The sequence below is a fragment of the Capra hircus genome, chromosome 6 (assembly GCF_001704415.2).
Source record: "Capra hircus breed San Clemente chromosome 6, ASM170441v1, whole genome shotgun sequence".
Classification (NCBI taxonomy): domain Eukaryota; kingdom Metazoa; phylum Chordata; class Mammalia; order Artiodactyla; family Bovidae; genus Capra; species Capra hircus.
This window is the reverse complement of record NC_030813.1, coordinates 58,615,518-58,753,604: the sequence shown is the minus strand read 5'-3', so window position 1 is coordinate 58,753,604 and position 138,087 is coordinate 58,615,518. Positions and strand designations below refer to the sequence as shown.

Below are 138,087 nucleotides of genomic sequence, written 5' to 3'. Positions count from 1 at the left end.
TTGCTCTGGATGCTCATCAAATAGGATCAAAAGTGAATCATTTAATAGATTATTTAAGAGTCAAATTCTTTGAACTCAACTCAAGATCCCCTGTGGTGAAAGGTACTAATTACAATGCAAAAACAGCCAAATATTGATTAGAAAATGCTATGAACTAAGTGCCTAGAAAGTCCTTTTCTGCTTACTGGATTTAAAACACATTATTCTGCTTGAAATTTGTTACAGAGAAACAGGAAATCATCTCCATTCCCCATCCTGTTTTGGCAAACAGACAAAGTAAGTTTTATTTTTAAGCAATTTATCAAAACAAAGTTCCACTATGTCAAAACAAATTGACAGTGCTTAATGCTTACATCACAGTAAGATTTTTTTGGACATTATTCTTTATTCAGAGTGAAAAATTCAGTTAAAAAAAGGGTGTTTAAAAAATTGTCTATTTTATTCAAGCTCTCTTAATTACAGACTAATACTAGAAGAAAAGTTCATTATTCAGTAGTAGCTGTTGGTTTTTTAATAGAATAATTCGATCAATGTGAGCAAAAAAGGATCTCTTTAAATGGCATGTTTAAGTGGCAGAATTCACACAGGCTGTATTCCTGAGAATTTGCTGGTTTGCATGGATGGGTGGTGCTGGAGGAGCAGTAGGGAGAATGAGGTGGGAGGAGGCTTCTTGCCTCTCTTGGGAACTGGCGGTAAGAGCCCGGGGTGTGTAGCGCCCCCTCCCTGAGGACCAGGTTGGCCTACCTGTGCCCCAAATAAGCTAGTATCTGAGCACCATTAACAAGTACTGGTATCTGATGTAGAAACTACCAAGTTAGTGTTTGTGGACTTAATGAATGGAATGCTATTGGAGCCCAGACAAGGGCACTGAAATCAAGGAGGAAGAAATGAGAGAAGACTTTCTGGAGGAAGGGGGATAATCTGACACTTAAAGAAGTTGGACAGAGTAGAAAGAACATATATGAAGGCACTTGGGCAGTTGTGTATGGAAAAGAGCGGTTTACTTTAAGATCTATGTGTCCTCCAACACACACACACACACACACACACACACACACACACACACACACACGGGCTCCTGACATGCAGGAGATGGAAGCATGCTCTCTTTGACATTGTAATAACCATGCTCTTCTGTTTCAAGGACACTGTGGTAATTAACGTGGGAGAAAGATGGGCTTTGTTAAACTTGAGAATGTCAGGGTTCTGCAGGGGAAAACTGACAATACTGTGATCTATTGTGATATTTTTCATATTCTATAATTTGAGCTTGTAACTGCTTAACCAATTAAAGTTTAAGCAGGCAGCCCTCAAATACTACTGCACAACTGAAAGAATGATTTATTACACCCAGAGTTATTGGAAGAGAGGGAAGCCAGATTGTATTCAGAGGAACACCACTGAAGGTGGCTGTTAATTTTTGCTCCAGATATAGGCTTCCCTGTTTAACTTAGAGAGAAGCTGCACCCTCAAACCCCCTTTTGGAGAGTTCCAATGCAAAATAGTACACTAAAAGGTTTAGGAAGTCCTTGGGGTTAAAAAGAAAAAAGGTTTATTAATGGTTAACCCACTTCTCAGGAAAGTTCTTTTTTTTTCCTTCCCGATTATCACTGAGTACATTTTTTAATCACTGCAGTGAGAAAAGATTGAGACACTGGAGGAAATTGCATCCCTCTTTGGGGGTTATATTATAGCCAGATTTTTAAAAATCCAGTCTAAGATAAATTCCATTAAAGCACAATTTGTGCTGATTATGCTGTGCTGATTCTAGGAATGCAGTGTTCTGACATTATCAATAATGCTGAATTACTCAGCTCATACGGGCCCCTGATGGGCTCCAATCAATGCATGGTAGCAGCTGCATAAGTTAAATTGCCACTACACAGAGCTGAGAGGGAGTGTGGTGCAAGGGGCCATCCACAAGGATCTCTGTGGGTTTTGCCTTTGAGTTGATGAGGAATTGATGAAGGTGCCCTAAAAGGTAGGAGGGACTAGACTATAAAGGACTTTGTTTGGGTATTCTCCAAAGATGCTGGGTTCAGCCAATGAAGGTTTCGATTAAAGATTTGCGCTCTTAGGGAATCTACGCTGACACTAGCACGATGGGCGATTAGAGGGGAACTAATACCTGCACTGACACCAAGTTGGTATCACAGGGGAGGAAAAATAATTACCCCCTACCATCTGAGTTCTTAACTGAGACCCCTGTAATAAAAGGCAGATTGACAAGAGAAAAGCAATCAGAAATTTACTAACATGTTATCTCATGTATACAAGGGTGATACCCAGGGAAAAATGAGTAACTCAAAGAGGTAGCTTAGAATTCAGACTTAAATCCTGAATTCTAAATAGGGAAGGGGGCAGGAGATGTCAGCCTCTTAGGGTAGACCAAATGATTTTTTGGAAAGATGAGTGGACCCTTAGAAGAATAGGTGGGAAATATGATGGTTTGTGATAAAGTCTGTCTGGAAGTGGTGTTGACTGCTGGTCTCCTCTTCCGTATTGAGGCAGTCTTCCCTGGTTGTTGAAACTCCCAGTTTAGGAATCTATGACAACTGAGTCCCTTAGGGAGTATCTGTCTTCAGGTACGTAAGGGAAGTTCAAAGCCTCTCCCTGTATTTGCTGTTTTTCAAAAGCCTACAGCTCAACAGTAATCAACATACCAAAGCAGCATATTTGGGGATGGTATGTCCTGAACCCCTACAGTCATATACTGGGGTGGCATATGCTGCCGTCCTTCAGTATCTATTACGCCAGTTCACAGGAATGATGAGAAGAAAGGGCAACAAGATGGAGGCAATGGGATCCAGGAAGATATACAAAGAAATAACCGATAGCACTTGGAAACTGGTTGGGCACTGAGGGTAAAGAAAAAGTAGGAGCCTAGGGTGACAGCTAGGCTTCTGGCAGAAGTAACACTATGCATCCAGTTAAGAAAATATATTAATAGGAGGAGGGGGGAAAGGTGATGAATTCAGTTCAGACATGTTCAGATTAAGTTTAGTGGAACACCCAAACACTGATACACAGGTGTCTGATAGGAAGCTGACTCTATGGTTGGAATCCAGGAGTGATGTTAGGACTCCAGGTAGAAATTTGCATGTTATCAGCATATAGGTGGATGCTTCCCTGGTGGCTCAGAAGTAAAGAATCCACTTTCCAACACAGGAGACGTGTGTTGGATCCCTGGGTCGGGAAGATCCCCTGGAAAAGGGAGGGGCAACCTATTCTAGTATATTTGCCTGGGAAATCCTACAGACAGAGGAGTCTAGCGGGCTACAGTCCATGGGGTCACAAAGAGTCAGACACAATTTAGTGACTAAACAATAACAGCAACAAGCAGGAGAAAAGACAATTTCTAACAAGTGGTGCTGGGAAAACTGGTCAACCACTTGTAAAAGAATGAAACTAGATCACTTTCTAACACCACACACAAAAATAAACTCAAAATGGATTAAAGATCTAAACGTAAGACCAGAAACTATACAACTCCTAGAGGAGAACATAGGCAAAACACTCTCAGACATAAAACACAGCAGGATCCTCTAGGACCCACCTCCCAGAATATTGGAAATAAAAGCAAAAATAAACAAGTGGGACCTAATTAAAATTAAAAGCTTCTGCACAACAAAGGAAAATATAAGCAAGGTGAAAAGATAGCCTTCAGAATGGGAGGAAATAATAACAAATGAAGCAACTGACAAAGAATTAATCTCAAAAATATATAAGCAACTTCTGTAGCTCAATTCCAGAAAAATAAATGACCCAATCAAAAAATGTGCCCTTCCAGAAAATTGCAGAGGAAGGTAAACTTCCAAACTCATTCTATGAGGCCACCATCACCCTAATACCAAAACCTGACAAAGATGTCACAAAAAAAGAAAACTACAGGCCAATATCACTGATGAACATAGCTGCAAAAATCCTCAACAAAATTCTAGCAATCAGAATCCAACAACACATTAAAAAGATCATACACCATGACCAAGTGGGCTTTATCCCAGGGATGCAAGGATTCTTCAATATCCGCAAATCAATCAATGTAATTCACCACATTAACAAATTGAAAAATAAAAACCATATGATTATCTCAATAGATGCAGAGAAGGCCTTTGACAAAATTCAACATCCATTTATGATAAAAACTCTCCAGAAAGCAGGAATAGAAGGAACATACCTCAACATAATAAAAGCTATCTATGACAAACCCACAGCAAACATTATCCTCAATGGTGAAAAATTGAAAGCATTTCCGCTAAAGTCAGGAACAAGACAAGGGTGTCCACTTTCACCGCTACTATTCAACATAGTTCTGGAAGTTTTGGCCACAGCAATTAGAGCAGAAAAAGAAATAAAAGGAATCCAAATTGGAAAAGAAGAAGTAAAACTCTCACTGTTTGCAGATGACATGATCCTCTACATGGAAAACCCTAAAGACTCCACCAGAAAATTACTAGAGCTAATCAATGAATATAGTAAAGTTGCAGGATATAAAATCAACACACAGAAATCCCTTGCATTCCTATACACGAATAATGAGAAAGTAGAAAAAGAAATTAAGGAAACAATTCCATTCACCATTGCAACGAAAAGAATAAAATACTTAGGAATATATCTACCTAAAGAAACTAAAGACCTATATATAGAAAACTATAAAACACTGATGAAAGAAATCAAAGAGGACACTAATAGATGGAGAAATATACCATGTTCATGGATCGGAAGAATCAATATAGTGAAAATGAGTATATTACCCAAAGCAATTTACAAATTCAATGCAATCCCTATCAAGCTACCAGCAACGTTTTTCACAGAACTAGAACAAATAATTTCAAGATTTGTATGGAAATACAAAAAACCTCGAATAGCCAAAGCAATCTTGAGAAAGAAGAATGGAACTGGAGGAATCAACTTGCCTGACTTCAGGCTCTACTACAAAGCCACAGTCATCAAGACAGTATGGTACTGGCACAAAGACAGGCATATAGATCAATGGAACAAAATAGAGAGCCCAGAGATAAATCCACACACATATGGACACCTTATCTTTGACAAAGGAGGCAAGAATATACAATGGAGTAAAGACAATCTCTTTAACAAGTGGTGCTGGGAAAACTGGTCAACCACTTGTAAAAGAATGAAACTAGATCACTTTCTAACACCTCACACAAAAATAAACTCAAAATGGATTAAAGATCTAAATGTAAGACCAGAAACTATAAAACTCCTAGAGGAGAACATAGGCAAAACACTCTCAGACATAAATCACAGCAGGATCCTCTATGATCCACCTCCCAGAATTCTGGAAATAAAAGCAAAAATAAACAAATGGGATCTAATTAAAATTAAAAGCTTCTGCACAACAAAGGAAAATATAAGCAAGGTGAAAAGACAGCCTTCTGAATGGGAGAAAATAATAGCAAATGAAGCAACTGACAAACAACTAATCTCAAAAATATACAAGCAACTTATGCAGCTCAATTCCAGAAAAATAAACGACCCAATCATAAAATGGGCCAAAGAACTAAATAGACATTTCTCCAAAGAAGACATACGGATGGCTAACAAACACATGAAAAGATGCTCAACATCACTCATTATTAGAGAAATGCAAATCAAAACCACAATGAGGTACCACTTCACACCAGTCAGAATGTCTGCAATCCAAAAGTCTGCAAGCAATAAATGCTGGAGAGGGTGTGGAGAAAAGGGAACCCTCCTACACTGTTGGTGGGAATGCAAACTAGTACAGCCACTATGGAGAACAGTGTGGAGATTCCTTAAAAAATTGCAAATAGAACTACCTTATGACCCAGCAATCCCATTGCTGGGCATACACACCGAGGAAACCAGAATTGAAAGAGACACATGTACCCCAATGTTCATCGCAGCACTGTTTATAATAGCCAGGACATGGAAACAACCTAGATGTCCCATCAGCAGATGAATGGATAAGAAAGCTGTGGTACATATACACAATGGAGTATTACTCAGCCATTAAAAAGAATACATTTGAATCAGTTCTAATGAGGTGGATGAGACTGGAGCCTATTATACAGAGTGAAGTAAGCCAGAAAGAAAAACACCAATACAGTATACTAACACATATATATGGAATTTAGGAAGATGGCAATGACGACCCTGTATGCAAGACAGGGAAAGAGACACAGATGTGTATAATGGACTTTTGGACTCAGAGGGAGGGAGAGGGTGGGATGATTTGGGAGAATGACATTCTAACATGTATACTATCATGTAAGAATTGATTCGCCAGTCTATGTCTGATGCAGGATACAGCATGCTTGGAGCTGGTGCATGGGGATGACCCAGAGAGATGTTATGGGGAGGGAGGTGGGAGGGGGGTTCATGTTTGGGAACGCATGTAAGAATTAAAGATTTTAAAATTAAAAAAAATAAAAATAAAAATAAATAAAGTTATATTATAATGACAAAAAATAAAATAAAATAAAATAAAATAAGCAAAAAAAAAAAAATGTGCCAAAGAACTAAACAGACATTTCTCCAAAGAAGACATACAGATGGCTAACAAACACATGAAAAGATGCTCAACATCACTCATTATCAGAGAAATGCAAATCAAAACCACAATGAGGTACCAGTTCATACCAGTCAGAATGGCTGCGATCCAGAAGTCTACAAGCAATAAATGCTGGAGAGGGTATGGAGAAAAGGGAACCCTCTTACACTGTTGGTGGGAATGCAAACTAGTACAGCCACTATGGAGAACAGTGTGGAGATTCCTTAAAAAACTGGAAATAGAACTGCCATATGACCCAGCAATCCCACTGCTGGGGATACACACTGAGGAAACCAGAATTGAAAGAGACATGTGTACTCCAATGTTCATCGCAGCACTGTTTATAATAGCCAGGACATGGAAGCAACCTAGATGTCCATCAGCAGACAAATGGATAGGAAAGCTGTGGTACATATACACAATGGAGTATTACTCAGCCATTAAAAAGAATACATTTGAATCAGTTCTAATGAGGTGGATGAAACTGGAGCCTATTATACAGAGTGAAGTAAGCCAGAAAGGAAAACATCAATACAGTATGCTGCTGCTGCTGCTAAGTCGCTTCAGTCGTGTCTGACTCTGTGCAACCCCATGGGTGGCAGCCCACCAGGTTCCCCCGTCCCTGGGATTCTCCAGGCAAGAAAACTGGAGTGGGTTGCCATCTCCTTCTTCAATGCATGAAAGTGAAAAGTGAAAATGAAGTCGCTCAGTCGTGTCCAACTCTTAGCGACCCCATGGACTGCAGGCTACCAGGCTCCCCCATCCATGGGATTTTCCAGGCAAGAGTACTGGAGTAGGGTGCCATTGCCTTCTCCACCAATACAGTATACTAACGCATATATATGGAATTTAGAAAGATGGTAATGATAACCCTGTATGAGAGACAGCAAAAGAGACACAGATGTATAGAACAGTCTTTTGGACTCTGTGGAAGAGGGCGAGGGTGGGGTGATTTGGGAGAATGGCATGGAAACATGTATAATATCATATGTGAAATGAATCTCCAATCCAGGTTTGATGCATGATACAGGATGCTTGGGGCTAGTGCACTGGGATGACCCAGAGGGATGGTACAGGGAGGGAGGTGGGAGGGGGGTTCAGGATGGGGAGCACATGTATACCTGTGGCGGATTCATGTTGATGTGTGGCAAAACCAATACAATATTGTAAATTAATGAGCCTGTAATTAAAATATATTTTAAAAAACAACAAGAAGCAGAAACTATGGATATACCTAGTGGATTAATAGATTTGTTTTTCAAACTTATTTATATGGTTTTGGATGAGAGAACTGCAAAGTGAATTTCAAGTTGAACCCTATTTTATTCGGTAGAGTGCACAACAGTTGCCATAATGTTGTGAACTAGTTGGATGAATATATATGGATGAATGGATGATTGAATGAGTAAAGGGTAGAGGTTCATTAAAACCAGTAGATGTTTTCCTCTTTTACTTTATTTCATGATTTGTTTTAGCTTTAGCTCTGGAAACAAGAAAAAAATATGACTATCTCAAAGAGGCAAAAAGGCAACAGTGGGTGGATTGTTTGGATGCAACACATGGAGGACTTTATTCCTGCACTTAAAAATCAATGAGCCTTTTGCTTTTAAGCCAAGTGATTTCAGACCATTGATGTATATTATTCCCATTAGGTATCAATGCCCTAGCAGTGACTGACCAACTGCTGCCTTCGCAGCAATCCAGATGGAGATGACCAGTCAAATGACAGACTTGTTACTTTCAGCAAGCAAGCCTGTTATTTCACACATGACTTCCTTTGAGTAAATGTGAGTTTTCACTTTACATACCTGGCCAGAAATCAAGTGGTTTTACAAGAGAGATGTGGGATATCAGGCACTGGATTGTGACACCCATATCTTATATAAATGGCCATACTATGGTCCTTGGGGGCTGCAGAATAGTCCAAGACTCCTTAATAATCAATCACACCACCATCAAGGCAATAGACAGGGCAGGTTGGAAGCAAGTTTTCCATTACCACTGATGGATGACTTTCACCTTTTTGTGGAAGAGTAGTTTTGACTCTTCATGAATCATAGAGGACATACTTTAAATGCCCAGCTGTGGCCCTAAACAGTCAAAAATATTTTCATACTTCTCTACAGGCATCAAATAGTTTGGGCAATGCCAAGTAAGTTACAATCCATTTCTGTGGTTTGGGAAGGTCGTTAGGACTCAGATTCATTATCTGCTGAGACTTTTCTTTGTTTTCCATTTATTACTCTCCTTCGAGTGAAATAGAGCTGCAGGAGTGGAACAGAGACCTCAGTTCACTCATCCCTGACACATTATTCGTGTCTACCATTTCTCCATAAATTTGGAGAGGAAGAGACAGAAATTGCAAATGCAGGGATTTAAATCCCCTTGGGCTACATTTGTCAGGATGAGCAGATTGTAAACTGCCTCTTACCAATATGATAAGCATTTGGGCATCAAGCTAATAACTGGGAACCACAGACTCATTCATTTGTGTGGTGTTTCCCTCCAGAAGTTTCTGAAATTGCTTCTGTAGTCGTTACATACAGCTAGAATTGTTCAGGTTTAGCAGGAAGATTAGACACACTACAATATCTGGCTAAGGAAGTTGGCTTTTTCCAGTGAGGTTGAAATGATAATTTTTTTCTATTTATATCATCACAATCTTTACAAACTGCATACTTGGAATACTTGATTTGGGCTTTTCTGAGAAAACAAGGAGAGATCTGTATAATCCTTTCAATTGTCTTAGAGCTTTATAGGCACATTGATGACAAAGAAATCCAAATCATTAAGATGCTCTCACTCACAGTTATGGCCCTTCTGTTGAAAAATAACCTTTGTATTTTACACTTTAAGTCCCTGGCAGGACCCTATTCTCTTATCTTCTTCAATAGAAGCTATTTTCTTTTGCTTCTTGTTTTGACCTTTAAAAATTTCACTGCATAAGTCATCCACTAATACATTTTCATTATAAAAATATTACAAATAACACTGGAGTTCCCTTTGATTATTATGTCAAATTCTGAAGTTCTCCCAGTCCTACTACAACCCTATGCATTTTTGGTCACAAGCATCATTAATAGTTTTGTGTGTATCTCTCCAGACTTTCTTCCAGGAATGTGTGTGTGTGTGTAGTATATTTTTGTGTATGCTATTACATGTTATTTGAGATAAATCTACTATAATGAAGAAAGCTGAGCACCAGAGAATTGATGCTTTTGAACTGTGGTGTTGGAGAAGACTCTTGAGAGTCCCTTGGACTGCAAGGAGATCCAACCAGTCCATTCTAAAGGAGATCAGTCTTGGGTGTTCTTTGGAAGGAATGATGCTAAAGCTGAAACTCCAGTACTTTGGCCACCTCATGCAAAGAGTTGACTCATTGGAAAAGACTCTGAGGCTGGGAGGGATTGGGGACAGAAAGAAAAGGGGACGACAGAGGATGAGATGGCTGGATGGCATCATGGACTCAATGGATGTGAGTTTGAGTGAACTCCGGGAGTTGGTGATGGACAGGGAGGCCTGGCGTGCTGCAATTCATGGGGTCACAAAGAGTTGGACACGACTGAGTGACTGAACTTAACTGAACTGATACTGTAAGTACCATACCACAGGTTTCTTTTTTCATGCAGTGATTCTGGAGCTCTGTTAGTACAGAGAGCAGTTCCATCTTGCTATAGATTGAATGTTTATATCCTCCCAAAATTATACGTTGAAGCCAATGTGGTTATATTTGAAAGATGGCTTTGGGGAAGTAATTAGGTTACAAGTAAGGGTGGAGACCTCATGAATGAGATTAGTGCCCTTATAGGAAGAGACATAAGAGAGCCTGCTTCCTCTGTCTCTTCATTCTCTACCATGTAAAGATGCAATGAGAAGACAGCCATCTGCAAAGCCAGAAGTGGGCTCTCACCAGGCACCAGATCTGCCAGTACCTTGATCTTATCCAGAGAAATAAATGTTTATTGTTTAAGCCATCTAGTCTATGGTATATTTATAACAGCAGCCAAAACAGACTAAGACACATTCTTTCTAGTCTTTTTTAACCACTGCATAATATCTCACAGTATTGGTAGACCACAGTTAACAAATAAGGGCGGTTACTAAATAGGTGGTTCTAATTTCTCACTGTAGGCTACCCCTGCCTGATGAAGAGTCTTGAAAAATCCATTATAGAGTGAATTCTTCTAAGTAAAAAAGTGTAAATTCCATTTACTTTAATGAAAAAAAAAGTTTATGTACTTCTAAGTGCCTAAATCATGCCCATTTATGCTACAACACCATATAACATTAACATGGACACAAGGACTTCTATAGTTAATATTAACTTGGCCAGATATTCTCCATCATTAATTACCCTATCATACACCTGTTTCCATTCTTTCAGTGTTTATAGGCTGAACACTTAAGACTTTGATGTATTTGTTCATTGAGCACCTATTATGAGTCAAACACTGCTTTGCATGCTGGGAATATATTAACAGACAAAAAATTCCTGTCTCATGGAAATTAAATCCTAACACAACAGACAAGTAACAGACAAGTAATGAAACAGAGCAAGACCTTATGGTCCTTCCCCCCCAGCCATGTTCTCAGCCTGCCTTTTGTCTGTGGAAAAACTTTAGCCAAAGAATAAGTTTAACCAGAGAAGTGAGAAAACGCAGAAACGAAGGAAGCAGCCAGAGGAGACCAAATAATAATGATGTCACTAAGCATAATCAAAGACCCTTCGTTCCTCCTCAAGGGCTGCAGATAATATTCTAAGCTGTATCCTGTCAGCTGTGCTATAGATGCTGAAACCCCCACCAAGTGGAGAAGTTAACCACGTGATGCCCAGATTATAGCCGTGACATAAGCAGCCACAGCTCTGAGAACTGGCCTCAAGGAAACGGGAACAAACTGACCCCAGAACTGAAGATCAGCTGTACTTAAAACAATCACGATGACACTGGTCAAACCACAGATGACCAATCTCAAGATGACTGTCAGAGCTGACTGTGCCATTTCTGCATGGAGCCCTCTCTCTCTGTCTATGAAAACTCTTACTCCGATTGCTGGGGAGAAGTTGGCGTCCACCCTCCCCCTCCCCGTTACTAGCATCCAAAATAAAGCTTTCCTTTCCACCAATCCAGCTTCTTTAATAGCTTTTGAGTGGTGAGCAGTTGGACCTTGGTTCAGTAGCAGTAAGATATAAATGATGGTAGACAGTGATATATCCTAAGGAGAAAAAAAACAAAGCAGGGAAAGGGAATATTGGGAGGACTGAAATTTGACCTGGAGATACCTCACCAAGAAGGAGCCTTTTGATTATAAAGCCCAAAGAAGTGAAGGAGGGATGTGTGAAGCTGTCTAGAAGAAAATTATCCTCTATATATAAGATGCCCTATATCCTCTGACTAAGATGCCCTCTAGGACCAAATAATTCTTTCTAACAGAAATGGCCAGTCGTTTTGTCCTGCAGTTCATCACTGGTTTCTCGCCCTTTATCACATTTCTTAGCAGCGGATTTTTTTTTCCCAAAGAGAGCAGACTAGCGTTTTCTTGCAGAAGTGTTAAGAGGCGATCACAGTTTTCAGTGAGAAATGGATCGCTCAGCATGAGATTTATAACATGAGGGAGAATGGGACACATAGGCTACCCACTTTCTCTTGGGAGGCATCGGCAGGAAAAATGTGGTTAGGCTTCTGACAGGGAGATTTGTGCAGCAATCTGTCTCTGCCAGAGGCCATTGGCTAGAGAAAGAGCCCAGGTATTAGCTGGAAGAGAAGAACTCAACCCAAGTGAAAACGAGCAACTTTTTTTATGACCAGGCATCTGGTTGTCTGGGGGCTCTGGCTAGCATTTTATATACTCCCTCGATATAAATCCTATCTCTTCTGATTATCATTTGGATAACCTAAGACAGATTATTTCATCTCTCTGAGGTTTGCTTTTCATCTGGAAAATAAGTATGATAATAGTCGCTATCTCATAAGGGTGATATTGGGAATTAAACTGAGATCATGGAAGTAAAGTGTCTGTAACATAGTTAAGTAGTTAGTGAATAAAGACATTGTCACCACCAGCATCATTATCATCACCATAACTACTACCATCATCTTTATCACCACCAACAAAATAATCAGCATCATTACAACCACCATCACCAGCACCACCACCATCATCAGTGCCAACACCACCATCGTGATCTCTATCACCCATCACCATCATCATCATCACAGCCAATACCACCACCATCATCCTCTCTATCACCACCACCACCATTTCTTGGGCTCAACAGGGAACAGCACCAAGTTCAAGGACAAGCAGGCATTACTGAGTGCATCTTTAAAATACTTATCAGTATCTCACAGCCCATGGTACTAAAGAGTCAACAGAGAGGCTGCCTAAAATTGGTAATCTTCAAGGCAAGGGAAGCATAAAACCACTGCAAGCTCCAAGGAGGTGGTAGAGGGTTAAGGATTTCCAGGGAGGGTGGTGATTTACAAATGGGATTCCTTGGCACCAGTGACGGGGAGGAGGAGGAAATGGAGCCATCTTAGGACAGTCCAAGGCACCTGTGAGGCAGGCTGCTGTGCTGATGCTGACCAGGGAGCTGCTTGATGTAAATCTCTGTGAAGAGGCGCAGAGGCCTGCTGTGAGAAGCACTCAGGGGTCCAGTAGCCTCACATGGCTTCATTCTGTGTCTCTTTGGCCCCAGTGTGTTCTCAGTTGCATGGAAACAACCACAGCTGACGACCCAATCTTTCAGCTACAAATCCACCTCACGGTATAAAGAGAGCTAAACACATAAATATTCAGCTATCTCTAAAAAGAACATGTTAGTTTTCTCTTTTGTTGAGAGGCTCTACAGAAGAGTTACAATACTAACTGGTCAGGCCAAAATGACATGGGTTTGAATCCTGGCTCTGTTTCACCACTTGTGTAAGATTCGATGAGTTCTAAAATTCCTTGCATCTGAATGTTCTCATTTGGGGAGCGGAAATTGTAGTATCTACCCATTAGGGTAATTACGGAGAGTAAATGGGATGATACATACAAAACACTCAGCACGGCGCCCAGCACGCAGTAAATACACATTAATGATTGTTATTGAAGCTTTTTGGCTGGATTGTTTTCTGGTGAGGTAAATGGGGAAGGAGAATATAAATGTAGAGAAGGAGAAAGGGAAGAAGAGGAGACATAAAAAAGAGAGTCAGGGTGTGGAAAGCTTATCTTGGAAGAGAGGCACTTAATGACTGTCAAGAAAGTCCTGAGAGAGAAGAAGGATAAAGATGGCAGGGACTCAAAGGCAGAGGATTCGTTTTGCTTTTTTGCCAAGGTTTCATCCATCTGCTCTTGGCTTCTATGCTGACTTTTCCCGCCAAATGGCAGCTCTAGAAACCTAGTGATGAAACCCAGGGCAGGGAGACAGACCATTTCAGAATCACCCTAAACTTTTATTCTCAGGGGAGTCATATACAAAATGTACATACTATTCTTTTGCAGTATGGAATTTCTTTGAGACGAATAGAAGAGACAGGCCTTGAAGTGAGTCAGCAGTGACCGCAGGCAGACATAATCCTATTGCTTTTTGGCTGACAGCTCATGCAGAGAAAAAACACTCTCTGATCCAGACAAAGGTAACAGCTTCAATTCCAACACACAATTCTTATCCTACAAAATCAGGTTCTATTCCCAGTCTATGATGGCTCTAGACACCAGAAATATCAGAAACACCATCAATTTCTTACTATTGGGCTGTAATAAGCTAATCATTGCTAAAAGTAAAATGCCCAAAGGGTAGACTAACTCAGATTATTTTCAGGAGCTAAGCGCGTATACACACAAAAGAACTCAGATTTGTTTAACAGCAGACATTGCAGTGGAGCATCTATTATAGGCAAATATACAGAAGTGAAGTCGCTCAGTCATGTCCGACTTTGCAACCCCATGGACTGTAGCCTAGCAGGTTCCTCCATCCATGGGATTTTCCAGGTACTGGAGTGAATTGCCATTTCCTTCTCCAGGGGAATCTTCCTGACCCAGGGATCGAACACAGGTCTCCCACGTTGTAGGCAGATGCTTTACTGTCTGAGCCACCAGGGAAGTTTTTTAAATACACAGAAAATGAACATAAACCTGAATAAGTTATGAGATAGCTAGACAAATACAACAAATGGTTAACTACATGATTATTTTTTCAATTTGAAGAATGGATGGTCTGAATCCACTCTGATGGCTTTTTGAATCTTAATCAACTACAAAATCAAGGCAAAATTGCAGTTCTGAAATGAACTTTCATTATGATTTCTTCTGATGTGATTTTACAAACCAACAGCTTAAGAAACCAAGTTGAAGCCTGGATCTGAATATCAGAATGTAGGGCACGCTTAAGAGGAAGATCAAAGGGCAATTTAGACCTTACAAAAAACTAGCTTGACCCTGAAGAATAACTGCTTTTATAAAATTAAATATGAATTAAAGTCATGTGTATGATCCACCTCATCTGTTCCGCATACATACATATTACAAATGTATACTTTTTTTAGGAAAGAAGGGAAACATGCTTATTTCACATTTTTGCTGAATTACTTCCTAAGACGTTATGTCCTAGAGCTCTGGGATGGCTGTGACTGGAATTTGCTTGCTTTTGTTTCTAACTTAAGCACAGCCTGGCAACCTGTACAGAATTTAACTTTCCAGATATGGGATCACCTTGGGGCAGCTGACTTCTATTAATACAAAGCACAGGAGACACTTATTTCTGGGTTCAGTATTTCTCTCACGTAATCTGCACGTAATCTGTCCAAGGTGCTTCTTCCCCTTGGAGTTCTGCAGCTGAGGTCCATGGTCTACCCCTTGATGGCTGCAGCTAAAGTGGCTCATCCCTGGTTTTGCCCAGCCAGCCACATGGCTCATTTAACCATGGGTTTGATGTACAGCCCAGTGTGAGACCCAGAGGGAAGGGAGGCTCTGTCTGAAGATCAGGATTAAATACTTTCCTCTAAGAGTTGGGATTTTGCCCTTTAGAGCTGCATGTATCAATACCCCAAAGCAATTTTCTTGGATGCAATTTGCTTTGAATTTGAAATATGCTTTTGAAGCTTTCTATTTAATAAGGCACAAGCATAGGCACAAGACTACATTGATTATTTAGACTAGAACTTCTTTTGCACTTGATGTAAGAAAAAAAAAAAAAAGGCTGGCATGCATGTTCACGGTAATTGCATAGATTGAAATGAACCCAATTTCTGTAAAGGATTATTGAAGGAATACAAAACTTCCAGAGTAAGTCTGTTAAATCATTCATTCAGTAACTGATTGACATTTGCTCAGATCTGGATCATGTGCTTTGCTAGCTTTTAAAGCAAAGCAAAGAAGAAATTATTTAAAAGTGATAGTGAAAAACAGTATTGAAAGAGAGCAATCCTGGAGAGAGATATATTTTAAATGATGATTCTCTCTTAAATAATGTAATTCACAGACCATGGAGCTAGGCCCCAGGAATCATCTCTCAGCCTGTGTTTTCACTTGGCAATCCTCACATCCTATCATTAAAAGATATATAAGTACAATGCAAATAATGTCACCACTTAAAAAATAATTCTCTTATTCTTTTGTAGATTTATATTTCATTTCATGATTAAAAATTTTGCTATGCACTAAGTGAGTGAAGGCTTAAAGTCTAATTTCTAGCCCCTTTGCAACTATCTGTTTCTTTTACATTTCCTGTTAAAACCCATAAGTTCGTCTGATGCTAAAAAAAACTCTGATATGAAGAAACTAAATCTCAACCCTTTCCTCTGCTCTATATATAAAAAGTCTAAAATTTATGAAGAGGCAAATGCAACATTTTTATCAGTTAATTGTTCTCTAGATTTAACAGCAGAAACATTTCAGGCAATCAAAAAGCAAGTAGGAAAAAACACCTTTAATTGATTCCACAGAGAATTTTTTTCCAGATTATAAACAACTTCTTATATTTTCCATTTGGCTGTTTTAGGAGTTACACAAATGAAATGCAGGATATTGGAAAATAAATTGCTAAGAAGTAGGATGATATGAAAAGATCCCTACTTTACCTATATGGAACAAAAGTTGGTCTATTCTACCAGGGGAATAAAAGCAAATGTGAATGAGGCTAACGTACAGGCTTTGTTTCACCAGAAGAGAGCCACTGGGTAAGACACCTTGTGATAGTACCCGGGAGGGATGTCACTGGGGCTCCGTTGTATGAGCTAACACTGGGGCTGGAGGGAAGAACTGCCCATTGACAATGCCTCTCCTGGCTGCAGGGTCTTCGGTGCAGCCTCTTGGATTGTAATACCATTTAGTTATCCATACATCAATATTTTCTGTCTTTAGGAGCAATGATGGCATTTGCCGCCAGGGAGTGTGAGCTGTGTATTCATGGAATAGCTTGACTCAACTGTAGATTTTAAAGTGCAGTCCTGGGGGTCTACTGTGTTGTAATCCCTCTAATATTCTATCTAAATACTTGCAAGCTCTGTGATTATGCCATTATGAACTATGGTCATAAGAAGTTAGTTTTAAACAAAACATTCTTTAGTATCCCTTATCATATGTATTTTCATCCCATATGCAAAGTTTTGGATAAAAAAGTTCAAGGAATGTGAAAAAATCCAATCTGCTGAGGAGTAGAACATTTTAAAAAATACTTATTTACCTTGTTCGTCAAATTTTTTAAGGTTTAGAAAAGGTATTAGTATTGTAAAGCATTTTCAGAATGATTGTAAGTCCTCTTTCAGAATATCTGTTTCTACCGGGTGAGATCATGTTCTTCTACTGTGAGCACACAGTAGGAGCTCAATATATGCTTGTTTGAAGAATGAATGACTATAAAGAGACACCTATATTCCCCTTTCACTATAATAGGTAAAAATCTATAAGTAGTGTTATCTCTTCCCATGGCATTTATATAATAAAACTAAGTCCACTATAAGAACTGATTTAAGTCATACTATAAGAATGGGAAAATTTAAAGTGGAAATTTAAAGTCTAGGGTCCACTCATAACTTGCCAAAGATAACATGCTTAACCAGCAAAATGGAAATGAATATTTGTAAGTGAACTCTAGATTAAAGGAAATTATCAATACAAAGCTGTGAAAGTTTAAATTAATATAAAAGAAACATAATTATTTGTAAAAACAACCATATACATTAAGAGAAATGATACTCTCTTTAAACTTGCATTTTCAATACTGTCTGTGCAAAATTGCTTGTAGTGTCTCCAAACGGACGTCTGTGGTTGGATGCATGGAAAACTTCCCATGAAATGCACATCAGAGCAACAGGGCCCACTGCTTCCTTTAACAAGATGAAGTCTGGCCAGGTCATGGCTGTGCTTTGGAACAACTGGTCTGGATGTGTGAAACCTGCAGGACCGGCAGCAGCAGCTGGAAGGCATCCTGTATGTATGTGGTGCTGTTGCAGCCCTGTGAATGGAGAAAACTGTCATTGAAGGCTTACTGTCAGAGTTCCAGCCTGACAATTCTTCCCATTTGATAATGTTCTTCTCCTCAAACCCCACACTATCTTAGAACATTTTTCTTTTAATGCTGTTGCTTAAAGCAGATATAAACACATTTTGTTGGATGGCTTGCAACCAGCTCTGCATTACCTACACTAACAGAGAGAAGAATTCACTTGAGGCAAGCCATTTCCATAGACTTTTAGGGTATATTAGGGTATATTTCCTTTAGCTCAGATGGTAAAGAATCTGCCTGCAATGCAGCAGACCTGGGTTTGATCCCTGGTATCAGGAAGATCCCTGGAGAAGGAAATGGAAACCCACTCCAGTATTCTTGTCTGGAGAATCCCATGAACAGAGTCCATGGGGATACAAAGTGTTGGACATGACTGAGTGACTAACACTTAAACTTTAGGGTATATTATGTGTGTATAGTCAATACCCATTATGTCCAGTCTTACTTTTCCTTTTTCCAGATCAATCCCACTGCCCTGAAATAACACAAAAGCACAGCATGAAAGAGGCTGTAGTTTGTCCTAACCTACAGATGAAGAAGGGCTTCCCTCGTAGCTCAGACGGTAAAGGATTTGCCTGCAATGCAGGAGACCTGAATTCCATCTCTGGGTTGGGATGATCCCTTGGAGAAGGAAATAGCAACCCACTCCAGTATTCTTGCCAGGAAATTCCCATGGATGGAGTAGCCTGGTAGGCTATAGTCCATGGGGTGGCAAAGAGTCAGACACGACTGAGGGACTAACATGTACAGATGAATAAACAATAATGGGTTACTGGAGATACTGTGCAACTATTCACGGCAAATCCTTGAATGCTGTCATCTTCCTATTCATGTTGGTACTCTCCACTTGGTTTGGATCTTTGACATTGCTATTCATGTTCATGGGTGCTCTAACAGACAGTATTCCACAAGAGACCACTTAAAGTTCCAGGTAATTAAAACAGGAGAAAACTTCCACCAAAGGAATGAATAAACAATTTGACTTCATACTCTTCATGACCAACAGTAATTCATCTGCTAATGCCTTTTGGGTGGCCAAGGAAAATGTTCTCAGGTTCCATGTTCTGCCTCTGATTGCCTGGATTTCCTTTAGCTCTATCCTCCAGAATCTTCCCTGCATGTCAACTCCATCCCTCTGGGAGGCTGTGTCTTAAGCAATAACACTTAGGGTCACCACTGTTACTCCTGTACCTTGGTAGTTTTCCTTAAAGGTAAGACCCAATTCCTAAGTGCATTGCTATATATTTATATGTAGCCCTCCTTCACTTTTGTAATTTCCGAATTTTGCATTTGACAGGTCAGGTACTTCAGAGAGCAAGAAACCACTGTATATACACTGCTTATATTCAAACTTAACTTGTCAACACCTTGCGGCTTCAGTTGGGTGCCATGGGGCTACAGAAGTGCCAGTTCCTTATGGCTGATCCGTAATAGAAGAATTTCCCCCACTAGCCACAGATGGAACACAGCGCCTACCCGTCAAGAATGAGGCGTCCTAGGTCCCTTTCCTTTTCTTTTCTTTTACATTGCTGCTTCTGGCAAAGCCACAGCTGTGTGGGGCAGCTGCAAGTCCGTGTTACAATGTCCTGGTGTGTGGGCAGGCCATGGAGTGAGTGGTCGCAGAGGATCTTGCCTCTGGTTAGTGAATGGGCAGATGCTAAATATTTACCTGTCATTTGTTGCCAGTCTGGAGCTTAGACCCGGCTAAACCCAAGGTTATTGTGAATGGAGGAAAGTGCCCACTTTTACAAAAATTCACCATTGAGCAAGAATTCCTCATTGCAGCCAAAAATCACAGTGTTAAATCTGGTGTCAAACTTGGCAGCAGAAATGTGCTTCTGCCGGAGGAAACAGCGACAGAAATAATGTGCAAGCTTAGCATTTCTCTTTATAATCAGGAATTCTTGAAAATTAGGTATTGTTTCACTCGAGGGTTTACAGCTGGTTGAACTATACAAATGTACTAAAAAAAGACTGTAGACGATAAAATTTAGAATTGCAGAAATACTTGCTGTCTGGGAGAAAGACAAAACGTGTAGCTCTAACATTTGGTTTAATTCAGAAGCATTTTCTCTCTGGGGGGCCACTTACCTCTAACAATACACTATTGATCATGGGGTTAAGGACCTCGGCCTTCTGGTTGCTCTGTGGAATCAAAAGTATGAAATTGACAGGTTAGGTGCTCATACTCCAAGGCTTGTCAAAGCGTTAAGACGCTGTATGAGGGATCTCTTAGAGAAGAAGAGGAGAAGTGGGATGCTTACTATACATGAGGCTTCATACTTGGTGCTTCCCCTATACGATCCCATTTAATTTCCACAGAAATTTTAGGGGGTAGGCAGGGACCACGATAACTCTGATTCACAGATGAGAAAATATGAATCAGGAAGGTTGAACAAGTTATTTAAGGTCATGCAGCTAAAAATTTAAACTCAGACCTTTTAAACCATTCAAATCTTGTACAGGTTTGGGATTAGGGGGAGGTGAGTGAGCTTGAGTTGGACAGAGTTAGCTTCAGTCTTTGCTTAAAATTTTTATATTTTGTTCATCATGACTTTTGGTATTCATTTTGATTTTTAAAATATTGCATCTATCCAGATGACTGAGGTTGTCTCTTTATCTCTTTGAGAGATGGTCCCCTTAAATCTGGTAGACAGGTTAAGTACCTTTACTTGCCTTTATCAGTCCCAGCCCTAGTCTGTCTATTTTTCTTTTAAATACAAGCACAGGTACTTGGTTTTAGGGTATGTCTTCTAGGTTGGCAGCAAAGTTAAAATACTCTTGAATATAACTTGCAAACAGGTTGGCAGATTCCAGTTTGCAAAACATGAATATATGTAAAGTGCAGAATACAGAGTCCAGTGTTAAGCAGGTGTTCAAAAAGTGTTAGTGTCCATGTAACCATTATTATTATGTCTGCTATTGGTCCATTAATCAACAGTCTTCTCTATCTAAAATGTTCAATCTACTCTTAGACAATAAATAATTAAAGGGACTAGAAAGAGAGACGGCAGTCTTAATAGGCTGTTGTCTCTCACGGTACTTGAAAAATGTTATGGTAAACAAAAGGATATGAATGAAGTCTGTCTTCCCAGAGCAGCCCACTTTCATTGACATTACTCTATTGAGGGCTAAATAATGTCTTACTGGGGAAAGCATAATGGAGTCTTGGGGAAAAACTCTTTAAAAACCTAGTCATTTTAGTAAGTAACCAGAAAATCCATTATGGTTTGCTTTCATGTTTATTTGATTATCAATAAACCTCTAAAATATAATCAAAATGAGGGCAATAAAATGACATTGGCTTTTAGAATCAATGAGATGTGCAAGCAATTTAAATAGAGTCTGGAGAGCAATATACACTCATTAACTTCAAGTTATGAATAATGGCTCTTTTAGAGAACAGAAACAATAACTTGATATGAATGATTTATTACAGCACAAGACAAGAGGTACTGTTGTGGTGAGATGGCATTTCATAAACCATCTTTAGATCTGGTTTTTTCCTTCTTCAAAATGACAATTTGTGTATTCCTGATTTTGTATATGCAAACATTTGGACACGCATGTGCGTGTAGTTTTTGTGTATATGTGGGTATATTCATTCATTTTTGTGTGTATACTCATTCAAGTACATACTTCTCTGCTAGAACTTTGCTACTCAAAGAGTAGGATAGGAGTCAGGAGCACTACTACCACCTCGGAGCTTGTAGAAAATGCAGAATCTCAGTGCTCATCCAAGACCCATTGAATCAAAATCTGCATTTAATAAGATTTCTAGGTTATTCGCTTGCACATTAAGGTTTGAGAAGCATTGTGTTGGAATACACTACATTAAAGACAATGGAAAGCAATCCCATGAATATTACCAATCAATGTAAATAAATTAATGTTTAACATGGGTATACCCTGGTTGTTTCATGTTGATGTTTGGTAGAAACCAATGCAATACGGTAAAGCAATTATCCTTCAATTAAAAATACATAAATTTAAAAAAGAAATTCATGTTTATAACATGAATCATAAAAAAACATATGGCACATATACACAAAGACATATATAACCTCATCACTAGGGAACTATAGAGAGCCAGTTAGCTGTCTGCCTCCTGTCTGATGGGCAGCCAACTGGGAGTTGAGAGACTAACTGAGAAGTCTGGGTGAATTAGTTCACCCCTCCGGGACTCAGGGTCTCAGGTAGTAAACTGGAAAAAAGCAGAAAGAGTGAAAAGAGGATACAATAGAGCCTTGGGAAGCCGAGTAGCCAAGGTCACCCCATTCTGATGAAGACTTCACACCGCTCTGTAAATCTAGCAGTTACACCAAGAGCACCAGCATCAGTTAACCTAGGCAATGCCGCGCACAGAAGTGTGCTTTGTCAAGCCTATCCTATGAGTAAGCTTCTACCTGCAGCCCCCCTTCACTCTGCCTGCTTACAGCGAAGCTCTGCTGCTGAAGGCCTAAAATCAGACAAATATTAAAAGCTGGTGTTTTGCAAAATGGGAGAGGCAGACCATATTCTCTGACAGCAGAATGAATCATTGGTATGTAGCTCATCCTTTATTAACTAAGCCACTTACAGAAATGTGGGAGGTGTACATCTCCTGACAGTCAGTCTACAATCATTTCTGCTTTTTTCTTTTTGAGAACTGCCCTTCTCCTGGGGTGAGGGGAGGTGCGTTGCAGCAGCCAGGTAGGTCTACATGCAATGACTCTGTCCTCAGTCACTACTGGTGACACCAGATGGATATCTGAGGCATGCTATTGAGCCTTTCAAACCTTCTCACCCAGGATCCTAGAATTTGAAGGGAGAGAACTGGGAACTGCTGGAGTTGAGTCACATTAATATTAATAGCAATGCTCCAGAGAGAAGGTGCATGAGCTCTGCTGAGGAGTCCCCACAGCTGCTCATACACCTCCACCACTTTTAATAAAGTTCCTTTACTGCCTGTCATGGATTGAATTGTGGCCCCCAAAGATATATGTTGAAGCCCTTACCTCCAGTATATCAGAATGTGACCTTATTTGGAGATAGATAGGGCTTTACAGATTTAATTAGTTGAGGTTGTGCTGGTCACCCAGTGTGTGGTATTTGTTAAGGCAGCCCTAGGACACTAATACATTTATTACCCAAACACCCTAGCTAAGACAGGAAGCAAAACTTGCTGTTTCTCATGTAAAGAACCATCTGCCCTTGGATCCAGGGCCTTAAAGGAAAAGTGGAAACCTTGAAAAGGAAACTTCCACTATCTCCTCCAGCCCCACTAGGTTGAGTTATATAACATGACTGATTTCTCTAGAAAATAACCAGAAGCCACATCTCCAAGGAAGGCTAAACCTCTCAAATTTGTTACTTTGAGAACAGAAACACTTCTACAGATTGGTTGATAATATTTTTTTTTCTTTTGGTTAAAGTTGAAGTGTAACAATAAAGCTTCTGTGGCTTATAAACTAGGCTTTGAAGACAAGTGAATGTGAATATTAAGAATGACTTATTTTAATAGAAATTTTAGTATTATATATCACAGATATTAAGTAATAGAATCTTCATTTGATATTTTTTTCTTTAACAAATACAGGAAATGAGACCCAGAGAGGTTTGAAAATCCACCCAGTATCTTGTATAACTGATCTGGTCGCATCTAGAATTCAATCGGATGAGAGCCTTGAGCCACCTGTTGCCAAAGAAGATGCTCAAACCTCATTTTAGTAAATGTCTTGGCTGCATTTCTGCTTGTGGAGCTATCAAAGAAGGCATTCCATCCTCTACTTCATCTCACAGCCCCTAACAGACCTTCCCTTTAAAAAGGTGAAGAAAAAGAGCCTGTATCACAGTCTTACCCCAACAGTGGTTAAAGAAGTTGTAAACTTCTCTGATAACGAGGCCACTTCTTTGCACATTGCAGTAGTTAATCTGAAAGAAGAAAAAAAAAGAGATTTGGGGATTTTTAGTTAAGGAAAATAATTGAATTGTTCATACAATTATTGATACTAATACAGCATTCCCTTTAAAAGAAGGGCACACAAGTTTGAAGATGCTCTGTAGAAATTTCCCTTAGTATTCTTCTATGACTCACAGTCACAGTTTAATTAATTCTCACCCTACCTCTTTTTAGAAGCAAAAACATATGCAGGAAATTACCAGGCTGGAGTTCCACATGTGTAGGGGTTTAAGACTATTGCCAAGGGACCAGCATTTTGGTCATTTGAAAATAATAATGAACAGTCACTGAGGTACCATGTTAAGTACGTTTGTACGCAAAATCACATTTAATCCTCATAATGGCTTCATTCAGTTCAGTTCAGTCACTCAGTCGTGTCTGACTCTTTGCGACCCCATGAATCGCAGCACGCCAGGCCTCCCTGTCCATCACCAACTCCTGGAGTTCACTCAGACTCACGTCCATTGAGTCAGTGATGCCATCCAGCCATCTCATCCTTTGTCGTCCCCTTTTCCTCCTGCCCCCAATCCCTCCCAGCATCAGAGTCTTTTCCAATGAGTCAACTCTTCGCATGAGCTGGCCAAAGTACTGGAGTTCCAGCTTTAGCATCATTCCTTCCAAAGAAATCTCAGGACTGATCTCCTTCAGAATGGACTGGTTGGATCTCCTTGCAGTCCAAGGGACTCTCAAGAGTCTTCTCCAACACCACAGTTCAAAAGCAGCAATTCTTCGCCGCTCAGCTTTCTTCACAGTCCAACTCTCACATCCATACATGACCGCTGGAAAAACCATAGCCTTGACTAGATGGACCTTTGTTGGCAAAGTAATATCTCTGCTTTTGAATATGCTATCTAGATTGGTCATAACTTTCCTTCCAAGGAGTAAACGTCTTTTAATTTCACGGCTGCAATCACCATCTGCAGTGATTTTGGAGCCCCCCAAAATAAAGTCTGACACTGTTTCCACTGTTTCCCCAACTATTTCCCATGAAGTGATGGGACCGGATGTCATGATCTTCATTTTCTGAATGTTGAGCTTTAAGCCAACTTTTTCACTCTCCTCTTTCACTTTCATCAAGAGGCTTTTTAGTTCCTCTTCACTTTCTGCCATAAGGGTGGTGACATCTGCATATCTGAGGTTATTGATATTTCTCCTGGCAATCTTGATTCCAGCTTGTGTTTCTTTGAGTCCAGCATTTCTCATGATGTACTCTGCATAGAAGTTAAATAAGCAGGGTGACAATATACAGCCTTGACGTACTCGTTTTCCTATTTGGAACCAGTCTGTTGTTCCATGTCCAGTTCTAACTGTTGCTTCCTGACCTGCATATAGGTTTCTCAAGAGGCAGGTCAGGTGGTCTGGTTAGGGTCTGTGATTTTTCCCATTTTATAAATGAAGAAATTGACATTTAAGAAGGTTAAGTAACTTGCTTAGGACAAGAATATGATAGAGCTGGAATTCAAACTCAGATGTCTCTTTATATCTTGATTATGTTTTTATGAGATGCCTCAAATCAAAGATACTGTAGAATATGTTTTTTAAGACTTACATCAAAACTCTGTGCTTATTCCAGCCTTTCTACATGTAGGACTTTACCCCAAGAAAATAACACAAGGTAGATACAAATATTTAACAGAGTAATATTTGTCATAATATAGAAGATGATGACAAAAACTCAAAACCTAATTACCTAACAATGTGCATATTGCCCAATTTTTTAACAAGTATATATACTTACATGAACAGTGATTAAAATGCTATTAGCAAGACAATAACTCCAAGTTAAGAATCTTACACAGCAAAAGATTTAGTGATGTCAGTGGAAGTAAGTTTCATTCTGATAAATAGGGGTTGTGTCTAGACAATGTATTCAGGTATGTTGCCTTATATCCATCTATCCCCCCTTCCACCCATCCACCCATCCAAGACTTAACTGCAAAAAGGGTCAGGAGTGAGGCTGGAGATGGCAAAGAGTAGTTCTGCCTATGTTCTTGGGCACGAGGATGATAAAGCACTTACTATACAGACATATATGAGGCCTTATTACCTTTTTCTTGGAGCAGCTTGGTAAGGTTGGGACAGTCAGGGGCTGGGGATGGGAAAGGAGCTAAGAGTACGGCTCTGCTTTCCATACTCAGAAACCTCTGACTTCAGCCCTCTTCTTTCAAATCAGCACCGTAAACAGTACTCAGATTTTTCCTCAACACTTTAAACTTTTCCTATTTTACTGTTTCCTTTTCCCTCTACACTGAGACAAGTACATATTCTTTGTACGCATTTTAAGGGTAGGATGGTGCAGGGCTTATAATATCTTTGATTTCCACATGTTTAGATATGAAAATCTAAACTAGATGCCAAATCTGGACAAGTGAGGAAAAATGCCACCAGACACTAAGAATGAGTTTTGGGAAGGTCTTTCCATTAAAAATTTGCTCCCCAACCTGCATTGCTGAATTTGGTAATAAGAGAAGACTAGTTGAGTGACAGTTTTCAGACGTGCACGTGTGTATACATGTGTACATGCACCCATATATTTTAGGAGGCTCTTATTTTGGCTCCTGCGTCTATATATTCATAATAAGGAGAGGGCATTTGTGCTAGTTCTCTATACCACAGCATATAGTCATGTGCCTAAAAGTTAATGGCTTATTCTTCACTTCCATAATCAACTATTTTAATGAACACTTGATACCAGCTATTTTCATGTATATAATGTTACATATATACACGTTTTTATTTCACTAGATAAACTAATAGTAGCTTATTGAAGAACAAACATATTACAGCAAATATGCACACACAAGCAATCCATAATGAACTGGCTTACAATAGTGACCATCACTGCCAGATTCAGAATATGCAGAGCTGGTCCAAGTCCCTAGGAACAGTGGGGGTGGTTTGTATATTTCTATGAAACTAGCTGAGAAGTCCATTAAGGTGTCTTTTCTCTATTTGTGCAGCATGTTAAAAATGTAATTATCTTCAAAGCTTTATACTTCCAAGACCCTGACTTACTAAAACAAATACTTAGCTCTGAAAGATGTAGGGTGTCTTCTCTTCAGTTCAGTTCAGTTCAGTCACTCAGCCATGTGCGACTCTTTGCGACCCCATGAATCGCAGCACACCAGGCCTCCCTGTCCATCACCAACTCCCGGAGTTCACTCAAACTCACGTCCATCGAGTCCGTGACGCCATCCACCCATCTCATCCTCTGTCATCCCCTTCTCCTCCTGCTCCCAATCCCTCCCAGCATCAGAGTCTTTTCCAATAAGTCAACTCTTTGCATGAGGTGGCCAAAGTACTGGAATTTCAGCTTTAACATCATTCTTTCCAAAGAACAGCCAGGGCTGATCTCCTTCAGAATGGATTGGTTGGATCTCCTTGCAGTCCAAGGAACTCTCAAGAGTCTTCTCCAACACCACAGTTCAAAAGCATCAATTCTTCGGCGCTCAGCCTTCTTCACAGTCCAACTCTCACATCCATACATGACCGCTGGAAAAACCATAGCCTTGACTAGACGGACCTTAGTCGGCAAAGTAATATCTCTGCTTTTGAATATGCTATCTAGGTTGGTCATAACTTTCCTTCCAAGGAGTAAGCGTCTTTTAATTTCATGGCTGCAGTCACTACCTGCAGTGATTTTGGAGCCCCCCAAAATAAAGTCTGACACTGATTCCACTGTTTCCCCATCTATTTCCCATGAAGCGATCTCTCCAAAAATAATTCTTGGAATGTCTAGCTAACTATTACTATTCTCCCTAGCATGCTCGTTTCTTAATAGAGTCCTTATTTCTCAAGATGACGGCAGAGCAATGGACCTAGTTGACTGCGATGGGAATCTCTAGCAGCCAAGGGTGTACATGGGTCTGTGTGTGCACGTTTGAATGACACAAATACATACAATTTGAGAAATAAGAATTAAAAGTAACATTTACTTTATCAGAACTTTTGCTTGGTCCTGAGCTGATTTTTCTTCTTCTTGTCCGTGAAGAATTAATTCTGCTACTTTATGAAGCTGCTCAATACAGCGAGCTGTTACTTCTGCCAGGCTTTCAACGGACAGCATGTACACTTCCTGAAAGCAAAAAGTATAAGTCAGAAAATTATTCACTGAGCAGATACTTTCTAAAAAATCTTGTAACATTAAAAAAAATTAAATAATTCTTGGGAAGAAAACCAAACAAATATGACCTGAAAAAAAATTACCCAAAGTTTAATGGGTAGACTATTCTAAATGGAAATGCTACCATAAAATAGAAGTGTCACTGGGTCCCAGGGACATGACAATCGTACTTTATAGCCGTGTCCCCAGTTCTTGGGCTTCCCCGGTGGCCCAACTGGTAAAGAATCTGCCTGCCAATGCAGGAGATGCAAAATACACGGGTTCGATCCCTGGGTAGGTAAGATCTCCTGGAGAAGGAAATGGTAACCCATTCCAGTGTTCTTGCCCGGAAAATTCCATGGACAGAGGAGCCTGGCAGGCTAGGCTCATGGAGTCACAAAGAGTCAGACACAGCTGAGCAACTGAGCACACACATGTACACGCCCCAGTTGTCAGTGTAATGCTGGGCACATAACAGGCAGATACCCAAGAAAGCGTGTAGAAGGATGGCTGAGTGAATAGACCTCAGTAGATATTTTTCTTTAGAGTGATCTAAATTGTAAGTTTCTTTATCTAAAATTCAATGTAAAATGAAGTTATTGCAAATGCATTTTTTTAACACAGGCAGCTTCTAAATTATGCACATATAAATTTATTAAACTACAGAATAAAAACTATGGTAATGAAATTTTTTCAAAAAAGCTTCAATTACCTCATTAGTTAAAGGGCATAAAGACATTTTATGGTTACAAATTTGCATATAGGATGGAATTTTACCTTAAAGAATAAATCAACTAGGTTCTTAAAGATCTTTTTTCCTTTAAATTATAATTGTAAAGCTATGGAGGAAGGCTACAATATCTGTGCTAAGTCATGAAATGTCTTGGCATAGAGGGATTTTAGTGTTTATTACATTAAGACTCATATTAGTGTGGAATAGGGTACAAATGAAGATGAAATGGCTTTGCCTCACTTAAAATGAAGCTGCTAATAAAATTTACATATTACTGCTGTTTAGGTGGATGACCTGTAACATGTTTACCTCGACTGTCTTATTTGTCTTTTCTTTCTTCTTGTCTTCTTCGGGGTTTTCAGGTTTCTCTTCCTTTTCTTCCTTCTCAGTTTTGTCTTCTGGCTCTTCAGCCACATCTACTGATACCACAGTTTGATCCTCTTCCACCCAGTCATGAGCTTTTTTCATGGCCTGCAAAGGACCCCCCGGCAACCAAAGCAATATGTCTATTGTACAAATACAGAGACACAAAAGCCAATCCCATGACTTGAATCAAATCCTAATCCATTAAGGGTGGTTTTCTGTATGTTTAAAGAGTGGTGGGGCAATTATTCAACCTCCTTAAAAACACCTTGTTGTTGCTTTCTGGTAAAATACAGTAAGAAAAGGGACATAATAGAAAGAATGTATGGAGAGAATACCACAGGGCCAGAGAAATTTTTGGAAAGCATTCTAAAATGATATTCAGATAGGAATAAAAGTGACAGTCACTCTGGAAAAGCCATAGTATATTTTTCACTTTTCCTGACCAATTATAAAAGCATGATAGAATATATACATACAAATATATATATATATATATATATATATATATATATATATATATATATATATATATATGAAATTTAGCCAGGGTCATTGCTAAAGCAAATTTCTTCATGAAGCCCTCAGTGTTTCATGAACCTAATAATGTATCACACTGGGAAGATGAAGGATGGCTCTGCTCCTCTCCAGCCATGACCTCTCCTCTTCTGACCTCAGGGTGGTGGTGGGGGAGGAGAGAACTATGATTAATTTCATTTCACATGAGTGCAATTTGCAATTTGAGCAACATGTGGCCTTTAAAGTTATTGACCAAGCATAAACCACCTTCCCTATGTATTATTCCCTGGATTTTGAAAGGGCAGACTCACTAGCTTTTGCATTGCAGTTTAAGCTGTTTGCTTAATTTTTATCTGAGCTTGTGTGAAACTGACTTCTCATTTGAAAGCTTGCACGTCAAAGTTTAACACAGAGTGTTGATGGAAAGTTAACAGGGAGAAGATTAGGGGAGACAAAATCTGACAAAACTATCCTTGTGTGTGTCCTCTTTTAGGGACAAAGCTTTACCTGACTATGTAAGTAAACCAGTTAGACCTTGGAGGCACCACACACACACTGTCTGAGCAGTGGCAGCTGCTGCACGGAGAGGAATGAGGCAATTTCCCCACTGTGTTCAAGTCACTGACCTGCCAGAATTGGTGACCTCTATCAGAGATAAAGAATTACTCATCTCTGCACCTCCCTGCCTCAGTCTGCATTTTCCTCACTCACCTTGATGAGTGAGGACCTGTGTCAATCACTGATGGTTAAAAAGAAGAAAAAGAAAGAGAGAGAGAAGGGGGAAATGACACCGTTTTAAGTAATTAATGCTCAGTGACCTCACTAAGAAATGCTGTAGCAAGACCTTGTACAAACTTGCAAAACATCCTGTGTTACTATCAGAGTAACCCAGACCATGAAAGCCCGGATGGCCTTAGATCTTAGGACGAGGCACCAGCTTTCCAGTGGGAAGGGTCGTGCGGGTGACCTGGCTCTGGCTGGTGTGCTTTCTCTGCCTGATTCTGGCATGTCACTTTCGAGGTGACGGGAGATGGAATTTGCAAAAGCCCTTTGGTAATTCAGCCTCTTTCCTCCTGTAGGCTGAAGATAACCCTGCTTTGAATAAAATCCTATTCTGTGGAGAAGTGACTTGTTCAAGATCACACCAGTGAAGCTGCAGCTAAAATGCAGGTCTCATCACACAGCCTAGCATGTTCTCAACAGTTACATTTCATGATGTTGCCTCATCAAATCTTAACTTCTGGCCTGGGACTCCTCTCCCACCACGTGCCATTTGGGGCTTGGGGGTTTTTCCTATTTCAGGTGAATCTCTGGAATTTTACAACCAAGACCTTTTTAAAAAAACAAACAAACACTCAGACTCAGATGGGGCTGACCTTATTGAGTTTGTCAGGTGTGGCTGCAACATGTAATTCAAAGAGAAGCTCTGTAAGCATGCTAGCAAACTCTTCTTTGTTTTCTTCTATGCCTGGAAATAGAAAATGACAGAAGTAAGAAGCATGATTTCTTTTTCATCCTGCAGAATGTGGCAGCTCCCCTAACCTTACAGCCTGCAGTCAGAGTATAAGTCGGGGGTGGCAGCAGCCCACCCTCCAGCTCCGGGAAAAGATGAGCCGTGCCCGGATATTCAAGCACAGTGGCGAGGTAGCAGGCTGCAGCTGGGTGGGGGGCTGGTAAAGCCTTGCTGCTCACAGCTCTAGCTGGGGCGCCCCTGGGCTAGACTGAAGGGCACATGAAGGATGAAGGCAGGGAGGGACCATGTATACCATAACAGGTATAGACGGTCAGCGCCTATTTGTTGAATGACTGCGTGAACAAATTAATGATGTTTCTCAGGCCTGAGAGCCCTGGGACAACACTGTATTTAAGGCTTATAGTATTGTTATGCTTAGCATTGCAACCCTTAATGATACCCCAGGGCGCCCTTTTGTGTCCACAGAGCCACAGTGCTGAGCAAGCAGAATTAGTCTCCGTGGATCATCTACTTTTATCTTAACACCTATAACAACCTATCTCTGGAGAAACTTCTCATGGTTTCCTATGACACCTGCCTGGTCATACAATATTTCATAATGGTATGTCTTCCCTCCAGATTGGAAGTTACCTAAGGGTACAAATGGTATTTGTTTTGCTCATTCTTGAATCTAGAGACTCTAACACAGTGCCTGGAACATAACGGGTGATAAAATGAATAATGATTGAAAAATAATTTACTAATCAGTTGTACCATATTTACTAATATATTGATTATATAACATGTCATATACATGAAATAAAATTAATCTCATTGATGGGCAATGAAAAAGAGAGATCTTTAAAAGTTACCATCTTCTATCTCTCATTTGAATCTACAAGTTGAGGCCATTTTTAAAGTTTCTGATTAGTGCTAAAGAATTGATTTCATGCAACTAGAGATTATCATACTACGTGAAGTAAGTCAGAAAGAGAAAGACAACCATATGATATCACTTATTGTGGAATCTAAAATATGACACAAATGAACCTATCCGTCAAACAGAAACAAAATCAAGGACATAGAGAGTAGACTGGTTGCCAAGGCGGAGTGGGTGGGAGAGGGTAGGAGTGGGGGTCTGGGATTAGCAGATGCAAATTGGTATATATATGAATAGAATGGATAAACAACAAGGTCCTACTGTATAGCACGGGGAACAACGTTCAGTATCCTGCAATAAACCATAATACAAAATAATACGAAAAAGAATGCTTATATATGTATAACTGAGTCACTTTGCTGTATAGCAGTAATTAACACAACACTGTAATTCAACTATACCTTAATAAGAAATAAATAAATGAAAGAATTGATTCCACTGTGGGTTGTATCACTAGTCTGCGGTGAGGAGGGGGTACACTATAAAAGCATCATTTGTCTGGCCTGACTACATGATCTCAAAACCCCCTGAGAAGGAAATACCTGGCTTAGGTTAGTGGGTGAAGATGGCAGCTTCAGAGAGGCCTGAGCTGTGTGAGAAATTCTGTAGCTAACACTTGTCTGCCTGTCTTTGTTTCTGTTTTAGAGACAAAATGGTTAATCACAGCTTGCCAAGATAGCCAGGCCTATATCAGTTTATCATCCCCTAGAATTTATATACTTATTCTCACCAGGGAGCAGGTCAATAAAGATACTAGAGATGGAAAGCATATATGTCAGGTAAGAAGCTTTATGGAGAAGAAGAAACCAAGGAAGGGGAATAGGGACAGCTGGGGGTTAAGAATCTCCCAGCTGAGAAAGTGACTTTTGGGTAAGAGCCCAGAGGAGGAGGGGAGTGAGTCACATGGGGGGCCAGGGTAGCTGTGGCCGGCAGAGGGAGGCATGTGCCCTGGGGTCGAGAGATGGCTGTCTTTGTCCATGGTGAAGTGATACAAGCAAATCATAAAAATCCATAAGGCGAGTGCTCAGATAGAGCAGGCTGTTGCAAAGGTTGAGCATGGGTATTAAGAAAGCTTCCAGAAGGAGATGATGCTTGAACCTAGCCTTCCAGGATGAGAAAGGCATTAGTCACAAGCAGAAAAAGGGAGAATTGGAGGCCTACAAAGAGAGAATTAGAGAGAAAGTGAATGGGATTCCATCAAAAATTGAGATTCTCTCTCTGCTAGTCAGAGGTCTTGGTCTCACCTTCTCTAAATGGGCAAATTTAGAAGGGCAGCTCCCACAGGTTCTCATTCCCCAACTGCCTGGTCCTTCTCATCTGTGTGGGGCAGCACAGCAGGGCAGAAAGAGCCTGACTTGAGGCTGGGGTCCTTCCCTAGCTCCTGTAGTTAGTGGGTCTGTGACTGGGGCCAGTTACAAGGCTTCTTAGCTTCCACTTCCTCTTCTGTAAATTTAGGGCAAGAAAACCCACCCATCTCCTTTTTAGTGTTATTGTAAGGACCAAATAAAACAAATGTGTAAGTATTTTGTAAACACTAAAGTTTTATATAACTATATTGTTATATGCTGCAAAGATATAAACATAGGGAGATTAAAAATATTTGAAAGTAATCCATACTAAATTAGGATATATATACTCTGTGTATCTCCAGTTTTTAAATGTGCATTTCTGTCATAAAACAGAGAAATATACCAAAAACGCAGAGCAAACATTTTAGGAAAATCATCACAGAGAAAAATGAAAGTAGATAAAAACACAGATAATAAAGAATGTTGCAACAAAAAAGACCTATTACTACAATTCTTGGTCTGTACATGTTGCTGAGAAGTTTTTCACCAAGGCAGTGAAAAGAGGAAATAGCTTTTAGAAATCTCCTTACAACAGTGGGAAACCAAATTAGAGACCCATGGCAGTGTAATAAAATTACATGTTGCTGGAAAGATAAACATGCAAGCTAACGTTATTAAAAACAGAGGAGCCCAATATTAAATTTATCTAAAAATGACAGTTTATTACATTTTCTGAGACGATCAAATAAATTATTTAGGTGTTAGAGGTATTTTAGAAATATAAGTGCTTACAAGAAAAAATATGATGCAAACGCTCTGGTTTCTCCTAGACTTTGGCTCCTGGATTGTCTACTCGCTCTCACTGACGAGATTGTTCTTGACAGCTTTTAGTTAATCCCTCACCTTTCTGGAGTTTGTAACACTCCATCATACCTGGGTTGATTTAATGACAACCCTGGTATTCTTCTTTCCCGTTCTTCTTTAGGTATTTAAATGACATCTATTTATTAAATTAATTAAAATTAGTAGTGCTTTGATAATCTGGAGATTTCCTTTAGGAAAATGAACATATTGTATTATGGGAGGTAACAGGGTTCCATCACTTAAAGAGAGACGAATCTACCATTTCCTAAGCAAGCTGTTCAAGACTGTAATTTGCTTTTTGGTCAGATTCAAAAATCTCCATTTATTGAAGCTCTGTATTAAGACTGGAACATAACACATGGAGTAACATTTTCTATTTAACAGTTTGAATCAAGTTTCCTCTCCAAGAAATAGTACTTGTTGGGGATGCAATGCTGCCTTAACTTATACAGGCAATAATATTTCATTGATGTTAGGGATCCTCTTTTTATCTGTTCTGAATGACACCCCCAGTAGGATAGAGGTCTACCTCAGGTATCATGAAGCTGAAGAAAAACAGCCTGCATTTTTTGGTGATTGTTACTCTGGAAAAGAGGCATCTACATTAGTTCATCTTGGGTCCATAATCCAAACCATAGGACCTCTGACAGCTAGTGTCTTAGTTTCTTCATTATTAAAGCAAAGACAAGGCTGTCATCCTTTGTGACTTCATAACAACACGCAAATGCTCAGAAACGTTGCTCTCCAGCTGTCTCTTTGATACTGACCTTTTTCTATGCTGCAGTGTAATTGATTCTTCTATCTTGATGCAATGAGCATAAATCTCATTAAACTTAAGGCACATAAGGTCAGTATGTGGGAATAAGGGGGCAGATATTTTTTAAATGACAGTTTGCAAATGCTTAGAATAATACTGCCCTGAACATCTAGGCTGAAGCATTTGAGCTCCTGTGTTTGAGCTTTGATTAAAGGTATGTATTAGGCTTCCCTCATAGCTCAGTTGGTACAGAATTCGCCTGTAAGGAGACCCCAGTATGATTCCTGGGTCGGGAAGATCCCCTGGAGAAGGGATAGGCTATCCATTCCAGTATTCTTAGGCTTCCCTTGTGGCTCAGCTGGTAAAGAATCTGCCTGCAATGTGGGAGACCTGGGTTTGATCCCTGGGTTGGGAAGATCCCCTGGAGAAGGGAAAGGCTAACCACTCCAGTATTCTGACCTGGAGAATTCTATGGACTGCGTAGTCCATGGGGTCACAAAGAGTCGGACAAGACTGAGTGACTTTCTTTTTAAAGGTATGTATCATGCCGGGGCACAAAATGCTTCCAGAGACTGGATGATATGAATGTACATTATCACAAGTACAATTGTAAATAAAAGCTATAGCTTATTGCATCTTTGCTATTTTCCTAGCATTGTGTTAGCATGTCTGATAACTAGAAGAGCTAACACTTTGAGCAGTTCCATGTGCCAGGCACTGTAATATACATTTTTACGTATATTATCTAATTTGATCCTTACAATAGCCCTTGGGAACAGGTATCACTGTCTCCATTGTATAGGTAAAATACTGAGTTTCAGAAAGGTTATATACCTTGTTCAAGGCCAAGTAGCAAGTAAGTAGTAAAAATGTGGCATGTAAGACCCTTCAGAGGATCCTAGGAGAAGCCAGCCTTGTGTGTCCACGGTTGCTTAAATTTTCAGCATAACCTACACAAATCAATGGCAGTTGCAGTGCATGGTGATGACATCACTCACTCTCCATGTACATAGCAAATGCTTTACTAGATTCTGCTCCCAAAGGGACAACCTAATCATTAAGCACATCCAACCTGGAGAACATCTTGGCCCCTCTCAAGGAAGCCTGGCCTCTCACAAGATCGCTTCTAGTCTCCTTGGGTCATGTCATCACCTGGCTGGAAGCGTGTCGTGGGAGGGTGCATCTGGCTCACTGCAGCGACTGACAACCTGACACTCCAAGCCCTGGTGTACCGTGCGCTTTTCTCAGAACTGTACTTTCGGGGGGAAGGCCACTTACAAACACACCCTAACTCCTACACACTGAAGTTAAAAGGAAGGAGAAAAAAATGAAAAGAAATCCACTCAAAGACCTGCCTACCGTCAACGCCAACCACATTCAACGACTTCCACGTGCAGACAAAAAATTTGACGCTGCAGCATAAACTCTAGCCATCAGAGCCCCTGTTGAGTGTCCCGTGCTCTTTGATCATTTGATCAGATGCATTTGCTCTGTGCCTGTGACATGCTGGACATCAGAGAAGTAAAGGTGCCTGACTCAGGAGCTCCCACCCAGAGGAAGGGAGGATTGTGACCAGTGTGACCAGCTCCTGTGACAAGAGCAGGGGCACAGAGCTGGGAAGTGAGCAGGAGTGCTCAGTGAGCAGGAGTGCTCAGTGAGCAGGAGTGCTGAATTAGTGCCTCTCCCGTTTAAACGGCTGTGCTTATTAACAGCAGCTTCATAAGGATGACACCAACAGTTTGTCTTGCTATTTTATTGGTTATTTTTCTTTACCTTGCACTTCTTGATTCTCTTCATTCTCGAACACTTTGGCTGCAAAGATGTCTTTAATGGAAATTAGGTCATTTTTTAAGACCTCCAGCTTCTCTCCATCAAGTGATGCTAAAAATGACTGAACCTGAAAAAAAGAAATAGGTCAGCATAACTGTCATCTTTTCTTCTCATTAATGATGTTTACATTCAGTTGTGCCCACTTCTCCCAGGGGATCTGTGGTGTGGGAGGTAACACTGGGTTGACTGTTGGATTAACTGCCTACTAATTGTGTAACTTTGGGTAAGTTACATAAACTCCCTGGGCCTCAGTTTTCTCATTTTTTAATTGAATGTATTTAACAGATAACACTCTCAAATGTCAAAGATAAATTTAGGATGTACAACATGTTAGTTTGATAGACGTGTATATAGTAATATGATTGCCATTGTAGCTATATTTCATGCCTCTATTGCATTACATAGTTATCTTTTGTTTCTCGTCATTGAGAAAATTAAAATTTTAGTCTCTTACCAAGCTTGGTGATTATAGTGCCTAATTGCTGTCTGCATTCCTAATACTGCACATTAGCTCTCTATGGCTAAGTTACTACTTGCGCAAGTTTGTACCCTTAAACAATATCAGTCGTATCCTCCCACCTATCCTGGGCTAACCACCATTTCATTGCTTTTTATGAGTTTGACCTTTTTAGATTCCACATACAAGTAATAACATACAACATTTGTCTTCCTCTTTCTGAGTTATCTCACGTAGCTTAAGGAGCCCAAGGTCCATTCATGTTGTCGTAATTGGGAGGGTGTTCTTCTTTCTCATGGCTGAATAATGTCCCATTGTGTATATATATTACACACTTTTTAATCCATTTATTTGTTTATGGGCATTTAGGATATTTCCATGTCTTGGCTATAGTGAACAGAACTGCAATGAAACATGGGAGTGCTGATGTCTCTTGGAAGTATTGTTTCTGGCTTCCTCAAAAAATTAAAAATACATCTATAATATGATCCAGCAATTCTGCACACCCAAAGGAAGTTTTCTGTTTTAAAGTGAGATCCACACTTCACTGTGATCCTTTGCAGTTAAGGAAACAATGAATGTGAAGGACATTGCACAAATGCACACAGCAGATGCTAAGTAAGTGGTGGTGGCAGCTCCATCAAAGCGGCTAAAAACACACCTCGGTGTCAACCCCGGATTCTAACATCTTACTAATTCCTATTTGCCGGGAGCCAGCGTGGGGAATCCCACCCGTGACAAGGTCATGTGGCAGAGATCTGATGGGCAAGGCAAGTCGGATCTCAGGGTGTCCCTCTGGTATTTCCTGAGCATGTACCCCCCAAACCAAAAATCTGCCAGCCTTTGTACTCTGCTTTTCCACTCTTCTGACACACTCTGGAAAAAGTCAACTCAGGGCTTTAGTCTTCTGCATTTGAAAGGGATGTTTCAGTCAAACCCCGTCTGATAACTCTCTAGCTTGCCTAACAGGTTCCCCTGGACCTCTTACAGCTTGTGAATTGCTTACAGCCCCCAACCACAAGAGGCACAAAGCTTAAAGCATCTTAAAGATACAGAGCCTTTTCTAAAAATCATATTGGTGACGGGTTTTCACTGTTGACTCAATGATTGCTGCCAGGCCTCCATATTCTTTATCTTTTAGGCACCTGGGAGGATGTTAATCAATGTAAACGGGATATGGAAAAAGATATATAGTAGTTTTGATGTTAGCAACACTAGACTTTTGAGTGATTTACTTTTCTTTTGTTACAAATCACTGTACTCCTTTTACTTGTTATAAATTGCTGTATCTTTGCTATGTAAGAATATAACTTTATTTAGTGCTTTCTGAGAGTGGCACCAGACTTTGAGAAGAACAACACCAATAAGTCTTCTGGTTGACAAACCCTTATCAGAAAAAAGGCTGTAAAATGTTAATTGGCCCTTTTGGCCAGAAGATGATGTAAATCACCTAAGACTTGTGTATACAACTAGGTATGTAGAGAGAAAAGCCTGGTTTTGATAAAAGCCTGGGCTGCTAATGCTGCATAATTTTGTATTACCTATAGATCTCTATGTACAATCAAAAAGGTATAAAAGGCCTTGCTAGACAATAGAGGCTGGGCCAGTCGCTGGACTGGTTTCCTCCGTGTCTTCTCTTTACTCTAATTTCTGGCTGAATTCCCATCTGGGGCGTGGAGGCTAGCCATGTATACTTACTTGCCCCGGCTTCTAAGATCCGTAAGAGAGGGAGCCCAAGGCGGGACACTCTCTGATATTCAAACGGATGCCGGTGGCCTAACGTAGATGGTGCAAGCTCCTTGTCTGGAACTTTATTGGCTTTCCATGTAAACCAAGTTATTGAGCCTCTTTTCTCCACTTAATTTTCCTACTACACTATTTCTTCCTAATCTAATTTTATATTAATAAATAAATAAGTTTTTTCCTCGCCAACTCCGTCCCCGCTTCAAATTCCCTGGATCCACCGGGGCTGGACCCCGGCACCTATTCTTACTAATCGTGTGACTTTGGGTAATTTACTTAACCTTTCTATGACTCAGTCTTCTTATCTCTAAGTGAGAACTAATAGCATCAACCATATAAGATTGTTTTGAAGGTTAAATGAAATGATGTACTCAAGAGTACTTATTGTGGTGGTCAATAAATTATATATATAATGAAAATAAAGATATATGTAAAACAGAAAACAAACTTATGGTTACCAAAGGGGAGAAGGAGAGAGGGAGGCACAAATTAGGAATGTGGCATTAACAGATACAAATGACTACACATAAAATAGATGTACAACAGAGATTCACTGTATAGCACAGAGAGTTGTATTCAATATCCTGTTATAACCTATAATGGAATATAATCCAAAAAAATAACTGAATAACTTTGCTATATTCCTGAAACTAACAGAAGATTGTAAAGCAACTATAATTCAATAAAAATGGGTATGTAAACAAATACATAAACAAATAGATATTGTATATCATAGATATACATATAAACACACTTGCTAGATGTTTTATTGTATAGGAGTTACAAAAATGTAACAAGACATATTTTTCTTCTCAGAGATCTTGCAGTCTGAAGGAGGGAGGCCCAGATGACCCGAAACAGCCACACCAAGTGTGAACGCAGTAATGGGGTGGGGGGTGCTCCCAAGGAGGGGCTGCAGTGCCCTTTGGGGAAGCGAGAGGGTGGGCAGGGACACTGCACAGAGGATCTTGCTTAAACTGACACGCTCCCTGCCCCCTGTTCTTCAGAACTCCTCTTTTGCAACCATCCTTCAGAAACTCTTAGAAATCACCTGGATAGATGGCCAGGCAACCTCTGTGAATCCAAAGACCAATGTGAAATTCCAAAATGGTCACAGTGAATGGAGAACCATACAGAAAGTAAAGTCTGACTATAAAGTTGGAAGGTTTTAAATTTCTCATTCTGTAGGTTAACACTTGCCCTGGAAGGAGAGCCAGCAGAGAAGCTGCCATAGTCTTTGGGTTGTGGCTTTTTGAAATTTACTTTATTTTCGGTTGTGCTGCGTGAGTGCTATGCTGTGCTTAGTTGCTCAGTTGTGCCCGACTCTTTGTGACCCCAGGGACTGCAGCCCTCCAGGCTCCTCTGTTCATGGGGATTCTCCAGGCAAGAATACCGGAGTGGGTTGCCGTGCCCTCCTCCAGGGGATCTTCCCAACCCAGGGATCAAACGGGGGTCTCCTGCATTGCAGCACTGCATCCAGATTCTTTACAGTCTGAGCCACTAGGGAAGCTGGTGCTGTGTGAGGGCTTTCTCTAGTTGTGGCAAGTGGGGGCTACTCTCTAGTTGAGGTACATGGGCTTCTCATTGTGCTGGCTTCTCTTGTTGCAGAGCACAGGCCCTGAAGTACGCGAGCTTCAGCAGTTGCTGCACATGAGCTCAGTAGTTGTGGCTCGAGGGTTCCAGAGCATGGGCTCATTAATTGTGGCACATGAGCTCAGCTGCCCTGCAGCATGTGGGATCTTCCCAACTGGGGACGGAACCAGTGTCTCTTGCATTGCAAGGTTGATTCTTTTTTTTTTTTTAATTTATTTTTTAAACAGCATATTTTCTAAATAGCATTTTTCTCAGAGTAAAGAAAAGTACAATGCTGAGTGGAAATGGATATGCACATGCAGGACCTCTTGGTTCCTCCATGTACTCTGAGGGTAGCCATCCCCCGGGAGTGAATGCATTGGGGTTTTATGCTTTGGGTATCTCCCAGGAAGGGTTCTTTTTAGTGAAGGACTCTTTGGTCAGCATCTTTCTATTACAGCATCTCTCTTGCTTCTTCCTAGTTCATTCCATTATGCCAAGATGATGTGCATTAAATCTTTACTTCAATCCAATAATAAATAATAAATAACTATGCCCTCCTCAATAAATATTCATGGAATGCTGACTATATACTTGGCACCCATGCCCAGGTGCTGTCGGGGACACAAGGGTAGAAAGTCTGGTGTGGGGGTGACATTTTGAGGATTCTTGTTTACTCTTTTGATTAACTATTGGGTATATAAGATACTATAAAAATATTAGTTTTTCCTTAAGATTCATAGTACACCACACTGCCATGCCTATTGCCATCCTAGTATCAGTCTTATAGGTAGTAAGGATTCCTTATCATTCTGTACAACCTGTCTAAGTTTTAGCCAATGGCATGTTAGCAGAGGAAATGTGTATCATTTCCAGGTTAAAGCTTTTAAAAACTGGGCACTCCCCTCTATATTCTCTCTCCTCATGCTGATGGAATGAAGGAGACAATGAGTTCCTAGAGAAGAATGAAATCCAACACATTAGACTTGGACATAGAGGAAGCCGCAGAGGCAAAAGGACGTGCCTGCCCAGAGCCCACACTCTCTCGTCTAGATCTCTCTCCAGGTGACTGCAGGTTTCCTTCTGAAGTCTGTATGGACCTCTTCGCCAGGCTGTACTCCCTACGGAGGGACCATCTACCAGGAGATGTACCCCTAAGCCCAAGGAATGGACAAAGGTGGCTGTTTGCAGGGGTTGTGTATGTGCTTGAACTGGGGCATCCTCGCACGTGCCCATGAGGTTCCCTGAGGTGAGAGACAGCTCAGGGACAGTGGAGACAAAAGGAAGAGAGCAGATGGGAGGGTGATGTGGAAACGCGGGGAGTCTAAAGATTCTAAATGGGAACCTGGCCTTCTGGGCCATTATGAAAGTACATTTGTCAAAGAAGGATGATAATTTCTTTTTTTTTTTTTCTGGCCATGCCATGTGGCACATGGGATCTTAGTTCCCCAATCAGGGACTGAACCATGCCTCCTGCACTGGAAGCATGGAGTCTTAACCACTGAATCCCCAGGGAAGTCCCAGAAAATATTTTCTTTAACAGTTTGTTTCCAAAAGCTCTTTAACTTTTAAATATGTGGTATGTGTTGGGTTACCTGGTGAAGTGTAAGATGTCTAATTGAATTCCACGTAAACAATGAATGTTTTCTTGGTATGAGTGTATATCTTAAATATTACACAGGACGTGTTTGTACTAAAAAAGTATTCATTGTTTATCTAAAGTTAAAATTTAATTAGCCATCTTGATTTTTATTTGCTAAATTTGACAATCCCAGGAGGGTCTCCATTTGTATTCTTGCCAGAAGTCTGCGAACATTAGGATGGAACTAGTGGAGCCAGAAGATGGACAGAGCCTGGCTTCTGGATCCTTAAATGCTGGAAAGCTGACTGCTGACCAGACACTCATACCTTGGAGAAACACTATAGCTTTAAAACAAAAATTTTAATTGGAGGATAATTGCTTTGGAATATAGGTTTAAGAGGGTGGGGATCTCTGTAGTTTTTGACCCATATTTTTTAGAACGATTAATTATAACATCCAGTAAGTACTATTACGGGCTTCCCTGGTGGCTCAGCCATAAAGAATCCACCTGCAATGGAGGAGATTCAGGTTTGATCCCTGGGTTGGGAAGATCCCCTGGAGAAGGAAATGGCAACCCACTCCAGTATTCTTGCCTGGGAAATCCCATGGAAAGAGGAGCCTGGCAGGCAAGACTTAGCAACTAAACAATAACAACAACAACAGGTATTATTACTAAGACAAGAAAAGCTCTGTATTTCTCACAATGAAAAACTATGAAAGTCTCCAGGCTGGGGAAAGAGAGATAAGCCTGTGGGAGCAGTCTGCAAACAGAGGGCAATGCCTACCTCCAGGGACTAAACCTCCTTCCTGGCAACATCAGTCCTTTGGGGCTGTTTGGACCCCAGGGCTCTTTTATAGCCTGACCTACAGTGGGAGCAGCTTATGTCTTTCTTCTACCATGATAGCTTTGAGGGGATGTATTCTCTGTAATGTTTTCAATAATAATAACAAATAAATATGTAAGAATGGATAAAAAATAAAATGCCATTGACATTATATATGCATATACATATATATGCATAAAATGGCAGCTGACATTCATTGACTGCTTATTATGTACTAGGCAAGTTGCAGCTAGCTTTGCATGGATTATCTCATTTAATTTTTTAAATAGTTTTATGAAGTAGATTATTATCATTCCCATTTCACAGATAAGGAGATTGAGGTAAGATAGGTCCAAAATCATACTACAGCTACTAAGTGGCATTTGATCACATAATGTCTGACCCCAAACCCTGCTTTTGTAGGGAAAAGTTGGTGTTTCAGTGGAAAATGGTATTCTCTAGATCAGTTTACCAGATTATCAGATTCTGATTCCATGGGAGCAGTTTTATAAATCTGTAATGTAGATACCTGATAGCAGTGCAAAATAATTTGTCTATAGACATGTGAACAAGTTTTGTCCAGTGGAGGGACAAGCTCCCCTCCTATGGAAAATCAGATTTGTGTCCATTTGCATATTCATTTCAAAATTGCTTTATTTTATATGAATTTATACTTATTTGGCTTTTCCTTTGAACCAGTTATAACATCTGACTGGTTCTTTCATTTAATTAATGAGTTAAATAAATTATTTAATTTGTGTTCATTTGGTAGGTATCTTCATGAGTCATGATTTTGCTTAAAAAAAAATTATCTGTTAACAGTTTAACCACAAGACTGTCAGTGATGGCTGATGGATAACTAGAAAGGAAATAAACACATTGTACCTTGTAACTGTATAATCTTGGGTGTGTATGGAGGGTGGGGTGGTGTCCATCCTGTTTGGTTCTTGGTTGCCTGTTATATGGCAGAGGTCATCTTTCCCTGATAAGGTGAGTTTCATGAATGTCTCAACCCCCCAAATTCCACATGTAAGAAGACGAGGCCTAGAGAGAATCAAATATCACTTTTTCCTTCTTCCTTTCCTTGGAAGGAACTTGAACTTCCTTCCAAGTTCAGTTTCCCGTCTGAGGCCCTGCCTCTCCCCAGGGAATGTTACTGGGCTTCTCACAGGAGGTCCAGAGGATACTGCCCTGTGACCTCCATTGGAAAAACACCCCAGAGCACAGTCAACCTGAGGTGCACACTAAAGAGTAATATCCACAATTAAACGAGTCAATAGTTTTGAAGTGCTTAGATTAGTCATTATATAAATGCCATGTAAGTATTAAGTAAAAACACATTTGAACATGGACATGCATACCACATAAATCCTTTTCTAAAAATAAAAGAGAAATCACAAGCTCTGCTGACTTCCACTCTCCAAGTTTTGTTTCTCTGGGATCACAGTGCGAGGGTGTGAACGTGCAGGGCTGTGAGGTAATTTCCCAGAGTTCTGTTCAGGAGCATCCCTAAACAGAGCTTTAATGCCCAGTAAGACAGTCCTGCCCTTCACGGCCCAGGCATTCTAACAAATGAGTGAATAAATAACCATACCACCCGTAAAACTAAGTGTACTGAACCCTGCAGTCTGCTAGAAACATCAGCTGCTTTGTTGCCACCGGGTAGCGATGAGGAAGGACATGGCCGGTAGCTCTGATCTGGGTACCACGGCACCAAAGAGGGGCACAGGCCAGGTGCCGACAGTCAGGTTTCTGCACGCCTTTTGCGCAGAGAGGTGGGGGTGGTGATGATTCGTATCATGATGGCCCTCTTGGGACTGGTGACAGGGAACAGCTTGGCAAGGAACAGAGAGGAAACAATACGGAACCTGAAAGCAGCTCATCGGGCCATAAGTGATTGTGACCTCAGCACAGAAACGAGGCTCTAAAAATGAGGTATTTTAATAACAGATTTTCTTTCATGTTTAAGAAAACACACTCATGAACATGCTACTTCCAACGACAGGACAGACATACCTTGCTTTCGCTTTCATTGGACAGAATTTCCAGGGCTTCCAGGTGTGACAAACCTTGATACTCATCGAACAGCATCCCATAGTGTGCGGTCCTCTCGGCCGTGAGCTGCTGTGCCAGCCTCTGCTTCTCCTTCTCTTTGGCCTCCCGTAACATCTGCACAAACACACATTTGTACATTAGATGCATGCTTAAAAGCCCCATTTACTCCAAGATGTAGGGGGAGATGAACACTGACTTGGTACTAGTGAAGAGTAGGTTTTAGTCACTTTGGAATTTCTGCAAAAATGACTTTTTTAAAAAAAAGGTAGGGGAGTTTTTCTTTCTTTATTTTTTGGCCACATCACACAGCTTGCAGAATCTTAGTTCCCTGACCAGGGACCGAACTCATTCTCCCTGCAATGGAATCATGGAGCTCTAACCACTGTACTGCCACATTCCCCTAAAACGACTTTTTGGATTAATTTTACCCACAGTTTTCCACATAATATTCCACTTTGGATTCTTCATGTTCATATGTACACAACAAAACAAAGCAAAAATCCTACTCCCAAGAATAGTATTGAAAAGAAGGAAAGCAAAACAGTGGTTTCCACTGAAGTGTTTTCCGTGTGTGTGATTAATCTTATTTTTTTTAATGTCCAGATTTTCTATATGAGCAAATTTAATGTACACTGGGAAAGCTGAGTCTATTGTGACAGGATTAATTGCAACTTGTACACCTAGGCAGACTTCAAAGAAAAAATAAGTTGATATGATTTAATTTGAATTATTTAAAAATTTTTGTGTGTGGTTATTAAACATCTTCAATTAAAAAATAATAAAATATAACCTCACAGTATATTCCTCACCAGATACCTAATATAAATGTAAATATTAATATAAATAAATGTTAATATAATATAAATATAAATGTAAATATAATATAAATAAATGTTAGCTTATCGATTCTTAGATTGGTTTTGAGAAAAATGACTGTGAACTGACTTCCTCTTCAGGTTGATCATTTTTCTCCAGTTATGTTTCTATTGATTAAATAGTAAAACAGTAAACACAAGTTGACCAGTTACTCATAATTTCCTGCACTTCCTTTCTTTGATTCTAAGCACCTTTTATTTGATTCCTTATCAAGGTTACTGTGACATTGTTTATAGGGTTCTTTAATATCTGTGAAGAGCACCATAAATGCGCTGGCCACGACAAGGTCACAAGGGGAAGATCATAAAAGAATAGATTTTGGTTTTTATTAGCTGTCAATAAAACAGTCAGCCTTGTTCTCCTTTTCAGTTCCTGAGGTTGTTAGCCCAAAACCCAATAGGCTACAGAAAGAATTCACCCTCCTGTCTGTTTTCAAGACTGAATAAGCACAAGGTTTGAATTTTAAAATTTTCAAAACCACCTCTGGGAATTTTTAACACTTACACAATAAAAGCCAACTACCCTCACTGATCTCACTGGCTTGGTTGTGGTGAAATAAAGTAACAAAGTGACACTGAAACTGCTTCCTGATTGCCCTCTTTCTGGGCTTCCCAGGTGGTGCTAGCGGCCAAGAATCCACCTGCCAGTGCAGGAGATGCAAGAGACATGGGTTCAATCCCCGGGTCAGGCAGATCCCCCGGAGAAGAAAATGGCAGCCCACTCCAGCAGGCTTGCCTGGGAAATCCCATGGACAGAGAGAGGAGTCTGGTGGGCTACAGTCCGTGGGGTCACAAAGAGTTGGACATGACTGAGCTGGTATTATTCTTCACCTTCTTTCTGGTCTATTTTTTCTTTCTTTCTTTTTTTTTTTAACAGCACTCATCATCTTCTAAAATATGAGATGATGTGCATTGTTTGTTTGTCCCTCCTCACTAGAACAAAATCTCCAATTTTAACCAGTGATGGTCTCAAATGCTTAGAACAGTGTCTAGCACATAGACATTCAAAACGCATTTGTGGAATGCGTTGTGGAATGTGTTGTGGAATGATTGAATGAATGAATAATTACTGTTTGGAAGAGGGCTGAAGGGGGTAATGTTGTGGCCATCCAGTATAAACTGGCCATGTGAATCACAGGTGCAATGCTGAGATGTATCCCAGAGTGTTCCCTGGTGGTTCAGCTGGTAAGGAATCTGCCTGCAATGTAGGAGACCTGCGTTTGATCCCTGGGCTGGGAAGATCCCTTAGAGAAGAGAATGGCTACCTACTCCAGTATTCCGGCCTGGAGAATTCCATGGACTGTATAGTCCATGGGTCGTAAAGGGTCGGACGCAACTGAGTGACTTTCCCTTTCACTTTCAGATGTGTCAGTTAGTTCAGTCGCTCAGTCGTGTCTGACTCTTTGTGACCCCATGAATCGCAGCACGCCAGGCCTCCCTGTCCATCACCAACTCCCGGAGTTCACTCAGACTCACGTCCATCGAGTCTGTGATGCCATCCAGCCATCTCATCCTCTGTCGTCCCCTTCTCCTCCTGCCCTCAATCCCTCCCAGCATCAGAGTCTTTTCCAATGAGTCAACCCTTCACATGAGGTGGCCAAAGTACTGGAGTTTCAGCTTTAGCATCATTCCTTCCAAAGAACACCCAGGACTGATCTCCTTCAGAATGGACTGGTTGGATCTCCTTGCAGTCCAAGGGACTCTCAAGAGTCTTCTCCAACACCACAGTGCAAAAGCATCAATTCTTCGGCGCTTAGCCTTCTTCACAGTCCAACTCTCACATCCATACATGACCACTGGAAAAACCATAGCCTTGACTAGACGGCTCTTTGTTGGCAAAGTAATGTCTCTGCTTTTAAATATGCTATTTAGATGTGTAATTACAAACAAATGCAAATGGCAAGTGTGTATTCTTGGGTGACACATTTCTATGAGCATTGCTACTTACTTTTTTAGTAAGTAAGTACACTGAATGCAGAGGTAACAAAAAATTGTGATGGTGGCACAAAAACTATGACAATCTGGGAACTTGACCAGGTCTAGTTCTTCACTTTGCAAGAGTGTAAACTTAGGCCAAAGATTCACATACTTAGTTTCTGAACTTGGTCACATTTCCCTCCCACACTGCCTCCTTCCTGACTATAATCGAATTTATATATATGTATAAATTTATGTATACATATATAACATGTTTATATGTGTGTACAAATCTGTATATATAATATACATTATATACATGAATATATAGATATCTTTTATTTCTAGATATATATATTTATTTCTATATATATATATGGGTATCAATTTATACATATAGGAAAAGTGAAAGTCACTCAGTCATGTCTGACTCTTTGCAACCCCATGGACTGTAGGCTACTAGGCTCCTCTATTCATGGAATTTTCCAGGCAAGAATACTGGAGTGGGTAGCCATTTCCTTCTCCAGGGGATCTTCTTGACCCTGGACTGCGCAGGAATGCTTACACTGTGGGAATGAAAGATAAACCCTTTTCATTCTAAGCCACACTGATACTTGGGTTGTTATTGCTATTATTGGTTTTGTTTTATTTTGCACTTTTGCAGCATCTAATGTTAATGGCCTGATTAATACAAAATCTATTTGCTTCTTTAAAGATCAAGAGGTTAATGGTCTAGCTGACTCTGCCAAGTCTCTACTAGGGCTATGATATCAGATTGGTTACATGTGGGTTATTATGGAAGTGTGTGTTAGTTGCTCAGTCCTGTCTGACTCTTTGTGACCCCACGGTCTGTAGCCCGCCAGGCTCCTCTGTCCATGGGATACTCTAGGCAAGAAAACTGGAGTGGGTAGCCATTCCTTTCTCCAGGAGATCGTCCCGATCCAGGGATTGAACCTGGGTCTCCTGCACTGCAGGCAGATTTCCCATCACCTGCGCCTCCAGGAAAGCCCCTACAGTGGAAGAGCCAGGGAGAAATCACCTAGAAATCAAATTCTTAGGAGCTGCCACAGCTGAGATCACCTGTTTTCAGTGATATCTCCTTTGTGGCTTTCTAGCACTGAGTCATGGGAAGACCTGTCTGTCCTGCCTGTGAAATTTATAAAATCCTGCATCTGCTGCTCCTGATTTTGGTAAGACATAGAGAGATCTGGTATGTCAGACTCTTAAAGGGGAAGAGGTATAGGGGCACGGCTGACACTATGGGGTCTGAGCTGGGCATGTGCTGTATGAAGGAGCAAGTTCAATATTAGAGTTTTGTATTTGGAAAATAACATAAATATTACTTTTAATTTAATTGGCTACTGTAAGTAAAGCAAAACATAAATTCTTCATATCATACTTCTCAAGGAGGAAAACTTTACAGCTGGAAGTGTGACAGGAGAAGTCCAACCTTGCATATAGTAAGAGAAACATAAACTAAGATTCCATTGAGATAGCATTTTTACCTATCATCTTGACACATAAAAATGACAATGGTAAGAACTAATATTCTTGGGTGCAAACTATGACTCAGGTTCTCTTCTAAGTCATGTAATCCACACAACAAAGCTATTAGTAGGTATTGATGGTCCCAATGTACAGAGGAGTAATCTGAAGCACAGAAGGGTTAAGTCATCTGCTCAAGGTCATGGAGCTAGAACCTGGTAGAGCTAGAATACGATGGTACTGCAAACTGAATGTTGGTGTTTCCCCAAAATTCTTTTGTTGAAACATAATCCCTGATGTGATGGTATTAGGAGGTGAGGCCTTCAGGAGGTGATTAGATCACAAGGGTGGACCCCTCACAAACAGGATTCAGGTCCTTATAAAAGAAATCCAGAGAGCTCCTTCACCTTCTTCCACCATGTGAAGAATCTGGGAGAACATCAGCTTGCGAATTGTAAAGCAGGCCTTTAGCCAGATACTGAATCTACTGTTGCTCTGACCTTCAACTTGCCAGACTCCAGAATTTTGAGAAATAAATGTTCATTGTTTATAAGCCCCTCAGCCTATGGTATTCTCCTATAGCAGCTGAATGGACTAAGACGAATGGTATCAATGGAATTATCTTTAAGAAATTATTAAGTATGTATAATTTATATTTAATAAAGCAAGATACAAAAGAGTTGGTTAGTATGCTAGTATTTGGTTGAAAAAATTTGTATACATACATGCGCATATACATATATATATATATTTAGCTATATTTACCTATACAACCATATATATCTAAACCTGTCTACATAATGTCTCTGATAGAATCTGTAAGAAGCTGTTAACAATGATTAACAATGACTGTATCCCATGAAGAGTGGCTGGGGAAAGTGGCATATTAAAATTTCAATTTCCACTCCCTGCTATTTCATGTCTTTGAATTGACATGTGCTTTAAAATATCTATTAAAGAAGATAAATAAAATTTTATTTACTTTATTGACTGAAAGAACAAATCACAAAAGTACATAATCCCACCTGAGATAAAGAAACAGTTCTCTCCATGAGTGTCTTGGTCCGCTTAAAACCTGGGTCACTTTCTGCAAGGACATTCATGGTTTTCTTGCCGATGAATTCCAAAGCATCAAGACCACCAGTTAAGACACTTTTACCCTGCCAGTGAGGTAATTGCATGAGATTAGGTTTTTACATTTTGCTATTTCGAGACAGTCAGCACCTCCTAGAATGCACTATCTTCAAATATTAAAAGCAATATGAAGTCACAATTTTTTCTCATCAGGAGATTTATCATCAATTTAATCCTGTTTTCTTTTCCTTGGAAGAGCATATATCATATAATTTGTAGGACATACAATGTTATTTTAAAAAGGTGCTTAAGAAAACCAAAACATTTTAAGGATTAATTTTATTGGTGTGAGTGAATAGGTATGCTTCTAAGACAAAAAATTAATAGATGACCCAGTTCCTGATTTTGTTTGAAACAATTTTAACCCAAGTAACAGAATTATTTGGAGCAGTCTATAAAAATGTCAAATAGTCTTGCCAATTTGGGGAATTCTTTAATCTAGGGCCCTAGAGTGTAGGACCCTCAGGCTGTTTTGATGGCTCTTGCATACTTTCAGAAACTAGCAATAACTGCCTATAATTAGTATATTCATGGAATAAGACAGGTTGATTTCTACATGTTTCTGGCTCTAGAAATTATGCTATTATGTAGTTATCCTCTGCAAATTGCTTTGCCAGCCACTGTTTCCCTTTTTAAAAAAGAGTAAAACCACCAAGATTAACTTAGATAAACTGTACATAATAAATAGAACTGCATACATTTCTTTGCAACACCTTGTCTATACCCCAAGTACACAACTACAGTTACAATCTGCATATATCTGTGTTTTCTCACCTTACATGAGTTTGCATAAGTCATATTTTAATATTACTGTAATATTTTATTATTTATATGCATTATCCATTTTTCAAAATTATCGCTTCAATAGCAATATTCTATTTCACTGATTACTATACTTTATTAGTCATCTCTGTTTTAGATTCTTAGACTTCGTTTTCAGATTTGGGAGCCTGTTTTCACACTAGAAAACAGTTTCTTAAATGCACATATTTTGGGAAGACTAGGAGATAACAGCAATTACACTTTGGCATAATTTAAAATTTATTTTCTCCTGACATCCTGAGGCTTACTTCAGTGGAGAATAAAACTGGAGGATGGAGGGACTTTGGCAGATTTGGTGGGGGGTGGGGTGCTGGAGCTTGGGCCAAGGGAGAACTGGAAGGTTGGAAAGCACACGGAAAGGAATGTGAGGAAGCTGAGGACAGATTCAGAGGGCCCTGGATTGTAGCTCTGGGAGACCATGAATTCACTCCTTGTACCAGAGATAATGAAAGCATTCCACTCAATTCCCAGCTCTACAACCCTCTCTGCACGTCTGCCGTGGACATACTGAACTTGTACTCCCAAAATATATTAGCTGACTCCTAAAACACATTAGCTACCTGCTTCTCCCTGCTTAGTCTAGAGTACTTCAAGTAGCAAGGAGAGGAACAGCCATTTCCTATTTCTGGCAAGCCCTTGACGTGATGCCTGAGTAAGACGCCTCCATATGTGTCCATAGCCCGCTCATCTCATATGCCTTTCCATCTGATAACTGTTGAGTTGCCTTCATCTTCCAGCATGTTATTATGCCCTCTTGTCTGTCAGCTTATGCCCAGCATCTAGCATAGCTCTTGGTATATAATGAGAGCTAACTACCTTTTTTAAAAAAGTGAATGAATGAATAAATTGGAAATGAGCCATAGTTTATGAAAAACTAGCTGTTTGATTTTAAAAGCAGAAAGTAAACCTTTTCTTCTGATCCTGAAGACCAGTTAGCTGCTTCATTTCAGCTGGGGTGTGTCCTTCTTTTATTCATTATTCATCAGTGTCTTGTCAGTAACAAGCTTTTTAAGCTTCTGTAAGAGGAAGGGGCCAGGGAAGGAGCCTGCTATTCAAGGAAAGAGAGGAGTGGGAACTGGGAGGTAGGGATGGAGGAAGAATGTTGGTCTTATTATCTGGAAACACGTTAGAAACATCTTGGGGATGCTCCTGATTCTTTACTGGTATGTGTATATACATACTTAGAATCACTTCATAATTTTTCAGATTGAAGGTTAAGAGACACAGAACATTTCGGAAAAACAACTGTCCCAGCTCTAAGAAACAGCCCTCCCTCCCTGGTAAACAGAGACTGTCCTTGCAGCTGCTGGAAAGGACACTGTTAAATCAGACTGAAAAATATTCTTTCTAAGCAGCTCCTTTCTTTTAAACATAAAGTATATTTCATTTTGTTCTTATCATCTTGGTTCCAAGGTTATGCCTACTCTGTCGGAGAAAGCATAACAAAACCATAATCAAAAGTTTTGAGCAAGGCCATCTTTTCTCTGATGTATCTAGGTCACTGGTAAATAGAAATATCAAAAGAAGGCACAGGCAGACCTCAGGGAAAACAGAGGAAGCAGCTAATGACTCACTGTGTTCTGAACCGCATTGGTAATGGCTGACAGCATGCCCCGAGACCCCGAGGAAGGGGAAGTGGGTGGGCTTTCTGCGGGGCTCTGATCTGCGGCTGCATCGGCTACTAAAGAGAAAAACACCCTTTTAGAGTTTGTTTTGCTGATCTGAACTTGGAAATCTATATTTGCGCACATGGTGTAATATAGCCCAAGTCCAAGAAACACCCAAATAAACGCACCACTCACTTTGAGAGACTTCATTTTCATCATGAGGTTGGGCCCCTTCGGAAGAGCCAGAGTTCACACTATGAATCCGGAGGGTGGCCCCTGCCTTTTCCTTCACTGCTGTCAATCCATGACCTGTCAGGAAAGAAAATACGGTTCATAGATACAATAGAAGCCCATGGTCTGCAGGTTCCATAACTCATGTCCTCCTGTAAGCTGGAGGTCAATAGCCCAGTTGTGGGAGAATGTGGTGGTTAACAGCACAGACTTTGTGAGCCCTCAGGCGTGAGCTCCAGTCTGAGCTCAGCTTCACGTCTGCCTAGCTGGGGGACTTTTGAGAAGTTCTCAACCTCTCTGTGACTCAGTTTCTCCACTACGCTGTTGTGAGGAGCAAATAAGATAAACACATGTAAAGGTTTATTTTTTCCCTCTTATTTCTCACACTATCCAATGAGCAACCTGGGGTTCCCCGTCCAAGATATTATCTGTGAACGGTATTCCTGTCTTAGCCTCTTTCTTCTTTTCTAAGTCTCTCAGGGTGGGCATGCATCCTTATGCTTGGATTTTTTTGCATGCCTATCCCATTGCAGGTGCTCAATTACTGTTTGTTGAACGGAAATCAGTTGCACCTTAACAAGCTCTTTCAAAGCGCTAGTCATCTGTTTAGCACAGTCTCTGTGTGTGACAGCCCGGTCTGGAGACATGTCAAGATCCAAAGGCAAGCCAGTGGGAAAACCAGGAAGGGCACACAATAGTTGCCCTGACATTTGTCTTTAGCAGTAACAGTCCAAACACAAGAATAGTCAGGGTGAGGGGCACTGATCTTACTCCATCTTTGGACAATGCCTGTATTTCCTGGAGCTGGCACAGTGGGTAATCAATAACTATTTAGTGAATACAGAGCTGACCTTCCCATCTACTCTCTCACTACTACACACACGCACACACACACACACATACACACACACACACACTGCTTGGCTTGATAGAAAAATAGTTTTATCTACATTTTATTTTGGCACAATATTTTTTTCTCTTTAGAGGATCCCATGATTCTCAAACCAAACAAACAAAAAAACAAACGCTGATAGTCTAGTGATATCTTAAGTGGCTATTTGAGCTCTTGAAGGAAAAGCAGCCTGGGCTGCCATCATCACAGCACTCACCTCCCCCCAGGGCCTGGGGAGAAGATGGAAAATGTCACTCGGGACCTGGGCAACTGTAGGTTGTTGAAACCCAAGGCAAAAGCAATCATAATACATGGTGGGAAGGGGAATCCCAGGTCACAACACGATTTGAGAGCCAAAGAGAACTGTCTAGTCATAGAGGACACTGTTAAAATGACCAACTGTCATCTCCTGAGTGAGAGAAAGATATGGATGAATCTCAAACCCAAAGAATCATATTTTATCAATTTTAACCTTATTTATTAGTGAAGTGATGTGAAGTGAAGTCGCTCAGTCGTGTCCGACTCTTTGCAACCCGTGGACTATAGCCCACCAAGCTCCTCCGTCCATGGGATTCTCCAGGCAAGAATACTGGAGTGGGTTGCCATTTCCTTCCCCAGGGGATCTTCTCGACCCAGGGATCGAACCCAAGTCTCCCACGTTGCAGGCAGACGCTTTAACCTCTGCACCACCAGGGTCTTAAACATAGCACTGAAATTTACCAAACTGATATAGGATTAATTATATCCAGTGGGAATCACCTGGTATTATACACTCTAGAAACCACTGAAAATTAGGAAACACTATTTACAATGTTCACAACATTAATTACATACAGAAATATGTAAATATATTCATGTGTAGATCATTAGACACAGTTTGAATTCATTATTGTTACTTTTTTAAAAGATGCACTATAACTGCCAAAACTAAGACTTGAATTGATTTCAATTAGTTTAAAGCATTTCAATGGAAACTTGTTGGAGTTTCAGTAACACATTTAAGTTATGGGATATAATTTTGTTGTTGTTGTTTAGTCATTAAGTCCTGTCTGACTCTTTGCAACCCTATGGAGTGTAGCCCACTAGGTTCCTCTGTCCATGGGATTCTCCAGGCAAGAATACTGGAGTGATCTGCCATGCCCTCCTCCAGGAGATCTTCCTGATCCAGGGATCAAACCCACATCTCCTGCATTGGCGGGGTGGATTTTTTAACCACTGAGCCACTTGAAAACCCCACGGGATGTAATTATCTCACATTTACATTCTGAGACCATATTCCTTGACATCCTTTAAAAACATATATATATATGTATAATTGCTATTTCCTTCTCCAAGGGATCGTCCCGACCCAGGGATCGAACCCAGGTCTCCCACATTGCAGGCAGACGCTTTAACCTCTGAGCCACCAGGGAAGCCCTACTATATATGTTATATACATATATATTGGAGAAGGCAGTGGCACCCCACTCCAGTGCTCTTGCCTGGAGAATCCCATGGACGGAGGAGCCTGGCAGGCTGCAGTTCATGGGATCGCTTAGTCAGACACGACTGAGCGTCTTCACTTTCACTTTTCACTTTCATGCATTGGAGAAGGCAATGGCACCCCACTCCAGTACTCTTGCCTGGAGAATCCCAGGGACGGAGGAGCCTGGTGGGCTGCAGTCCATGGGGTCGCTGAGTCAGACACGACTGAGCGACTTCACTTTCACTTTTCACTTTCATGCATTGGAGAAGGAAATGGCACCCCACTCCAGTACTCTTGCCTGGAGAATCCCATGGACGGAGGAGCCTGGTGGGCTGCCGTCTCTGGGATCACACAGAGTCAGACAAGACTGAAGCGACTTAGCAGCAGCATACATATATATATGTATATAACACATATATATTCCAAAGGAAATAACATACATTCAAATCTCAATCCATGATTCTCATTTAGATTTCTGGGAGCTAAAACCAAGGAATAAATATATTTCAGAAGGCTAGGAGGCAACTGCTACATCTTCTTTGTGGAAATCGTTCAAGAGAGATGACTTCACATCCTTCCCCGAGATCATTCACAGTTTACGAACCTCACTGTGATCACATTCTCTTTCACCTTCTCCACCTCTTGCAGGTTAGGACCATGTCTGAATCTTTTCCTGGGGAAGAACTGCTTCTCACCATCTCAGAACACAAACAATCATGGATATATATACACCACCTGCCTCTTTGTTTCAGCAAGGAAATACCATTTTATGTGCATAGTAAGTAGAACGTGTTTGTCGGACATGACAATAGGCTGCTACTTCAACCACACACACACACACACACACACGCGCACACACACACGCGCGCGCACACACGCGCGCGCGCACACACACACACAGCTCTATTTAGGAATAATCAATATATAGATTTGCACATACTTAAAAGTTCCTCCAATTATATTTTCTAACTAACAATTCTTTTTTTCTGAATTCTTTTGTTAGTGAAAGTACATCTTTACAACATTCTACTAGAAATATAAACCTATGGTTTTTTATAGCTAAGTTTTAGCCTCTATGCCACACCCTACTTTGAAGAATAACTTCTAAAACTTTACTTAGTGTGACATCTAGTGCCCAGAATAAGGAATAAGATGGAGTCATTGTTGCCTTTTAACAGAGTAATTATTCTCAAAGATACTGATTTGGGTCTTTCAATAACAGAGAAAAACAACCTGCATGAGTAATAGTCTAGGGTATAGCTCATGAATTCTTCACATGACATCATGAACCCCCAAGAAGTGAACCCGTCCAAATTCCATGATTCGAAAGATGAATATCCTCTACCCTTTGACTTACTGCAGTAAAAAGAAGGTGCATAAAGCAACGATGGTAAGAGAATAATGCTGTGATACTGCGTCATTAGAAACCAATGCTAAATGACTGTCTGGTATTTAACTTATCATCTCTACTCTAGCGCAAAATGCCCCAAACGTAGGAGTCAGGAGTCTTGTGGAGGAATTCGGTTCCATCAGTTATTGGCCATGTGGACTTGGTGACTTTTCTGAGTCTCTGCTGCTGGATCTTTCCTGAAAGGAGGATGATAACATCTGCCTCCCAGGGTTTTGTTAGGTTACTGAGGAGAAATACGTGAACCCTTGGGACTGGGTCAACATTACTGAGCACAATGTCCCAGGCACTGGAACCTATTTTCAGTAATTTGTCTCATATAATCTTTTCATGATAAAGTAAGGAATATTATTCTACTCATTTCATGATTGAGGACACTGATACCCGGTGACGTGAAAATACTTGCCTAAGATCCCAAAGCCAAGAAGTGGCAGAGGCAGGATCTGAACCCAATCTTTCTGACTCTAACTCTCACATGCTCCATCACAATGTTCTATTAATAAAGTCTTACATGCTATTTGTTGTTGATTAAATGTCATTTTAGTCCTATTTCTATAACTCCTTGCAAATTAGACAATCAGGAGCTTCCTCATTCTTAAAACATTGCGTGTGTTAGTCGCTCAGTCATGTTCGACTCTTTGTGACCCTACGGACTGTAGCCTGCCAGGCTCCTCTGTCCATGGGATTTTCCAGGCAAGAATATTGGAGTGAAAGGCCATTCCCTTCTCCAGGGGGTCTTCTTGACCCAGGGATCAAACCCAGGTCTCCTGCATTGTGGGCAGATTCTTTACCCTCTGAGCCACCAGAGAAGCCCATTAGAACACTGGTTTACACTAAAATTAGCTTGAGTTATTTTACTCTGACCAAATAGCAAGGTGAAGGTCACCCTGCAGTGACACCTTCCTCTAACCCTGCCCTGTCCAGCCATGCCTTGGGGTGATACAGCTTGATGCTCTTAGGATCATCTCTGCGCTGTTCAGGCATGGATCCCAAGACACTATGTGGTGCTGTCTTCCACCTTCAGTTTAATTTTTTTCTCAAAAATTTTTACCAGTCTTGCTTCTTATGATTTCCACCAAGATCAAAACCCCTTTGAAGGGAAGTCTCCCCTCTTTCTGGAGGATGAAAATAATCTGTGGCTGGTGGGAGGGTCTCTCTGACCAAGTGGTAAGTTAGGGGAGCAACAGCAGTTTCATGCCAGCACCCTGGATGGGTAGCCCTGAGAGTACTTCCCCTGGCCCCACATGACTGAGGGTCCCCAGCGAGGGCAGCTGCTAACTTGTTCAGAAGGCTCTCGCCTTTTAGATTGCTTTAATTCTAACATAACATGTCCTTCTTTTTCATTTGATTTTTTTCTTTTTCTTTTAAAAGGTGAATGCGTTAAAAAAAAACTATTAAAAAAATGCCATAATCTCATCTCTTTAAGATTTCTGGTTGATTTTTTAAAAATAGACACTTATAATGTTAGCAAAATCAGATTATAAAAATGCAGACAATAGAAGGTGGGCTAGCCTCTTTTTCCCTAGACAACATCCACTGACCTAACAGGTAATATGAACTTACAAATGCCTATGAAATGATTTTGGAGGAGGGCATGGCAACCCACTCCAGTATTCTTGCCTGGAGAATCCCACAGCCAGAGGAGCCTGGTGGGCTATAGACCATAGCGTTGCAAAGAGTCGGACGTGACTGAAGCACCTTAGCACACATGAAACAGTTTAAGACCTGAAAAAGTATTGGTCCTAAAAGACAGTGAAGAAAACTTATAAATTAAAAATTAAATAATCTTTACTTACATGTATTAAAAAATGGAATATTAGTCAACTGGTCAACCATAGTTCAAGTAAATTTAATGCTTCCATAGTTATATATACATTATATATTTAATGAAGGATGTGGATGTGTTTTATTATGCTTATTGTGATATGAGAGGGACTTCCAAGGAGGAGTGCCAGGGGCTCTTAAAAGACTTAAAGTAAGTGGCTCTGTCTTCCTTAACCTTACCCCCAGACCCTGTTCCCTTTTTAAAGAAAACAAGTCCAACTTGTTTTTTGTTGATTCCTTTCAGCAAAAAGTTTTTAAAAGCACATTCTTATATATACGTGTCCCAGACCTGGCTTCACCACAGACAGTGGGCTCTCAGCTCAGCAGATGGTGGTGGAGACTGTGTGTGCTGCTGGGATTCTGGTGTTCGTTCTCCCCTGCTGATGGCCCTTGGCTCAACACCTTGCTTTGCAATGCCCTTCGCCAAAGGGAACCGGCTCCCTCAAGACTATACTGTAGGGACTGGTCGGTGAGGGAGCTGGTGATATAAAATCCTGGCCCTGTGCTTTAACAGGGGACATCTCTGAAGAGTCACCCCAACTCCCAAGCTTCCTATGGGATGGGCTGCAACTGCACCATTGTTCATCTTCTCCCGAAGCCCTGTTCTTTTTCATTTTTTTTTAAAGAATCCTTTTTATTTATTTATTATTTTGGTGGTGCTGGGTCATCGTTGCTGCAAGGGCGTTTCTCTAGCTGCAGCAAGTGGGACCTGCTCTCTGGTTGCAACGCTCAAGTTTCTCACTGTGGTGGCTTCTCTCGCTGACACGGGCTCAGTAGCTGTGGCTTGTGGGCTCTAGAGCACAATGGTTGTGGTGCACAGGTTTAGTTGCTCCGTGGCGAGTAGGATCTTCCCAGACCAGGGATCGAACTCTTGTCTCCTGCATTGGCAGGAGCCACCAGGGAAGCCCCCAAAGCCCAGTTCTGCTTTCCCAGTCCTTCATTGTCTTTGCAAGGCTTGCTCCTGAGAGCCCTTCCCAGTAAAACTCCAGTACGCTCATTCCTGCCTCAGTCTCTGCCCTGAGTACCTCACCTGGGCCACTGACCTACCTCATTCTCTTTAATGGTTATGTAGAATATTCCACAGAATGACTCTGTCATGTTTCACATTCTCTGTGCATGGATACATGAGTATTCTGGTTTTTCTTATATTCCTGATGAACTCCCTCACCTCTTTCAGGTCTTTGCTCAAATATCACCTCATTAAGATCTACCCCTCATCACTCTTTAACCTGTACTCCTGACTTTATATTTTTCAAAGACTTCCCCCTTTATAACCCTCTATATAATTTTCCTGCTCAGTATGTGCACTGCTTATTGTCCGCATCCTTCCACTAGTCGGTAAACTCTTACTTGCTCACTACTTTATCTCAAGCGTCTAGAATACTGCCTGGCATGGTAACTATTTGATGCGTATATTCCATATTGAACATCTGTACACATTTATCTTAATAAACTTTTGTAAAGAGTCAACACTAGGGCTGCTGGGTAGAAGGCTCATGGATTTAGGATTTCATCAGTAGTGCTAATTGCTCTTCTGAGGGTTACACCAATTTCTACTCTTCTTCAGGTGAATTTTGGAAACAGAACAATTTATAAGTATTGACTGCCTTTCAGACTCTACTAGCAATGAATTCAAGATATTATAAAAAGTTGTGAGAAGTAGCTGTTTAGAAAAACACACAGATGGTGTTGCTGCACTCAACATAAGTAAGCTTCATGGCAGCAAAAAGTGGGGCCAGTCCATCTTCCTTTCGGGAAAGTCTTCTCTCTCCATTATGCTGGTTGATGTCCAGTCTGTAATCATGTACTCACTTCTCTTGGGGCTCAAAATTGACAAAAAGAGTTTCTGAACTCACAGTGTTTGCTTCACCACCACACAGGAATTCATTAATCCCTGGGCCCTAGTCATAGTTTGAAAGGATTGTGAACAAACTCCAAGCATTAATCCTATTATCTTTGGTATTGGTATTAGAGAATTTTCACATCCTCAGCAACATCACCTTTAAAAACGAATCCATGTGATATTGAGAGTGAAATACCTAGTAAAGGGTTCTTACTGCAGCGTCATTCTGACAAGTTTGCCGTTCTCTGTGATAAACACTGTCATTATTTCTGACAGTGCTGGTAGAAGATATTCATTAAAATGTGCAGAAGGAAAACATCATGTAACTCATGAGTGTGTAGGGAAGGAGAACAATGATAACTTTGAAAAGGTAAATATACAGATCAGCTCTCCCTTGCCCTTCTCAGGTACCCTAGCATAGAGGTGTTGGGACTCATAAACTGTCAAAACTAGAATTTTAAATAAACAGGTGGGCCTTTTGTAGTATCTGGAAATAAGTTGCTCTATTCTACTATAGAATTTTTACCTTGGCATATTTGCATATGTCTCAGCATTGTCGACTTTCATTTTGGTTACTAGTCTATCACTTGGCAATATATTCTACACATAAATCAAGTCTCTATGGTGCTTGTGGGAAATCACATCTGTTTCTCACAATAGTACTTTGAAATTATCATTAAAATCTTTTTATTCTTTTTTTTTTTTTTACATTTTCCTTCTGCCTCTGTTTTCTGCCTCGATCTTAAATAATAACCATTTTTATTGCATTTTATGAACTCATCCAAAGGCATGGGTGGCAGCTGATCAAGTCTTGTTAGAATGTAATTAATAGTGTGGCTGTAAATGAAACCAACACAGGAGTTATGGCCTCTCCAAAAACAATTGTTGGCTGAGAGATGTCTGATTTTATATAAGCATTGGGAAGGTTGCTTTTTCATTTCCTTGTAATCTTGGGGGTCAAAGTAGTGAGTCAAAAGATAAAATATAAAAACACAGTGTAGAAAAAGTCAATTTTCTATATTTTTCTACTCAGCACAGTGATTACAAATATCTTTCTCTTGCTGCATAGAACCACAGTCTATGGAATCATTATATTTCAGAAGTTGGAGGGAATCTTAGAATTTCTCAAGTCGTTTCACACACTTTTCCAAGTAAGGAAGCTGAGCCTATAGAGGCTCAGGGCATAGTGTAGCCAGTTAGTGACACTTCCTTGTGATCACAAGTTAGTGGCAGTCGGGATCAGGGCTCTCAGGTTTTATGAGTCCTGATACAATGTGTTTTCCAAGAGAGAACCACCTCTAAATCTTTCCATTCTTTAATTACTCTCTTGCTGGCTCTTAAACAGTTCTAACAATTGTGCCTGCAGTTTTTCAACAACTGTAACAGTACTGGTTTCTATTTGTAATGCTCAATCGACAGCTCTGAATTTCTTTAGGGACTTTGTGTCTTGCACAGTTTTATCTGCTACTGGAATTACCCTGAGGGTAACACCCGGTTTCTGAGTACCAATCAGTTGCAATAGAAGGTGCGGTTATTTTCTTCCTTTATTTTCCACCAGCGATTTATAAACCTTCAAGAGCCTGTCAGCTGTTCTGAGTGCTCTGTTTTCCAGGAAGTTTCTTTGCCCTATGATCATAAACTTAATGCTGCAAAGCCCGTTATTGCATGTGCATAACGGAAGGCCTGCCTCGCTTGCCTGTCTTAATCCAAAGGTTGCAGCTCAAGATAGACCACAATTTAGGACAGCGTCTATAAATTCCTCAAGCTTCTGTAAGAAGGTGGTTGAATCCTATTTTAACCGACCCTCTATTTCAGGCTGTGAGCCTGACTGACACTTCTCCACTTGTGGGACACATGATCCCTGTTACCTTTGGGGAGTCAAATTACCAATCACCTCCACTGCCTGTTTCCAGCCTTGGAACCTACGACTTCAGCCTTCCCTCATGCTACAAGTTTTAGTTCTCCACCAGGTCCACAAAAATACTTATCTCATCTTAAAGTATACATTGCTATCATTTTAGCCACTATTACTTTGTAAAGTTACAGCCCATCTTAATCAGAAATCCCCAAAATATACCTTGTGAATGAGTTAGGGATGGTATTCAACTATCACTATTGCATTTATCTGGGTTGTGATGACCAGTGATGATGAACACAGTCTCTACTTCTCTAAAGATGGCTCCAGTTTGTCCAATGGGACTCTTTGAGTATCGATATTTCAAAATTTCTTTGCTCTCCCTCATATGCCCTTTGGTTGTTGTGGGTACAAACAAGAGAAAATGCCAAGATTAAAATGCTTTTCAAAATTCTAGCATGCAGCTAGAGCCATTAAAAAATATTAAGATTCTGGAATTGGTGGTTTAACTGTTAAGGATTTCAAATAGAAAAGGGAGGTGTGGTAGGTAGAACTGAGAGACCACTCCCAAGATTCTTACCCCTGGCAGATACACCCATGACTCCCCACCACCACCAATTTGAGGGTGGTTGTTGTTGTTTAGTCACTAAGTCATATCTGACTCTTTGCAACCCCATGAACTCCAGGCTCCTCTGTCCTCCACTATCTCCCAGAGTTTTCTCAAATTCATGTCCACTGAGTCAGTGGTACCATCCAACCATCTCATCCTCTGCCACCCCCTTCTCCTTTTGCCTTCAATTTCTCCCAGCATCGGGGTCTTTTCCAATGAATCGGCTCTTTGCATCAGGAGGCCAAAATATTAGAGCTTCAGCTTCAGCACCGGTCCTTTCCATTAATATTCAGGGTTGATTTCCTTTATGATTGACTGGTTTGACCTTGCTGTCCAAAGGACTCTCAAGAGTCTTCTCCAGCACAATTTGAAAGCATTCATTCTTCAGCGCTCAGTCTTCTTTATGATCCAACTCTCCCATTCGAAAAGGAAATTGCAACCTATTCCAGTATTCTTGCCTGGAGAACCCCATGGACAGAGGAGCCTGGTGGGCTACCCAGTCCATATGGTCGCAAAGAGTTGGACACAACTGAAGTGACTTCGCATTAGCACTGGAAAAACCATATCTTTGAGGATACTGACCCTCGTTGACAAAGTGATATCTCTACTTTTTAATATGCTGTCTAGGTTTGTCATAGTTTTCCTTCTAGGGAGCAAGAGTCTTTTAATTTGAGAGTGATCAGGATTGTGAATATGATGGGATTCACTCCCACAATTCAATTCAATTCAGTCACTCAGTGGTGTCTGACTCTTTGTGACCCCCATGGGCTGCCAATGCAGTAGCTTCAGGAGATGTCAGTTCAATCCCTGGGTCAGGAAGTTCTGGACACCATTATAACTGGAAGCACCCAAAACATTATACTGTTTTATGACATAAAGCATGAAGAGAGTGGTATAACTTGGTGATCAAGTAATATACTGTTCCAGACATCACAATTTCAAAAACTTTTAGACTCCACATTTTTAGTTTTGGTTCAGAAAGCATGCCAGTCCTGAGTACTGTCAGTGGCAAGATCCATTGGGGAGTCACTAAAAGCTCAAACATTTTCCCTAGAAAGTAAGATGCTTGCAGTGCCTGTCCTTACTCTAATAAGAGACTCTGTCCTGTTCAGAAAACAAAACAGGCTCCTCTACTTTAATCTGACTAATTTTTTCCATCTGCTTGTGTATTGGGTTGGTCAAAAAGTTCGTTTGTGTCTTTGGCCAACCCAAAGTATCCACAGTAAACCTGGCCCTTCAATTAGCAAAAGAAAAAAAATCTACTTTTCAGGCTCTCAGCAGAGAGCAATGTTTATTTGATCACCATCTATCTACTCCTTGCCACAGCTCTCCAGGCATGGAATTAGGAGAATGCAATGAATCCATTCTTCCAGGCATCTAAATTCTATCCAATTAGATACCACGGTTCATTGGAGTAGGGCCAGAGACTACTGATTTTAGGAGTAACCGTGAATTGGACCAATTCATGGCCCATCACAAGATCCTCATGCCACAGACCATAGGAGAACACCTGGGTCAGATGATCTGAAAGCGGTGTTACCTGTGACTTCCTATGTTCTGCCTGTCACTCTCCACCCTCAAGACGAAATGTGGAGGCTAGGTCATCTGAGACATGTTCATGTTATATCTTCAGTGTTCATGAAGAGTATACACAAGAGATGGTCACATGAAGAACAACTGACAAATCTTCACTGATGAGGACACAGTCAGTATGTTTTCTCTTTGTATAAGAGCCAATGCAGGACATTTCTTCCAAAACTTCATACAAGGAAAATCACGGTATGTAAACATGCTGTCTTGTTCTATCATCCAGTGAGAAAGATAATCTACTGGTGGCCAAAATCACGGTATCTAAATAAGCTGTGCTGTGCTGTGCTGAGTCGCTCATCATATCCAACTCTTCGCAACCCCGTGGACTGTAGCCCGCCAGGCTCCTCTGTCCATGGGGATTCTCCAGGCAAGACTACTAGAGTGTGTTGCCATGCCCTCCTCCAGGGGAATCTTCCCAACACAGGGTTTGAACCCAGGTCTCCTGCATTGCAGGTGGACCCTTTACCATCTGAGCCACCAGGGAAGCCCAAGTATACTGGAGTAGGTAGCCTGTCTCTTCTACCAGGGGAATTCCCTGACCCTGGAGTTGAACTGGGGTCTCCTGCATTGCAGCGGATTCTTTACCAGCTGAGTCACCCGGGAAGCCCCTAAATAAGTTAAGCCTTGTTTTATCATTCAACGAAAAAGATAACCTACTGGCAGGCAAGCATCTCAGAGTTAAGGTCAGTGTCCAATTACAGAAACTCTCTTAGCCTTGATCTGTATCTTCTTCCTACCTGCACCTTTTCCTATTTGTATTTCAATATGCTGTGATGAGTGCCTTTTTAGAGAGTAGCCTATTTGTATATTTTAAAACGTTCAAGTGGATGACAAACGAAGCTTTAAGAATATATTATAAAAGCCCCAATCTTATATTCTAAGATGCAATGTAATAAAATGGTTAAAAGCCATACTGTGCGGTTCAAAGCCCAATTCAGCTACTCTTGATTTTGGATAGAGTTTAACCTCTCTGTGATTCAGCTTCCTTATCTCTAAAATGGAGGAAATAAGAGTACCTCCTAATAGGGTTATTTTGAAGAATAAATGTATTAATATACAGGAAGCACTTAGTAAACACTAAAAACAATTTTCTCTTATTATCCCATGTGTGTGTGCGTGTGTGTGTGTGTGTGTGTGTGTGTATGTGCTCAGGTCCTCAGTTATGCCCATCTCTCTGCAGCCTGTCAGGCTCCTCTGTCCATGGAATTTTCCAGGCAAGAATACAGGAGTGAGTTGCCATTTCCTCCTCCAGGGCATCTTCCCTACCTAGGGATTGAACCCACGTCTCCTGTGTCTCCTGAATTGGCAGGTGGATTCTTTACCACTGCATCACCTGGGAATCCCAAATATCTCATGAGATAATGTTAAACTCTATCAGTACATGGTATGATCAAAATGTCATATCCTATTTGGCCCCTGAACTTTATCCATTCAAATGCAATGTGTAATGCTTACCTACTGTGGCAGATGCTGACGAGAGCAGAGATTTGCCCCAGGAGCCCCAGCCTGCCCATCCCCCTCCACGTGGAGAGGAATCCACAGTCTGTAAAAAAACAGATTAGCCACAAGGTCAGCAATTCGTTTATCCCTGAATGGGAAAATATCCATTCGTTTGAAACACAGAGAAGGTTAAACAAATCACCAACAACCATATCTCACTGGATTATAGTTTATAAGGACCATAAAAGGATATACCAATCCACGCTGCAATGTGTACTTTGGAATCAAACTGATGTGCAGTGGTGTTGGCATCTGAGGGCTTAGCTTAAAGTGAGAAGGGAATTTGATGTCAACCAAGACCCAAATCTCCCATTATCTGGAAGACAGTGACAGGGCTGTGGACGGGAGGGGAAGATTTAATACCTTAGGGCACAGAGTGACTTGAAAAACTCCAAAACAACCTTGACTCATGCCATTTTTTCCCCCAGAACTAGAAAAAAAGGTGCTCTTCAAGGTAGATAGAGTTAACTTTCAAATCTCTGGGGTGGTAGGAGGAGCTTTGGCATGGATGGTAGCAGGCAAGCTGTCTACAAAAGCATCAATAAACTTGCAGATGGGGAGCAGCAACAGGAAGCCTTTGAGGTAGACAACTTTAAAGGTGTCACTCCACTCACAATGACCCCTGGAACTGTATCTCTCACTGTCGGTGGGCACAGTTGATTCAAATTCGTTTTCCTACATATTTGGATTGGTACACAGATTCTTGTTCAGCTTGAATAGAAGATCCACCATGCAGACTAAGAATTAAGAGAAAGCAGAGTGAGCAGAATGAAGGAGATTAGCTAAGGGAAGCTGTCTGGCTTCAGATAGTTTCTCAACCCCTGGTTCCTGTCTCTCTTCAAAGCCCTGCGGCATTTCTACCTTTGGGTTCTCTGTGATTCCAGCACAGTGTTTCTCTCTTTCTCTCAATATTTTTGTTCACTGATATATCCACAGAGCATAGAAGAGTTCATGGCATATAATGAATGCTTATTTATTTATTCAATTTAGCTGTTGAATAAATGACTGAAATTCATCGATTTTCTTAGGTGTGCAATAGTTTCCATAACTTGTGACCAATGCATCCTGACTCAAAAAAAAAAAAAAAAAGAACCACCCCTCTCCCTTAATATCCAGGAATACATTTTACTAAATACATTTTATAAAAGAATTACAGCGATTTCATTGCAAGAAAAGGAAGGAAGAAGTTAAGGAGGAATTGAAAAATTCCTACAGAGTTTGTAGATTCTATAACTTTTGACCCAAGGCTGGTCCATCATCCTCCCCAACTACCTTCCCCCTGCAGTCTTCCACCCTTTCAGATAAGAGCAGCCAAGTGAAACAGCTTTGACCAATGAGATATAAATGAGAAAGGGTTCACTTTCATGATAAATTATACAGTTACAGCTGGTGACAACCCTCCCCTCTCTTTTTATCCTGCTCTGAATGTGAACCTGGTGCTTGAAACTGAAGCAGCCAATTTTGCTGCCTTAAGGGACAGGCCAGGGAATCACACTGGTTCTGGCCCTGGTGGGCTACTAAACAAATGTGAGTTATTGCCTATCTCCATTCTGTTAAATGAGAAAAAAAAAATCACTATTTTGTAAGCCATTATATGTTAAGTCTTAGTTGAGCTTTCCTGTTGGCTCAGATGGTAAAGAATCTGCCTGCAATGCAGATTCGATCCTAAATGCTATTCCTAACTGATTCACTTAGTTACTATCAAACACCATCCATCAGTGTAGACTACTGGTTAAGTGCAAACATTATGGAATTAAATTGCTTGGGTTTGACTCTAGGCTCTACCATTTTGGACAAGTTAATTACTCAAGTCTTTTAAAGTCATCATCAACATTACAAAATGCAGCCAGGAGTATAAGAACCAATAACCTCACAGGTTTATTGTGAAAATTAAAATAATTCACATAAAGCTGTGAGCATAGTGCTAAGTGAAGTCGCTTCAATCGTGTCCGACTCTTTGCGACCCCATGGACTGTAGCCCACCAGGCTACTCCTTCCATGGGATTTTCCAGGCAAGAATACTGGAATGGGTTGCCATTTCCTTCTAACACATAATAAATACTCTAGAAATGTTAACTGTTAATAATAAGAATAATTGACTGCAGTTTTAACACTAAGAAGCAAAAAGCTATGAAAGTTGGCTGACATTTTTTTTCTGTTTGGAAACAATGAGAAGCTTGTTAATGTGAATGGAAATACTCAAGATTCATGACAGTCTGCGTTCATTTTTGGTGTCTACATTGATTTACTTCACTTGAGCAATGAAGCCAGTGGCAATTTTATACCATGATGAAGACAGATGTAAGTTGGTGATTAATATAATTCTTTCATGGGATAAATCACTACCTATGTGATTAGGGAAAGTTAATACACTTAAGGGTGACAGCTTCTGACTCAAACTTACAATACTTAATATGCTCTGACAGCTGGTAATTGACTAGCAAATGGAAATAAATGTTAAATGAGTCTAGAACTTTTTGCAGTATAAGTGACTACTTCAATTGCGTTATTAATAAAGCTTCTTTGACATTGAGCTGTGACTTCTTGATCAGCTACAAAGAATGGCAAATACTAAAATAACAAAATGTGTACATTTAACATAAAAACCATATAAACTGTTTGACACAGATTGTAAATATATCCAGTGGAGTACTGTCTCCACTTTAAGCGGCTTTAATGTCACATGCTTATGAGACTATAAAGTAAGCAGCATGGATCTACTCAGGAATCCCACTTTCATACATGAAAAACTTAAAGCTTTTTCCTCATCCTCACCCATGTAACTCTCACCTCCTTTAATAGACAACTTTACATCCTAATCCATAGAGAAAATAGAAGCCATCTGATAAGAACTCTATCAACTTCCTGCCCACCCCCTCAAACTCTCAGAAGAATGAGAGTCATATTGTAACAGCAAATCAGACTTGGCTTGATCAGGAGGGATCTCCAAAACTCAACTGAAGATTATTGATACATCTATAAGTGTTGTGTGTACCGAAGAAGATGAAAGAGTGCAAGATTTTATCAAGTTCAAAGTTCTTTAAATAGAAAAGACATTTACATATTGGGTATTCCATTTAAAGGTCTTTATCATTAAATAGAAAATTCATTTATTTACTTTTAAGTTATTAAGTAGAAAAATATGCATACATCTTAGAATTCCATTAAATTCAAAGGTTTTCAGCACTTAAGATAGAAAATATATGTACCTCTTTTAAAAGATAAAGACCAACCTGATAGTCCTATCTCCTTTACTAGATTAAGATTTAGAGACTATGTATATAGCTTTGGTCTTGGGATATGGACAGTAGAAGTTGTGAGACCAAACCCTCTTTAAGTTTTGTAACTCATGACACAGTTGTTCTAAGGAGGGGGTCAGTGTGACATTTGGGAGGATGTAAATTGCTCGGATGCCTGCACCTCTGTTAAAATATTTGCTAAAAAATGGCCTCGGTTGTTTCCAAGGAACTTTCTTTCTTGGTTTGTATGCACCATTCAACTCCAGGGAGATTTAAAATTAAGTATAGAAAGGTTTTAAAGCATGAAAGGCATACAATTAATCACTTTGTGCATATTTCTTCTTTTCTGTACTACTGATGCTTAAAGGAGTTTGAGCAATTATAGTGACAATGTTTTGAAATCAATTAAAAATGAATAATTGAATTATCAGACTTCTGATTTTTAAGTTGAAATGTATCTAAATTTATGCATAATGTTTGAAACCAAGTGGGCCTTAGGAAGCATCACTATGAACAAAGCTAGTGGAGGTGATGGAATTCCAGTTAAGCTATTTCAAATCCTAAAAGATGATGCTGTGAAGGTGCTGCACTCAATATGCCAGCAAATTTGGAAAACTCAGCAGGAGCCACAGGACTGGAAAAGGTCAGTTTTCATTCCAATCCCAAAGAAAGGCAATGCCAAAGAATGTTCAAACTACTGCACAACTACACTCATCTCACATGGTAGTAAAGTCATGCTCGAAATTCTCCAAGCCAGGCTTCAACAGTATGTGAGCCATAAACTTCCAGATGTTCAAGTTGGTTTTAGAAAAGGCAGAGGAACCAGAGATCAAATTGCCAACATCTGCTGATCATTGAAAAAGCAAGAGTGCCAGAAAAACATCTACTTTTGCTTTATTGACTATGCCAAAGCCTTTGCCTGTGTGGATCACAATAAACTGTGGAAAATTCTTAAAAAGATGGGAATACCAGACTACTTTACTTGCCTCCTGAGAAATCTGTATGCAAGTCAAGAAGCAACAGTTAAAACTGGACATGGAACAACAAACCAGGAAAGAAGTATGTCAAGGCTGCGACTGTCACCCTGCTTATTTAACTTATATGCAGAGCACATTATGAGAAGCACTGGGCTGGATGAAGCACAAGCTGGAATCAAGATTGCTGGGAGAAATATCAGTAACCTCAGATATGCAGATGATACCACCCTTATGGCAGAAAGTGAAGAAGAACTAAAGAGCCTCTTGATGAAAGTGAAAGAGGAGAGTGAAAAAGTTGTCTTAAAACTCAGCATTCAGAAAACTAAGATCATGGCATGCAGTCCCATCACTTCATGGGAAATAGATGGGGAAATAATGGAAACAATGAGAGACTTTATTTTGGGGGGCTCCAAAATCACTGCAGATGGTGATTGCAAGCCATGAAATTAAAAGATGCTTGCTCTTTGGAAGAAAAACTATGACCAACCTAGACAGCATATTAAAAAGCAGAGACATTAATTTGCCAACAAAGGTCCATCTAGTCAAAGCTATGGTTTTTTAAGTAGTCATGTATGGATGCGAGAGTTGGATCATAAAGAAAGCTGAGAGCCAAAGAATTGATGCTTTTGAACTGTGGTGTTCAAGAAGACTCTTGAGAGTCACTTGGACAGCAAGGAGATCAAACCAGTCAATCCTAAAAGAAATCAGTCCAGAATATTCACTAGAAGGACTGATGCTGAAGCTGAAACTCCAATACTTTGGCCCTGATGTGAAGAACTGACTCATTGGAAAAGACCCTGATGCTGGAAAAGATAGAAGGCAGGAGGAGAAGGGGATGACAGAGGATGAGATGGTTGGATGGCATCACCGACTCGATGGACATGAGTTTGTGTAAGCTCTGGGAGTTGGTGATAGACAGAAAAGCCTGGCATGCTGCGATCCACGAGGTTGCGAAGAGTTGGACATGACTGAGTGACTGAACTGAACTGATGGAACCTAAGGGGTCATTAAGTCCACTCTATAAGATTTATAACAATTCTTAAGTACTTAGCAAGATTTTGTTTAAGTAGGTAAATGAGGTACTTAAAAAGTAGACAGAGTATATTAAATTTATAGATGTAGTTAAAAAATATTTGACCATGTTTAAGTTGGCATAAAGGACCAAGCATTTATCAAAAGCCCCTTGAAAGTGAGTGTTCAATTATGCGAGACTTCTAAATAGAGTAAGATTTGTGAGATGAATACTATGGAGAATCGACATTTTGATTCCTTAACCTTAATAAATTGAATACTAATTGTTCAAACCAAGTTGAAAGTCTGAGTAGTGTTTTTTATGGACAGAACACTGGCCTATATCAAAACCCCATTTCAACACAAGTCTAACTTTACTGCACCCCCCACTCACAATTACTTCTTTCCCTTCTATTGTAACGGAAGTGGTGTCTTCCTCTTGGTTGTAATTATCACCTCCGTCCGATCTCCTATGGGCGTGGGAAAGTTGGTTTTCCCTTTTCTTCTGGCTTTTCAACCTTTCTCTACTGGCTGCTTCCCACATTTAATTATGTGCACCATCCTCCATCTTAAAACCAGCAAATGAAAATCAGGATGACAAAATGTTTTTGTTTTTTTTCCCAACTTGTCTGGTTTCTGTTCCATGTCTTTCTTTCTTCTTTATCTCTTAAAAAAGCTGCCTACCTTCTGAAGCCACTCCCCTCCCTGCCCCACAGTGACTCTTCCACGGTCACTGTTTCATGAAACCATCCATATCAAGATCACAAGGGCTCTCTCCGGGTCAGAGTTATGGATTCATTATAGTCACTTTATTTCTTGACCTCTCAGTAGCACCAGAAGCTTAACCACTTTTCCATCCTTAGAAGACTCTGTTCTCATGACCTGGCTTCCATGCCCTATCTTCTTACTCTTGCTTTTTTTTCGTCCATCCCTTATCATCATGATTTCTGTTTACTTTAGAAAGTTTCCACACATATCGTGGGAGCTCCTTAAGTTGCAACCCAACCGCTTGAAGCATTCCAATAAAGTACACAGAGTCCAGGTGGTCAGCTGGCATGCTAATCAGGAAAGCCATGCTCCAGAGGCAGCTATAATGAGCACTTGTATTATTCACATCTCTACTAACATCTGAGGCTTTGCAAGTTAGTGTACTGAATTACAGAAATGGGCTTTCACTGGTAAACATGTTAGACTGGTAACTAGCATTCTGACTATCTGAAAGGGGTTCTAGATTGTGAAATTAAAGGTGTTCAACACTAGTTGGTGGTTAAATATATTTGAGAGCCTTTTCCTACCTTTACATGAAGAGGGTAAAAGAAAGGATTTTACCCTCTTCTAAGTGGTCTTCTATTCATCTCTGAACTCTGGAGAATTCTGGTTTCTCAATGCCAAGTATGAAGGATGAAATCTCTGCTCCTAGATTTCTAGGCATTTGCCTTGAATGAACCTTTCACTCGGAGTAGTGGTCAAGGCACGTAAAAGGTCAGATCAATGGAACATTCTCAAGTCTACATGTGCTTTCATGAACTATTTTAAACATTTTTGTTAATTAATGCTTAATTAAAAAATGTCAGTGTGGTATAACATGATTTGAAATTTAATTTATAGAATGAACTTTACTGGCAACTACAAGTTGGTGACGGACAGGGAGGCCTGGCGTGCTGCAATTCATGGGGTCGCAAAGAGTCAGACACGACTGAGTGACTGAACTGAACTGAACTGAACAATCTATCAAAGAGACTCTAAGAGGTGGGCATGACCAAATTGACTTAGAAACATAGATTTCAGGGCCAGGTCTTGGCCTCTGATTTTATTTATTTATATACAACACCTGGGCAATCTGACCCACTCCCATTAACACCCAATGGCTGCTGCTGCTAAGTCACCTCAGTCATGTCCGACTCTGTGCGACCCCAGAGACAGCAGCCCACCAGGCTCCCCCATCCCTGGGATTCTCCAGGCAAGAACACTAGAGTGGGTTGCCATTTCCTTCTCCAATGCATGAAAGTGAAAAGTGAAAGTGAAGTCACTCAGTAGTGTTCGACTTCTAGTGACCCCCTGGACTGCAGCCTACCAGGCTCCTCCATCCATGGGATTTGCCAGGCAAGAGTACTGGAGTGGGTTACACCCAACGGCTAATGGTCTCAAAAATCTCTCCCCATCACCTCCCCTGGGCTTCAGACCACTGTAATCAACTATCCACAAAATATCTTCACATGGATGTCTCATGGTATGTCCAATACTGAGCTCACCATGTTCTCAATCTCATCTGATTCCTCAACTAGTTCTTCTGTGTACTAATATTAGTGATTCCCGAACACTGGTCCACAGTCTGACTGTAAGAGTATTACCTGGGGGAATTTACTAAAAATATGGTGTCTTAGCTTCCATCGTGATCTTTTAAAGAATAAGAACCTTTCAGGGTAGATCCCAGGAATCTAAACTTCTAACAAACTTCCCAGGTGATTATAACATACCACCAGATTTATGAAGCACTGTCCAATACAACTGAGCTTCCAAGGTGGCACAGTGGTAAAGAATCTGTCTGCCAATGCAGGAACCACAGGTTTGATCCCTGGGTCAGGAAGATCCCCTGGAGGAGGAAATGGCACCTCACTCTAGTATTCTTGCCTGGGAAATCCCATGGACAGAGAAGCCTGATACAGTCCATGAGGTTGCAAAGAGTCAGACATGACTGAGAGACTAAGCATGCATACGCACATCCAATACAACCAAAAGGTAGCAGCTACCATCTGGTTGCTCAAGTGAAAAATCAGATGTCTTCACGTGGAGAGTGATAAAAAGAGAAACACTCCAATAGAACTGGGGCAAACTCTACTCACTCATTTAAGAGGCAAAAATCTGTCATCAGCAGATCTTGGCCTATGTGCTCTCATCTTTGTCTTTGTTGATAGCAATTTTACTGTTCTTAAGCACCCTACTTTTCCTTTTCTAGGGAGAGAACTAGTGAGTGGTAGTCTGTGTTTTCCTTTGAGTACTTTGAGTGGTAACATGCATCCTTTACCTTCTTCATGACTGGCTTTTTAATGCACTGGTATAGGACAGTAGGGATGAAATTTTTTTACTCTGGGTAATATTTTCTGATGCTAAGAATTTAGGGAAATTTGAACTAGATTAGCTCTTTTAGGGGCTGATCGACTAGCACATGGGCTTTCCTCATAGCTCAGATGGTAAAGAATCTGCCTGCAATGCGGGAGACCTGGGTTTGATTCCTGTGTCAGGAAGATTCCCTGGAGAAGGGACTGGTTACCTACTCCAGTATCCTTGCCAGGAATCTCCATGGACAGAGGAGTCTGGCAGGCTGCAAAGAGTCAGACACGACTGAGTGACTTTAAGAGAGGGAGAGACTAGTGCATAATAAGGCCCCACAAGATTTCTGCAAATAAATGTCATTCCAACCTAGTACCCATGACAAACATCTCTGAACCAAAGATGGGGACTTCACCAACTCCTTACAGTTGATTTGGGTGCTCCATCTCAGGCTTCCTTGTGCCAGCCTATCTAGTCTATATCTAGTAAGCTAAGACATACTATGAAGTGAAGTGTTAGTCGCTCAGCTGTGCCCAAATCTTTGTGACCCCACGAACTGTGGCCCACCAGGCTTCTCTGTCCATGCAATTCTCCAGGCAAGAATACTGGAATGGATTGCCATTCTCTTCTCCAGAGGATCTTCTCGACCCAGGGATAGAACCTGGGTCTCCTGCATTGCAGGCAGATTCTTTACTGTTTGAGCTACAGGGAAATCCAAGACATACTATAATTGCTTTTATATAACACTTCCTTCCCCAACTAGATGGGAGGCATCCTAAAGATAGTTATACTACCCAGCTTCTGGAGAATAATACATGGTGTCATGAGGTTGGTAAAGATTTAGACTCTAGTCCAACCTCCTAAGTTCAAGGGGGGCTGGGGACCATCTCTTATGGAGGTTGTGGTGTGGATTCCTAAAAGAAGCCTTAGCTCAATGGTTTCTGAGTCTGTACATCAGAATGGATGACAAAGAGAAGGGGCCCTAAAGACAGAGATAACTTCTCTGAGTGTATCAACTGTGATGGTGTGACCCTTCAAAGAAGACATGCCAGATGAGTAGCTGGCAGAACCACTGGCCCCAGAGTGCCTCCTGGGGTCACACCATCCTGCCTGCCAAGTGATGGCTGCCATGCTGACTCAGGCAAAGGGGAAGCTAATAAGCTAAAATAATAATTTTAAGAGGACCAAGACCCAAAGTAACTAGATACCACTTATAGAAAAATATATACATTTAAACCCATTATCACAAAACCTAGTGTGTCCTAGAAGAAACGACTTCCTCAATGACTATTCTGCCAGGTTTTTTAAAAAACAGGCATTTCCCCTTAGAAACTTTCTTTTAAGAGGTGATGAGATTCTCTTAAACTCAAATACATCTAGGCCCAGACAGGCTTTTGAACTTTTCCTGAAGGACCTGTCATTCCTCAGCACACCTGTGTTCAAGATCCAACCAACCAACATACAAATGAACTTTTGATTCAAGACTTTTTGCAAAAAAAAAAAAAAAAAAATTTTTTTTTTTTTTTTTTTTTTTTTTGCAGAATTCATTCTCTTCTGGATCAACAGAAAAATGGTTGTTTTCATCACCGCAAAACAGCTTCCTGTAAGTGTGCAATGAAGAACAAATAAAATAGAGCAAATGAAGAATGCTTGAAGATGAAGCACCCAACTGAATTCGTCTAATATTAACTTAAGACAAAAGGATAAGTTGCTGAGAGAGAGAGAGTAGAATCCCCTTTTCTAGTAATTATTAAGAAGAAACTATATCTGTACCTAGTTAGAAGGTTTAAATGTAACCTGGGTGAAAGAGATAAGCTTTCCTCTCAAGGCCCTTCCAGCCACCTGTCTTAGCTTTCTGTCTTCTTAGAACCAACATGCTCACAGGAACTCCTCCCACATCCTGCTTCTACCTGAGTTCCTGATGCAACGACCACCACCACCCTGGCCCCCACCCTCCACACACACAGAGAGTCACGGCTCTAACTCTGTGGCCAGTCTCTGAACTTCCATTCAGATACTTTGTGAAGCTTCATGATAAGGAAATGCTCCCCTTTTCAAAGCTATCAGTAGGGGAGGGGAGGTGCTGGGAGGGGAATATCTGTCTGCCAGTTAGCTCGCTCTCTCTCTCTCTGTAGCATTAAGGAGGTTTACAAAGTGTTCTCAAAAGAATTCATTCGATTTGCTCGAAATGTAAGAAGATGGATGTGTAGGAGCATCCTGACTTTATTTTGCTATCTGTATTAGCAAACTTGTTATAACTTTTTGAAGTCTGAAACTGGAATGTATAATCTAGCCTTCATGAACACACATATCTTGACTCAATGAAACTTTTATAGCTTCTTTGAATCATCTTCGGTCAGAATGTCATGGTTAAGATATTTTTTTTTAATGTACAAAAGTATATATTAATAGTAGCAGTTACAATAACAATTGGGAACCAATGTGCCCCAGTAGAAAGACAGCATGGAGGGAAAATAGGTTCCAAAGTCAGGCACACAGGTAAATACAGGTATAGGGCATATCCTATTGGTTATGTTTCTGTGGAGAATTCAGACTAATATCCACCCTGTCATCATTCTTTCTTTCTTCCCCATTCCCAATTATTTCTCAAAGCTCTCTCAGTGGTTGAAATGTTCAGCTAGAGTTGAGACCCTTTGATCTAGGGATTCTTAATCCCTCAGGGGGTCCATGGATGGCTTTAAAGTGTCTGTGATATCATAGAACTCATAAACAAAATTTTGCATGTATGTTTACATAACTGATCCAAACTCCCAGCTGGTCCTCAGACCCCTTCCATGACATTCAGCAGAATGATCATTTGTTTTTGTTTAAACATCTCCAATGATGGGAAAACCCTTCCTTTCATCTCATCTTAGAACAATTCTGAGGGTTGATTTGAGGAAACTGAGGCCCAAGAAGTCTGCTTTTGAGTAAAATAATCACAAAACATTAGTCAGAAGGATACCTCCTGGTCTCCATGGGCAAATTCTTTATTTTACAGAGGAAAAACTGAAGCACAGAGAAATTTGGTGTCCTGCCCAAACTAACAGAGTTAATGATAGATGGGGGATGAAAGCCCAGCCCCCGAACTTCCCACTTAGCCTGCCTCCCTCACTGCTTGCAGCAGAGTCCCCTCAAGGAGGGGCCGTGTGGGGCACACTTCGGGAGAGCAGGGCCGATCCCCCTACACTGTAGCATCCTCCTAGAAGGCAGGTTTGGAGGAGAGTGGCCCATTTCCTCAAGTACTGCAGACTGCCTCCCTACCCCTTCCGGTCCCCACGAGGATGGAGGGAAAGGTGTCAGGAAAACCCAGCTTGGTCATACTGATGTGGAATGAGGTAGTGACATGGAGATACTGGCCTGACTTATCCCCCAGAGAGCCAGGTGCAGGCGCTGAAGTGAAGCACAAAGGTGTTCCGCTGCTGGCCTCCAGAAGGTGGTATGTGATGATAAAAGAGGAATCTGAAGGTTTCAGATCTTCAGAGTGGATTTGTAAATATGCAGTAAAATTTAAGTGATGTTAAAGAAGCATTAACTTGTTTAGGGGGGAATTAAGTTCGTTAATAATTTGGACTCGTTATATTCAATATTACAATATCGCTCACTTACTGAGTAGCTCCCTTACTGACCTCACTTACTGACTAGCTTAATATCTTACTGGGTTGCTTAAGATCTCTGAGCCTGATTGTCTCATCTATAACTTGGGGTTAATAATATCCAGCTTAGAATCTCAAGGAACTGTTGTATGGAGTGAATTACTTAACATATAGAGTAGTTAGGAGAGTGCCTGTTGTGTCCAATAATTTGGTGGTGGTTATTGTTAATAAAAATACAATCAATAAGATGAAAATATTAAAATGACCAATTATTCTCATATAAACCTTTTCTCACCAAACAATACATTTCTGATGATAGAGGTAATGTCATAGTGTATACTGAATTCCGAATTTCTAACCTCACAGCTTGGCACAAATCTATGCCCATGGTAGGTATCAGTAAGAACTTGGTCAAATGAACCACTCCTACCGGATCACTCTGTTCTTTCAGGGGTATTTCGGATCCAGGTTCTGCCTCGAGGCTCACGGCATCAACACACTCAGCGAGGGCATCCTCAGTCACTTCTCCGTTGAGGGGCAGCTCCATGGCGCCAAGGTCTTTGGGCTCCTCAGCGAGTCCAGTGTCAGCAGTCTCTGCACCCTGAACAGCCTCATTTTCGTGCACATCTCTTCTGGGATTCGCTGGCGTTAGCTCATTTGAAATTGCAGCTGAATCACAGCGCACTTCTGCATCTTTGGGTAAAGTATCACTGTTGGGCTTGTTGGTAATTTCTTCTTTGTCTCCAGAGGCTAACATGTCATCGCCATTGTCAGACATTTTAATATCTGTTAACATGATTACAAACAAACAACTTACTCTTTATCTGAATTATTAAATTTTAATTCAAAGCCCTGAATAATTAAACCTGGTGGAGGTAAGATTTTTTCTACCAGGAAGAAACTTTATGTAACCTCTGTGTAGGCCGAATAATGGCCCGCCAAAATATCCATATCATAATCCTTGGAAGGTGACTTGGCTTCCTATGCAGTGAGGTCCTTATATCTTTATTTTAGACTAATGAAATTATCAGGCTTCCCAGGTGGCTCAGTGGTCAAGAATCTGCCTGCAATGCAGAAGATGCAGGAGACACAGTTTCCATCCATGTTCACCTTGTGAATGTTACTTTATATGGCCAAAAGGACTTTGAAGGTATCATTAAGAATCTTGGATTACCTGCATGGGTCTTAATTGAAATCACAAGTGTCCTTATCAGAGCAAGGCAGAGGGAAATCTGACTGCAAAGAGGAAAAGGCAACGTGATGACCGAAGCAAAGACTGGAGTGATGCGCTCTGAAGATGAAGGAACAGACCACAAGCCAAGGAACACAGGGGGCCACTAGATGTGGAAAAAGTCAAGGAAAACATTCTCCCCTCAGACTCTAGAACTGTAAGAGAATACATTTGTATTGCTCTAAATCACTATGTTGGTTGTACTTTGTTGCAGTAGCAATAGGAACTAATATAGACCTACAGGGCTATCTTTAAATGTTCATGGATCTTTCACCTGGCATGAGGAAATATGCACGTAGGAACTAAGAGTATTATCTTTATCTGTGAAAGTATTTACTTCATATGACTTAAATTTGTAGCCATAATAAGAATAAGCATGGAAAATACCTGAAAACTTATTTTAACATGCTTGACATTTAGTATTGCAATTTGGCCAGAAATTCAAAATGAAAAAAACATACATACGCAGAAGTGTGCCTTGTTGCGTACCAGCCCATGAAGGTCTGAGCTTTCTTTGGTCAATAGTTTATATGGGGAAACACAAGGATGAAATGGAATAAAAAAGTGACATATTAAGCCAAATGAGGAATGGAGCCATTACAAAATAACATACAGAACAGAAACCTCTTTATGAAGTTTGTGAGTTATCGCTACCATGTACAACAGTGCAGTTCAATAGAACTTTCAGTGATGATGAAATGTTCTGTATTCATGATGGCAAATATGGTAGCTAATAGTCACATATGGCTATCAAATACTTGAAATATGGCTGGTGCAACGGAGGAACTAATTTTTAAATTTAATTTTAAATAAATTTAACTTAAATTTATATAGACATGTGTGGCTAGTGGCTACCTTATTGGATAACATATATTCAGAAGGATAGTTCAAGATGATAATTTCCTTGTGTGTGTTTGTGTGTGTGTGTGTGTATGTTCAGTTGAATCAGTCGTGTCAACTCTTTGCAACCCTATGGACTACAGCCTACCATGCTCCTCTGTCCATGGGATTCTCCAGGCAAGAATATTGGAGTGGGTTGTCATGCCTTCCTCCTGGGGATCTTCCTGACCAGGAATTGAACTCCTGCATTGCAGGCAGATTCTTTATCACTGAACCACCTGGGAAGCCTGATAATTTCATTAGTCTAAAAAAAAGATAATGACCTCACTATATAGGACACCAAGTTGCAGGCTAATCAGTGGGTATTTTTGTTGACCTCAGTGTTTGCCAACTGGTCAAATCTCTGGTCACTGTTAAAACCACAGTATGTGGGAAGCCATTTCACATACTGGCCCTGTGATGACAGTGGCCAACCTGCAATTCATGTGTACATGCCAACCGTCTTGACCCTTCAAACTGTTGTTCCTTAAAACTGTCTAGCTATTTTCTCTCTCCTTTGGTGAATCTTGTTCCTTTCTCACAGTTTTACACACTTCTATGCTGTGACTCTCAAATACCTACCTCCATTCCACAGACAGAAAGAAAACTAGTGGCTTCTAGTGGCTGTCTGCAATGAGGGAGACCCAGGTTCGATCCCTGGGTCGGGAAGATCCCCTGGAGAAGGAAATGGCAACCCACTCCAGTATTCTTGGCTGGAGAATCTCATGGACAGAGGAGCCTGGTGGGCTACAGTCTACGGGGTCACAAAGAGTCGGACATGGCTGAGCGACTTCACTTTCACTTTCAGTGGCTGAAGGGAGGGGGGATGAGTACTCACTGCTAATGGATGTGGATTTCTTTTGTGGGCAACGAAAATGTCCTAAAACTGAATAGTGGTAAAGGCTATACAATTCTGTGAATATATTACATTCAGAAAAGACTGTCAGGTGGTTCAGTATGTCGTTTTAACATATTTAAGGCCCATTTAGAGTAACCGTCTCCTCTATATTTTGTTCCTCCTAACTGGATATAATTTTTCTTCCTCTGAACTCTCAGAGCACTTTGCATCTATCTCAGTTTGGATGGTTACAATCATCTTCGATTAGAGTCGTTTGAGTGTTATCCTAATATGCTGTAAATACTATGAAGACAAGAATCTTATTTTGTCTTCGTATTTTATACAGCACTTAACATGGTTTCTAGAACACTGTAGGAAACTCAACAAACATGTGTATTGAGTTATATTAATATTTTTGGAAAGATTTAAAATTACAGTGTAATTTGAAATGAAAGTAAGCAGCAAATGCCTTTACCTCATTCGCTTACTCAGGAGCTATCTTACAGCAAGTGATTTCAAATGACCCATATTATCTTTCCTCTGTTCCTTCACCTACAAGATAACTGGGTTAGAATGTCTCTTTTTAAACAAAAATACTTGAATTCTCTGATAACACAACTATAAACAAGTCTGCAGATGGGAAAGGCAAAGAATGCATCCTCCCCTTTGGCTGATACATTAAGTTTCAGGTATTCAAGGTTGGAGATGGTCTATCAGTAAGTATAGTCTCTGCCTAGCTAAAGTAGTAAAGAGTGATTCTGGCTACCCTACAGAAAAGGGATTGTTACTGTGGTTTATGGGAGAGGAATGAGATTGAGGGAGGGTAATTGAAAAGCTATTGTCACTTGGAAGCTTATCAAATTTTTGTGAAAACCAGTCAGGACTGGCCTGGACAGAGGTTGGCAAACTACAGCCAGGTGCCTAAATTTGCCTCCCCTCTGTTTTGGTAAATAAAGTTTTATTGGAACACAGACATGCTCACTTGTTTATATAACCTCTGTGGGTTCTCTAGTACAACAGCAGAGGTGAAGAGTGGCGAGAGAGACCACATGGCCCCCAAATTGCAAAGTCTAAAATAGTTACTGTCTGGCCCTGTATAGAAAATGTTTGCTGACCTATGGTCTAGGACATTCCTTCACTGCCATGGCCTAGAGTTCTCCTAATTTACCCTTATCCTCACCTGGGTCCTAGGGGTACAACCATAAGGAGATTGAGCACATACTTGGACATCACTTATATTCCCCTTTTTCTGTTCATCAACATTTAGTCAAAGGCACTGTCTGATATTTTAATTTCTTTGTAAGATAATTTGAAAAACCTTATTATTAATCTGGATTATTAAGAAGTTCCAAACTATTTCACTTGTCTATCAGCAGGAACATGAGAATAAACCTGGTTATAATAAATATTTATGGGTGAATAAAAAGCATTAGAAACATTTTTTATCTGCTTCACCTTAAATTGTTGTGATATTGTTCCTAGTGCTAAAATATTTCAGCACATACTATGGAACATCTACATGGATTAGTTGTATTTTATGCTCTGGGGGTGTCTGGTTAACATTTTAAATGTCCTATTAAGGAATATAGTTTTCAAGGTCTTTAGTTACCTTTTCAGATTCTGTAATGGACTGTTCACCTCGTGAGAGGGTTCAACCATCCCTCTCTCTGAACACTATTTATCAGGGGGTACTATTAAAAGCTTCCCCAGTGGCTCAGATGGCAAAGAATCTGCTGCAATGCAGGAGACCCAGGTTCGAACCCTGGGTTGGGAAGGTTCCCTGGAGAAGGGAATGCCTACCCACTCCAGGTTTCTTGCCTGGAGAACCCATGGACAGAGGACCATGGTGGGCTACAGTCCATGGGGTCACATGACTGAGCAACTAACACAATACATTATTAAAAGTATTTTTCACTGATAAAATGGAAATGGTGCTTAAAGTGGACTGGCAAGAAATTCTGTACGGTACTTTTTGCTCTTCCATTTCCAGGGCAAAAGATTATACTGAATCCAGGAGCTACTGAGCTTTGCCGTAGATTTTTTCTAGTTCTACTCATTGCAGGAGTCCATCAAAGCCTGATTACAAGGTTAGCTGAGTCCTGCCTCCAGAGTGGTCCTCATCCAAGGACTAAAAGACAGAGCCAGAACTTCATCAACTGACAAGAACAAGCTGTATATTTGAGCCTGGTTCCTAACCTACATGGGAGTGTGTGGCAGAACTCCTGAGAGTGGATTCTGGTTCCATCAGTTGCACAGAGGAGCCTACCATGCTCACCCATCTCTGATGGCCAAACTGCCTTAGGTCAGGTCACCTCAACTGTGGGAAAATGACCACAACAAAACCTCTCTTCCCTGTGGCTACTCTGTATCCAATTATCAACATGAAGCCATTTCTTCAGAAATACAGGTGACATTCAGCTGTAAGGAGTTGAACCAATACTGTCAAGACACATTTATGGACAATTTTTTTCAGGAAGACTATATTTTTACATCTTTTCAAATAATCAAAATGGTCGGCCCTACTTTAACTTCTAATTGTATGTGAACTTTTCTACCTGTTACAAGTCCATATTTTCCCTGAATCTAAACCAAAAAAAGAAAGCTTCCTCCAAATCTTTTTCATTCTGGTAGACTTTGGTCTACTCTGGATGTTATGACAGGAGAGAGGTAGTCATTTTTAAAACAGTGCCCTTCCACCTGAACTCATTATAAACTGTGTGTTCTAAGACACAGCTGTTCCTATGTAGGGACTGTTGGCGGCTGGGATGCACACTGTGTGTCCTGGGTTGGCCCCCATCTCTGCCTGGGTGCCCCAGAAGCAGTCGGATTTAAACTTGCCCTGATTTATGGTTTGGACTGTTGACCATTACAGCTGTGTCCTGTGGCTTTGATGCTAGGGAGCCTCAACCCACAGAAACAAGGAAGTTTCTTCAGTAAACTCCAAGAAGAGGAAGAGTGGCATATAAAGAAGCCTTTGTGGGCTGGGAATATAAGTTAGTTTTTCATGAGTCAATTCATTCATCACCTAAAATGCTCCCAGAGCTATGCTAGGTATTGGAGCAACAATTTCATGGCTCCAAAAGTAAGTTTAAAATGGAAGACATCCTTCAGAAAACGAATAATCTGTTTCCATCTGATTCCTGGTCAGTGAAGGTCCAGGAAGCTACTGCATCTAACACAGAATGGTTAAATGATGATTTAAAACAGCACATCACAGCAAGTAAAGTAGTGCCTGAACTAGACTGATCTCATACAAGGGAGAACCTTGAAAGAGGCTTTGACAGTCATTAAGGCATGATGGGAAAAGAGTGTATGCAAGTGCTGGGAATGAATCTAGACATGCAGAACGGATGCTGTGTGGCTGGGCCAAGAGCCACACGGAGGAATATCAAGGGATGGGAGGGATGGATGCTGAGGTGGAAAGAATTGTGCTCTGATCTCTCTATCCCTCTGCGGGTGTACAGCCCACTCATTCTCGTTGGGCTTCCTTACTTCCTCCTCTGGAGAGTAAGGGTGGTGGACATAATGATCTGCATACTTTGTTCCCCAGCACCAGACTGCAGGACTGGGACCAGCCCGTGATGACAGAGAAAAATAAGGACAAGATAGAGAGTGTTTCATCAGTCTAAATTTATTCAACGTAAAGGACTGCCTTCATCTTGCAAGTTTAACCTTCATGCTTTTCTTGGTATTAAAACATCTTTCATTTTATGAAATAGTATTGGAGTGCATGGATTTGTTAAATGGTCTCACTTGGCACAATAAGAAGTTGGTAATACAATACCCTGTGTGAGATCACTGCCTCCAAATTTAAAAAGTGTCAGTCAGTGAAAGACCAGGAACAAAAACTGGATGACAGGATCTTAACCAGGTTGGGAGAGTTCCAGCAGTACTTGACAAGTATGTGTACCCAGAGCCCAGACTCTTTCCTCCAGTCTGGCTTCCACACGTCTGCCAGGTAATTTTATGAAACACGAATAAGGACCTATTTGCTCCCCTGTTTAAAAAACACGAGTTTTAAACACCTTTGCATGGCATCTGGGGCCCCTCACAGTCCAGCTCCACTTTCTCTATCAGCCTCCTGGAACTCTCAACTCAACAGACAGCACATTTTCCATCACTGCCCAGGCAGCTCATAAACATCTCCATCTTTGCTTATGCTGGGTTTTCTGACCAGGATGCCCTGCCTCCAACTGCCTGGCAAAGTCCTGTTTTGTTTTTTTTTTCTCGGTGTCTAGAATCACTTTCACCAACTCAATGGACGTAAGTTTTAGCAAACTCCAGGGGACAGTAAAGGACAGGGAAGCCTGGTGCGCTGTAGTTCATGGGATGGCAGAGTCTGATATGACTCAGTGGCTGAACAACAATGTTACTTTCTACTTTGAAATTTTCCCAAATTTGCCCCACTCCTTCCAATGTTTTAGAAGATACATTGCATAGACTTCTATGGCATTTTTAAGGAGTATTTATTTCTGTATCATTTTTTTTGTATCATTTTTTTAAAGGAGACATTTGTCTCTCCTCCAGAACTGTGACCAACAAGCACCTAGCTTGTTTTCCGACAATCTAATATTTACTGAACTGAAATATAGTGTTTGATATTGATTAAAGAGAAACAATGTGTGATGTAAGCCTGGTCTAATGATGTCTGAATCCCTGAGAATCAGCAAGGCTCCTTCCCACCCTCAAATTCCTTCTGCACTGGCTCCAAGGAGGCTCAGATCCCACCCTCAAAGTTCCCTTCTTTTGCTTAGAACTTATGCCCTAAGAAGTTTATCAGATTTTTTCCTGAGCTCAGGAAAGGAAGGAAAGGCAGGGAATGGACACAGGTGAGGTGGGGAAGGGGCAACGGGAGGAAAAGAGGGCAGAGAAGGCTCTGAGGAGAAAGCCTGCCTACTTAGTTTTCTCAGGGTGGACGAGGTCTTCTGGAGTTCGAGACATTGATTTTAAAAGCCACCCACTTGACTCTCTCAAGATGTTTAGGATGAGAACTGATGGCATCGAAGGACAGAGAGATCACCCTGACAGTTCATGCAGAGTTCTTTCTACTCCAGGAAGGGCAGTGAAATTCAGGCGCCTGATCTGAGATGGTTAGAAATACGTGATTCCAGGGAAGAAGAGGAGCGATTGGGCCGGCGGGTGGGGGGGGGTTGGGGCGGGGAGTGGGGCTCAACCTGGAGGCTGTGAATAGAGGTGGGCTGGCTCAGGGTGCTAGCTGGGGTGGAAGCGCCGGCAGTGCCGGCGTCTGCAGCGGGAGAGATGACGGATGATGAGCTTAGGTGGGAGGGCAAGGCCGGAGCTCGGCTTTTCCAGGCCAAGGGCTTGGCGAACCCTGGGATGGGACTTGCTTCGCCTGTGCCCGCCGCTGCGGACGCCCCGCAGCTTGCCTCTCACTGGGACCTGGGACGTGGGGGAAACTTTTTCAGACTTGCTTTGTGCTGGGACCGAATACTTCGGGAGCACAAGGCAGGCTCCGCAGAGGTTCACGCCGGCCGAGGGGGCAGAGCAGGAGTGCGGGCGTGTGGGTGTGTGCATGAGCGTGGACCCGGAGCGACACACACTCACACACACACACTCACACGCCCGCACCCACGCGGGGCCCTCGGCCGCGCCGCCCGCGCCTGCCCGGACCTTCACCTCCAGGGCCGCTCCCTCCGATCCTGTGCCCGGTGCCCAGCCCCTGCCGACTCGGGGAACCGAACGGGATAGACAGAGACGGCAGGGTCTCCCCGTCACCCCGCGGCAGCTGTTCCCGCATCCCCCCGCCCCCGCGCCCGCCCGGGGAAGGGGTGAAGGCGAGAGGTGCCCGGGGCTCTTACCGCTCAGGCGGCCGAGTGCGCGCGGGAGCGCCGCCGGGTCCCGCCCCGCCACGTCGGCAGGGCTGGCGGGGACGCGGCCGGAGGGCGGGCTGGGAGCGGGACAGGGCGGACTGGCCGCGCTGCCCCGCCCCGCGGCCCCGCCAGCCCTGCCCCCGTGGCCCGGTCCCGGCCCGGAGCGCGGCGGAGGTCCGCGCACCCCCTCACCCAGGCTGCGGGGCTCGAGGATGGGGGTGGCGGCCGCATTTCCGACCAAGCATCGGAAACTTGGTTTTTCCGAACTTCGTGCCGCCTGGTGAGCTGGAGGGGCGCCCACCCCCGCCCGGGGCGGATCTTGGGGCTCTCCCGTTCCCTTTCCTTCCTTTAAAAGCGCCCAGGAAACTGCGCAGTTAAACCAGGAAGGGGTTGCTCAAGTTCAGTAAGAGTTTTCGATCCCACTCCTCCGCCCCCGCCCCCCCCCCCCGCATGGTGCTTTAAATAGCTTTCCCTTACCCTGTTTGTGAGAGTGTCATCTGATTTAAAGCCAGTCAACCGAATAAAAACACTTTCTAGAAGGCCAGTTTGGAAACGTGGATCAAAATTCAAATGTGTTAGCATTGGCCCAGGAATTCCGCGTCTGCGAATGTGTACTAAGTAAACAGTCAGCTGTGCACACGTGTGTGTCCGAGGGTGTTGACTGTGATTGTTTGTGCCACAGAAAACACCCCGGAAGTAAACTTTCCTCCCAACAAAAGACTGGTGAAGTAATTTTTAGTAACTTCAAACGACCAGGTATGCTGTAGTCGTTAGAAATTATAACTCTATGTCCAGTTTGTTGATATGGAAGGAAGGCGGGCCATAGCCGAATATTAAGTGAGGGCAGGGAAAACTTAGAAGAGCGCAAGTACAGTATAAATCTATGCTTGTGAATATATAGTATATGTATTTTTATATAAAAAGGAGATTTTAATGTTGAAAGCAGTTATTTTTTTCTGAGTTCTTCAGTGGTGTTAGCAAATTGTATTCCAGGTGTGTTTTGGTGTACCGCAGACACCGTGCCTGTGACTTATGTTTGCCTTGGGTCAAAGAACCCACCTGCTGATGCCGGAGACATCAGAGATACCGGTTGGATCCTTGGGTCCGGAAAATGCCCTGAACGAGGGCATGGCTACCCGACCCTCTCCAGTATTCTTGCCTGGAAGGTTCCGTGGACAGAGGAGCCTGGCAGGCTATAGTCCACAGGGTCGCAAAGAGTCGGACACAACTGAAGCGACTTAGCACAGGGCACAGCAAGTTCCTTTGCCAAACCTGCCCCTCTCTACCCTGCTGAAAGGCAACAGCGCAATCAGGCATTCCACCCCCCCCCCACACACACACTCTTTTTTTAATTTTAATTTTAATTTTATATTGGAGTATAGTCAGTTAACAATGTCGTGTTAGATTCAGGTGTATAGCAAAGTGATTCAGTTATACACCTTCCTGTATCAATTCTTTTTCAAATTCTTTCCCATTCAGGTTATTACAGAATATTGAGCACAGTTCTCTGTGCTATACAATAGTTCCTCGTTGGTTATCTATTGTATATAGATCAATCCCAAACTCCTAATCTATCCCCCTCCTCCCCCGCACAACAATAAGTTTGTTGTCAAAGTCTGTGAATCTGTTTCTGTTTTGGAAAAAAAGTTCATTTGTACAATTTTTAAAAGATTTTACATATAAGCACCACTATATTTGTCTTTCTCTGTCTGACTTCACTTAATATGATGATGTCTAGGTCCATCTATGTAGCTGCAAATAGCATTATTTCATTCTTTTTAATGGCTGAGTAATATTCCATTACCCACATTTTCTTTATCTAGTCATCTGTAGACATTTAGGTTGCTTCCATGTCTTGGCTATTGTAAACAAGGTTGCAATGAACATTGGGGTGCATGTAGCCTTTCAAACCATGTTTTTCTCCAGATATATGTCCAGGAGTGGGATTGTTGGATCTATGATAGTTCTATTTTTAGTTTTTTAAGGAATGTCCCTGTAGTTCTCCATAGTGACTGTACCAATTTACATTCCTACCAACAGTGTAGGAGGGTTCCCTTTTCTCCACACCTCCTCCAGCATTTATTCTCTGTAGATTTTTTGATGATGGCTATAATGGCTAATGTGGCATGACATCTAGTTATAGCTTTGATTTGCATTTCTCTAATAATTAGCAATGTTGAATGTCTTTTCATGTATCTCTTGGTCAGCTATATATCTTCTTTGGAAAAATGTCTGTTTACGTCTTCGTATTTATTTATTTTAATTGAACCTCATTCAGTTTAGTTCAGTTCAGTCGCTCAGTCATGTCCGACTCTTTGCGACCCCATGAATCACAGCACACCAGGCCTCCCTGTCCATCACCAACTCCCGGAGTTCACCCAAACTCACGTCCATCAAGTCAATGATGCCATCCAGCCCTCTCATCCTCTGTCGTCCCCTTCTCCTCCTGCCCCCAATCCCTCCCAGCATCAGAGTCTTTTCCAGTGAGTCAACTCTTCGCGTGAGGTGGCCAGAGTATTGGAGTTTCAGCTTCATCATCAGTCATTACAATGAACACCCAGAACTGATCTCCTTTAGGATGGACTGGTTGGATCTCCTTGCAGTCCAAGGGATGGTAAGAGCCTTCTCCAACACCACAGTTCAAAAGCATCAATTCTTCAGCGCTCAGGTTTCTTCACCATGAGCCTCATTAGTTGTTTGTAAATTTTAGAGACTAATCCCTTGTTGGTTGCAAATATTTTCTCCCACGCTGTGCGTTGTCCTTTCATTTTGTTTATGGTTTCCTTTGCTGTGTAAACACTTTTGAGTTTAATTAGGTCTCATTTGTTTGTTTTTATTTCCATCACTCTAGGAGACAGCTTGAAAAAGATATTGCCGCTATTTATGTAAAGAGTGTTCTGCTTATGTTTTCTTCTAAGAGTTTTATAGTATCTGGTCTTACATATAGGTTTTTAATCCATTTTGAGTTTATTTTTGTGTATGGTGTTAAAGAATGTTCTAATTTCCTATTCCTTACATATAGCTGTTCAGTTTTCCCAGCACCATTTATTGAAGAGATTGGTTTTTTTCCCATTGTATAGTTTTGCCTCCTTTGTCCTAGATTAATTGACCATAGGTGTGTTGGTTTATTTATGGTCTTTCTATTCTGTCCCATTGATTTATATTTCTGTTTTTGTGCCAGTATCATACCATTTTGATTACTGTAGCTTTGTGTATAGCCTGAAGTCAGGATGCCTGATTCCTCCAGCAATCAAGTAAGAAAACTTTTCATATCCTTCTAACTGTGTTAAATGCTGCTGGTAGTTAAGATGAAAGTTGAGACTTGACCTTTGGATTTGGCAGTATGGTCATTGGTGACCTTCACAAGGGTTGTTTCTCTGGAGCTGAAGGGAAGGATTCTGCATTGAGTAGGTTTGAGAGAATGGGAAGAGAAAAATTAGAGACAGTGAGTGAAACAACTCTTTCAAGGATTTCTGGTGTAAAGAAGAGCAGAGTCTGGCATTTAGATCCCAGGGTCTCTGATCCTCACTGGGTTGGAGTAGAATCACCTGAAGAATTTTCAAAATAATACTGATGGCTGACTCCATCCCAAACTACTTAAGTCAGGATCTCCGGACATATGTGAGAGCTCCTGTTTCGTTACATTCTGACCAACATTGGGGGTATTACGTTTGTTGCTGTTCAGTCGCTCAGTTGTGTCCAACTCTTTGTGACCTCATGGACTGCAGCACACCGGGGTTCCCCGTCCTTCATTTTCTCTTGGAGTTTGCTCAAACTCATGTCCATTGAGTCGGGGATGCCATCCAACCATCTCGTCCTCTGTCATCCTCTTCTCCTCCTGCCTTCAGTCTTTCTCAGCATCAGGGTCTCTTCCAATGAGTCCGCTCTTTGTATCAGGTAGCCAAAATATTGAAGCTTCAGCTTCAGCATCAGTCCTTCCAATGAATACTCAGAATTGATTTCCTTTAGGATGGACTGGTTTGATCTCCTTGCTGTCCAAGGGACTCTCAAGACTCTTCTCCAGCACCACACAGTTCAAAGGGGATATTATAGATATTTTAATTTTTTCCCTCAAAGGGGTGTAAATGGTGTCTCTCAGTTGTCTGAAGGTTATCCATTTGTCTATATCCTTTGCATTCCACCACCCCTGATTGGGTTTGTTAGTCATTTTAATATGGATTTATGGGAACTTTTTATATATTTCTAAAATTAATCCTTTTGTGTTGCAAGTTTCTCTTGGAATGTGGCTTTAAAAAAATTCAGCAGATTTTGGTTTTAATATTAATATTTGAGTTATCAGTTTTATTTCTAGTGGTTTGTATAGTTTATGTTATTGATCATTTTCATATAATTTATTTCCGAGCTGTTGGTAGGTGATATTTATTTATTGATTTTAGAGAAAGTTTTTTTAAAGAGCAAAAATCACTAAAGTAATGCTTTGCTTCTGTATGTGGACAGTATATTTGCTGGCTTTAGACTATTTTACTTATCCTCCTATAACGCTATTTTGTTTTTTAAAAATAAAAGTAATGCATGTACATAGCAAAGACATTAGAACAGGACAGAAGAGTATAAAAGGAAGAGTAAAAATATCTCCCTTCCTTGGTTCTTCTGCTCAAAGGTAACAGCTTTTTAAATATCCACTCAGAAAAAAAGGAAATGGCAACCCACTCCGGTACTCTTGCCTAGACAATCCCATGGATGGAGGAGCCTGGTGGGCTACAGTTCATGGGGTCTCGAGGAGTTGGACACGACTGAACGACTTCACGTTCACTTTTCACTTTCATGCATTGGAGAAGGAAATGGCAACCCACTCCAGTGTTCTTGCCTGGAGAATCCCAGGGACGGGGGAGCCTGGTGGGCTGCCGTCTATGGGGTCACACAGAGTCGGACACGACTGAAGCGACTTAGCTTCACTTTCTGGATGCCAGAAATCCAAAATCAAGGTGCTGACAGGGCTGCTAGCTTCTGGTGGCTCTGGGCATTCCGTGGCTGTGGCTGCAGACTTCCAGTCTCTGCCTCTGTTTTCACCTGGTCTGTTCCTTTCTCTGTGTGTGTGTGTGTGTGTGTCTCCTTTGTGTATGTCTTGCTCCTGGCAAAAAGATAACCTATGCAGGTGTCTGAGGGACCAGATTTTATGCAAATGCTGTCACACTCTCCTATTCTTCTTTTCTTTGCTTTTCTTCATTTAACAGTATATCCTGAAGTCTTTCCACCTCAGTATAAAAAATGTAAGACTTGCATAGGATTTTAAAACTCTTTACTATAATGACTTGTCTTCTTGGGCAATCACTATTTCAGCCACTTTTTATTATTGTCTTGCCTAAAACTCATAAGTGTTAGTCGCTCAGTCGTGTCCAACTCTTCGTGACCCCATGGACCATAGCTGCCAGGCTTCTCTTTCTGTGGGATTCTTAGGCAAGAACACTGGAGTGGGTTGCCATTCCCTCCTCCAGGGGATCTTCCCAACCCAGGCACCGAACTCAGTTCTCCCGCATTGCAGGCTGATTCTTTAATGGCTGAGCCACCAGGGAAGTTAGAAAAACTCATAAGCACTCGCATCTTATGAATGAATAAATGGAGTCTTCGGGATTAAGTCACTTGCCCAGGGCCACACAGCTAGGGCACAGCCATGGGAGGACTTCTGCCCAGCATTGTCTGTTTGTTCCAATGTCATGCCATCCTCCATATCACCTGAATTTTGTGGGTTTTGTCATCTCCTTAAAGACATTTCTCAGAATCATAACAGCCTCAGAAGAATAGCCTCCTTGTTCCTGGAAACTGGTGTTATTATGCAATACCCTAATGAGCATTTGTCACCAAACCGCACAAACATTTTGTCACCATGTGATGTGACCACATCAGCAGTGATGTGTGTGTGCGTATTTCTTAAAGACTTTGGTCCCATGTTCTTTGAAATTCCCTCAAACCCATAGCTGGTTCCTTTCTCCTCTGTTTCACAAAGCTGGTTTCCAAGGGTCAGAGACCCACTCCTCTCTAGCCATCTCTTCCACTCATTTAGCAAAGATCCAGCCACTCCTTGCTGATCCTCCCCCAGCCTGCAAAGGCTTCCTGTTATGTTTGATGAGTAAGAATGAATCTCGAGAAGCTGGCCTTTCCTTTCCTGCTGAAAGCAGAAGTGATTCTTACTCTGATGTCCAACTTTGTTGTGGATCAGACAGTAGGGTCTTAACTTATTTTTTTAGTGATGGGAATTAATGCCAAAGACTGAGATTAATTATAGAATGACTTTAGCTCATGTGTTCAGTTCCTTACAGAACCTCATTTAAGGGAGCGTCTTGGAAATAAGGTATCCTGGATGCCTGAAGTATCTTGTTAACTGGATATCCTCTTTTTGTATCATCAACCTTTTTTTAAATAGCTCTAAATTATTCTAAATGGCCTTTAGGAAATTAATTTTTAATCAGTCCTGCAGGATCTCACTATTATTTATTTTTCTAGAATTAAAAATGAAAACATCTAGCCATACCAAATGTTGGTCAGAACGAGGAGAAACAGAATGCAGTTTCCCCCAGGTGTGCTAACTATTGAACTTTCTTAAAAGCTGATTTTTTAAAAAACCAGTTCTGGAGCCTAAGCTTATTTTATTTTAGTCTCATAGGTCGCTAAAATAATGCTCCAAAATTGCTTAATCATGGTAGTTGCAATTACTTTGGAAATATTAAATATGGTGATAAAACAGGTTAAGCTGAATAACTTTCCACTGTGGTGACAATTTAACACGCAGGTTGCAAACTCTTACAGATAAATATTCTCTTAGAAAAACATTTTTCTTCACATTGACATTGTTATTAGCTGGGTGATAATATAAATTTAAAATTTTGATTACTGTTTAAGTCTGTAGCTCAGAAAAACCTACTGATCCATGTGCTTTGCTCAGGACCTTAGAAGGGAAATTCGTGTGCAGGAGTAATTACAGTAAAGTACGACAGATGGCGCAAAACCGTTTCTATGATACTGCTTTACTTAGACTGAGGACTTGCATTTTGTCAACTCTTTTACCGTACCTTTAGAAGTTATTTTCTCTCCTGAGAAAGAAATCTTGGTGAGTAAGAAGGCTTTTGTGGCTTTTACAAATTATGGAATAATTACTTCAAATAAGCTAGAAAATGCTAGAGGTTGTATAGGAAATAGGTTAAGTTTTTGCAAAATGATTTTAAGGTGATTTTTTTTTGAATGTTGCAGACATTCTTTCTGTTATACAAGAAAGAGGAAGATATGGGTACCTTGAAAGATACAGAAATAACTAGCACTTGTCATATTTAAGGGGAAAAAAGCTAACTGATGTTATTGCTTTCTTCCGTTTTTGTCTACTACCTTCTTTTTCACGTTTTCCTGGTTCCATGACACCTATCCTATCACATGTTATATGTTTGTATAGTAGACGTGAGTGTTTGATTCTGGCTGTAACACAGTCTGGAATCATTTATTTGTGTCTGACACTTATTTATAAGCATTTGAAAGCAGGGATTGAGCTTGTGCCGTTCGTATTTATACGCCCCAGCATTGAAGGTCTGGGGGAGGGCGGCACGTACTACACTCAGCTAACAGTTGTTGAATGAAGTGGCAGTGACTGGCCCAGAACTTGCCTTATTCAACTTTCTTACCCAAACTTTGACAAATAAAACAATATTTCTCTTGCATATTTGTTGATTTGATTATGGAATCTCAAGCTTTTCTGGTCTTTCATTTTTCATAGTTTTGATTTTCATAGATCTTATCCACTTTTTTTCTTGACACAGAGCGTCTTGCATCTGTCTCCCCCCATCTTTCATTTGATGCATTAAAGAAAAAAAATTTTTTTTAACCTTTTGTCTCTTTCACTTCCTTAAAAAAAAAAAAAAAAGCTGTGAGCTCTCTAATCTTCCGTTCTTTCATCTCACTTTTTTTCCCCTTCTTTTTTTCTCCTAGAGAAACTCTTGGCTTAAATGTAAACACTAGGAACCGCATGAGGGTATAAATGATCCGGGAGGAACCTTTGTGTTTTGGAGGCAGGGTGATATAACGGAAGCTGATCATCTTTCCCACATAGCGGCTATGTTTCAGCCCCCTGAACGCAGACACCATCCAGAGACGTTTGAGTGGGTTCTTATTCAGAGATGTCAGTTATCTATCAAGAGGAAGAAATTCTCTCTCCCTCCCTCTCTCTCTTTTCCCACACAAATAATACAATGTGTTTCTTTAATATTAGCTGTATTTTCAGACAAGTCTTTCAAGTTATAAAAGATGTTCAAAATTAGAAATTTTGGAAATATACAAAAGTTATGAGAAAAAATTAAATTCACTTCTGATTTAAGAGATCTAGAGATAATTGCTATTAGCATTTTGTTTATTTCTTTCCATTCTTTTTTCCCCCAGGCGTTGTGTATATGTTAGATTTTAATCATATTTAATAAAACTAGAGTCCTACTATGCACACAATTTTGTATTCTTTTATTCATTTAACATTATTTTGTAGACTTTCCCCCACAAAGTACAGTATTTATGGCTGCATATGCCATTCCATAGTATGGGTGTACCATAACTGATTAAACTATTTTCTATACTTAGTCATGATTTTTTTTTCAGTTTTTCATCCTGATGAGCATCCTCATAGTAATATTTTTGTGTGTATTTCTTTAGAAGAAATTTTGAGAAGTAGAATTGCTAAAATAAAGGTAAGCATATTTTTAAGGAATTTATCTATATAACCAAGTTGCTTTTCAGAAAAGTTGTACTAATTTTTCATTCCTGCCAGAATTAAATGAGAGTTCTCATTTTAGTCCCACCTACCAACATTGGGTATTATATTTTTGAATTTTCCCAATTTGGTAGGTGAAAATAATCGTGACTTTAAAAAAATATTTAAGAAAAAAAGTCCCATTTGATTCACTTTATCTTTTTATACTTAAATATCATAAATTATAAACATGGTGATGTTTCATCTCTAAATGCTTCATTCTGTATCTCTAAAAGAAGTACATTTTCCTAATGTATCCATATGACATTATATTATATATTATATAATATATATTAATATTATATATTAACAGACTCTAATGCCTGGTCCCTCTTAAAATCCTCTTTCCACTTGTTACTCAGGTAACTTTTATAGCAGGTCTGTCTAAAATAAGATCCAGTCTAATATCACAAGTTTCATTTAGATGTTATATATTTTTTTATTTAATATGATTTTTAATTTTTGTGAAATTGGACATTAATCATATTATTCCCTGTTGATTTTGAGGGGGTAAAATTTCTGAGCAAATAGTGTGCTCTCCTTAATTTTAAACATCCAAAATTTGAAAGATACAGGGAACAACTGAAAGGAAAATAAACCCCTCTTAAAATTTTACCATGCAGAAATAACCACTGTTAATATCTTGATATGTATCTTATAGTTTTCCATATGTATGTGTGCATATTAACTGCTGTCCATTTTATAAGTGAACTGCTTTTGTCACATATATATATAGTGAGCAGTTTTCCATGGAGTTAGATTTTCTTTATTTTTAAAGACCACACAGTAGTGTTTAATTGTATGGAGATACCATAATTTATTTGACAATCTGCTTGCTAGTTTGGACAGATTTTTAAAAAATAATTTATTTTGTACTGGCCCCTGTATTGTACTCTTACTGGTTCTAACAGGTTTTCAATTACTTCTCTTGGATTTTCCAGAGTGACAATCATATAATTAAAAATAATGGTAATTTTGTTTCCTCCATTCCAATATTCCTGTCTCTCATCCCCCACCCCCTTCATTACAATGGCTAGAACTTATAGAACAGTGTTAAATAATAGTGGGGATCCTTGAGGGGCTTCCCTGGTGGTCCAATGACTGAGACTTCAGCCTCTTCATTCGGCAACTGAAGAGTTCGCATGCCACAGCTAAAGGTCCTGCATGCAGCAGTTAAGACCCGGTGCACAGAAATAAGTAAATAAACATTTTTAGGACGTAGTGGGCATCCCTGACATTGACTCTCATGGAATGCTTTGGGAGTAGGATATTGGTTTAAGTAAGATACTTGATATATTCTTTATCAAGTATCTTTTGCATATATACTTTATTTAACATGTTTTTAGTCAAAGATGAATGCTGAATTTTATCAAGTGAATTTTTAACATCTGTGGAGATGCTCATCTGTTTTTGTCCTTTAATCCATTGCTGTGTTTTTGTCATGGATTTGCTAATAATAAGTCATGGTTAACTACATCTCAGCCAACTCCTCGCCACACTGGGAATTTTCCTGAGATGTAATCGCTTCTCACTCTACATTTTGCACCATAAAGCTGGCAGTGCAAGTATTTCTCTGAACCGGTTGGCTGGTTTCTTCCACAAACCTGCATGCCTCCTGATTTTTTCATAGCTTTCCTCCAGACTGTTCAGGAATCTGACACCTGCATTTGGGGTAGGGGTCAGGTTGCTTAGGAGGAAAAAAGTGAGATAAGGAGAGGTAATGTAGACTTTACTTAGGAAAAGTATACAAATTAGGTTATTTTACACAATTGTGGTTTATTGTGGGAGAAGGCAGTGGCAACCCACTCCAGTACTCTTGCCTGGAAAATCCCATGGACGGAGGAGCCTGGTAGGCTGCAGTCCATGGGGTCGCTAGGAGTCGGACTGAGCGACTTCACTTTCACAAACCCAAAACATCTGATTTAATCATCGTGTGTTATTTCTTCAGCACAGGACGAGATTGAATAGGGTTTCTCATATCTGATCTTTTCCCTGCTACCAAATAGTTGGAGTGTATCTCTTTTATTTGTATTTTATAATAATTACTCTTAATTTTATAATATACATACTTAAACTTATATATTTTTCTAACAGAATATTGAGTTACTTGGTATATATAGCTTCTTCTCAGTCAGGCAAGGATTGTAACATGCTTTTGGTCCACTCTCTCCCTCTCCCTCCACTATCCGCTAACCCCCTTGTTAATACTGGTAATTTACATTTAAACAGTTTAAACCCTGAAATTTCCTTCAATCTGTATTAGAACTTAGCAATCCACTTTGTACTTTCTTTTCAAAGTGCTCCTTTTTGATTCCCAATTTTTTTGAGTCAGTTTCTTTTTCAGAGCGTAGAGTCTGTGCTTTAGTAATATAGTGGGTCTGTCTTCCACATTTTTTAGCATTTCTTTCGTATATCTAATCTCTTTGGCTTCTTGGGCTGCATTTTGGGGAAATGCCTCTCCTTGGTCTTCTCGCTCACTCATTCTTACATTAGCAGTGCCACTGTGCAGTTCACCTCATCCAGTAAGTCTTCCATATCAAATTGTTAATCTTCATGACTCCTGCTCCATTCTTTTTTAGAGTTTTCGCTCTCTGAGGATATCTGTCTATTACAAATGCCCGTTTTTCTCTTTTACCTCTGTCTCCTTGGGTGTCAATCTCTCATATTTTGTGTTTGGTTCCTTTCTGTCATGGTGTTTACTTTGTGAAAGTGTCATGCTTCTTGCTTGTGCAACCCCAATTGTGATAGTTAGATACGAGTCGCTTAGTCCGACTCTTTGTGACCCCATGGACTATAGCCTTCCAGGCTCCTCTGTCCCTGGGATTCTCCAGGCAAGGAAAGGTAGCCATTCCTTTCTCCAAGGGATCTTCCTGACTTGGGGGTTGAACCTGTGTCCCCTGCATTGCAGGCGGATTCTTTACCCTCTGAGCCACCAGGGATGCTCATGATAACTGCTTGTTGATCCATTTTCACAGTCTGCTTGTGGGAGGGGTGGACCAAACTAGTCTGTATTAATTTAATTTTGCTGCTGTAACAAATAACCGCAAACTTAGTAGCTTAAAAAGCACACTTTATCATTTTACAGGTCTGTAGGCTAGCAGTCTGACGTTGGTCTTGTTGGGTTTAAGTTAAGGTGTTGGCAAGTCAGCATTGCTTCTGGAGGCTCTGGGGGAGAATCCACTTACTTGCCTTTTTGAGCTTCTAGAGGCTGCCTGCATACTTTGGCTCACGGCCTCCTTCCTCAAGGGAGGTCATGTCCTTCTCATATCATACCACTCTGACCTCTTCTGCCTCTGTCTTCCACTTCTAAAGATACTTGCGATTGCATTGGGCCCACTCGTGTAAATTTTAAGATCTACTGATTAGCAAACTTAATGCTACCTGCAGCTTTAAATCCCCCTTTCTGTGTAACAACATATTTATAAATCCTGGAATTAGGAAGTAGACATCTCTGGAAGGCTAGTATTGTCTGTCATAGTTCGATCTGTTTGTGGATTTCAGAGACTTCTCTTGGTTTCAGTTCCCCTAAACACTTCCCTTTCCGATTTTATATGTGTGTGTATTTCATCGTTTTGGGGATTTAGGGCAAGAGATGGTGCAAGTGCACATCACTCTGTAGACTCTCACCATTTTTAATGTTTATAATTGAAAATGTGGTTTTCTTGATCCAGAGAATATTTAGAGCATTTTAAAAAGTGACTTTAAAAGTTTATTTTGTAGACAGAAATATGACTGTATTGATGGGCAGTTGGGAAATGCTGTGCTGGAGGAGCAGGGAGGGACTTTTCATTACCAATGCCAGTTTGAAATGAAATTTCCCCAACCACGAAGAGTTTTTATTCTTCCAAAGTACGACTTACTGAAACTACTCATCTCTTAACTATTTTGTAATGTCCAGTATACCCTACAGTAATGAACAGTAGATCTTTTTGTTAGTAAAACTGAACAACAAGTGGTCAAAATCTGCTCTCAGTTATACTAGTTACACAGGATCCTAGTCAAGAAATGTGGTTGTCTGCTCTGGTCCCCTGGAGCCTTCTAGATGCTTTTTGTGTGGAGATCAGACCCTAAATGGGATTGAGGAAGCTTTGAAGTTCTAGCCCCTTGTCCTGGTAGCAAATATTGAGTCCATGGGGTCATACACCTGCCTCTTCTCAACCAGGTCATCTTTTCTCATTCACTCTGCGTTGTTGTCATGAGAAGCAATGTCTGTCATCCGCTGGAGTAGGGTGAGACTTTCTGGGCTCTGGGAAGACTGTTCTCTTTTATATGCACCCACTTTATTCTGATGTGCCTTCTGATTCCTTCAGTATACTTTTTAATATTTCTCTATCATCTCCTGTTTTATCAGCATGTCAACTGTAGGAATCTGATGATTCCAGATTCAATTCAGTTCAGTTCATTCGCTTAGTCGTGTCCGACTCTTTATGACCCCATGAATCACAGCACGCCAGGCCTCCCTGTCCATCAACAACTCCTGGAGTTCACTCAAACTCACGTCCATTGAGTCGGTGATGCCATCCAGCTGTCTCATCCTATGTTGTCCCCTTCTCCTCCTGCCCCCAATCCCACCCAGCATCAGAGTCTTTTCCGATGAGTCAACTCTTCACATGAGGTGGCCAAAGTACTGGAGTTTCAGCTTTAGCATCATTCCTTCCAAAGAACACCCAGGGCTGATCTCCTTTAGAATGAACTGGTTGGATCTCCTTGCAGTCCAGGGGATGCTCAAGAGTCTTCTCCAACACCACAGTTCAAAAGCATCAATTCTTTGGCACTCAGCTTTCTTTATAGTCCAACTCTCACATCCATACGTGACTACTGGAAAAACCATAGCCTTGACTAGATGGACCTTTGTTGGCAAAGTAATGTCTCTGCTTTTCAATATGCTATCTAGATTGGTCATAACTTTTCTTCCAAGGAGCAAGTGTCTCTTAATTTCATGGCTGCAGTCACCATCTGCAGTGATTTTGGAGCCCCCAAAATAAAGTCTGACACTGTTTCCACTGTTTCCCCAACTATTTCCATGAAGTGATGGGAGCAGATGCCATGATCTTCGTTTTCTGAATGTTGAGCTTTAAGCCAACTTTTTCACTCTCCACTTTCACTTTCATCAAGAGGCTTTTTAGTTCTTCTTCACTTTCTGCCATAGGGTGGTGTCATCTGCATATCTGAGGTTATTGAGATTTCTCCCAGCAGTCTTGTTTCCAGCTTGTGTTTCTTCCAGTCCAGCGTTTCTCATGATGTACTCTGCATAGAAGTTAAATAAGCAGGGTGACAATATACAGCCTTGACATCCTCCTTTTCCTATTTGGAACCAGTCTGTTGTTCCATGTCCAGTTCTAACTGTTGCTTCCTGACCTGCATATAGGTTTCTCAAGAGGCAGGTCAGGTGGTCTGGTATTCCCATCTCTTTCAGAATTTTCTATAGTTTATTGTGATCCACACAGTCAAAGGCTTTGGCATAGTCAATAAAGCAGAAATAGATGTTTTTCTGGAACTCTCTTGCTTTTTCCATGATCCAGCGGATGTTGGCAATTTGATCTCTGGTTCCTCTGCCTTTTCTAAAACCAGCTTGAACATCTGGAAGTTCACGGTTCCTGTATTGCCGAAGTCTGGCTTGGAGAATTTTGAGCATTACTTTGCTAGCATGTGAGATGAGTGCAATTGTGCAGTAGTTTGAGCATTCTTTGCCATTGCTTTTCTTTGGGATTGAGATGAAAACTGATCTTTTCCAGTCCTGTGGCCACTGCTGAGTTTTCCAAATTTGCTGGCATATTGAGTGCAGCACTTTCACAGCATCATCTTTCAGGATTTGAAATGATTCCAGATTATCAAGTGCCAAATCCTGCTTCTGGTCTAATGTGAATCGGAAAAACCCATACCCATTTGTATGGGAATTATGTCTGAAAATAAGATCCTATAACTAAAAGCATTTTCCTGTGAATGGAAAGAGCAGTGTGTGTGTTTTATCAGCTGCCCCTTGTGGGTTTGTGAAGGCACTGCTAGCCTCTGCCTGTAGGTGGTTCCAGGCAGGTGTGGGCATTCTAGCGTAGCTGTAGGAGGCTGCTCTGTGGCCATCACAACTGCCACCACTGCTCTCAGGATGCTGCTGTGGGAGGTAGGTGGCTGTGGGTCCTGGTCTGTCCTGGCCAACTCTTGTTCCCTGTGGGTGCCCATAGGTATTTTTCTGTGCAGATCAGAGCTGGAGTGGCACAGACTCGTGAGTGTGTCTGAATTGCTAGGGTTGGCTTCTTGCTTGACCTTTGGTGTAACGCCTCTGTCTCAGTCGCAGTCAGGGGGTCTGTGGGCTGGTGCACCTGCCTCCACCCCTCAGCTAGTCATCAGTGCCAGGTTTGGCCTGTATTAACTGTATCTTCTCAAATGGCTCCACACAGCATAGCGTTCTCTCTGCCAGGCCAGCTACTGTTGGTTTTGGTGAAGTCCAGTTCACGGAGTTAGTGTTAGTAGTTCTTCCTTGTCACATAAACGTGGCCTCATTCCTATCTTCATCTGTTGTTGTTCAGCCACTAAGTCATGGCTGACTCTTGGGGACCTCATAGACTTCAGTACACCAGGCTCTGCTGTCCTCCACTATCTCTTGGAATTCGTTCAAATTCACATCCCTTGAGCTGGTGATGCTATCTAACCATCTTGTCCTTTGTCACCCCCTTTTCTTCCTGCCTTCAGTCTTTCCCAGTATTAGGGTCTTTTCCAGTGAGTCAGCGCTTCGCATCAGGTGGCCAAAGTATTGGAGCTTCAGCTTCAGCATAAATTGCTCCAGTGACTATTCAGGGTTGATTTCCTTTAGGATTGACTGGTTTGATCTCCTTAAAGTCCAAGGGACTTTGAAGAGTCTTCTCCACCACCACATTTAGAAAGCATCAGTTCTTCAGCGCTCAGTCTTCGTTATGGTCTAACTCTCATTTCTCACATTTTCATCTACCCTCATAAAAGGGTTCACCCCCGTCATATGCCATAGACATTTAGGGGTCAAGCTGCTGGTGGATGGGCCTTCCAATCAGGCCTCAGAGACTTGTCAACCACCTTCCTCCCCATCCTTTTCATTTCAGATTGCTTTAGCCAAATTGAGTTGAACATTAGAAGATCTAGCCCACTGTTGGCATGGATCTGCAACACTCACCCAGAGGACCTCTCAGGCTCATCTCAAAATTCAGATGCCCAAACTGCAATAGGCCACGCTTGCGTGCATGCTACATCGATTCAGTCATGTCCAATCTTTGTGACCTTATGGACTGTAACCCTTCAGGCTTCTCTGTTCCTCGGATTTTCTAGGCAAGAATACTGGAATGGGTTGCCATTTCCTTCTCCAGGGCATTACCACACCCAGGGATGGAACCTGTATCTCTTCCATCTCCTGCATTGGCAGGTGGGTTCTTAACCACTAGTGCCACCTGGGAAGCCCAGGCCATACTTGGTCCCACTTTACTAAGAAAGATACAGGAGAGGAAATAGAGCTCAGGCTTCCTACGTGGTATTTATAGTTCATACACAGTTCTTTCAGCCTGGATGCTATTTACTGTTCAGTGGTCATATTTTTAAAATTACTTGCATTGGCCGTGCTGGGTCTTTGTTGTGGCACATCAGTTGTGGTATGTGGGATCTTAGTTCCATGACCAGGGATTGAACCTGTGCCCCCTGCATTGAGAGTATAGGGTTTTATACCCTGGACCACCAGGGGAGTCCCTTAAACAGTCATCTTTACCAGAAGTGCTTTTTTCTGAGAACACAGCTGACATTCCCCATGTTTTAGGTTTTCAGAAAAGAGATCAGATTAGTCCATGAATAAGGAGAGAAATGGATTTGTTAACCCTTCACCCATGGTGGGGTGGTATCACTGGTTGCAGCAGATGGCTGAAGTAGTACCAAATTGAATACTGATGTAGACTCAAGAAAGTCTGTAGTTTCTGGCAGTAGCTCCTTGTTTACCCTTTTGAATAATTTTAGATGATTAAACTGACCAGTAAAACATTTTGAGGGGATAAGAGGACTGTCCTTTGAAAGAGAAATAAAGAATTCTGAGTGCAGTGAAAACAGACCATGGTCATGTAGTTAACTTTTTTTTTTTTCTTTTAGGGGAGACAAATGTTTTATTTATTGTTTTTTTTAATTTTAAAATCTTTAATTCTTACATGCGTTCCCAAACATGAACCCCCCTCCCCATGTAGTTAACTTTTAAGACAATTGATTTAAAGTCTTTGTCAAGCAAATCAGTGCATGTGCTTCTTTGGGGACAGTTTCTATTGACGTCTTTTCTTCTCCTTTTTTTTTTTTTTAATTAATGGACTTTATTTTTTAGAGCAGTTTTTGGTTTATAGAAAATTTGAGTAAATGGGTTAGAGAATTCCCAAATGTCCCTTTTTTCACTCGACACAATTTTCCCTATGATAACATTTTGCATTAGTGGTCTATTTATTATAATTGATGAACTGATATTGATATATTATTAACTAACATCTGTAACCTAGATAGCATATTAAAAAGCAGAGACATTACTTTGCCAACAAAGGTCCATCTAGTCAAGGCTATGGTTTTTCCAGTGGTCATGTATGGATGTGAGAGTTGGACTGTGAAGAAGGCTGAGCGCCGAAGAATTGATGCTTTTGAACTGTGGTGTTGGAGAAGACTCTTGAGAGTCCCTTGGACTGCAAGGAGATCCAACCAGTCCATCCTAAAGGAGATCAGTCCTGGGTGTTCAATTGGAAGGGCTGATGCTAAAGCTGAAACTCCAATACTTTGGCCACATCATGCGAAGAGTTGAGTCATTGGAAAAGACTCAGATGCTGGGAGGGATTGGGGGCAGGAGAAGGGGACGACAGAGGATGAGATGGCTGGATGGCATCACCAACTCGATGGTCGTGAGTTTGAGTGAACTCTGGGAGTTGGTGATGGACAGGGAGGCCTGGTGTGCTGCGATTCTTGGGGTCACAAAGAGTCAGACATGACTGAGCGACTGAACTGAACTGATACTTTACATTTGAGCATTACTTTACTAAGCGTGTGAGATGAGTGCAATTGTGCGGTAGTTTGAACATTCTTTGCCATTGCCTTTCTTTGGGATTGAGATGAAAACTGACCTTTTCCAGTCCTATGGCCACTGCTGAGTTTTCCAAATTTGCTGGCATATTGAGTGCAGCACTTTCACAGCATCATCTTTCAGGATTTGAAATAGCTCAACTGGAATTCCATCACCTCCACTTTGTTCGTAGTGATGTTTTCTAAGGCCCACTTGACTTCACATTCCAGGATGTCTGGCTCTAGGTGAGTGGTCACACCATTGTGATTATCTGGGTTGTGAAGACCTTTTTTGTACAGTTCTCCTGTGTATTCTTGCCACCTCTTGTTAATATCTTCTGCTTCTGTTAGGTCCATACCATTTCTGTCCTTTATCGAGCCCATCTTTCTATGAAATGTTCCCTTGGTATCTCTAATTTTCCTGAAGAGATCTCTAGTCTTTCCCATTCTGTTGTTTTCCTCTATTTCTTTGCATTGATCTCTGAGGAAGGCTTTCTTATCTCTCTCCCTGCTATCCTTTGGAACTCTGCATTCAAATGGAAATAATTTTCCTCTTCTCCTTTGCTTTTCGCTTCTCTTCTTCTCACAGCTATTTGTAAGGCCTCTCCAGACAGCCATTTTGCTTTTTTGGATTTCTTTTCCATGGGGATGGTCTTGATCCCTGTCTCCTGTACAATGTCACGAACCTCCATCCATAGTTCATCAGCACTGTGTCTATCAGATCTAGTCCTTTAAATCTATTTCTCACTTCCACTGTATAATCATAAGGGACTTAATTTAGGTCATACCTGAATGGTCTAGTGGTTTTCCCAGTGCTGGGCTGGAAGAATCACAAGCTGGAATCAAGAGTGCAGGGAGAAATAACCTCAGATATGCAGATATCAATAACCTCAGATATGCAGATGACACCACCCTTATGGCAGAAAGTGAAGAGGAACTAAAAAGCCTCTTGATGAAAGTGAAAGAGGAGAGTGAAAAACTTGGCGTAAAGCTCAACATTCAGAAAACTAAGATCATGGCATCTGGTCCCATCACTTCATGGGAAATAGATGGGGAAACAGTAGAAACAGTGTCAGACTTTATTTTTCTGGGCTCCAAAATCACTGCAGATGGTGACTGCAGCCATGAAATTTAAAGACACTTGCTCCTTGGAAGAAAAGTTATGACCAACCTAGATAGCATATTGAAAAGCAGAGACATTACTTTGCCAACAAAGGTCCATCTAGTCAAGGCTATGGTTTTTCCAGTAGTCACGTATGGATGTGAGAGTTAGACTGCGAAGAAAGCTGAGTGCCAAAGAATTGATGCTTTTGAACTGTGGTGTTGGAGAAGACTCTTGAGAGTCCCTTGGACTGCAAGGAGATCCAACCTGTCCATTCTAAAGGAGATCAGTCCTGGGTGTTCATTGGAAGGACTGATGCTAAAGCTGAAACTCCAATACTCTGGCCACCTGATGTGAAGAACTGACTCATTTGAAAGGACCCTGATGCGGGGAAAGATTGAAGGCGGGGGGAGAAGGGGATGACAGAGGATGAGATGGCTGGATGCCATCACTGACTCAATGGACGTGAATCTGAGTGAACTCTGGGAGTTGGTGATGGACAGGGAGGCCATCACAGACTCGATGGACGTGAATCTGAGTGAACTCTGGGAGTTGGTGATGGACAGGGAGGCCTGGTGTGCTGCGATTCATGGGGTTGGAGAGTCGAACACGACTGAGTGAGTGAACTGAACTGAACTGATACTTTACATTAGGATTCAATCTCTGTGTTGTATTGTCCTATAGGTTTTGATAGATGCATAAGATCATATATCCGCCATTATAATATCACATGGACGTAGTTTCAGTGGCCTAAAAATCCAAAGTGCTCTGCCTGTTCATCCCTCCCTCTAACTCTTGTCAACCACTGATCCTTAAAGCCTCTTTAGTTTTGCCTTTTCCAGAACATCAGAGAGTTGGAATGGTATGGTTGGTAGCCTTTTCTGATTGAGTTCTTCACTTAGCAGTCTGAATTTTGGTTCCTCCATGGCTCGACAGGTTATTTCTTTTTGTTGCTGAATAACAATCCATTGGATGGATGTACCACAGCTTGTTTACCTTTTTTATCTTGTTGCTTTCAGTTTGGGGGCAGTTATGAATAAAGCCGTCAACATCCACCTGCAGGTTTTTGTGTGGACATAGATTTTCAGTTCATTTGGGTTAATACCTAGGAGTGTGATTGCTGGATCATATGGTGAGGCCATGTTTAGCTTTAAGTAAAAAAACTGTCAGACTGTCTCCCAAAGTATCTGTGCCTTTTTAAATTTCAACAGTTAATGAATGTCCCTGTTGCTCCATATCCTCACCAACATTTAGTGCTGTTTCAGGATTGTTTGGCCATTCTAATAGGTATGTAGTAGTTCCTCAGTGGTGTTTTAGTTTTCAGTTCCCTGATGATATATGGTATTGAGTACCTTTTCATGTCCTTATTTGCCACTTGTATATCTTCTAGGTGAAATATCTTTTGCCCATTTTTAAATTGCATTGTTTATATTTTGTTGAGTTTTTCTTCATTTAATTTGGGTACAAGTTCTTTATCAGATGTGTGTTTTGCAAATATTTTCTCCCAGTCTATGGCTTGTCTTTTCATGTTCTTAATAGTGTCTTTTGCAAAGCAGAAAATTTTAATTTTAGTGAAGTCCAATTTAACATTTTTTTCTTTCATGGACTGTGCTTTAGATGTTGTGTCTAAGTCATTGCCAAATTCATGGTCACCTAGATTTTACCCTGTATTATTTTCTAGAAATTTTATAGTTTTGTATTTTACATTTAGCTCTATCACCTATCTTGAGCTAGACCATCTTTGTTTTTTTTCTTTTTTGCATGTGGAATGTCTAGTGGTTCCATTACTGTTTGTTAAAGAGACTAGCCTTTCTTCACTGATTTTTCTTTGCTTCTTTGTCAAAGATCAGCTGACTATATTTGCGTGGGTATATTTTTGAGCTGTTTCTCTGAACCATTGATCTGTCTGTCCATTCTTTTATCAGTACCACACTGTCTTGATAGCTATAGCTTTATGTAAGACTTGAAGTTGGGTAGTGTCCGTTCTCTAAGTTTGTTCTTTTAATTTTTTTCCCTGTGAATGGACAGTGCTTTCTTTTTTGTCCACATGCCTCAAGCTTGTTTTCTTCAGCCAGACAGTTTGAATATTATAATGTGGTAACTCTGGAAATACTAGAATGTGGTAAGTCAGATTTTCCAGGGTTTGTTGTTGCTGCTTGCTGTGGGGTGTATTTGTTTGTTTAATAAGTTTTTTTTGTTGGAGTATAGTTGCTTTACAACGTTGTATTGGTTTCTGCTGTACAGCAAAGTGAATCAGCTATATGTACTTATATGCCCCCTCTTTTGCTGGATCTTCTTGCTACACATGGGCTCTCTAGTTGTGGCATCTTATTGTGGAAGTTTCTCATGTTGAGGAGCACAGGCTCTAGGGTGCACTGGCTTCAATAGTAGTGGCACTCGGGCTCAGGAGTTCTGGCACACCGGCTTAGGTGCCTCGGGGCATGTGGGACCTTCCCAGACCAAGGATCAAACTCCTGTCCCCTGCATTGGCAGGTGGATTCTTAACCACTGGACCACCAGGGAAGAACCATGTTTAGTGATGTTTCTAAATTATTTTTGTAAAGACTGTTTTCCTTCTTGTGTGTGGCCATTGAACTCTCAGTTCCATTGGCTTAGTGGTCAGCTAGTGATTTGGCAGAGGTTTTCTTAAACATCTGGGGAAACAGAACAAAACAAAAAACACCTGATCTTTGCATATTGGCACTGTGTTGAAACATTTCTTCAGGGCTTGTCAGGCTGTTTACAACTCTGACTCAGCCTTTACTTCTTTCCCCTTGCACAGAGCCTAAAAGTCAACCAGAGGTGGAAGTTTAGGATTTTTTCAGGTCTTCTCTGAGCGTGCATCCAGACCTGGGCATGTCTGTGGCCTTCTCGATTGCTTGGTATACATGGAGCTGTCCGAAGCCTTTTTTCTCCCCTGTACCTTCTTTCCTAGCTTCTTTCTTTCTGGTTTTGGTATATGTGCTGCCTGCCCCATCCCTTATCCCTGGCTCCAGGTGGCTGTGGGTAGTGTACATGCCTTTAAGGGTTTCCAAACACTGTCCAGGAGGCTGCTTCAGCCCTGAGAAAGTTCTGAGTTGGAGTAAACATAGACAGGCTCCTGAGTGGAACACACAACCACAGTTCTTTGATAACAAGGTCTTAATTGCCTTTCTTGGCACCAGCAACTTGCATAACTGGAAAAAAAATGGCACATTAAATTATGGGATCAGAAATGATCCTGATAGTAAATGAAGAACTCATTGAGATTTCATGTTTAGTAAGCTGAGGATTGAGAGTAATCAGCCAATGTTTATACATCTTAACATATATTATGTTTCTAGAATTGGATGCACATCAGGATGTTCTGAAGATCAGCAGCAACCCTCCGGGAGATAGTCACTTCAACGCCATGATCAAAGACAAAGAATCTCCTATCAGAAGCTGTCATTTTGTTTACATTGTGGCCTTAGTATTTGGAACCATAATCCAGTTCTCTGATGAAAGTGAATTTGTGGTCGACATGTCAAAAACAAGCCTTGTTCATGTTCCCAAAGACCTGCCACCAAACACCAAAGTCTTAGACTTGTCTCAAAACAACATATCTGAGCTTCACCTGTCTGATGTCAGCTTTCTCTCAGGACTGAAAGTTCTGAGACTTTCCCATAATAGAATCCAGGGCCTTGATATTAGTATTTTCAAGTTCAACCATGATTTGGAATATTTGGATTTATCTCACAATCAGTTGCAGAAGATATCCTGCCATCCAATCACCACGAGTCTCAAGCATTTAGACCTCTCATTCAATGACTTCGATGCCCTGCCCATCTGTAAGGAATTTGGCAACTTGACCCAGCTGAATTTCTTAGGATTAAGTGCTACAAAGTTAGAACAATTAGATCTACTACCTGTTGCTCACTTGCACCTAAGCTGTATCCTTCTGGATTTGGAAGATTATTATATGAAAGAAAATAAGAAAGAAAGTCTTCAAATTCTGAATACAAAGAAACTTCACCTTGTCTTTCACCCAAATAGCTTTTTCTCTGTCCAAGTGAAGATATCAGTGAATAGTTTAGGGTGCTTACAACTGACTAATATTAAAGTGAATGATGACAATTGTCAAGTTTTACTTAAATTTTTATCAGAACTCACTGGAAGACCAACGTTATTAAATTTTACCCTCAACCATATGGAAACAACTTGGAAATGTTTGGTTAAAGTTTTTCAGTTCCTTTGGCCCAAACCTGTAGAATATCTCAATATTTACAATTTAACAATAGTTAAAAGCATTAATGAAGAAGATTTTACTTATTATAAAACGACATTGAAGTCACTGAAAATAGAATATGTTACGAACGAAGTTTTTATTTTTTCACAGACAGCATTATACACAGTGTTTTCTGAGATGAACATTCCGATGTTAACCATATCAGACACACCCTTTATACACATGCTTTGTCCTCAGGAACCAAGCACATTTAAGTTTTTGAACTTTACCCAGAATGCTTTCACGGATAGTGTCTTTCAAAATTGTGACACTTTAACTAGATTGGAGACACTTATTTTACAAAAGAATGAATTAAAAGACCTTTTCAAAACAAGTCTCATGACTAAGGGTATGCTTTCTTTGGAAACACTGGATGTTAGCTGGAATTCTTTGGAATATGACAGACGTAATGGAAATTGCACCTGGGTTGGGAGTATAGTGGTGTTAAATTTATCTTCAAATGCCCTCACTGACTCTGTTTTCAGATGTTTACCTCCTCGGATCAAGGTTCTTGATCTTCACAATAACAGAATAAGGAGCATCCCTAAAGATGTCACTGGTCTAGAAACCTTGCAAGAACTCAACCTTGCTTCCAATTCTTTAGCCCACCTTCCTGGATGTGGTATCCTTAGCAGCCTTTCCATACTGATCATTGACTATAATTCAATTTCCAGTCCATCAGCTGATTTCTTCCAGAGCTGCCAGAAGATTAGGTCCCTCAAAGCAGGGAACAATCCATTCCAATGTTCCTGTGAGCTAAGAGAGTTTATCCAAAGTGTAGGCCAAGTATCAAGTGACGTGGTAGAGGGCTGGCCTGAGTCTTATAAGTGTGACTATCCGGAAAGCTACCAGGGAACCCCTCTGAAGGACTTCCACGTATCTGAGCTATCCTGCAACACAGCTCTGCTGATTGTCACCATTGTGGTCCCTGGGCTGGTGCTGGCTGTTGCTGTGACTGTCCTCTGTATCTACCTGGATCTGCCCTGGTACCTCAGGATGGTGTGTCAGTGGACGCAGACCCGGCGCAGGGCCAGGAATGTACCCTTGGAAGAACGCCAAAGAACTCTCCAGTTCCATGCTTTTATTTCATACAGTGAACATGACTCTGCCTGGGTGAAGAATGAATTAATACCAAACCTAGAAAAAGAAGATATAAGGATTTGTCTCCATGAGAGAAACTTTGTTGCTGGCAAAAGCATCGTGGAAAATATCATCAACTGCATTGAGAAAAGTTACAAGTCCATCTTCGTTTTGTCTCCCAACTTTGTCCAGAGCGAGTGGTGTCATTATGAACTCTACTTTGCCCACCACAATCTCTTCCATGAAGGATCTGATAACTTAATCCTGATCTTGCTGGAACCCATTCCACAGAACACCATTCCTGATAGATATCACAAGCTAAGAGCTCTCATGGCACAGAGAACTTATTTGGAATGGCCCAAGGAAAAGGGCAAGCATGGACTCTTTTGGGCTAATATTAGAGCTGCCTTTAATATTAAATTAAGACTAGTCACTGAAAATGATGATGTGAAAGGTTAAAAAAATAATAAAACATCTGAAATCCAATTTAAGAAACCATCATTCACTTGGATTCTGATGAACACTGGTTTCAAATTATTTCTGGATGCTGCCTCTGTTATTTCCATGAATGCAGGGAAGACTTACTGAAAACCATGTTTCAGCTCGACTGGAAACCAGGCTGGGGTTTGAGCTAGTGCTCAGACTTGCTGATTACAGGTACTCAGTCTCTCTGGTTTAACCATTCCGTTTCAAATTGAAACAGTCTCTGTCAAATGAATGCTCAGTCATTCAAGGACCTTTCCTCTCTCTCTCCTTTCCCAAGTGGATGTTGTGTGAGCAGGAGTCTATGAGACTTGCTGGCCACAAGGAAGAAGTCAGCCTCAGAACTGTATGCAGTGGTGCTTGGAGAGTCCTGTGGATCTTCATCAGCCTTGGGGTCAGTTCTGTCATCCTGCTCTACTTTGGGAGAAAATAGACCAGATGCAGAAATTAAAGACCCTTTTTTCTTCACATCTGAGTAATACTTTACAAAATGTTTGACCTTTCTATACAAACATGGAATTATACATTTTACACACATATATATATGGGGCTTCCCAGGTGGCTCAGTGGTTGACATTCCGCCTGCCAAGCAGGATATGCAGATTCAATCCCTGGGTTGGGAAGATCCCCTGGAGAAGGAAATGGCAACCTGCTCCAGTCTTCTTACCTGGAAAATACCATGGACAGAGGAGCCTGGTGGGCTACAGTCCATGGGATTGCAGAGTCGGATGTGACTAGTGGATAAACAACAACTATATATAAATATATATATATATATATATATTATAGGCTGTTGAGGCTAAAGACAGGATTCCTGCTTGCCAAGGAAATTCAGAGCCAAAATTATTTATAACTGATTATTGAACAGGAGTTTCTGGTTGTATTAGAATGTCGGTTAATGTCTCAAAACTGCAAAAAGGTGGTAAATATCACCACATTTTAAATAGGTATTAGACAGAGCCAGGTTGGACTTACTAAAAAATAGCAGAAAGAGGCCAGTAACTATCAACTCATGTTACCCATCTTCAGAGGCTTGGATTCAAAATGGTGATTAAAGAGTCATTAAATAGAGGTTCTAGACCTGTAGAGAGATGGCTTTGGATTTCTTCTTGACTTCCGGCTGTCTGTCTTGACTAAGCCACCAGTATCTCTCACCTGTATGACTACAGTAACCTAACTGGCCTCCCTGCTTTTTACTCTTGCCTCATACTTTGTCCAAACAGCAATCAAAGGAATTGTTCTTAAAATAGAAATTATTTTAAGCCATCCCCCTGCTTAAAAAATTCTAATGACCTCCCCTTGCAGTTATAATAAAAGTTGAGCCCCTTGTCAGGACCTGCTGTGAGGACGGGGATGAGGAATGGGATGAAGGAGGGGAGGGGTACTGCCTGACTCATGACCATCATTGAGAGGAATGGTGTATGGGTCTGATAGGACTGCCCTGCCACACACCACAGTCTGGGTGGCTTAAACAACAGTAATGTATTTCTCATAGTTCTGAAGTCCAGGAAAGGGAGAGATTGGCAGAGAGAATGGGATGGAGGGGTGTAAGAGCATGGTTAAGAAACATAACTGGATGACTGCAATATAAATGGAGAAGAATGCTCTGATGATGCTCAGTCATGCCCAACTCTTTGCAATCCCATGAACTGCAACCTGCCAGGCTCCTCTGTCCATGGGGATTCTCTAGGCAGGAATACTGGAGTGGGTTGCCATGCTGTCTTCCAGCAGATCTTCCCAACCCTAGGATTTAACCCAGGTCTCCCACATTGCAGATGGATTGTTTACTATCTGAGCCAGCAGGGAAGCTCTAGTGAGAATGAGAATATAACAAAGAAAAAAGAAAAACCCACACACTGGGAAAAGAGGAAGTCAATTTCTTCTAGATTTCTGAAGATTGGTTTGATTAGAAGAGAATGAGAATAAATTATAGGCAGTGAAAGAGACTTCAAGGTATTTCTAAAGCCACAGGGACTTTCTGGGGATTTCTAGTTATAGTTAGTTTATAAGGAGTCTCAACAGTCAAGTCTAAGTATGAAGTAGTTTTTGTGAGCAGATTTCTGACCTCTTCAGTCCTTTTGAGTATTAACAATGCAATGTAGCTTAGCGTTTTCAATCTCCAATTCCATTTAAGCTCATCTCCTTTCCCCATATCATAGGGTGCAGCTTCACATCACAAACAGATATCTCAGTGCTGCTGACCCTCTCACTGCCTCCCCTGTATGCATGTGTGCCTGGAGAAAATGTGAGGATGGTGAGGAGTTGGGGTTTGCACTGTCTGATTCACCTGCTTCAGGAAGTGCTTGCCCCAGCGGTTGGCAGCTCTCCATAGAATAGGGGGTAAATTACACTTCCGAGTCCTTGGTTTTGGGCCCAAGTCATAGGAAAAGTTCTAGTCTATACCCTACCCCATACTCTGTAGAACCAGCTGGTTTAATTAAGAAAAAGGAAAGTGAAAGTCACTCAGTTGTGTCTGACTCTTTATGACCCAGGCCAGAGTACTGGAATTCCCCAGGCCAGAATACTGGAGTAGGTAGCCTTTCCCTTCTCCAGGGGATCTTCCCAACACAGGGATCTAATCCAGGTCTCCCACATTAAGAGATTACAAAACAGAATACTTGGTCCAATGCCATCTGAGGAATATGTGTGTGTGTGTGTGTGTGTGTGTGTGTGTGTGTGTAAACTGCACAAATTTACTGCCTAGCAATTTAGTTACTGGCATCAAGAGCTTAAAGGATGTTTATATAAATATTAAAAAGTCTGCATGTTTGCTGCAAAAATGATAGTGATGTATTATATCTCTATCTGGTAAGATTACTGTTGATTTGAATTTTTATCTTTATTTGTATTTCCTGAGTTTTCTTCAGTAAACACATTTCTTGGATAATAGAACATTAAAAAAAATGACCTTTGAGAAGAACGCACATGCATGCTTAGTTGCTGAGTCATGTCTGACTCTTGCAACCCCATGGACTGCAGCCTGCCATGCTTCTCTGTCCATGGGATTTCCCAGGCACGAATACTGGAGTGGGTTGCTATTTTCTCCTTCAGAAGATCTTCCTGATCCAAGGATCAAATCTGTGTCTCCTGCATTGACAGGCAGATTCTTTACCACTGAGCCACCTGGGAAGCCCTTGAGAAGAACACATACACATATATTTATTTGACCTTGTTATGAAGAACTCTTTTAACCTAAAAGCAAAATGTAGTAGTAGTCTGATGGAGCTGATTATAAAGACTTGTGAGAACCAGTGGTTAAATATTAAGGAATTTTGCAAGCAGGTCAGTTGGTAGCTAGAAATCAGCTATAGTGGAAGTACTTGAACCATAGGTATTGGCAAGTGCTAAAAAATAATGAGGCTTTTTATTTTTTGTAGCCTGGTTTACCCTAGGTTGTTGTTGCTTAGTTACCAAGTCACACCCAACTCTTGCAACCTTGTGGGCTGTAGCCTGCCAGGCTCCTCTGTCCATGGGATTTCCCAGGCAAGAATACTGGAGTGGGTTGCTGTTTCCTTTTCCAGGGAGTCTGCCCAGCCCAGGGATTGAATTCATGTCTCCTGCTTGGCAGACGGATTCTTTACCCCCGAGCCACCTGGGAAGTCAACCTGATTCACCAGCACACAACTAACTGTCAGTAATAGCAAAGAGAAAGTCAACTTACTTGTTTATATAAAAAGGTACATATTTGTTGGTTTGAAAGATCATGAGATAAAAAGATAAAAAATGAGGGAAGATGTTTACAAAAAGTTTGACAGAGGGTGTCAGTAACATAAACGAAAACGAGTAATTATGTAGAGAAACATAAACCTGATATAGACATATGCAGTGATGCGAACAAGTAATTCACAAAAGTGACAGAAACTGTCAGTAAACATAAAAAGCCATGCAAGGCATTTACTCACTCTTTCCAGGAATTTATCTTAAGGTGACAGTGAAACACTTGGACCAAGACTGTGTACAAAGGTGCTTATCAACGTTTCCTGAAGCCAAACATTCAGGCTGGAGACAGATTGGCCTCGGTCTAAGATTAACTCAGGTGGCAGCTTAAATTGCTGGAAATTTTTAACTAGTTAAGGGGGAATTAATTCAATGCCAGATGTCTAGTTGATGCCGTTTTTCATTCCCAGCCAGCTTCATGGAGCACAATTTGAACTCTAGGGTCAGATGGGAGAGAGGAATTTTCCTTTCTGTTGGAAAAATATGGAGGGAGGGATGGAAGGAATGAAACACAGCTGTGAGTACAGCTGACCCTTGAACAAGATAAGTTTGAACTGCACTGGTCCACTTAAAGATTAAAAAAAAAAAAAAAAGTACTACAGCACCACACTGCGGTTGGTTGAATCCAAGGATGAGGAACTGCAGTTACAAAGGGCCAACTGTAAAGTTATAATCAGATTAGGCTTTCTAAAACCTGTTTTGTTCAGGGTCAACTGTATTGACTCTGCTGGGAGAGGCATCCCTCAACTAGTTTGCTTCCTTGCTGAGTGAGAGACCATACTCTGGAGATTTCCCTAGTGGGAATCCACCTGCCAGTGCAAGAGACATGCGTTTGATCCCTGGTGTGGGAAGATTCCACGTGTTACGGAGCAACTAAGTCGCACACCACAACTCCTGAGCCTGTGCTCTAGATCCCGTGCTCCACAGGAGAAAGCACTGCAAAGCATGCCACGCAAAGAGTAGCCTCTGCCGGCTGCGACGTGAGAAAGCCCGCTTGCAGCAGTGAAGACCAAGAGCAGCCAAAAATAATAATAATACAGAAAAAGAAACCGTACTTTCTACCTCTTCCTGAAAAAAATACTCATAAACTAGAAATGGATGGGAAATTCCACCATCTGATAAGGAATGATACAAAAGAACTTATAAAACAGAAAGTGACTCACAGACTTAGACAATTAACTCATGGTTGCCAGGGCTGGGTTGAGGGGTGGGGCGGTGGTGGAGGGCTGGGGAAGCGGGAAGGAATAGTTAAGGAATTTGGGAAAGTCATGTACACACTGCTATATTTAACATGGATAACCAATAAAAACCTATTGTATAGCACATGAAACTCTGCTCAATGTTATGTGCCAGCCTGAATGCAAGGGGGGTTTTAGGGGAGAATGGATACATGTATATGTATGGCCGAGTCCCTTCACTGTTCACCTGAAACTATTACAACACTGTTTATGGGCTGTACCCTAATACAAAATGGTTTTGGTGTTTAAAAAAATAAAAGCATAGATGGAAAACTCATAGCTAACCTCATACTTAATGGTTCTCAAAACTTCCCTAATATTCGGAACCTGCTCTCAATAGGTTCAGAACCTCGGCATCAGACCTCTCTTATCACTTCTGTATTGGGAGTGCTAGCTGAGGCATTTAGACAAAAGTCAAAGTGAAAGTCACTCAGTCGTGTCCGATTCTTTGTGACCCCATGGACTGTAGCCCACCAGGCTCCTCAGTCCATGGAATTCTCCAAGCAAGCATCCTAGAGTGGGTAGCCATGCCCTTCTCCAGGGGAATCTTCCTAACCCAGGGATCAAACCCAGGTCTCCCACATTGCAGGTGGATTCTTTACCATCTGAGCCACCAGGGAATCCCATTAGACAAGAACATGTTATAAAAAGTATCCATCTTGGAAAGGAAGAAGATGACATTCTGCAAGTGACGTGATCTTAATTATAGAAAATACTACTTAGGAATCCTCTGGAAAACTAGTAGAACTAATAAGTTCAGCAAGGTTGCAAAGAAGATATACAAACAGCTAATTTACACATGAAAAGATGTTCAACATCATTAGTTATCAAGGAAGTGCAAATTAAAACCATAATGAGATACCCATTCATTCATAAGAAGACTATAGTAAAAGTCAGATGATAACAAGTGTTAGCAAGAATGTGGAGAAATTGGAGCTCTTGTACACTGTTGGTGGAAAGATAAATGATGCGGCTAGCCTGGAACTCCTCAAAAGGCTAAACGTATTTACATACGTGGTAGAATTTCACGCTTAAATATCTAAATATATACCCAAGAGAGAATGTCTCCCCAAAACTTGTACATGAATTTTTATATATTTGTAACAGCCATAAGTGTAAACAACACAAATATCCATTCGCTGATGAATGGATAAATAAAAGGACTGCAAGGAGATCCAACCAGTCCATTCTGAAGGAGATCAACCCTGGGATTTCTTTGGAAGGAATGATGCTAAAGCTGAAGCTCCAGTACTTTGGCCACCTCATTTGAAGAGTTGACTCATTGGAAAAGACTCTGATGCTGGGAGGGATTGGGGGCAGGAGGAGAAGGGGATGACCGAGGATGAGATGGCTGGATGGCATCACGGACTCGATGGACGTGAGTCTGAGTGAACTCCGGGAGTTGGTGATGGACAGGGAGGCCTGGCGTGCTGGGACTCATGGGGTCGCAAAGAGTCGGACACGACTGAGTGACTGAACTGAACTGAACTGAACTGATACCCATACAATGAAAAGTTAATTAGCAACAAAAAAATGAAACTCGATAGATGCTGCAACATGGACAAATCTTGAAAACATTAAGCTAAGTGGGAAAAAGCACAAATAACCACATTTTACATGATTCCATTTATATGAAATACTCAGGCAAATCTATAGAGATCTATAGTGGTTGTCTAGGTCTGAGGCAAATGGGGCACTGGAAATTGACAGCTAAGGGGTGTGGCTCTTTGCAGTGTGTTGAAAAAGTTTGGTTGTGGTAATGGTTGTGAGAGAGTCATTTCCTAGGCAGGTTGATAAGAAGTCTAGGGGTCCCCAAGGAGAGAGGGGTCTGGAATTCTCAAGGAGGAAGAAAGGACAAATTTTTTTCTTCTCTACATTCCTTAGGATTATATAACAAAAATGTATTCTGCCTGAGGACAGTCTCTGGATTAAACCTTCTTGCTAATTGTGTTATCTTAAAATGTAAATTATGGGAGTAGGTCTGGTGATAGGAGAAGGCAATGGCACCCCACTCCAGTACTCCTGCCTGGAAAATCCCATGGACGGAGGAGCCTGGTGGGCTGCAGTCCACGGAGTCGCTGAGGGTTGGACAGGACTGAGCGACTCCACTTTTCACTTTCATGCATTGGAGAAGGAAATGGCAACCCACTCCAGTGTTCTTGCCTGGAGAATCCCAGGGATGGGGGAGGCTGGTGGGCTGCCGTCTATGGGGTTGCACAGAGTCGGACATGACTGGAGTGACTTAGCAGCAGCAGGTCTGGTAAGGTCTTTACAACCTCCAGACATTCTTTGGATTCATTGGAGAGTATATAACTTCATTGCTAACACTAACAAGGGGGTACTCTTTCTGCCCCCTTCTGATGCCTACGTCAGAAGCTTTCTCTATCTCCTTTATACTTTAATAAAACTTTATTACACAAAAGCTCTGAGTGGTCAAGCCTCGTCTCTGGCCCCGGATTGAATTCTTTTCCTCAGGGGGCCGAGAATCCCGGCATCGCGATTCAACAACAACCTTTCAGTTGCACAATTGTATGACTTTACCTTAAGTCATTGAATTGTTCACTTCAAATGAGTGAAATTTTTATGGTATATGAATTATATCTTAATAACGTTTTTGTTAAAAAAAAAAAAACAACAGTACAGGTCACATCTAATTGGCAGAATGTTTACATTGCCATGGATCCAAAAAGAAACACCTGGGTATGGAATTAAGAGTGGGCAAGAGCTGCTGTTGAGAGAAGCAAAGAGGTGCCTAGAGTCTCAGATACGAAACCTCTATGTTGAGTTAGCTCTTTGAGTTGCTGTTAACTCGACTTAGGCTTGTACTTGTTTGCACGGTTATGATAAATCCACCTAGACTCAAGCCATCCAGTATGGTAGCCACTAGCCACATTCGACCATGAACACCTGAAATGTAGGTAGTCCAGATGAGATGTCCTGTAAATTTAGAACACACACTGAATTTTTAAAAATTAGTTAATTAATTAGTTTGGCTGTATCAAGTCTTAGTTGAGGCATGTGGGATCTAGTTCTCTGACCACGGATCGAACCCAGGCCCTCTGCATTAAGAGCATTGAGTCTTACCCACTGGACCACCAGGGAAGTCCCATATACACTGGATTTTGAAAACTTAGAATGAAAAATATATATAAGATATCAATAATGTTATATATTGTGGCATTTTAAATGATATTTTTGATATTTTTGGTTAAATAAAATATTTTTAAAATTTAAAAGAGGTATATTTTTTGAGAATTAAAATTATTCCTTAGAAGAGGTAGATATTTCAATGCCTGAGTATACATGATTACAAGTGTGTTTGTCCACTGCTGACTGGTGCAGTGGTAAAGAATCTACCTCTGGATGGGGAAGATCCCCTGGAGAAGGGAATGGCAACCCACTCCAATATTCTTGCCTGGGAAATCCCATGGAGAGAGGAGCCTGGCTGGCTACAGTCCACGTGTTGCAGAGTCAAACACGACCGAGTGACTGAGCACAAGCATGGGTACAAACCTACTGGATAACAGGGAGAATAAAAAGAGGCGAGCAAGCAGCTCAGAGTGGGGATGCGCTTGCAGGGAAGCACAGGGCTTTCTGAGTGCTAAAGTGCCCTGCTGACCTCTCTCCTGGGTATTGTTAGGGACCAAACGACGATCTCTAGGACCTGAGTCATGTTTACCAAAAAGAGACAGGATATGCGCTCATCTTGCCTGGCCAATCATGTAACACCAGCTACTCCTGTAACTGAGACAAAGAACTGCCTGTATATAAGCCGCCATACTCCTTTGTTCGGGGCTCTTGTCGGATTCCCTTGTGTGGGATGAGACTTGGGCCCTAGCACGCCAGGAATAAACAAACTCCCTTCTTGCGTTTGCAATACTGTGGTGGACTTGCTCTCTCGGTCGGTTCGGAGATATGGGCTCGAGCATAACATCTGGGGGCTCGTCCAGGATCTCCATCCCGCCGGGGAGGACAACTCTCCTGGTAGAAGGGAGTAACCTCGTTAGGAGATAAGAGCTCTGAGCACCGGTGCTAACGTTGCAGAAGCCCAGATTAAGTCCGGGGCCCGGTATTGTACTGGGAAGGCATCTGGCTGTAAAGTGCAGAGGCAAGTCAGTGTAAGGCCGGGGCCTGGTTTCGTGCTGGGGAGGCAGCTGGCTCTGGTTACTGGATTAAGTCCAGCGTAAGGCCGGGGCCCATTTTCGTGCTGGGGAGGTGGCTGGCTCTGTGAACATCCTGCAGGTAAGATTGAGTGCATTGTTGGTGGCCACCTTGTGTTTGTTATCTGTTTGTCTATTTGTGGTGTCTGCGCTGCTCTTTGTGTGCTCTGTTGGCTCCCAGTGTACTTTTCTGTGATCATGGGACAAACAACTTCTACTCCTTTATCTCTTATGATTAACCACTTCTCTGATTTCAAATCTAGAGCTCAGAATCTTTCATTACTGGTAAAGAAGAGCAAACTGGTGACTTTCTGTTCTGCCGAGTGGCCCACCTTTGACGTCGGATGGCCACAAAAGGGAACCTTCAATCCCCAAATTATCCAGGCAGTTAAAGAGAGGGTGCTTACTCCTAGTCCTGCCGGGCACCCAGATCAGACTCCCTACATTCTGGTCTGGCAGGATCTAGTGAGAAACCCGCCGGAATGGCTTAAACCCTTTGTTCTCGCTCCTCCTAAACCTCCCCATCCCTCTTCCCCAACTCCAACCTCGCCAAGCCCACAGGTGCTAGTCATGAAGGCTTCCGAAGAAAAAGAAGGAAAAAAGGACGAAAATCGACCGAAGCCGGTCTTCCAGGAATCTTCTCTGTATCCTAATCTGATAGATCTGGAGACCGAATTGTTCCCACCCCCGTATGCGGATCCACATCCGCCCTTGCTTCCACAGGTTCCACAGGTTTCATTGGGAGAAGCCAGGAGGAGAACCGAGCCTTCGGCTCATCCCAGAGAAGGGGGCCCCGCCCAGGGAACTCGGGGAAGAACAAGAGAAATGGCCAGCGTAGCAGAAGAAGACCAGAGTCCCCTCCTCCACTGTTCACGCGTTTCTGGTCCGGGTGGGACCAGCCAGAGAGGGTGGAGAGCGGACATATCAGTATTGGCCCTTCTCCACTAGTGATTTGTACAATTGGAAAACCCAGACTCCCTCCTTCTCTGAAAAACTACAGGGTCTTATTGATCTTTTAGAGTCTATCCTTTTTACTCACAATCCCACTTGGGATGATTGTCAGCAACTGTTACAGGTGCTTTTCACTACAGAGGAGCACAAGCGGATCCTGTCAGAAGCTCAGAAGAATGTGCCAGGGGTGGATGGGAGGCCCACAATACAGCCTAACCTCATTGAGGAGGGATTCCCCTTGGTGCGACCCAACTGGGACTTCGAACGCGCTGAAGGTAGGGAGCATCTCCAGATGTACTGTCAGACTCTTATGGCCAGCCTTAGAGCAGCCGCCAGGAAGCCAACTAATTTGGCCAAAATAAATTCAGTGAGGCAGGAACCAAATGAGAGCCCAGCAGCCTTCCTTGAAAGGATAATGGAAGCTTTTAGACAGTATACCCCTATGGACCCACAGGCAGATGAGTCACGAGCGGCAGTTATGTTAGCATTTGTAAATCAAGCAGCCCCCGATATTAAAAAAAAAGTTACAAAAGATAGAGAGGTTAAATGAACAATCCTTGCAAGATCTAGTGAGGGCAGCTGAGAGAGTTTTTAATCATAGAGAGGCCCCAGAAGAGAGAGAGGACCGCATTAGAAGAGAAGAAAGAGAATTTAGAGCTGAAGAAAACCGTAAAAATCAAAAAGAGCTGGCCCAGATATTTTTTGCTGGGGTTGAAAACAAAAACAGGTTCCAGAAAGGGAAAAAATTGGACTCAAAAGACTGAAAAAAAAAACCGACAAGGCGTAAGCTTGAGAAAAACCAATGTGCGTTTTGTAAAGAGTTTGGACATTGGAAAGATAAATGCCCCAAGAAAAATCTAAAAGAGGGGCCCAAGAACCCCAAGAACGAGACTCCCTCTCCAGACAGTCTTATCTTCTACGAGGGTGAGGATAGCGACTAGGGGGGTCAGGGCTCGAAGCCCCTCCCCGAGTCCTGGGTAACCATAAATGTGGAGGGAAAACCGGTTGGCTTCATGGTGGACATGGGAGCCCAATACTCAGTCTTAAACCAAAAAGATGGACCCATGTCTAAGAAAAGTAGCTGGGTGCAGGGAGCAACCGGGACTAAGCGATATGGATGGACTACAAAACGGCATGTGAACTTGGGGGCCCACCAGGTAACCCATTCTTTTCTGGTGATACCTGAGTGTCCGGTGCCCTTGTTGGGAAGGGATTTACTGTCTAAAGTAAATGCCCAAATTCATTTCGACCACGGACAAGTGTCGGTTTTAGATGGGACCGGGCAACCTCTTCAGGTCTTGTCTCTGGCATTAAAAGATGAATACAGACTCTACTTGCCAGAGGCCCCAGCAACAATAAGCCCCGAAGTACAACCATGGGTTCAAAGATACCCTCAGGCCTGGGCTGAAACTGCAGGAATGGGACTAGCCAAACAGAGGCCCCCTATCATTGTGGAACTGAAAGCCAGTGCTTCCCCGGTGAGGGTACGACAGTATCCCATGAGTCAAGAGGCTCGACAAGGAATTACTCCTCATATACAACGCCTCATAGACGCTGGGGTCCTAAAAAGGTGCCAGTCCCCATGGAACACTCCCCTGTTGCCTGTGAAAAAGCCTGGGGGAACTGATTTTAGACCGGTTCAAGATCTACGAGAAGTCAACAAATGGGTGAATGATATTCATCCTATGGTTCCTAACCCTTATACACTGCTAAGCAACTTGCCTCCAAACTACATTTGGTACACTGTTTTAGATTTAAAAGATGCCTTTTTCAGTTTGCCTCTTGCCCCCGCAAGCCAAGAGATCTTTGCCTTCGAATGGCAGGAAGACGGTGGTCAGACCCCTGTGCAGCTGACATGGACTCGCTTACCACAGAGTTTCAAAAACTCGCCCACGTTATTTAATGAGGCCCTGGACAAAGACCTCCGTGAGTATCGGGTTGAACACCCTACCATTGTTTTATTACAATATGTTGATGACCTTATGCTGGCAGCGGCTACAGAGAAAGAGTGCCAAGAGGCAACAGGTGACCTTCTCCAAACCTTGGGGACTTTAGGTTACAGGGCTAGTGCCAAAAAGGCCCAGATTGCCAAGCAAGAGTTTACATACCTCGGTTATAAGATAAAACAGTGCCAGAGGTGGCTAACACAGGCTATAAAAGAAACCATCCTTCAGATCCCTGAGCCGGCTAACCCTAGACAAGTGAGAGAATTTCTGGGAATGGTGGGATATTGCCGGTTATGGATCTTGGGGTTTGCAAAAAAGGCCAGGCCCCAAAGAAAACAAGGACTGGAAATGGACTGAGCCAATAAAAGAGGCCTTCCAAGAGCTCAGGCGAGCCTTGCTAGAAGCTCCTGCCCTTGCCCTCCCTGATCCATCTAAGCCTTTCCAATTATTTGTAGATGAAAAGCGGGGGATAGGAAAAGGGGTACTAACACAGAGATGGGGACCATGGAAGCGACCTGTAGCTTACCTTTCCAAGAGACTGGACCCAGTGGCAGCCGGATGGCCACCTTGTCTCCGTATCATCGCGGCCACCGCGCTCTTAGTCCACAATGCTGATAAACTGACTTATGGACAGAGACTCTTGGTCTACACTCTTCATGCCATAGAGAGAGTTTTAAAGCAACCCCCAGGTAAATGGATTTCTAATGCCCGCTTGACGCACTACCAGGCCTTGCTACTTGACACCCCACCGATTCATTTCCAAACGCCCTGCACTCTAAATCCGGCCACTCTTTTGCCCAATCCAGGGGAAAATAGCCCCCTCCATGATTGTGATGAGGTCCTGACCGGGGTAACAGCAATGCGAAAGGACTTAACCAATACTCCACTGGATAACAGTGAGCTAAAATGGTTCACAGATGGCAGCAGTTATGTAAAAGATGGACAGAGACGGGCGGGAGCCACAGTAGTAGATGACTCTGGACAGACGATATGTGCAGAGGCCCTTCCCCTGGATACCTCAGCACAAAAGGCAGAGTTAATTGCCCTGATTCAAGCATTAGAGAGAGCCAAAGGAAAAAAAATAACCATTTTCACTGACAGTTGCTATGCTTTTGGCACGGTACACATCCCAGGGCCCGATATATCGGGAACGGGGGTTTTTGACAGCTGAAGGAAAAGAAATTTAAAACTTGCCTGAAATCCGTAGACTTTTAGAGGCTGTACAGATGCCTCGGGCTGTGTCAATAGTACACTTACCTGGACATCAGAAGGGTGACAGCCCCACGGCACGAGGAAATCGTGCCACAGACCTGGCAGCTCAAAAAATAGCTGATGAAGATTTCATCACCCCTGTGTTGGCGATCGGACTTCCACCTCCAGGTATGGGAACTCTGCCCCCAACCCCTGAGTATTCATCCACAGACTTTGCTTGGATCCAAAAACACACCAACCTTCAAAAAGATAAAGATGGATGGTACCGAGACTCAGACGGCTACTTGATACTCCCTGCTCAGTTGGGACGGCAACTATGTGAGCATTTGCACTTGTCTACTCATCTGGGAGAAAAGAAGACTCTGATGCTCTTTCAAACTGCGCGCCTGTGATTTCCCCGGCACCAGACAACTGTAAAGAACATAGTGCATGCTTGTAAGGCGTGTCAACAGATGAGGCCAGGAAAAGGACAACATGCAGGACTGAGGTATCGGGGAGAAGGACCAGGGCAACACTGGGAAATAGATTTCACCGAGGTAAGGCCAGGCAAGTATGGTTACCGGTACTTGTTAGTGTTGGTGGATACCTTCTCAGGGTGGGTGGAGGCTTTTCCTACAAAGGGAGAAACTGCGATGATAGGGGCAAAAAAGATTTTAGAAAAAATAGTTCCCAGGTTTGGCCTGCCAGTGACCATCGGCTCTGATAATGGACCTGCTTTTGTGAGTCAAATAGTTCAGAGCCTTGCCCTAGCCCTAGGGACTAAATGGAAGTTACATTGTGAATACAGTCCACAGAGCTCAGGGCAAGTAAAAAGAATGAATTGGACTCTAAAAGAAACTTTAACTAAATTGGCTATAGAGACTGGCGGGGACTGGGTGACCCTCCTTCCCTTCGCCCTCTTCCGTGCGTGTAATACTCCTTATCAACTTAATCTGACCCCATTTGAAATTCTGTATGGGAGACCTCCCCCTGTATGTCCAATATTTGAAGGGAAAAAACTACTGCCTCCCACGTTGGGGCAATTCCAAGAAGCCCTGATGGCCTTAAGCAAGGTGCACTCTCGTGTCTGGAAACTGCTCCAAGAAATACATGTGGGTCAAAATAAGGGAACTATTCCCTCACATGACATTGGCCCCGGAGACTGGGTATGGGTCAAAAGGCACCAAACCAAGGCACTAGAACCCAAATGGAAGGGTGCTTATGTTGTTCTTCTTACCACCCCAACTGCCCTAAAGGTCAACGGTATCGGGCCTTGGGTGCATTGCAACCACGTACGCCCAGCTGCTTCAGCAGAGCAGGAAGACTCTAAGAAAGAATGGGAAGCATCTCTGCACCCGTCCAACCCCTTGAGGCTAAAGCTTCGAAGGCGCCAACAGGACCAGGACAACTCGGCTGGGCCATCTTGTGGATGACCCAGTTACTCTGCTCCGGAGTTGCCAGCGTGAACCCGCATCAACCCGTCAAAATCACCTGGAAGCTGCAAAATGGACTAACACGAGAGGTGCTAAACTCCACTACCGCAGTACATCCACCAAACACATGGTGGCCAGGCTTGTACTTTGACCTTAAGCCGATGGTAAATGTGCCTTGGGCTAGGGGTTATCTCCGAGAACAAGGGTTCTGGGCATGCCCAGGCACACCCAGGCATGACTGGAAGACCTGTGGCGGGGCACAAGACTCTTACTGTAAAACTTGGGATTGTGTTACTTCTAATGATGGACCTCGGCGCTGGGAAGTAGGAAATCGAGATTTACTTAATTTTTCATTCGCCAAGCCCCTCCCTAGGGTCCTCGGAGATCCAACTTTTAGCTGTGAAAGTTGCAATTATGCACAAGTCAGAATAAGGTTCAATCCAGAAAAAAGCAAAAAAGAGGGGACCTGGATCTCTGGCCTATCTTGGGGGCTACAGACAAGGGAATCAGGAGGGTTTGGGGTTGATGGAAAAGGGATTATAGTAGTGAGCCAGGTCTTAGAGCCAATTCTTGTACACAGTATAGGGCCCAACAAAGTAAAAAAGCTGGCTGTAACCCCCCACCTAACGACTTCCATGCCAACATCTTTGGCAGTGAGCCCCGAAGCAGAAGCGCTCACTGAAATAGATCCCCTATGGAAGCTGATTAGGGCAGCTTATGCCACCCTGAATCAGACCCATCCTGAGGCAACTAAATCTTGTTGGTTATGTTACAACTTAATTCCCCCTTATTACAAAGCAGTAGGCCTCAACGCCTCTTATGACTTGGCCAACAGCACTGATCCTCCTCAGTGTCATTGGGGGGACTAAAAGGTGGGTCTGACGATGAAAGAGGTATGGGGAAAGGGCTTATGCATGGGCACGGTGTTACCAGCAAAGTCTCCACTTTGTGCGCATGTCGTCGAGCCTGATGATTTGCCTGTAGCTAAATGGTTAATACCTCAAATGGGGGGATGGTGGGTCTGTTCACACACGGGGCTAACTCCATGCCTGCATAGCTCAATCTTTGACCCCAAAGAAGAATCCTGTGTTATGGTGGCTGTCATGCCAAAGATTCTGTACAGACCAGAGAAAGCAATATATGATTATTGGGCCCAGAAATTAACTCTAAATCCTCCAAAAAAAACTTATAAAGTTAAGAGGGAACCTCTTACCGCCATAACCATAGCAACTATGTTCGGTCTTGGAATAGCCGGGGCTGAGACCGGAATAACAGCTCTGTCCCTGCAAAGCCAAGGATTTAACTCCCTGAGAGCGTCCATAGATGAAGACATTACCCATATAGAGCAATCTATTAGTCATTTAGAATCGTCTCTAACTTCTCTATCTGAAGTAGTTCTGCAAAACAGGAGGGGATTAGATCTGCTCTTTCTGCAACAAGGGGGACTCTGTGCTGCCCTAGGAGAAGAGTGCTGTTTCTATGCGGATCATACAGGAATAGTCAGAGAATCTATGGCCAAAGTGAGAGAAGGACTAGCCCAACATAAACGAGAACGTGAGGCTCAACAGGGATGGTTTAAATCTTGGTTTCAACAATCCCCTTGGCTGACTACCTTAATCTCCACCTTGCTAGGACCCCTGCTAGTACTTTTACTAATGCTTACCTTAGGCCCATGTATTATCAATAGAGTTGTAGCCTTTGTAAAGGAACGCATAAATACAGTACAGCTGTTTGTGCTTCGACAACAATATCAAACTGTGTCTCAAGACCGAGAGGAAGATTCCTCTATATGATCTGACAGGGGGGAATGTTAGGGACCAAACGACGGTCTCTAGGACCTGAGTCATGTTTACCAAAAAGAGACAGGATATATGCTCATCTTGCCTGGCCAATCATGTAATGCCAGCTACTCCTGTAACTGAGACAAAGAACTGCCTGTATATAAGCCGCCATACTCCTTTGTTCGGGGCTCTTGTCGGATTCCCTTGTGTGGGATGAGACTTGGGCCCTAGCGCGCTAGGAATAAACAAACTCCCTTCTTGCGTTTGCAATACTGTGGTGGACTTGCTCTCTCGGTCGGTTCGGAGATACGGGCTCGGAGCATAACAGGTATCACTTTCTAGCTCTAGTTCACAACGTCAAATGTCTTTAGGGAGCCAGAAACTGAATTGCTCATCAAAGAGCACGCCTATCTCCAGTTATAGGTCTGGGGGAAGTAATGGTAAGAGTGGAGGGAGAAGAAGATTCATTCCTTCAGTCACAGAAATATATTTATAGGTACACCTCCCTTCTTGAACAAATTGTGAGGGCATAGGAGAAGGCAATGGCACCCCACTCCAGTACTCTTGCCTGGAAAATCCCATGGACGGAGGAGCCTGGTGGGCTGCGGTCTATGGGGTCGCAAAGAGTTGGACACGACTGAGCGACTTCACTTTCCCTTTTCACTTTCATGCATTGGAGAAGGAAATGGCAACCCACTCCAGAGTTCTTGCCTGGAGAATCCCAGGGACGCCAGAGCCTGGTGGGCTGCCATCTATGGGGTCACACAGAGTCGAACACGACTGAAGCGACTTAGCAGCAGCAGCAGCAGCAGCAGGAGGAAACCAAGAGAGAGACAGAATAGTACAAGTCAAAAAGCACCTCCAGGTTCTTAGTTTAGGGAAGCTGGCCTTGTTAGCTGTGTTAGAAAAGCTAATTCCAGCAAGAATTGCAACCAGCTTGCAACCTCAAGCTGTTGAGGACATCTGGTAGCACCAAGCTGAGCACAAGTTCAGAGGAAGAAAGCTAGCATTTCTCAGCTCTATTTGCCCACTTGTTATTTTGTTACTGTTGCTGTTTTAAAAGACCAGAGTAGAGCTATCAGGTTGGATTCCTTGAGCATGCCAACAACAAGGAACCACAAAAAGCTTTATTGGAGAAAAGAGATTGTTCAGTTCAGTTCAGTTCAGTCGCTCAGTCGTGTCCAACTCTTTGCGACCCCATGAATCGCAGCACGCCAGGCCTCCCTGTCCATCACCAAATCCCGGAGTTCACTCAGATTCATGTCCATCGAGTCCGTGATGCCATCCAGCCATCTCATCCTCGGTCGTCCCCTTCTCCTCCTGCCCCCAATCCCTCCCAGCATCAGAGTCTTTTCCAATGAGTCAACTCTTCGAATGAGGTGGCCAAAGTACTGGAGCTTCAGCTTTAGCATCATTCCTTCCAAAGAAATCCCAGGGTTGATCTCCTTCAGAATGGACAGGTTGGATCTCCTTGCAGTCCAAGGGACCCTCAAGAGTCTTCTTCAACACCACAGTTCAAACGCATCAATTCTTCGGCGCTCAGCCTTCTTCACAGTCCAACTCTCACATCCATACACGACCACTGGAAAAACCATAGCCTTGACGAGACGGACCTTAGCCGGCAAAGTAATGTCTCTGCTTTCGAATATACCGTCTAGGTTGGTCATAACTTTTCTTCCAAGGAGTAAGTGTCTCTTAATTTCATGGCTGCAGTCACCATCTGCAGTGATTTTGGAGCCCCAAAAAATAAAGTCTGACACTGTTTCCACTGTTTCCCCATCTATTTGCCATGAAGTGATGGGACCAGATGCCACGATCTTAGTTTTCTGACTGTTGAGCTTTAAGCCAACTTTTTCACTCTCCTCTTTCACTTTCATCAAGAGGCTTTTTAGTTCCTCTTCACTTTCTGCCATAAGGGTGGTGTCATCTGCATATCTGAGGTTATTGAGATTTCTCCCAGCAATCTTGATTCCAGCTTGGGTTTCTTCCAGTCCAGTGTTTCTCATGATGTACTCTGCATTTAAGTTAAATAAGCAGGGTGACAATATACAGCCTTGACGGACTCCTTTTCCTATTTGGAACCAGTCTGTTGTTCCATGTCCAGATCTAACTGTTGCTCCCTGACCTGCATACAGATTTCTCAAGAGGCAGGTTAGGTGGTCTGGTATTCCCATCTCTTTCAGAATTTTCCACAGTTGATTGTGATCCACACAGTCAAAGGCTTTGGCATAGTCAATAAAGCAGAAATAGATGTTTTTCTGGAACTCTCTTGCTTTTTCCATGATCCAGCAGATGTTGGCAATTTGATCTCTGGTTCCTCTGCCTTTTCTAAAACCAGCTTGAACATCAGGGAATTACAGTTCATGTATTGCTGAAGCCTGGCTTGGAGAATTTTGAGCAGTACTTTACTAGCATGTGAGATGAGTGCAGCTGTGTGGTAGTGTGAGCATTCTTTGCCATTGCCTTTCTTTGGGATTGTAATGAAAACTGACCTTTTCCAGTCCTGTGGCCACTGCTGAGTTTTCCAAATTTGCTGCCATATTGAGTGCAACACTTTCACAGCATCATCTTTCAGGATTTGAAATAGCTCAACTGGAATTTATCACCTCCACTAGCTTTGTTCGTAGTGATGCTTTCTAAGGCCCACTTGACTTCACATTCCAAGATGTCTGGCTCTAGATTAGTGATCAATCATCATGATTATCTGGGGCGTGAAGATCTTTTTTTGTACACTTCTTCCGTGTATTCTTGCCACCTCTTGTTAATATCTTCTGCTTCTCTTAGGTCCAGACCATTTCTGTCCTTTATTGAGCCCATCTTTGCATGAAATGTTCCCTTGGTATCTCTAATTTTCTTGAAGAGATCTCTAGTTTTTCCCATTCTGTTGTTTTCCTCTATTTCTTTGCATTGATCGCTGAAGAAGGCTTTCTTATCTCTTCTTGCTATTAGGCCTCCCCACACAGCCATTTTGCTTTTTTGCATTTCTTTTCCATGGGGATGGTCTTGATCCCTGTCTCCTGTACAATGTCACGAACCTCATTCCATAGTTCAACAGGCACTCTATCTATCAGATCTAGGCCCTGAAATCTATTTCTCACTTCCACTGTATAATAATAAGGGATTTGATTTAGGTCCTACCTGAATGGTCTAGCAGTTTTCCCTACTTTCTTCAATTTAAGTCTGAAATTGGCAATAAGGAGTTCATGATCTGAGCCACAGTCAGCTCCCGGTCTTGTTTTTGTTGACTGTATAGAGCTTCTCCATCTTTGGCTGCAAAGCATATAATCTTTTATAAAGAGATTGTTAGCTAGCCTATTTTCTGCATAGAGATTTTAAAAATCAATTTTTGAAGAAAGCTTGAAAAATTTGAGCACCAGATTTTCTCTGCAACCCAATTTGTCAGAAAAGACATAATTAGCATCCATTCTGTAAAAGCCCATGAGAGGTTTTTTTTCCCCTTATGAATTTTAACAAAGCTTTGACCTTGACTGCTGCTTCTTTCCACCTTCGGTCACTTTTAATAGTGGCCTGATTGAAGAGTTAGAAGTAAAACACCTGAAACACCTGTACCCCCATGTCCATCAGCATGGTGATGATAAGCATTTTGAATTCAGCAAATAAGGCATCACTGACTAAATGGACGTGAGTTTGAGTAAACTCCGGGAGTTGGTGATGAACAGGGAGGTCCGGCGTGCTGCAGTCGGTGGGGTCGCAAAGAGTCGGACATGACTGAGTGACTGAATTGAACTGAATTAATCATCGGTGGATTATTAATACCGCCTCCTTCACTTTGCTAGTGTAGATACTAGTGAACTGATTGTAGGGAAGGGGGGCCGCAGAGAGGTGATTCTATCTTATTGCTGGTCTGTGGATTCACAGACCATTTCTACACATGAATAGGAGAAAATAGGTTTACACTGACTGTGTCATGTAATTTCAGCGGGATTCAGTAGGTGGCGTAGAAGAGCTTCCCCAGTCCACCCAGAAACCCTAAACCAGCGAAACAAAATGTTTGAGGAAGTATCTGATTTTTCTACAGACTGCCAACAGGACAGAGGAACAGGCCAACTTGGTAAGCAACATCTTTTTAAATTCTGTAAAATAAAATAAATGGTATAACTAGTTATTAGACCCCAAAATCTCAGACATCTCTATGATTAAGTCCTGGGTGTTTTTCTAAGTGCGTTATTTCTGGTATGTAGTTACTGTGATTTGAGCTAGCATTTATTTATCAGTTGCTTGTTCTGAGTCAGAGAAAGGGTTTTTGTGTTTGTGTGGATTTTTTTTAAAATGAACCTCATCTCAGGCACAATTTGCTTTCAAGAGATTTGAAGTGGTAGATGAATATTTGGGTCATAAACATCTCACGGGTTTCTGATAGAGCTGCTAGCAGTTGATTCAGATGGGACTGCTCTTTTTATCCTGTTCCCTCCATTTATCTCTTTGTAATGAAAATGCTGAGGACAGTGAGCTGTAGGTAAACCACTCCTGGAGGCAGGGCTGCCCAGTGACTCCTGTTTTTATGGGCAGGTGCATTTGAGTTTTTCCTCTGGGCAATTCCCACAATTTGTATTTTTTTTCCTGTTTTCTCAGACTACAGAAACTGTCCTAGGGTGCAGCTATTGAGGTGGAATTGCAGGTTTTGAAAATGTTTCCCAGGCTACACCCAGCTGGATCCAAAGAGTTGTGAGTTTTTCTTTACAACAGAAAGCAAAAGTTCACAAAACCGCATAGAAAACAAAGCAGAAAAGCTCTTGAACTGGTTTTGATCCTTTCAGCCTGAGGTTAACATATATAGCTAGTTGCCCTCATGCAAAGAAAACTCTTAATAAATATTTGTGGAACTGAACTCAATGGGCCAGATTGATTGTATGAGTATTAGCTAGCTATTAAGACAAGTCAAAGTCTCAACTCCATGCCTCCAAAATCTTTAGGCAAAGGCAATTCACATTTATTGATACACTGAATCATAAAAGGTGAGGCTAAACCTATCATAATCATAAAAATAGACATAAACACATCTGGAGATATTTTTATACTATCAAATCACTGCAATCTATTACTAGTTAACTTTGCAAATAATAATTTTGTCTGGCAGTAAAGTAATTTTGAGCTGCTACTATAGATGAGATTCTGTGCTGTTCATTAGGACCTTGACAAAAGTATTGATTTTCACTGATATAGCAAGTTTGGTATATACAATTTATATCTCCTTTAAGTGCCTAAACCTGGTGTCTCGGTGATAAAGAATCCGTCTGCAACGGAGGAGACCTGGGTTTGATCCCAGGGTTGGGAAGATCCCCTGGAGAAGGGCATGGCAACCCACTCCAGTATTCTTGCCTGGAGAATTTCCATGGACAGAGGAAACTGGTGGGCTACAGTCCATGGGATCGCAAGGAGTCAGACATGACTGAGGTGACTAAATACATGTATGTAACACTTTGACTTCTTAATGATAGAAATATAAATGATTTAATAAACTGAGTGCTTCAAATAGTGACTGCAAGTGAAAGGGCAAAATGGAAGTTGAGCAAATAGAAGATATTTGAGTCAACCAATTCAGCTAGGCAGAAAACTGAAGCCATGCTTTCCTTCAATGCTTGAAGACAGGGAGTTTGATACTGACCAGGGTTCTCAGCCTTCCCCAGTCATTGGAAACTGACTAGAGGCTAGACAAGAAATTCAGGCAAGGCTTCACTGGGGCCCGTGCTGCAGCAGATGGAGTGAGAACAAGTAACAGGTTCCTTTGTCCACTGGCCTGGGGAAGAGGTGAGCTGGTTCCTTCTATGGGGGTGAGGTTAGAGGGATGTCCAGGGGTGGGGCTGGAGGGGTGGCTTAGGTGGTTTGCCGACCCCTTCGGTGTTGTGTACAAGGGCACACACAGTCTGCTTTTGCTCCAGACCCCCGTCTTTGGAGGTAGCAGATGGGCTTTTTTGGTCTTTTAGTGTCTTTCGTCCAGAATTTGTCTCAACTGTACATGCATGCAGTTATTTTCAGTCCCTTGTACTTTCTTTGTTTTTTGGAGATGTTTGCTGAGATGCGAGCACTATAGCACTGCAGCCAAAGGTCCCTGGCCCCAGCCTATCTCAGTTTTATAATGCAGTTTTTTTGTGGTTGTTGCTGTTTAGGAAACAAGCTGTCCTTACCACTTTCCTCTTGCTTGTGGTGGGTTCGCTGTGTGCTAAGCGCTCCTGTCTGTGCATGGAGTCCCATCTCTGCCGCTTGTCTCTCTGGCCACTCTGTGCACACACCCGAGGGTGCTGACCACTGCTTCCTTGAACTCTGGTGTTTGGCTGGATGGTTAAAAGATCCCTAGATTTGGATTCAGGTTTAGGAATAAGTAAAGAATCTCATTTGAGCCTTAAGCCCAAGCTGCTCTTGCTTCAACTTAACTTACACAGGATAGTTCTGTTTTGAGATATTAGGCACTGGCCCAGGCAGTAATTGAGTATTATTTTTATTCTCATTGAAAAATGTCTCCTGTGTGGGTAGCTCTTTCAGGGAGCTGAAGAGAGAGACTTGGGACATTTCTGGGTCTTTCAGCCAAATACAATCAATGACATAGAAATACCATCTGTACTTTTCACATACATTATAATGTCTCTGTCCCCTCCCCTCTGCAGGGTCTTCACGAGCAGTGGTGAAGGGGGCATACATGGCCCTCTTTGATGTTTGAAGAGGTCAGGATCGCCAAGGCATCATTGGGCATCTCTGTGAAAGGGTAAGTCCAAGAAATTCCCCCAACTAGATAAATTTGCATGTCTCATTTGGGGAACTTTTACAACCCACGATTGTTTCTGGGACATGAATTATTTGGGTCCCTCAACTCTCCTTGAGAGATCTGAGGGGACATGTGAAGAGGAACTTAACTCTTTGCTAATACTAATGGCCTGCTTATATAATGTGGTTCTAGGAGGTTTTGAATAAGTTCCTTAAAATATCTGCATAGCCATGTAGCCCCCCCACTCAGGGGGTCTCTGGTGGTGAGAGGGTTCACTGTCTAGGGTTCATACCAACATGACCCACTGGTCTCATATTCTATGGGAATGCTGATAACAAAATAGTGTCTGAATAATGGTGGGCCGGTGTAATGACATAACCCAGGACAATACCTACTATACCGTAGGGAATACATACGTATTTGATGAATGAATGTGTTGCAGAAAGGAGGACCCCTGTCTAGGGCACAAGAGTGGGCTCTTGTCTAACACTCGGGAATGAATTGTCCAACGAGACACCTGCGCTGACAAAGCAAGAGACTTTATTGGGAAGGGGCACCTGGGTGGAGAGCATCAAGGTAAAGGAACCCAAGAGGACTGCTCTGCCACATGACTCAAAGTCTCAGGTTTCATGGGATTAGGTTTACGGGATTAGTGATGGAATTAGTTTCCGGGTTGTCTCTGGGCAATCATTCTGACTTAGGGTCCTTCCTGGTGGTGTGGGCATCCCTTGGCCAACATGGATTCCAGTGAGAAGGATTCTGGGAGGTTAGTAGGACGCATGGATGGTGTCTTCTCTCTCCTTTTGACCTTCCCTGAAATCTTCCGGTTGGTGGTAGCTTGTTAGCTCTGCATTCCTTACCAAGGACTTCCTGTTTAAGATAACTCCTGTAGGTGGTTACTATGGTGCCTGGCTAAGGCAAGTGGTTTCAGTAAGTGTTTCCCCTAACAAATGAATGAAGAAAAGTTTTCTGAATAAGAGAGAGAAGGAAACTGCTCCCATCTAAAACCTTTCAGTGGTCACTGACCCCCTCATCACTCAGGATAGAATCCCAACTCCTTACAATGATCTGCCCCCTGTGTTCTTGGCCTGAACTCCCCTCACCCACCTCACTCCATGCTAACACTGGCCTCTTTATTGTGCCTCAGACAAGCCAACCTCAATCCTACCTCAGGACCTTTGCACTTGCCTTTTCCTTTGCCAGAAGGAAATGCTTCCCCCCCAGATCTTCCCATAGATGATTAATTCACTTCATTCTGATTTCTACTCCAATATCATATTCTCAGAAAGGCCTTCTCTGACTAATCAATCTGAAAAAGCCACCACCAACCACTGTTATATACCTACCACTGTTCTTGATTCATTTATCCTGCTTTATTTTTCTGTATAGTGGGTATCACTACATGAAATTATTATGTTTATGTTCTGTCTTTCCTCTAGATAATAAGCTCTTGAAAATTAGAACCTTATCTTGATCATTGCTTTATCTCTAATTCCTAAAACATGGCCAGAAGGTTATCCATAAATACTGATTGAATAAATGAATGAGTGAATGGATTTTCTTATCTTTTATCATTTTCTGAAAGATCTTTTATCAAAGTTATTGCAGTGTTACTGCCCATATTCCTTATGCTGTATATTACAACCCCATAACTTATTAATTATATACTGACGGTTTGTGCTTAATCCCCTCACTCTCCCACCTTCCATCCCTCTTTCTGCTGGCACACACTATTTTCTGTATCTATGAATCTGTTTTCATTTTGTTTGTTTTGTTTTTTAGATTCTGCATATAAGTAAGATGATGTGGTTTTTGTCTTTGTCTGACTTATTTCACTTAGCATGATACTTTCTAGACCCACTCATGTTGCAAATGGCAAGAATTCATTTTTTTAATGACTAACATTCCATTATATATATATGTATATATATATACACACACACACAAAACATCTTTATCATTCATCTATTGATAAACACCTAGTTTTGTTTCCATATCTTGGCTGTTGTAAATAACGCTCCCTCTTTCTCTTACAGGGATAATTGTCATTGGATTTAGGAACTACCTAGATTAGGCGTCCCCAACCTCAGTGGTGCTGGTCCATGACCTATTACGAAGTGGGAGGCACAGCAGGAGGTGAGCAGAGATTAAAATCAAAACCACTCCCACCTCCGTCTGAGGAAAAGTTATCTTCCACAAAACCAATCCTTGGTGCCAAAAATTTGGAGACTGCCGAGTCCTAGATAATCCAAGATGATCTTCTCAAGACTCTCAATGTAATTATCTCTACAAATACCCTTTTTCTAAATTGCTGCTGCTGCGGCTAAGTCGCCTCAGTCGTGTCCATCTCTGTGTGACCCCATAGATGGCAGCCCACCAGGCTCCCTCGTCCCTGGGATTCTCCAGGCAAGAACACTGGAGTGGGTTGCCATTTCCTTCTCCAATGCGTGAAAGTGAAGTTGCTCAGTCGTGTCTGACTCTTAGCGACCCCATGGACTGCAGCCCACCAGGCTCCTACATCCATAGGATTTTCCAGGCAAGAGTACTGGAGTGGGGTGCCATCGCCTTCTCCATTTTCTAAATTAGATAATATTCAATTAGGAGATTAGGACATGGTTAAGAGGTGGACATATCTTTTTTGGGAGGGTCACCATTCAATCCATTACATATCCATATTAAAAGTTATTTGATTAGAGGTAATATAACTGTTCAGAGAAGGCAATGGCACCCCACTCCAGTACTCTTGCCTGGAAAATCCCATGGACAGAGGAGCGTGGTAGGCTGCAGTCCATGGGGTCACACAGATTCGGACACAACTGAAGCAACTTAGCAGCAGCAGCAGTATAACTGTTTATGAATGTGTGTATTTTCCTGGTTTCAGGTTGTGTGACTCCCAAGAATGTAGCTTTCATTTAATGAGTCTCTAGTAAAAAAATGTTTAATGTCAGTCATGCTTAATTTAATATAGTCATTTAATGCTGACTTTTTTACCCCTAGGATAAGTACTGTATCAAGATGCTCTGAAGAATAGCAACTACCCTCAGGAATGTCAACTGTTACAAAATGACTAAAAAGAATTCTAGCATCTTCTATTTTGCCATCATCTTTATATTAATACTTGAGATCAGAACTCAATTATCTGATGAAAGTGAATTTTTAATTGACAGGTCAAAAAGAGGTCTCACCTATGTTCCCAAAGACTTATCCCTGGAAACAACCATCTTAGATATATCATACAACTATATTTCTGAGCTTCAGACGCCTGACATCCTCTCACTATCAAAGCTGAAGATTTTGATAATTTCTCATAATAGAATCCAGTATCTTGACTTGAGTGTTTTTAAATTCAACCAGGAACTGGAATACTTGGATTTGTCCCACAACAATTTGGAGAAGATTTCTTGCCACCCTACTCTGAACCTCAAGCACTTAGACCTCTCATTTAATGCATTTGATGCCCTGCCCATATGCCAAGAGTTTGGCAACATGTCTCAACTAGAATTT

The 138,087-nt window shown here is 41.6% G+C and overlaps 4 protein-coding genes across 8 annotated transcripts in view; 3 read left to right on the top strand and 1 right to left on the bottom strand.

Moving 5' to 3' along the window:
* On the bottom strand, window positions 16,429-86,832 carry FAM114A1 (family with sequence similarity 114 member A1). 2 transcript variants are annotated; one of them, XM_018049372.1, is made up of 14 exons: window positions 86,750-86,832; window positions 78,413-78,768; window positions 66,064-66,151; window positions 53,086-53,199; window positions 52,858-52,964; window positions 50,353-50,487; window positions 45,012-45,164; window positions 36,761-36,884; window positions 31,061-31,152; window positions 29,112-29,273; window positions 27,903-28,042; window positions 23,867-23,939; window positions 20,118-20,171; window positions 16,429-17,975 (listed from the first exon to the last, which is right to left on the bottom strand). In XM_018049372.1, the coding sequence occupies exons 2-14, from the start codon at window positions 78,758-78,760 to the stop codon at window positions 17,874-17,876; spliced, it is 1,692 nt and encodes a 563-aa protein (XP_017904861.1). In that variant the 5' UTR covers window positions 78,761-78,768; window positions 86,750-86,832; the 3' UTR covers window positions 16,429-17,873. The 2 variants fall into 2 exon arrangements, with proteins under 2 accessions (XP_017904861.1, XP_017904862.1); XM_018049373.1 differs by having other exon boundaries at window positions 52,858-52,961.
* Window positions 86,953-111,913, top strand: TLR6 (toll like receptor 6). 4 transcript variants are annotated; one of them, XR_001918161.1, is made up of 3 exons: window positions 86,953-87,041; window positions 108,960-111,619; window positions 111,726-111,913. XR_001918161.1 is itself a non-coding variant. In XM_018049146.1 (2 exons), the coding sequence occupies exon 2, from the start codon at window positions 109,028-109,030 to the stop codon at window positions 111,419-111,421; it is 2,394 nt and encodes a 797-aa protein (XP_017904635.1). In that variant the 5' UTR covers window positions 86,953-87,041; window positions 108,960-109,027; the 3' UTR covers window positions 111,422-111,913.
* On the top strand, window positions 121,492-125,946 carry LOC108636266 (the record flags this gene model as incomplete). The annotated part of the gene is given in 5 exon segments (XM_018049920.1): window positions 121,492-122,025; window positions 122,027-123,783; window positions 123,785-124,586; window positions 124,588-124,881; window positions 125,179-125,946. Coding segments are annotated over 5 exon segments (4,155 nt in total), but the record flags the coding sequence as incomplete, so codon positions are not given.
* Window positions 137,844-138,087, top strand: part of TLR1 (toll like receptor 1) — a gene marked incomplete at its 5' end in the record, with an annotated part of 2,194 nt that continues 1,950 nt past the window's right edge. The window contains 1 exon segment of the mRNA NM_001285605.1: window positions 137,844-138,087. This exon segment is cut by the window's right edge and continues 1,497 nt beyond it. Coding sequence (NP_001272534.1) covers window positions 137,844-138,087 — 244 coding nt within the window.

Excerpts from the sequence above, each read along its gene's own strand:
- FAM114A1 (XM_018049372.1), bottom strand. The coding sequence starts at position 78,760 with ATGTCTGACAATGGCGATGACATGTTAGCCTCTGGAGACAAAGAAGAA. Across the intron at positions 31,153-36,760 it reads AGAGAATCAAGAAGTGCAAG|GCATAGAAGAAAACAAAGAA; the intron begins GTAAAGAAAAAT and ends TTCTATTTCCAG. Across the intron at positions 29,274-31,060 it reads CACCTGACAAACTCAATAAG|GCCATGAAAAAAGCTCATGA; the intron begins GTCAGCCCCATC and ends GGTCCTTTGCAG.
- TLR6 (XM_018049146.1), top strand. The coding sequence starts at position 109,028 with ATGATCAAAGACAAAGAATCTCCTATCAGAAGCTGTCATTTTGTTTAC.